The following is a 144179-nucleotide window of genomic DNA, read 5'->3' on the forward strand; positions in this document are numbered from 1 at the left end:
AACCAATGCAATGCCCTGAAATATGATAAAAAAGTTTGAAGAAAATAATCTGCAACAAAATTATCAATAACGAGAACGTAATTTTTGGTGTGTTATTGGGTATATCATTGTGATCTTGTTGAATATTTTTATCCTTAACTTTGATTCAAATGTTGACTCTTGCTCAATGAAGAAGCATTTGGTATATGTATTTAAGTTACGACGAGGAAGAACAAGTTTTTGGAGGAAGATTTATATATTGTGTCATAAATAGCAATTTTGGGCTAAATAACACAAACGTAGAATGAGGAAAAATGCACTCACATTCAAATTAAAAATTTATCACGCACCACCCTCCTCTTGACGGACTCGTAAACTCTGGCGCCCTAAAAACAATAAGGGTTCAATGCGATCTATTCCGCCATTGAATGTGTACAAAAAAGAGTATAATGAGTGACTTCCATAAAGTAACGCCTCAGACTATAAACTTCAAAAAAGAGCACAATTTGCGCAGGGAAACTCTTACTCTAGGACAGGAGTTCCCAAACTTTTTTTTACCACGCCCCCTCCCCCCCCCGCTACACAATTCAGCTTTCCATTATTTCCACGGTGCCGTACGTACCAACTCCTACTTGTACCAGTACTTGTACTCGTACAAGTATGTGCCTACTTGATACGGTGAGTAGGTAGATTTTTTTGTTCACTGTTGAATGCGGTAACGCAGAATGGAAAGATTCAATAATTGTACGTATGATGAAAATTAAAACAAGTATTACATGAAAAACGAATATAATTACTTGTAACCTTCTTTGATAAAGTTTACAACGTTATTGAAACTTTACAAAAACAATTATGAAAACTTAGAAAGACATTATTTCAAAGATCTGAGGAAATTATTTTTGTAATTTTTTTATTTATTTCATTTGGGTGTCACGCCCCCCCCCCCCCCCCCCCCCTCAGGGGGGCGCGCCTCCCAGTTTGGGAACCCCTGCTCTAGGATATTGAAAAAAAATCCCCGCCAAAATGCCTCAAACTGTTGAACGTATAAATACTAATATGAGTAATGCTGGTGTTTAAGAATTGTAATTGACACTGGGAAATAGATCACTCAATAAATTATCATTAACACAAGGTTGCAGCTTATCCTCAACCTTGTTTAATATATGATGATTTTCAAAGAATAAGGAAAGAGAATAATGTAGCACCAGGCATAGAATTGGGACCATATCAGTACTTAAATACAATGTTATTTGCTGACAACAAGTTTATAATACAAGATAAAGAGGACAAACTACAGATGGCAGTGCACAGACTGTACCAGCTGAGTAAACTATACAACCTGAGAATTTCAGAAACCAAAACAAAGACTATGGCACTTTTGGAATCAACGTATGTGGTTCCGTCGGATACGTACAATTTCACTTTCATAGTTAAGTCTAGTATTGACTACATTAGATATTGTATCAAGAAAATTTGTATTTACATATTTTAATTTATTGGATAACGTGTAATACAGTGTACCAGCGTATTGATCAAAATGTACTACATGCACAAATCTGATAAGATGAAGATAATGTGAATTTCGATCTGGCCTTAGATGCACGAAAAATTTGAACTTGAAACTGTATGCATTGGCCAAAAATTTAAAATTCGCGGATAAGTATTATTTAACACGTTCGCTGCCGGGCCCGAATTCTGCTGTCAATCCGCGTGTGCCAGGCGGATATTTTCGAGCCTATTACCAAACTGCAATAATGATATTGAGCCTAACTCCGGGTTTCACTAATATTTCTCGGTATATTAACACTAATTACGTGATGCGCTATCACTTGTAACATTAGTCACGTGCGACGCCATAAGGCGTCTCCCCACTTTTGACAATGCCTAAAATTTGATGAGACGCCATTTGGCGGCTCAGGCAATTGGATCTGCGTTCCAACTTTTTAGTGTACACTCAAAACCTACGAGAAACTCGTATGATTGAAAATAATGTTAAAACAAATTTTAATTGTTAATTATGCTTTTAATAATATTTGCTATCGTATCCGGAGATGATTAGAGCAATGATTTAAATTTGGGAGGCATAGGTATGGCTGGTCCGGACAGATCATACATTTGGTAGAAACACGTTTAGCTTTACTGAGGGCAACTTTGCGGCTCATCGTCTGCGTGCATTCTTTGTAACACCCGCGACAGCCAACACGGGCTTTTCTAGAATGAAGAGACAGCGCTAAAAATAGTGCGAAAAATACTAATTCTCAATTTTATGTAAAGATAATTTTATCCTCTAAGTTACCTGACTTTGAAGACTTCCTTCAGTGTTATTTGTATTCACCAGGTAGTGCGTCGATTTTTTTAGACCCTATCAACGGAATCTCGAGGAATATGCAGCCATTCTTCTATAATTTAACGTCTTAACTGCTGGAGAGAGATCGTGTGGGCACCTGGATACCGTTATTATTCCACAGTATAAAAGCATTAACAATGCAAGTCCCAAAAAGAGCATCATCGGCCACCTTGTGGTACCACCTTACTGTTTTTCGATGGGTGCTGTGATACGATGAAAGGGTGTCGGCAATGTCAATTCCTCCCTTTATTTTATTGTACTCAATCACCATCTTTGGCTTACTAACCACTTCCCCTCTTCGATTTCTTTCCCCGTTGGAATTATCTCTGATCTGATGGTGGTGGAGATCATCAATACGTCGCGCTGATCTTTCCATTTCTTTACCGTTGCTCCACAAGTTTTTCATAGCACTAAAATGCCTTTCTATAATTCAGCAGTCGTTAATTCTCTTAACAGCCCTTTCCTATTTTTCGTAATGGTTCCCACAAAATGAGTTAACTCCCAAGCTTTCTTTCCGTAAGCGTGGGATGAATCACCTCATTAGAAGTAACTAAACATTACAGCAGGAGTTATTAGAAAGTGAATAAAAAAAATCGAAATGGCAATCATACCTGTATTAGAAGAAGAAAGATTACCTGACTCTGAGGATTCATACGACTCCTCAAACAACCTGAGTTAGCGGTGTCTCCTTCAGAAAATCCTTCAAGGTCGTTGATGGAAGCCGAATTGTCAGAAAGAAACATACGCTCGATTTCTTCTTCGTTAAAACGTTTCTTTCCCCCAATAATGCGTGACGGGGTACACATGATATCTTCACTAAACTGGTTATCACTTCCGTATCGAAGTCACAGGCACAGCGAACAATTTTGGTATACTGATGCGCTCCTCACTCGGTTAGGTATGAGCGACAACTGACGGAAGGGGAAAAAATCTCAGGAAATGTAATTTGAAATATTGTGTGGAGATATAATACCTCAAGCTTCCACTTGAAACATAGAATGATATAGCCATTGAAATATGTCACTCCCGAAAAAAACACGAGAAACCGAAGGCGAAAAAAAAATGAAATTCGAGCTGAAATGTGTTACCAATACCCTCCCTTCACAGGAGATAACATTGTCTCATCAGTGCATTAGGAAATGTAGCTTAAATTTCAAGTTCTATACATAGCTTGATGATTCAACGAAAACGCTACTTTGACGCCCATTGGCGTCTCACTAATTGCGTCCAGCAGCAATGCGAGACGCCATATGGCGGCTCACTAACTCGGATTTGAAGTTATGCGAGACGCCCTATGGCGGCGCGTGGCAGAAAACGTGTCCTGTACCAAACACAATATTTCAAGCATGGAATAATATCACATCAAGGTCATCCTTCCTTCCCTTCACTCTTCTTCCACTCATAGTCGAAATTAATGAAATATAGGAATACTCTCTTTTGAGAATCAAGTGACGCAACCAAAGTGCCTTCGCATGCGGTAGCACATTTTCCAATTGCCGAGATTCGCGAATTCCATTTCCAGATACTTACTTTCATATGCAGCTACCCCGAAAATGTTTTCCGTAATTTCCACACTGTTTCTGAAATACAAGGCCATTTTCTCCACACGAGTGCTGTATATAAAGCGGGCCTCTTATAGTCCAGTTATCATCCACCGGTTCTCATTGACGACCAGCGTTAGCAACCGATACCACCATGATCTCGAAGGTAAGAACTCCAAAAAATACATCTTTTTTAGGTTACTCATTTTTTTTACATTTACAGTTTCCCAAATTTTGTACATGAATTTTATCAAAATACACCTTTAATTGTACAAAGCTGAGCAATTAAAATTTTTCTTTTCGCCGCTCAACCCTATCACTTCTAGTAGTTGAACCAATGCCTTGATTTAAAGTTATTTCCCAAAAGTATGAGAAACAAATAAGCTTATAACGAGCATAAAATCGTGAAAATAGAGTAGAAAATTAACGCTGTAATACCATATTTTTCATGAGAGTGAAAAAATTGCACTATTATGAAATGGGAATCACAAGTGTACCTCTATTTAGATTTTTCTGCAACAAAAAAACATTTTAAGACAAATTTTATCTCCTATTTTACAATCATTTTACACATATATAAGACTTGCCTACGGTAAATGTCGATTGCTAAAATATAGATCTCTACCTATCCCACGTAACCATAAAAAAATGTCAAAATCTAAATTGATAATTACACAATATAACCGAGGTGGTGAAAATAATTCGCATTACTAAGAGATCGTATCACAAACACTATGAGATACAACTATCTTGTGAAATGAGCATACCATCTCATTTATGAGTTTGTAATACTTAAAAGTGTAGAAAAATCAATGTTTACAAATTGCGCAAGCAAATCATTATAAATATTAAGCCACATGAGAAAAACTATAAGTTCAAAGTATGAAATATTGACATGGAGATATTTAAAGTCATTCACCTACCTTTGTACCACGAATAGGTTCTGCTTCTCGTGTGCATTGCAGCATCAACCTACGCCTTGCCCGGAGGACTGTATGGAGCTGTAGGGCATTTGGATCAATACGTGAGTACACTGAATCATAGGTATTTCAATAAATTCAGAAATATACAAATACTACTTGACTTGACATAATTCCCAATACAGTCAATGCTAGATTCAAGTAAAAAAGTGCATATTTAAAAAAAATGATCGTTTGAATGTGTCGACTACGAAAGAAAAATTAAAATGTATTCAATGGATACAGATTTACGCATAAGTGCCCTTGAACGTTTTTATCCACAGGAGGATTAGTTGATGGATGCTAACAGGCGTGAAAATCGTTAAATATTCCTGAAAAAAAATAGGCAGCCTATATCAACGCATCGCAACTAACCCAACGGGTCAGGAACTACATTACTGCTCGTAGTTATGCAGTTCCTGACTAGGTGGCAATCCTAAGACCATTTTACGAAGTCTATTTCCCAAGAAAGCACTAAATCTTTCTTCACTATCCTGACAAACTCTATTTCCCACTGATTACACAGAGTAAAAATTATTCACTGCGTGTTGCTATTTCTCTTTTACTGTGATAGTTATACAATATGATTCTCACGTATTCAATCCTTGATAACTTATAAATTACTTTTTAAAAATGATTTGATTGTATACCTGAAAGTTTGAAAAATGATTTTTTTAGTATAAAAGACCATGTCTAACATGATCACGTTCAAACACTTTATACTATGAAGGCAGCATAGATGTTGATTTACCAGGAATAAATTGCATTGAACAGGTGATGCATATAGTATTCTTACATTTGAAAGAGAGATTAAATATGTCATATTATATTTCCAGTCCTGTCATTTGACCATAACGATACAGCATTGAGATAACGACTAAATATCATATGTCTTTCATATCAAATCACTTAAAAAAATATAAAAATGCCACTACACTCATAATCTTAATTCACATCTTTCAGGCGTATCCTAAGTACAACTTTGATTATGGCGTGAGTGACCACAAGACCGGAGATCAGAAGAACCAGTGGGAGACGAGGGACGGAGATGTTGTCAAGGGTGCTTACAGCCTCCACGAAGCTGATGGCACAGTGCGCACAGTGGAATACACCGCTGACAAGCACAACGGATTCAACGCCGTCGTCAAGCGACACGGTAAGGCCGTGCACCCGCACCACTACGCACCAGTCCATCACCACGGAGGATACGCCTCCGTAGGACACGTGGGCGCTTACGGAGTCGGCCACTACGGCCATGGCGCCACTTCATACGCTAACGGAAACAACATCGCCATCGGTCACGGAGTCGCTGCTTACGGATTGGGAGGATACCACGGTGGATATGGATACGGTGGTTATGGCTACGGAAGACACTATGGAGGACACTTAGCGGGTGCTACCTCATATGCCAGCCGCAATGACATTGTTCTTGGACACGGAGGCTACCATTACTAAAGTTTAAAATAAAAAATGTACAAAGCCTCTTTAAAAGATGCTCTTAAAAAGAATAAAACTTGTTTTCTATAAGTTAACTATAAAGTTTTACTTTTTTAATTCACCATACCTATTTAAATATAGCAGCGTCTGGATAATAAGCTTCTTATAATCAGTACATTTGGTTTTCTTCTCCTAATTATTTCACTTCCATCTACCATAACAAGCTCTTAATGTTGTCTACATCGAAAATAAATGTTTACCGTAACATATTACTTAAACATGTGATAGATAATTCCCTGACTAACAATTATATCCCTACATAAAATTCAATTAAAAGCTTTTGGGGTTATTGATAGCGCAGAGAATAGGAAAAATATACTTATAGAAGTGGGCACAGCGGTATACTCAAACCTTTGCATACCAATGTGCGTTTCGGTACACGCGCCACGCTCTAATGCGCTAGCGCCACCGATCCATATCTTTCACTTTCAGTATCTCTCGATGGTGATCTACCTTTAATATATTTTAGCTGATTTTTGTATAAAACGGGTCTTTTGATCTCAGACAATTATGGGCTAATGCTAACCGTGGTCTTGAATGGAAATACAAATGTACTCGTGCAAATGAATCTCCGTCACCTTCAACTGTGGGACTAACTGCTCATTCGTCTGAAGAAACATTTTCGCGTTCCGTTTGCATTACAAGAAAGTATATAAAAACGCGCTTGTAGCAGAGTCTCACCTTGAGGCTCCGATATCAGTATTATTATAGAACATGGAATAAGGCATATATACTCGTGAAGAATTTTGAATGAATTTCTATTTTTTCTTATTTTCTGAGGGCATATAATAAAATTAAAATAATATTTTAAAGCAAATAAACGACTTATACAGAACCTCTATCTAGTAATAAGCCAATCGGATCCAGCACAACAACTTAAGCATGGAACCAGGCAAGAGAGGTTGATGAAGGGTTTTGGATGCGCCTTTTGCGTCATTATGAGGCATCTCCCAACAACAGGAAAGCTGGGGGTTGTAAATTGCCGCCGGAACAGCGTTCGTTTTTGGAGCTGAAATACAGTATCGCAATCTTTTTTCTATCTAATTACTTGCGCTCGAATATTGCAATTTCCATCTGGGTGCCATACAGAGAAGTCGAGATCGATCCTTTTTATATTTACCCTATGGTTGAGTGTTTGGAAGACTCCTAATTGAACCAAGTGGAGAACGATTCGCGCACCCAGGCAAGTGAGGTCAATGAAGGATTACACCTTTTAAGGTATTAAGAGGTATCTTCCAAAAACAGGAAAGTTAAAGTAGGCTGCATTTTTCGGGTTTCACCGCGTCTTGGTTGCGTTAAGGACAACGGTTTCTCCTGCATTCCAGCAGGCGTCTTCAGGTCGAAGTGATTATGCCGTGTTTTGGCCGCCATTATTTAGGCAGCCCAGTGGTGTATGTTCTCGTGCCACAAAGCGACCAATAGCATAGTGGTATGAGGCGAAGAGTCTCTTCCACGTACTGTGGAGTTGGTAGCTATCCTCTCGATTGAAATTATGAGGATGTTAAGATATTTCAATCGCCTCTCGGATAATCCTCGGAAAATATCGGGATTTTCTGGCGATGACTTTTGCTTCTTCCCAGTTGATGCCTAGTCCAGGTTCACTAAGAGTATGCTCAGCTACAGCCGACAGATGGAAATGTTTATTTTTAGAACATAGATCGCGAGACTCCTCGGAAAATTTGATGTTACAGCACGCTTCAACTGTGTTAGGAAGACTGGAGAACTTCTTCCGACTCCTAAGGACCGTATCACACCTCATGCCTACGAAGAAGTTTATGAAATTGAATGCAGTTGGGGTATGTCATACATCGGACAGACTAAGAGAGCTGTGAAGTGCCGCATACAAGAACACAGAAGAGCGGTGAAAAATGGCCGCTGGGACAGCGTTCATCTTCGGAACTGAAATAATATCACAATACATCGTAATTTAACTGTAGAATTTGATTTCAGTGTAAAAGTGTTGGAAAAAGCTCCAGAGTAGTGCAATCTGGGCGTTGAAGCGCTGAAAATTTATAATTAGGTCAGGGTCACACGCTCTGAAGCGTTTGGAGCGAAAAGCTTACAAAAAACCAATATGTTACCATCTTGGACATCCGAAATTCGAAAACTTGAAAGGCTATGATGCAATGTGGGATACAAAGTCAGCTACTGCAAAATCAGTAGTTCGGAAGTCAGCTACTATGGAGTGATTGGAGGATGACATTGTGCACTCCACACAATTAATTTCAAATCGAACCGTTCTAGTTTTGACGTTTCACGCCATTCTAAAGAACCATTTTCGCATTCTCATAGTACCAATGCCAAAATATTTTCAAAAAGCGGATGATTTTATGGAGGATTGCATTTAAAATCTATAAATGCATTCTTAAAATAGTCAATTTCAATATATTCAGCGGAATTTAATCACCGGGGAACAAAATAATTGCTCATTTTGTTGTGCATGTGACCATTTAGTCACAAATTGACCGTTGAAATTGTGTAGCCCGACGCAAAGTATACGCATAATCCTATCCGTAACGTGGTTTTTCAACTCAGGGAGAGGACAGTAGCGGAGATAGGACACTCGTGCCTCCTGCCTGCTCAGCGCTAAAAAACAAGCATGTACATGCATCTTTCGGCGAAACTTTAACAAACAATGTATATATAAGCAATTTCAAGGGATAATAATTGTGAAGAAATAATTTCATTAAATTGTGCATTTCTTTCAGTGGCATCATATGGCTACTACACACATAGACCATTATGCAACGAGAAGTTTGCGGATGGTTCATGGGATTTCTAAGAGGTAGCATCATAAGAACGATACCCTCTTTTCGTGCCTTTGGGACGGTAATTTTATGTTTCAAACTAAGAAAAGAGAGAAAAAGGTAATTTTTCAGGTTTTAGACAACATTAAACCATAAATAGCTGGCGAAGAACGAATTAAATTCCCTGAATCATAGCGAGTGGTCCAGGCAGAAAGCATGGCATACTTGTACCAATGACGCCAAGGTACTTTCCCGTATGTCATTGAATGCAATAATGCGATTCTGTAAAATAATTTAATAATTAACTTTTGTTCAAATATTGACATTTCTTCAAGGTACTAGTAGTTATTTTAATGTTAATGTATCTATTCACGGTGAGGTTTTTCTTTCTTGCTCCTCTTCACAAGGAAATACAAAACAATTTTATGAGGAAATTACACACATTACAACATAAAGAGTATTCTTTGGTGAAATAACACAATATCAATTCCATAACACTCATAGAATATAGTAATATATGAATGAGAATAAACTAAATTGGTAACCTTCCACACAATTGTATTTACTAAAGTACCGACCCGATTTCGACACGCAGTGTCATTATCAAGGTAATGTTAATGTAACCTTGATAATGACACTACGTGTCGAAACCGGCTCGGTACTTAAGTAAATACAATTGTGTGGAAGGTTACCATTTTAGTTTATTCTCATGGATATATAACATTTCCACGAGATATCGCCGGACACTGTGAATTAACACGTTGACCGCCATGATGTTTTTAGTAGATATGTCCTCTGACGCCATTAGTGTTTTTCGTTCCGTTGACTATTCCCGGATCATAAAACATTAAATGTGTTTTTCTACTTTGCTTTAAAATAAATATTTATATTTTGACGCCACAACGGTCATGGCCCATACGCTAGCAAGAGATTCCGGTCACTCCTGCGTCAGAAATCCTCCTTAAAACAGTCGCTCGGAGTCCGGTCAGTATGACCGGCGTGGCGTGACGGGAGCCACTCGACTCCGGTCATTATGGCCGGCATGGTGGTCAACGTGTTAATATATGAATGTTGTAAAACAATAGAATATTATTATTATTCAACAACGCTCAGATTACAAACTAATATGCACCTCATTTCTCTAACCGAACTAACTCTGAGGCCCTGAAAAAAATCGAGGTTCAACGTTATCTCTACCGCCTTTAATGAGCCCAAAAAGTTTACTAGCCTATCGCATGGCATATTTAGAGGTAGCAAAACGTATATGCTAGAAAATGTTACTAGCTTCCCAAACTCGATAACTCTCAAGGAAACTTAATCGAATACATAATTTCAACAACCTCCTAAAATTAAAAAAAAAAGAGTCTTCACCAATGTCTTTGCTATAGGCTCCATAAACGACACATTCCAACTTCTCGGAAGGTAGTTACCTCTTCTTCATTTCCGTGGCGATCGTCAAATCTTTTTATTGTTCAGTTCTCTATTTCCTCACAGCCCAATATTCACTATAAAACCCTTTTCTTATTTCCAGGAGCATACTGCAATAAATAGCATTGATAAACAGCTCTTTTATCATGCATCGGCAAGGAACAATGTCATTGCGCTCATATAATAAAAACCCAAAGACGAAGCGACGTTTTTCTAACGAAGATTGTGCGTTATAAATAGAGGATGGAGAAAATGTATCAAAAAATTTGTTATTGTTGTTATTTAGGCAAAATAGCAACGACAAAAAGGCATTGCTTATTTCAAGGGCTTCTCGATATTGAAATTATAGAGACGAACTATTTCGTCCATTTAAACTGCATATTACGCTTAAACGTTACCCAAATTTCAGCATAAAATCATCTTATGCACTAACAATTTCGCACGGGATGGTTATCCTCAAAAAATGGGGGGTGTTCAGCACACCTGGAAAGTTAGGGTTTGGTAGTAAGACGCAGTGTTTTTTTTTATCTCACCAAATATTTCATGCATGACCAATTATTACTTCAGACTCATCGTTTTGAGGCCTGAGCTAATGAAATATAGGTGCGTTCTCTTTGGAAAATTGGGTAACAGAAGTCCCTTCGCTCTCAATGGTATCCCCATATTGTCCAACTCTTAGGCAGGAATTCGCGCATTCCATATTCATGTTCGTACTTTCATCAGTCACTATCCACGAAACTATTTCCATTTATTTCATCACTTTTCCTCGGAGAGGGCCATTTTCACCATGTGTGAGATGTATATAAAACGGGCCACTGGTGGTGTGGATATCATTCGCAGGACTTCACTGAAGAGCGCCGCTAATAACCACAACCACCATGATCTCAAAGGTAAGGGCTTCGGAAAGTTAAAATTAGGAATATTTTTCTTAAAAAAATTAACTCACCGAATATTACAAAGTTGATCAAAGACCAGATAAAATTAGCTATTCTTTAAATATTAATGAAAATATCTTCTTAAAACCACTTTACGCTATTTATTATGTCTACAGAGCCATTTTTCTATGAGTCACGTTTAATCTAAAAAACGTTGGCAGCGAATAAGCAAACAATGCAGACGAAATCCTTGAAATACAAACCTGTGAATGCACGGACTTCAAGGTTTTGTGTTAATAATTTAGAAAGCTGCACACTTTCGTTGGTATTAAAAATATTTATCGGGTGAATTTTTTGAGCAACATTAAGTTCACACAATCCTAAATCCATTAATATCTGCCTAACAATGTTATATGTTAAAACAATAACGCCTTTATTATTATAGTGTTCTACCGATTAAGGTAGGTTTCCATGGAGTACGCAATAAGTGATCTGGGAGCCTCCCTTTCCTTCCAGCATTGCCTTCTTTAATTCACTGTAAGGCCTACTACCTTTCAATCTGTCTAAAAATCCTATTCTTTTCCTTCCCCTCCCTCGTTTCCCTAACAGTCTACCCTCTAACACCATTTTCAACATCCCCTCCCCGCCATGCCTTAACTCCATCCATACCAACTGTCTCCTCCTTATCTCATATAAGACCTGCCTCTCCTCACCCACCATGTCCAGTACTTAATAACGCCTTGAGGATAAAAAAAAATTCATTTGCATTTTGTATTTGTATTTGCATTTTTAAATATTAAAGATGATACCTATATTTTTGATGTTGATTTAAAACGATTTAACATTCAGGAGAAAATGTGTCATTGCATGATCTACATTGGACCTTAAGAATTTAGGGCAGCATCTAGCATTATTTTTAGAGCGCAACTCTCCACATCATATTACTGGAACAGTTCATCGGTAGCAAACGGCTCCAAAAAATCATGGCGCAGTGAAAACAATCAATTAGGAAATATGAAAATTTTTAAAAGAGGTTAAAAATGTTCACTCACAGCTTATATCTTCCTTGGATAGATCCTGCTCCTCGCTTGCATTGCAGCATCAACCCGTGCCTTGCCCGGAGGACTGTACGGAGCTGTGGGACATCTGGATCAATACGTGAGTACATAATGATGTACATATTTTGGTTGAGTCAAAAATATGCAATTAATATGTTCTCCCAAGTAAATTATCAGTACATTTAATATTAAAATGAAGCTGATACGGACAATTTCATTCAATGAACCCTGTGGGCTGTAGATGAATATAAATCAATCATAAAATTTCAGTTCCTAAGCAACTGTATATAAAAAAAATTCCTAATGAAATTATTTTTTAACACCTATGTACTTCATATGAACCCCAACACTAGCCTTATCCTTTAAGTATTTCTCCTCCAATTCGTAAATAAATGGAAAGAGATTTGTCAACAATCTCAAATAGGCTTTAAAGACTTAAAAAGAAGCCGAAATACTCAATAAATAACAACAAATCCCTTAAAACATTACATCAACTACCTACTCAGAAGCTTAAATGCCTAAGTCCCTAGGTCACTACCGAACAGTTCTAGATTTGTGAAAATAAAGTGATCATCGATAGGCCACGAAAAATCGCAAACTTTGTGTACGAAAATTTTAACACGGAGTGAATAATTTTTTACTATATCACTTTCATTTGTATTTCCGACATAAAACACATAATTTTATTCAACTAAGAATTCAAGAATCATATGATATTTAATTCATAAATAAATTTACGAATTAATAAATATCATACAGCTGATAATTTGAACACACTTATTTCAGGCTTACCCGAAGTACAACTTCGACTATGGCGTGAGTGACCACAAGACCGGAGACCAGAAGAACCAGTGGGAGACGAGGGACGGAGATGTTGTCAAGGGTGCTTACAGCCTCCACGAAGCTGATGGCACAGTGCGCACAGTCGAATACACCGCTGACAAGCACAACGGATTCAACGCCGTCGTCCATAGACAGGGAAAAGCCGTGCACCCGCACCACTACGCACCAGTCTATCACTACGGAGGATACGCCGCCGTAGGACACTTGGGTGCTCACGGAGTCGGCCACTACGGCCATGGCGCCACTTCATACGCTAACGGCAACAACATCGCCATCGGCCACGGGGTCGCTGCTTACAGATTGGGAGGATACCACGGCGGATATGGATACGGTGGCTATGGCTACGGAGGGCACTATGGAGGACACTTCGGCGGTGCTACCTCCTATGCCAGCCGCAATGACATTGTTCTTGGACACGGAGGCTATCATTACTAAATTATAACCTGCGCTATGAAAACACGTAAAATACGAAGTCCTCACTGAATAAATTACATAGACTTTACGCACACATACAGTACAGTAGACGATTTTCTACCGCATTCTCCAAAGCATCAAGAATAAAGGAGAACTGCAGCGACATATGACGCCATAAATACAATACGCTATGACACTATCGTTCGCTAATTATCCTTGTTTTATATTCCCCCATGTTCACCACCACTGTATGACTTAATTTATCGTAAACAGACAATAAATTGAATTCTAAGAATTTTGAATTTTTATTTTAATTCTATCTTCCCTAATGAAATAAATAAGTAAAATTGGAATAAGAGGATATAATATAATGAATTCAAGTTACCATATGGTACCCGCTCATTCGGAATAAAAATTACTGACTGGAAATAGGTCTATAAAAACGGTGGCACAGGCTTTGCAATAATACAGCCCTTAACGGCATGAATGAATGTAGTTATGTATTAATTGGAGGAATATGACCTTACGGAGAAAAAAGGCTTGTGGTCTGAGGTATGACCATACCGTAAGCCAATAACTTGAGTGAAATAAGAATTAAAATGTCACCGTATTACGATAGAAAATTCAGTCTTGAGAATAAATAGGAAAAAGATAACTCCGGAGCTTATTGAAAATGAAGAATTTTCGTTTTATAGTTATCCTGAACTGATATCCACTTCTTTAAGTAAAAACTGGTTGACTCAATGCAAATGTAAGATAAGGAACGAGTGGTAATGCTTGATAACATCATTTGTAGAACAAAATAAAAAATATCATGTACAGAGAATGAATAATTAATCATTTAAATAAAAGGTTTCGCAATACGCTCTCCATTTTTTTTACATTTTGATCTTGAATAGGGATTACTTAGTGACGCCACTTAAATGCCAAAAATAAATAATTTCGTAATCAATTGATGGAAACTGCTGCAGTAAGCTACCATAAAAAAATTAACTGGCCTAAGTTTGGCCAGTCACTATTTCTCATCAGAAGAGAAATAATTGATATGCCATTTATTGGCAGCAGAATCACATTTCGATGCTCAGGGTTAATACTTTGACAACACTTTCTCTCCATTTGTAGTGATATAAAATATTTTAACTGCAATACGATATTTAAATATTACTTTTAAATCACCGAAGGTACCTATGCAAGCGTAAATGTGGTACTGGATCTATAAAATAGAAATCTATAAAAAAACATGACATATTGAGTGACTTGAGATGAATGAAAACTATGAACTTGAGTGCGTTCTTCAGACAATGCGGAAGAATATACTTTTGCGAAAATATGCAGCATAAACGAGGAATGTGTAGGTTTTATCATTAAAATGTCTTCATTTGAAAATGATGAAGTTACTACACTGGAAATATCGTACAGAATACGTATGGTTTCACATCCAGCAACATTTCAAACCAGAAGCGAAAGTAAGAAGCACACACTAAGGGTCTGTAAACCCGGGAAGTACACCAATTTCACTTTAAGAAAGGAAGGACAAGGAAACGAGACACAGGAATGAGGTACGGTAATGAGAACAATGATGAAAGAAAGAACTGGAGAAGTGATCAAGGCATGTTGGTTTGTTTTGGAATTTGATATACAATTCTAATAGAATATTTTAGCCCAATAAACCCAGAATATTTGCAGCTTGCACTCCTGAAAAAATAAATTGGTCTTTCTAGCGTCTTCCACAGAGGCTAACGCTCGCACGGTATCTTGGCAACGCATCGCGGACGCTCATCGCTTTAGACGTTCACTAAAAAATGATATATGAAAAAATAACAAGAATACTGTCATCATATATATCCATTGGTACATAGACCAAGTGGTACGAGTGAGAATGCATTGCTGGAATAGAACTAGGCACTGATAGGGTGATTAATTATCTTAGCTACCCCTGGGCGTCTTCACTTCGAGGAAATGGTAAGCGTGTGAGAAGATACAGTCAGGTTTCAAGGTAGGCACTCAAATTATTAAGACAGTGTACATGATCGTAGAATTATTCATAGTTTGTATAAAAACCAAGTAGCTGTGATCAATTGTGGACCAAACGGTGCAGAAGCAAGAATAAGAAAAGGGGTGAGACAAGGTTGTGCGCTTTCCCCCTTAATTTTTAATGTTTACATAGAGAAAGCCATCAATGAAATCAAGGAAAAAGCTTCGGGTGTCAATATCCAAGGAGAAAAAATTAGCATGCTGCGATTTGCTGACGACATAGCAGTCATAGCCGAGACAGAGAAGGATTTGAAGAAGACGTTGACAAACATGGAAAGGACAATGGCCAGATATCAGCTGAAAATCAACAAAAAGAAGACTAAGATATTAGAGTGCAGCAAAAGAGAGGAGGCTGAAACAAACATCAACCTAGGAAAGCATAAACTTGAAGAGGTGAACGAGTTTTATTACCTAGGAAGCCGAATTACCAGCAATGGACGGAGCAAGAAAGAAATACACAGTAGAATAGCGCAGGCGAAGAGGGCTTTCTACAAAAAGAAGAATCTTCTTACAGCTGAAAATACCAGCATAGAAGTAAGGAAACAATTCATCAAATGCTACATATGGAGTATGTTTCTCTATGGAAGCGAGGCTTGGACGTTGACAGCAGCAGAGAAGTCAAGAGTGGAAGCATTCGAAATGTGGTGCTACCGAAGAATGATGAAGATAAAATGGATTGACCGTGTGAGTAACCATGAAGTGCTAAGAAGAGTGGGAGAAAAGAGAAACCTCCTAAAAACCTTATGCAGAAGAAGGGACAACTTAGTTGGCCACATTTTGAGGCACGATGGTCTGATGAAGACAATCGTTGAAGGACTAGTGGAAGGGAAAAAGGTCAAGGGAAGGCTTGGACGTTGACAGCAGCAGAGAAGTCAAGAGTGGAAGCATTCGAAATGTGGTGCTACCGAAGAATGATGAAGATAAAATGGATTGACCGTGTGAGTAACCATGAAGTGGGCCCCGGAAGACGGCCCCGAATGAGTTATATAGGACAGGTTATAAAGGATGTAAAAGAGAAGAAATATGTAGCTATGAAAAGATTAGCGGATAGGAGAGAGAAATGGAGAGCTGCGTCAAACCAATCTTAGGATTGTTGACTAATGATGATGATGATGATGTACATTTTAGGTTAGGACATTTTTTAATGACCTGAAATCACTCATAAATTCCTCAAAACCATTCCAATAATTGGTGGATGCATTAGACAACCAGGGCAAAATATGTTCAAAACCTAACTTATGGATACGACGAAAAACTAAGGTCAGCGTAAAAATGCAGAGGGGAAACTCTCCCAAGAATTTTCGGTCAATAGCTCACTTCTAAATTACGAGCGAAAAGATTGCGATAGAGAATATGGAAAAAAACTTCCGATAAAAAATAAGATTGCCAATGCTAAAACAGAATTCCATTCAACGTGGCCTTCAAGATCTCTCGATCTTCTCTCAACCATAAAGCTTAGTTTCCATCACTGTTTCGGGAATGAGGGCTCAATGACCGGCTAATTTAGAAATATTTTTATTAACGAGTGCCAGTTTTAAGCAGTGCCAATTAAAAATACAATGAATTGTTTTCTCACTCTAATTTAGATACGCACACATATAGAATATGCCCAGGTAAGGGCAAATTATCTCTGGTCACTGATAATGTCTAATGAAAAACTATGATGATGTTCGTGACGATTTTCAAATCAATAGTGCTTAAGACACGAACTGATGCAACATCGTGACCTTTTTCTATAAGGCAAATGGTCTACTTGTAACCATTTAATAAAAATAATAATAATACTTCTGAAATAGAGTCAAACTCTGCAAACATAATTGCTACTGGCAACACAATGTTAAAATTCAAGGGAAATTTTGTTCACAATATATATTTTTCATTTTAGTGTAGCATGTCACAATTTCCATTTTCTTGTTGCGCCCTCTACGGCGCCGCAGTCAATGTGGTTTTTCTATCCTAGACTATTAACTCTCGCATCTCACCCAATCTATCGGTCGTGAACAAAACAATATTTCCGCCTTCTAGGAAATTCCAATATCCAAGCTGCGAGAAAAAAAAACTGGTAAATTCTTTGTGTCTCTTTCGACTCCCGAACAGCGTAACTTATGGCCCTTCACTCACCAAGAAAGGTGCCATACTGTCTAATTCTCACGTCGGCATTCCTCAGACGGACTTCTACTTTCGTCAGTCACAATCTCCGAATCCATTCTCCTTTATGTCGACACTGCAACGCGACGAGAAGGTCGTTTTCACTCACAATAAGGTATAAATAAAGCGAGCCACTGTTGGTCAGGACATCACTCGCAGAACTCCCAGGACTATCATCAAGAGAAAACATCAATAACATGATCTCAAAGGTATGTGGATTACTACGGATAAAACTATATTATCTTTACTGTAGACGACCCCTAGAATTTGGAGTCCTTAATTTTAATAATTAAGGATACCTTAATTTTGATTCAAAGTAACTGCAAAGATACGGCCCATATTTATTTCCACAGAAAAATTGAGTGAATTTAAAACGCTATAATTCGTGAAATTTTTAATATATGGTGCACAAAAACAATCGAAAACCCATATTAGTGTCAAAATAGATAGCTCTAAATTTATTTTGGAAATTTTCATATCTTTCGATTCATACTAAAACATAAGGCTAGCAATGGACGTAATTCAATTCTGGACCCTACGAGCCAGAAGTACCTTAATAATTCAGAAGCAAGCATGCTTACTACCCTAAAAATTTTCCATACGCTCTTAAGCCAATTTGTGAGCAAGAATTTTTGCAGTAATTGAGAGAATGAAATCAGCTTACTAAAAGGAATACCTATTTCACCTACTCAGGTCCTAATTTTGGCATGCATCGCGGCAGCAGCCTACGCCCTGCCCGGTGGATTGTACGCAGATGGAGGACACTTGGATTACTACGTGAGTACAACGGTTTAATTCCGAACTTGGTTGTAAAAAAAACCTTATGTCAGAAATTTACGCTTGTCAATATAATATTACAATATGCAGTAAAAAATAAATGTGAGTACATAGTAATATTTGAGCTAATGAAGCCATGAGAAATATTTGAGCTATTTATCTGCAATATTATTACTTGGAATATACTTTTTCATAGTCTGTATAGCCAATTAGAAAACCAATTTTGATGAAATATATCTTACATATATTTTCTGATGCCATGTATCTGTAAGAATAAAACATATAGCCACCTTTGATTCCGACATTATTAGAGAAAAAAATGAAAATTTAATTAATTACATTAGTCAGCCTCATTTTTTATATTTTTCAGTATTTTTATAGCTAAACCTATATTTTAAAATATTTAAAAACCTATAAATAAAAATATTTCAGAGATACTGTCATCAATACGCAATGAATTGCCGTAGTTAATTGCTATAATATTAGTGTAATATATAGGTGGCCAACAATCAATCAGAACATACGCCAACGGAAATTAGTTGTATGTCTATAGTCACCTTGCCAAGAAATATCTAACATTCATTATTGAATTCTAGGCTCACCCTAAGTACAACTTCGACTATGGCGTGAGCGACCACAAGACCGGAGACCAGAAGAACCAGTGGGAGACGAGGGACGGAGATGTTGTCAAGGGTGCTTACAGCCTCCACGAAGCTGATGGCACAGTGCGCACAGTCGAATATACCGCTGACAAGCACAACGGATTCAACGCAGTCGTCCATAGACAGGGCAAGGCCGTGCACCCACAGCATTACCACGTAGCCCCGCACCACGGAGGATACGGCGGATTCGCTGGAGGTTACGGAGCAGGCCACTACGGCCATGGCGCTACTTCCTACGCTAATGGAAATAACATTGCCATCGGCCACGGAGTTGCTGGTTATGGACTGGGTGGATACCACGGTGGATATGGAGCTGGATACGGTGGTTATGGCTATGGAGCTGGCTACGGAGGACATTATGGTGGAGCCTCATCCTACGCCAATGGAAATAACATTGCCCTCAGCCATGGCGGATACCACTACTAATCCATATTAATCCCAGCGAAGAAGTTCACGCTTTAAAATGTTAATATCGTCGAACGAAAAGTTCACTAATGCAGATGAAGACCATCTTTCCTAGGATTCAACGTATTTATTTCCATTTGCAACAGTGATATTTCTCTCCCATTCCTCTTGTCAAAGACTATGTTCTAAATTAAAATAAATGATAAATAATTTATTTGAAGAGAACTTTTATTACCAATGCAACACAAAATGTCCCTCTCAAAGCAGTGATTAGTTCAGTAAATGGGTTGCTAACTTTACCCTTCTTCGTTTCCGACAAAATGACAGAAAGGTTTTATTACCACCTTTTACATGAATATTATATTGTTCATTTTAAAGTATGACTTAGCTATAAGAGTCAGAAAATTTCTCTTTTTCTTATTTCTTTCGAAACCTTGGAAATATACGTTCCTGAAAGAAGTGTGAAAACACATACCCACAGGCCCAATGAATACATCGTAATATAAATAAGGGAATCTCAGAGATTGAGATGAAAAAAGTGCAAATATTCAATATTCCTTGCACCTGGAATGCTTTCTAGAACACCCATTTCATCAATTTTCTCCAATTTTTATGCTTGGTTTTTACGCTAAGATAAGCGTATTAAGTAACTCACCAACTGCTTGAACCCAATGGTTGGTTTTGCTGGTTTTTCCTTTGGTTGATTCTTAGCCATGTGAATTTCACACTCTCATAGTAGCGGATGAATCCCATTCCCAGTACGACTTCACACCAGTGGTGTCATGCTGCTGTATCACGCCGGAACGTCGTTCCGGCACTGGTTAACAAAAAACATAATAATCAAATAACACTTTTATCTATCAATTTTGCTGTTTCAAAAACTTTAATACATACTTTCATAACCAAAATAAAAAAATTGTAATCAAATGTAAATAACAATTTGAAATAATAAACAGTATAATTTCACTTATAAAAAAAGTTCCGTCACTACTAATTTTTCCATGACGTCACTTCCTCACACCTCAAAACTTAAATAAACGTTGGTACGTCAATTATCTAATTTAATGCAGGGTTCTATAGGCATTAGCCTAAAGCCCTAACCATTTTACCACCATGGTTCCAGGCAAAGGATAGCTGTTATAAAATTCTTTACGGAATCACGCAATTAATGATGGTGGATTCAGATATATGAGATGGTGAGAAGCCTAGGGCTACAAGTTATTTCTTTTTCTAAATACAGTTAGTTCCAGAAATTAGATTAAAAAAACAAACGAGATCAGATAGATATCATTTAGAAATACATTTGATTTACCACTCGTTGTCAGCGCAGAGTAGAGACTCACTCGTATCCCTTAGCCACCAAGCTTTAGTACATATATTCTATCAATTTCTGTACCTTACTCTGTTTAGAAAATTATCACTTGTACCCATTGGCTTATAAACCTTTCGTATACACTTCAATTTAAAAAATAAAGTGAACAAAATATAAAATCATACTCGCAAGGCATCATTTACTAACGCAAAATGTCGTCAAAAAACACCTAAAAATAGGTTTCCACATAAATTATTTGCTGGAATCGTAACAAAACTTCATAACTACCGTGCATATGGAATCATTAATTTGAATTTTACACTGAGTCACTTGATAATGGAAACCTGGTAGTTTTCCAAAATTTTGTTAAAAATAAATCAAATAGGCGAAAACCTAAAAACAAATTTATTAAATACATTCCCTTCAGCTCGGCAAAAACTCGCGAAATGTATTCATGACATCAAACTCAGTATAAGATGTAGTGAAATGGAGTGTGCACGAGCCCCATGTGTACACCAAAAATAGAATACTTGTAGAAATAATTTTCAAAGATTTCCCGTCTCAATGCAGCAACCACTATTATTCGCTCCATAAAATTCGATAACCTAGATAAGACAAGATTCTCTGCCAAGGGAATTTTTTTTCCCTAATCTGATTTCTGATACTGATTACTGATACTTGGCAGTATTAGACTTACCCTCTCTATGATCTCATATAAAGATTTCATGTATAGATAATAAAAAGACTGTCGCTGTTTTGGAAAGAACATGCCTATATTTCAACATAAAGTTTTAATATTGCACGTGAAACATTAATGGAAATAAAAGTTATAGATGATCTTAGAATGTTGAAGCAATTTATTTTGAGGATACGCACTTAGATGTAGGAGAAAATATAAAAAATCCTAACATGTCAACACTTGTACATGAACAAAAATCTAATTATATCATAATTGCTTGCTGATGTTAATGTGAAAGATAAACAAATGGAAAAATGTTTATGATGGCATTAGTAGAGAATGATATTCAATGATGGAAGACACTTGCTAGGAAGTTTAACATATGGAACATACATCGGAGATACCTAGGATATAGATATTATCAATACTTCTCAATTAAGTGGAATAGATATGGAGGATTATATGTACTTCTCAGCCCAATCCCGCACATGGGTCACGTATGGTACACTATATGTTCCATATACGGGACCATATAAGTAGCCAAACATGGACTATAAATGATTAATATGGGGAATATATGCATTTTATGCTGGGAATTAGCGCTTTACGGACGATTAGAAAGGAGGTCGAGAGAAGACAAAAGATATTCGGGTATGGTAAAGAATAGAGAAGGTAATGTGGACGGAGAGAAGGAGAAACGATGAATTGCTAGATATGGTGGGTAAAGAGAGGCAGCTTCTAAATGAAATACAGAGGAGACAGCGAGTAGTGGATGGAGCGAGTACTTACCGGGGAGAGAATGTTGAAAACCGTGTTAGAGGGTACAAAGATGGGTAAACGAGGGCAAGGAAGGAATAGTATAGGATTTTCAGATAGAATGAAAGGGATTGTGCCTCATTAAGAATTGAGGAGAGTCCATGTCCAAGTCCATGAGGGAGGGGAGACAGCCAAAATATCTCTTAAATAATCCATATAACCTACCTCAATCGACAGGATATTTTAATAATAATGCGGGGAGTATAAGTTTCATACCTGGGAAATATGTCTTCTCATCCCTGGACCGTACATATACCACGTTCGTGGAGAAATATACTCGATGTTTAAATAAAATATGGAGAAAGTATTTGTCAATAAATGATGCATATTTTTCCGATACATGGCCACGAGGTTATGCATACATGCATGATCCGACGAAAATTTTCATGAAGTTTGGTTACAAAATCAGGGTGGCGCTCCTACTTAATTGAGTCCAAAGGGCTATCGTAGGAGAATTGGCGGTGTTTCAAAGTATTTCCCCATGTTCACCTTCTATTGCGGAGCTCCCTTCCCTTTACAATCAATCTTTAGGCTTCAATGCACTAGTACCTCACAACTAATAATAATATTTCCCCACAATTTATTTCCTCTGAAACAACGGAGTCATTAGCAATGGATATTCGGTCCTCACCGTGAAGTGAAATCGGACACATTCGCTTGCCTGGAGAAGCCAAAATGCGATTAATTACTGCGTCCTGGATTTTTCGAAAAATTCTATCACCTTCAGACCCAGGAAATGAGCATGTTATTGCTTACGCTCCTAGAGAATAAAATATAGATGCTAAGATAGCATATCCGTTTTTATGTTTTATTTCTCGATTGGTTTCGACAGGTGAAAGAAGTTGCCCAATATTAATCCACCAGGCGTTTGAGTACCGCTAGAAATTAATTAATTTATTAAAATACTACTTGTACATTTAGGACGCAATCTTGACCACATATGATTCTTGTGTGTCCATTGTACTTCTTTGCTGAACGCTCACAAAATTATTAAGAAATAATAAGGGCAGGAGGGTCAGTTCATTTCCGTGGTTACCAATTCGAGGATCAATGCTAGGATTATCCAAAGGCTTCACCTGGCATTTCAATCCGACACCCTCTGGTCGGTGGCCAAAGTAACTATGCAACTCAAAGTCCTGATAAATATTAGCACATGAAAAACCATCCACCAGCTTGCAGTAGGTAAGTAAAAATGATAGCCATTGCCCTTGAGCAAAGATGGTTGGAAGAATTTTTTTCCGTTTGTAAACAATATCAAAACATTCCAAACCCTTCAACAAACGCTCAAATAGATATTTTCCCAGGATGTCCTTAACTAAGCGCTAACATTTGCCTCTCGTCCCTTCTAAATTCACTCCCTCTTTCCATCGAACCTTTTTACTTGCCAAGGCATAATTTCGTCGTGCAAGCTTTGTCCCATCTGTCAGCTAATTCAATGTTTTTCTCTCTCCACTGCTATATTATTTGTTGGTGATTAAATTGTTATTCTATTTTGCCTCATTCATTCTTTGTTAAAATTTACACAATAAACTGGCGTAATGTCTGTATTTAAAAATAATTTAACTACATTAATAAACTTTTTTCGATTAACCAGCAGAGAATTTGTACAAAATGTAATTTTCATAAAAGCAAATTATTATTCTTGCCATCCGTCTACCTCAAAATTGATTTCGATCATACGTTTTGGCCAATCCAATGCGGCACATAATTCGAATTAGTATTTTCTATGACAATTTATATTGAGACTGGAAGGGATTCACGCTCCAAAAATGGATAAATAAACGGATGGTATAATCCATCAAATGGACCGCTTTTTTTCATTTTAGGTTATCTATAAATTCCTCTATTGTCCCTCAGTTTATAACAGGCAAAGTTTATCCGTGCTGGCATAATATTTCATCGTTAGCAAAAATGATGTACACTTTGAAGATATTATACGAATAAAAAAATAATCAATCATATAGTAAAAGCTATATGGAAACTACCCTGCCTACTATTTTGAATGAGTGAATTCACACGTTCTTGGCTTAGCCCAGGATTAGCTCTATTAAGTGGCGCCGACTCCATGGGGCCTGAGAGGGCCCGAGTCCCCTCAAAAATTCGTTAAGGATATGAGGAAAAATGTGTCAGGCATGTCGATTTTCTCCAGTGTGTCCAGATATCGAGATTCGAGTTATCAGGGTTATAATGTGGATCATATGACTCCTCTAAAATGAAAACTTTAAACTCACTACTTAGGAAATTTCCCCGGGCAAGATCCCCGGATTGGGCCCCCCCAATATTTTTTGAAAGTTGGCATCCCTGACTATATTTATATATTACCAATCATGTGGGTTGATTTATTGAGCGAGTGGGTAAATTAATTGAAATTGACGCAAGCACAGTTTTCCATAGGAATAAGTCATTAACTCTATAATAGGTTCCCAAAAATATTGCCTGATGATTTGGTAAGCGTTCAGCAAATAAGTACAAGGTACACATAAGGGTCATCCATATATGCCCAAGATCGCGTCGTAAATGTGTTAGTAGTACGTTAATAAATTAAACAATAGTTATCAGTAATTATGGAGTTTAGAAAATATTTGGTGATTATATAATAATTTTTATATTATAAACTTATTAATATTAATTAAATGTAAATAATTTATAAAAGTTAACCATCACTCTCCATGCAATTGTTTGTAATTAATATGAAGTTATATATATTATTATTATCACTATAACTATTACTCTGGTAGATATTATTAGTTTCTCTTGTTCGGACATTTAGACCTCATGCCAGGATAACTTATATCGCAATGCCACGACTAGTTCCGGGTTAATTGCCGTTAAATCCTTATTCCCGTGGATACAAATACATACCACACTAGTAAGAGAAATTCATTCAAGCACTCAACGACGATTCGTCGGCGACTTACGTAGGTACAATTTTACGCTCCATTGAAACGTTTACACCGGTCAGAAAAGCTCCCATCCACAAGCGAACATACGATAGGGTACTCCTTGCCCAAGCTCATGTACCATGTCAGGTTAATCGTCCATAATTATCTATCAACGTAGAATTGCCGTTCCCTTGCACTACAGACTATTGGTTATAATTACTCTGGCAAAGCAATGCTGCAAACATTGCCACATGACATTTTTCAGTATCCTGACACACGTTTGGCAGTAGATAATGACGCGATTATATGCGTAACTTTTATATCACTTCAATTAAATTGTTATCAATAGATAAAATTCTCATTTTGCATGATTTATGTAGGTGTGATATGAAGCTATTATACATGATAGATACCATAATTTTACATCGGCTGCTGATTTTCAGCAAAAATCCAGTCTGCGGATTTTTACAGTTAATAATTATAATTCGTAATATGCTGGTTACTGAATTAGAAACACCACACTCCGCCGAATAATATTTATATTCTTACATCATACACAGAGAGAGGATTTCTATTGTAAAGTTGATGAAAATAAAATAAAAATAATATATTCTCATTTTTAATTCATCGATGGACTTGTGACTCTTATATTTTCGTTCTCCAATCTCCGTCATTAGTGCTGTAGATAGATAGGGAAATGCAGAAAATATATTGACATGGAAAACGAGATATAGATAATAAATTGGTACAGACATTTTTCGCAAATTCAGCAAAGACGATGTGCCGGTGACTTACTCTCCTTCGCGTTTACGCTTCATTGAGACGTTTAAACCGGCAAGAAAACCCAGAACAGGGTACACCAGCCGAAACACAATAGGAAACTAGTTCTCATGTGCTTATGTTGGTAGAATCGTCCGTAATTGTCGCATCTGAATCCGTTCCCTGGCACTGGCTCCCCTCGGCAGCAGCGGTTACATAATATGACCGTCACACGCCGCCTGTCCGCACGCGCCTACGCCTGGATTTCCAATTTTCACTTCAATTTCCCATCTCCCAGGTTCGGCCTTTCGGAACCTTTTTCATTGCGTGATGCCCGCTTTGCACCGAGGAATTTCTAGCAATAGCGGATCGAACCCGCTCTAAAATCGCTAGCCGCCCCCACCCCCCTGCGTTCCCAGTCACCTTGCGAAGGCCGTTTGGACAGTAGTTGGGTGTATATAAAGGCGGTGGCCCGGGGCATGGCTATCACTCCACCTCAGGACTCAATCACCACAGAGTAGCAGCCCATATCTCACCATGATGATCTCACAGGTAAGAAACGATTCGATATTTCCACGCCGCCAACCGAAGTAGCATTTCCTACTATGTTATATGTTTTCATAAAGTATATTTTTCAATTGTTATCACTAGTATCATAAATTTCGAAACTGCCACCTGGTTACTGTAACTAAAAAATAGTTGCAGTGTTCATTATAAAATTATATATCGATGGCTAAGTTCTGACAACACGTATCTCAAAAATAGCAGATTTTCAGGAGAGCAAAAAAACGATTAATATTTGTCACTTGAACACTGAAGTTGAACACCAAAAGTTCATCAAATTGAAAAACAATCATTCATTTGCAAACAAAGAGTTGTTTTTTTAAATCTTATTACCATTTGTTTAAGATACCTGTCTGAAACTGGCCGAATTTGAGGTACGTGTTGCTAGGACTTAGCCATCGATATGTTTGTGTCATTCTTGTCTTAAACCCATATTTATCTATAGATACTTCTATACTATTCTTATATATATATACTGCCATTCGTTCTTCAATTCAACCCGAAGGCTGGTTTGGCTATGTGAAGTTAAAGATCACCACTGACAATGCAACAGTTAAGTTCGCTCATTTAGGATAGGAGGCAATATTTTTTCCCAATGAATGTTAGGAATCGAACTGAGTACCCCCAGATCAACAGTCAAGTACTTTACTCAAAAGACTACCAAAAACACCTTATGTAATGAATGTATTTAATGAATTAATAATTAGGCTCCATAAAATAATTATCAGGAGAGATTTAGACTTTCACAAATCCTGAAATTAATTACAATTTAATCAGAAAAAAATTGCTTGGAGGTATATTTTTTTCACAATTATGTTTCACAACTGACCGGAACCCGAGAAATTGCAAAGGATGTAACCATTTAATTTACTGGCAGACTATTAAAATGGCCATCTTTGTCATTGACATGCCATTCGGTACTCTAATGATGACAAAATCGTGAAAAGGTTATGAGGAAATTGCGGTAAAAATACGAGAAAACTTCATTCAGTACTTGGAGAAAACTCAGTCATGGATATAGAAATAACATTACCTTCTTGGAAAGTAAAATACATAGCCTGAATGCCGATATAAGAGGGAATTCTCTTATTTTTTAGTTCGCTAAAATTAGACACCAAAATCATACCTCTGTTTTCCTACCATCAAAAGTTGTTTGGGCAGCATTATGATTTTAGAGTCTTTTAGATCAAGTGAAGCTATTCCTTTTACTTTTTCCACATATGGATGTTAAATACGCGTGTTAGTTATCGATGCCACATTGTAACATATGCAGTAACATCTAATACGGAGAAATTTCAATTTAATAGATATGGAAACATGGCGTGATACAAAAATGTAGTCGTTATTTATACAACAATGAATGGACTCGTAATATTCTGGAATGCACTGCTTCAATTAATTTAAGGAAAAGGACAAGGAATAGTTAAATGGTTTTCGTAGGACAAAGAGAATTTACCGTTTTAATTATCATTTAACCTGAAATAAATCACAGATTTAATTAGGAAAAGTATAAATCAATCTAGCGTGAATTCTGACGTAAAAATTTCATATTTATCAAGGTCCTTCTCCTCGCCGGACTGGTTGCCGCTGCTTTAGCTGTTCCTGGGGGCCTCCACGGTGGAGAGGGTCATGTGGATTACTATGTAAGTACTGCTATGCATCAGCACATATCAAGCAATAATAATAAAACACCCCCAAAATTAAGGGGAAAGAAAATAATTTTTTCTAATCAATCCCATTTGTAGTCCCTTCTTGCAATCATGAAACACTATTTAGTATATTTATATAGAGTACGTTCATTTTCGTATTCTGTGATAATGCATGTAAACATGTAAAGTAAATAAGCATCAAACATAAAATTTTTAATAATTATAAGCCCCTCCCATTAAAAGACGCTTAATTTTTATAAAATTTAATACACACCGAGATTCATAACTCTATGCGAACTCGTTATATTCACTACAAGATATATAACATGGCAGGAGAAGATATATAAGATAACGTGACAAGATTGAACAACAGACTTATCCAGAATACACAAGTTTACAGGGTTATTTATCAGGGTTTATTGCAACTCCATGAATCGATTCTTTCTCTCTCCAGGCCCATCCAAAGTACAACTTTGACTATGGCGTGAGCGACCACAAGACCGGTGACCAGAAGAACCAGTGGGAGACGAGGGACGGAGATGTTGTCAAGGGTGCTTACAGCCTCCACGAAGCTGACGGCACAATCAGGGTGGTCGAGTACACAGCTGACAAACACAACGGATTCAACGCCGTCGTCAAGCGACAGGGCAAGGCCGTGCACCCACAGCATTATCACGTGGCCCCACACCACGGAGGATACGGCGGATTCGCTGGTGGTTACGGTGCCGGCCACTACGGCCATGGCGCCACTTCCTACGCTAACGGCAACAATATCGCCATCGGGCACGGAGTCGCTGCTTATGGACACGGCGGATATGGTGCTGGTTATGGTGCTGGGTACGGCGGCTACGGTTTTGGAGGTGGATACGGTTTTGGAGGAGGCTACGGAGGTCACTACGGAGGATATGGTCACGGTGGTGCCACGTCTTACGCCAACGGCAACAACATCGCTCTTGGACACGGAGGCTACCATTACTAAGCGATCTTTTTATCGCTCAAAAGATCTCATTCGCAAGAAATCCACTGTGTGCTAATAAATGAAGCCTGAGGTTTATCATCTGAGGTGTGAGCGAACCTAATTTTTCCATTCTCATTCGCCCGTTCAAGGGCGAATACTGCTCACGCCTATGGTGAAGCTCATACTCATTTTAGAATGCCTGAGAAATGCTCAACTGTTGTAAAAACATTGCACGTTTGTTTTCGTTGCATATTTATTACATCTGTACTATTTCTGCCTATCATCATTGCAAAATAAATGAAAGTGATATTTCTAAACACATTGTATTTTTAGTAACAGAGTAAGGAGAAGATATGATATTGAACGTAAAATCAGCTATTAAAAACAACTATGCAGGAGAAATGAAAAGCGATAATATAAAGATCGTCTGTAAATTAGTTTATACATCCTATTTTATAGCCATACTAGCTGACCCGGCGAACTTCGTACCGCCTAACAATCAATGAACTTACAGTTTACTTACACCATTTATAAATCAAGAGCGGCTGTATCGTTTTTAATCATGTTTAATTTATTATAATAAAATAAGGATACAAATTCAATAAAACTACGTAAATGAGTACCAAAATTGCTTGTCTGAAAGACATTTTCTTTATTGAATCTACATAGGGTGGATCGGAGCACGTTTACGCGGATTTTTTAAACAAATTTTCTTACGTTTTAGCTTAAGAAATTTTGGGCATTGTGGTTTAATAAAGCAGTTCATGAAATAAAAATTATACGCATTCAGTTGTTGGCTATTTGCGTTATTAGCAGTAAAAAAATGTTTTTAGGTCCAAGTCTGTTGCATACATTTGGCCCATTCAGGGGGGAGGTTGACACAACCCCAGACCGACGCTTGACTGATGCTCAAAATCGTGCAAGAAAAGCCCCGTATGAGGCAGCATTCGCATTAAATGACTTAAGGCGCGCCAGTTTTAGTATCTCTGTTTGGAAAAAATGCCCTGCGTAAACGTACTGCATGCGTAAACGCACCACGGTGAGCCCTACACATTCGGGTTTAATGTCTTGCGTCAAGCACCTTCTGATAAACAACAGTTTTTGTTTTGTTATCAGGCGCAAGAAGAAGCGGATGAAGCTAAATAAATATAGCGAAGCAAAGCAGTGACGCAGCAAGGGGAGGTTTTGGGGGATAACCCCCCCCCCCCCCCCAAAGAGCTTAGAGAATTTTTTAATGAAAGATTTTGTTATTAATATTAGGGGGACGGATGACTAACAAACAAAACATATTTAACTATTCACACAGCCGCAAAACCCACTATTTTGAACCTTTTATCTTAAAAAATGTCTGAGGGAAGTTCCCCCACACTTCCCGCTTACCTTAGCGAGTTTTCTATACCCTACAGACCCGTGGTATTAGCTGCGCCCAAAACCCCCTATCCTAGCTACGCACTTGAAGCGAAGGAAGAAATACAGAGGATGGTTTATCGACCTAACCTTTGAATTTTCCTCTGAGTAAAGTTGCGTGAATCACATTCATCACCATTTTTTTTTTGATCAAACACGTTCCGTTGGATAGTTATGGTTGGTTTAGGCTTCGAAAGATCATGAGCACAGAAACTACATTTTTCTGTAAATCGTGCCTTTGTAAGCCAGGTACGTCCAAGGACTTAAAATATTCAGATAGATAGTTGGTGATTTCGTCTTCGTTTGTTACACATTTAAAAGATTCGAATCCATGCGGATTACGAACTATTTGAATTTACCTCGTTTTAGTCATCCACATATTCGTTCTTGCTCGCTAAATCAACCATCTTTGATTCTTTTGGTGATCAATCATATTCTGGAACTCTTTGTTGATGAGCTCACTGAAACTAATTTGCAATCATTCCAAGGAAATGAGTTAAAACTACTCGATTCCTCGACAGGAACACGGACATTACCGTTTGTCAACAATTGCTTGGAGATTTATTTACAAACACGGTAGTGAAGTGTCAACTCGAGCTGGGCCACGGCTGGGCTTACAATCAGCTCGAATTAAATTTTTTAAATGTAATTTCAATTTAATTAATATTTTGAATATATTTAGTAATTAAAATGTTATATTGTTACTAAATTCAGTTATTAAAGTGGTAAAAACAAAACAAAGTATTTAATTTGTAGTTTTGACCGACTTATCAATTGTTGTGTTACTATAACTCCTAAAAGCATGTCCATAGGAAAGAGATGAATTTTTTTTGTGAAATTATCCTTTTTTTAATGGCCTATATGTTAACCCCGCCTGAGACGAATCCAAAGAACCAAATCTCATTGAAATCGGTGCAGCCGTTCTCGAGTTATAAGTGTTCTAACACGATTTTCGACTTTCTTTTATATATATAGATTATGCGAACTCACGAAACAACTGTTGCTCTATGAGCAAAAAATCACCAGGAAAATAATAGACAACACGTTATGAGAAAAAGTAAACTGAAATATTTTCTGGCATTATACAACTAATATAAAATATACGGGTGTTTCCATTTTACAGTATAACTTCAAGGCACTGATGTTACAGCATTCCAAGCTAAGGGCCTTTGGATTCACAGGTCTTGAGATATAGCATGTATCGTTTGATATAACGATATGTTTCATGCATCGATGAACGTTTTTTTTTAATGCTCCTTTCAGGATGTATTGTTGATAGACCTTGGTTACATTTGCTTACTTTAATGTATTATGGTTGCCGAATGCATCAATAAACCTGTTTATAGAAACTTTCATAAAAAGACGCCGTTTCCTTTGCAATATTTGAATCATATCTCTACTCTCAAGTAGGATAAAATGCAAGGTCCGGTGATCAAGACGTTAGCACGGCTAGGATCGACATATATGTAAAAGTATATTTAAAAAAAACTGCTGATACCAGGTAAAATTAAATCATTCATGCATTCCAGGAGAACAACGGGCTATATTAATTTAAAAGAATATGTATATGCTCTAAAGTTTTAGGGACAAAGTTTACCTGTTTAACATGAAATTTACTTCTCAATTCTGCATCTAAATGGTTAAAATTATGCCTGCCGATTAATAGCTCCAAAAATGAATTTAAAGCTTGCTATAATTATTCCAGGGTTGATACATAACCTCAGAGATGAAGAAACTTTCATTTTGCAAACATATGCTACGAGAAAAAGAGGCAGGTAGGATGAGGGTAAATAATACCAACAAGCAGGAATACTTATCTTTATCACTCAATCACAAACCTGAAAACAGATCAAAAATATCCAACTGCAAAAATAATGCATTGCATAATGCATAGTAGAACAATTTTTTACCGAATATCCTACCTCCATGCCCTCTCCGTAGCTGCGCTGAAGGTAATTTTTTTCTTATTTAAGATCTAACTGTTCATTACTTACGATAAGTTTTGTATCACCTAGAGAATCATCAACCCAATTAAATATGTTCAATAACAATAGCATGGCATCAGATTAAGCCATTGAGTGTATTTGGTGCCTGTAAAATCCCGTACTACGGAGCAAAGAATAACTTAATTCGAAATGCTAAATTTTAAGGAACATTCACGGATTACAATTGGAACATGATGTTTTCAAATGATAATAAATGAGAAAATACCACCAAATTTTCTAATAACATCCACAATCCTAGTAATTCTTGTTAACATCAAAATCTAATATACAAGCCTTCCTTTGCTTGATAAAGTGGAGAAATTAATCTACGAACTAAAATAAATCAATAAATGCATTCATATTTACAAGTTACCTGCAAAATTACTAGCTCTTCCATCAACATAGAGAAAGCAATACAACAAGGCAATATAGAGTACATGAATTGTAACGCATAATGAGTGATGAGAATAGTAAATGAGAATAAAGAAATCAATTCTAAAATAGTGCATTAGAATATGTGCGGCAGATACTTCCCCACACCTATCTATCATCATAATATATCCATGTAATATATTCACACAATATTCCTTTACTCCATTTCCTCAATATATTTTTATATACCCTATATTTTTAGCGCTAGATATAAAACAAAAGAGAAATATTGAGCATTCAAAAAACTATAAAAATGACTGAGAATATTCTGGTTTATTATGTTCCATCCTTAGAACATTTCCCGTTGTTATTTCTCTATTTTTTTAATTTAGCGTGCATTGCACTAGTAGCCTGAATTCAATTTCTTCTTCTCTTACGCTAGACAAGTAACATGGTCTCTCTCTGTTTAACTGTCTTGTTCTCCTTAATGTTTTATAAACACGGTAGGTTCCGCTGGAGAGGTGGATTAAATAAAGCTCTACAGCCCGAGCGTCGGGGTTAACTGTCACCGAGGCAGCGAGATTATTCAGGACTGAAAAGCCCAATAACAAGGTCAGGGTCGTTCGTAATGAAATTCTAAATGCGGCTCGATCGCAACGAGGGACTGGAAATCAATTTAAATAACGATAGCCGCAATATATTGCCTGAGGGAAATCGAAAATGAAAAGTCTACCCTCACATAATGACCAATGCGAGCAATTTCATTTCTTTCCTGGTGAATTTAATTCACGATATCTCTTCGGATACCCTCAAGGTCAAGGCCCTCACGGCTGTAGTCGCTCCAATAACATTTTTCCACCACCTTAGGGGGAAAAATTCGATTACATATTCCCCTGAGGGAGATGAAGACACGTTGTTTCCATATTTCATTTCCACTGAGGCCTTGACTGCTTCGAAAGACCGAATAGACTTAAAGAAATGCATCCACTGTGAAAGATAGGAAATCATTTGCTGGGAATAATGTAAGAACAGCATTTTCATTTTTGTTTATATGGCACAGTACATATATTGAGGCTGTATATTTTTTCTCCGTTGCTACCAAACTATTTTTCTCTCTGTAGTATTTCTTGTATACTATAATATATAATTTGAAATTTTATTCTTGCTATGCCGGAAATAGTTATAACTTTTTTATATACTTATTTGGAGGTGATACTTAAATTATACAGATGCGACTAACATAGTTGAAAGGCCCTTGGCCAGGTATATTGCCCAAACAGGCATATCGCATAAGTACACAAACTAAGCTTGAATGCCATACTGGGGGTATGGAACAAAACGGATTCATATGATGTTGTCCGCACCAATATTGCTCAAATTTTCTTAAAACTCTCGGTAAACTGTTAGTAGCACATCATAGCTGGACAATGTCATGAAATGTAAATTTTTGCTTCAAAATTTTTTCTACTTGGAACTAAATAATTCCCATCAATTTTCATGATCCGTTCACTTAAAGAATCCATGCAATGAAATTGACAGTGTTGCTCACAAATTGCGTTCAAAAATTAGTAAGTATCATTAAAATCATTTGCCATAAACAGATTTACATAGAGAAATTAACTGCCAAGCTTCACTTGCTTTTCTCTCAATGGCTTATACGTTCCTTTTATCAGCTCTTTCTTATTCATGAATTCCTCCTCAGCCTACGAAATACTCTTCTTGATGCCATAAATTATGTATCTATTTTCCCGGGATATTCAACCCAAATCGGTAAACTAATCCACCTGTCCAAGTTTGTGGCCACTTAATTTTATCTGAAAGTTCATATTCCTATCTTATAATACTTTTAAAAACCACATAGTATTGATCTTCTTATGACTAATCTTCCAAAAATTAATATTATTATTAAATTATTCTACCGATTAAGATAGGTTTGCACGGAGTAAACAAAACGCATTCTGTCAGTCTTCTGAAAATCTCCAACACTGGTTTTTCGAGAGCCAAAATTACAATTCATGTGTAGCACCCTAAAAAAGGGCTTTATTCCAAATTTAAAGACAATTTAATGCTCGGTGATTCGTAAAACGTATTGAGAACAATTATGCCTAGGAAACAAAACAAAACAGTTATTTTACGTCTTTTATGCATTCTTAGAAGCCTTGAATCTCTGTCGAAGGAAGTTTACAACGTATGGTAGGTAAATAAATTTGTATCGTCGAGAGGAAAGCTACCCACACCTTTAGGAGGAAAAATGATTGGAAAATGCACTATGAATTCTTTATGGATTTCTTAAATCCGTAAAATTTCTCCTAGTATTTTTTTGTATCTCCCGAAATATAGACTACTATAGATAAGCATCGTGGTTAGAGCATTACAGTCACCAGTAATATTAAACGAATTTAACGAAAACGAAATTTTTATTCCTTAGAAATAGGGCAAGGTGGCAATTAAAGAGCAACATGCGTGCACTGTGCAATGTAGACGAGACAAATTAAGAACGATCCAGAATCTCATGTCGCAACTACCATAAACGCTTACCCAAAAATCAATGAACTCAATGATTTAGCCGTATTCTCAATCTGTGGCAGGATGCTAAGGCATGATACGGCGAAACAATAACAATTTTAGCCTAAAGAAAATAACTTAACCGAAAGGTAGAGCAAATCAAAACACTGTTCGATGAGTCCATAAATTGATCGTTCGAATATTATTCGCCAGGATGTAGCGGATTCATCCCACAAGGCCCGTAAAAGTTGTGAAGAATAGTTACTCTTAGACATGAAAATCAATTTTTTTTTCATTTCATATATACATCTATAAAAACTCAATCTCCGGCTAAGGAAATTTGGTATGCATCGGAAACAAATTCGTAACGACGAGATAGATGCTACCCCTACGACTAATTGAAGCACTACGAACACTTTATAAGAAAAAATAATTGAAGTGTACACTTTGAATTCGTTTTGACTTCTTAAAAAATATCGCAAAGTAAAAAGTTTCGTACACTGAATGATGGAGTATACTTCTTTGCATCTCCCGAAACAGACTGCAGCAGAATGGCATAGTGGTAAATTCTTTTCACTCACCAGTGATTCTAAATGAATTCGAATAAAAGAAATGTTTATTCCTTATAAATCGATCACGGAGACAAATAATGTATAACATGAGAGCGTTAAATCACGCAGTTAGGACAAATTAAAAGCAAATATAGAATCCAATATCCCAACCCCCCCAACGCCTCGCAAGAATCAATGAGCATAATGATTTCCATCGTATTCTAGCGCTGTGGAAGGCTGCTAAGGTAGGATAGAGCGTAATAGCAACGATCTTAGCTTAAAGAAAACAACTTCACCGAGTGATAAAGTAAACCAAACGCGGTTCGATGAATCCATAAATCAGTGGTATGAATATTAATCGCTAGGATGTAGCGCATGCATCGTCGGAGAAACATGCCAATTACAAGTCGTTATGAACGAAGATTTATAGATAGAGAACAATGGCCATCAAACGAAGCTTCGTTGAGACAAGCCACCAGGAAATTCAATTCCGTTATGAGTTACAGTAGCATGAGTTGCGTCACGCATGCAAAACAGAAGTTTCTTGGGCGCCACACCGTGAAATGATCTCGCCCGTCCGCACATATTTTCACCGCGTTACCCAACGCATTCCTCGAATGAATATTGCCTTCGATGCGGTCACTTAAAGAGTCCGAAATTTCCCTCTGCTCGCGGTCGAAAACGCCGGTACACTTGCGGAAACTAAAAAGTAATAGGGGAACGCCCAAGGCTTGGAATGGTTTTGAGTACCAGTCACCGGGCACCTCTCGTCACAATATCTCAACACCTTTATTCTCCTTCTCCGCCCCCCAAAATCGTAAATGGCTAATATGCCCCACCACCAATAGATCTTTCGGCATATGATATAGATATATAAGGCGCTCCAAAAGGAATCATGTCACACACATCTCAAGTCCTTCTCTCAGAACGGTATCTCCGACAGCATCAACATGCAAGGATTCAAGGTAAGAGTCAATTCTAGTATGGAGAATATGGGGTTCAAATTTAATATTCAAAAGAAACTATATTTTGGTATTATTTGACGAATGCTACTATGCGATACATTGTATATCATTAAGTCAGGACACATGATTTCATTAGCAATCGGCTTGATAGTTCATTAAGGTACTCATTATTTTAGATACATGCTGAAGGCAAAGGAATGCTTAAGCTTCAATTATTATTCAGGCATATTTGTCATAGGAAAAAATATTGAAGACAAATGGTAAATAAGTAGAGATTGCAAACAATGCCAAATGATCATTAAAATTTCTTTCCCCATTCTGTATATTTCAACAATATTATGACAGAATCCTATTGTATAATAGCCCAAAATTATACAAATAATGAGTAGGAATATCTCAGGTATGCTCAAGTAATAAATAATGCTCATTACGAATTCACCTGTCTCCACGTCAACGTTTAAGGTATATTTCATGATTGGCCTTAACATATCACTCGGATGACAACTAAATCCAGGAGGAAGGGCTAAGAAAGGTAAAGAGAATAATAGAAGACTGTTCATTCAGGATTATTTCTTACGTAGTTTTTTCATTGTCTCAATTGAGTCAACTCATTTCCTTGTATTACATGTCGGACGCTTTCCTTTAAAGTCCCTTGACGTTAGCTGGACAATGCCATCCTAAATAACGTTAATTTTAAAATAGCCACTATATAATCTGAACGTGACATAAAAATTGCAAAAACTAGCTAAGCGTCAGGAAATTCAAATAGCAGCAAATTAAAATTGCTATATAACGACGGAGCAGAACAAAAACATATAAATATTATGCACACAAAAGTTCATTACAAATCTGGTGATAACTATGATGGGAATATTTCATAACATATGACAGGTATTTCTAAATCATTGTCTTTGCTAGTTTTTTGTCTTTTTTAAGACACGTGAATAGCATGAGCGTCCAGTTTACTCAATGCAATAACATTAATGAATAATGAGTTTCATCCGTCTATCCTTTCAGGTTGCCGTCCTCTTCGCCACAGTGGCAGTTTGCGCTGCCCTCCCAGGTCACTATGGAGGAGGCGAACACCATGTCGACTACTACGTAAGTAATTCTCACGTTTCAAATTCTTTCATCGACATCAATAACCGCACCAAAAACCCTCCCCTCAAGTGTAAGATATATTTAAATATAAATATCTGACTTTGGACTATTCATACACATCTTCAAAGAGTCTATATCATTTTCATACCTAAAAACGCTTGAGAGATTACAAGCCTTAGCTGACTTACGTAACGTTGTACCTATACTGCGACTTGAAAATAAAAGTTAGTTCTGACGATGAAGCAACTTTCAGGTAACTAATCCCGATAACATAATTATGATAGTTTTGGAGCTCTGCAATTGAGTCGTGAACCTGGCATAATCAATAAAAGTAAACCTTAGGACCATTGAAAAGATTAATAGTTAGTATTCTATGGCTTGAATCACCTTGAAGCTGTTGTATTATTCAAGAAAATTCATCGCCTCACTCTAGAGTTTTGCACGAATCCCATGATCGCATACATGAGCTGCAATTTATTTCCAACGCATCGACGAAGAATCATTAGAGAAAAAAATCTTTGAATCTTTGAACAGCTCTTTGTGAATAAAAAGACTATTACTTACCCAATGCCTAACTGTAGGGAAAATCCTCTACCCGAAACATCCCGACATTATATTTCGACATCCGTAACCAAAAATCCAATTACTTCCGCTGATCACACTGTAATAGATAGAAATAAAAAGTTAATATCAATATAAGAAAATTATATTGAGCAAGTGAAAGGTTGATAACTAGGCGAAATAATTTTAGGATGAGAAATACTAAATGCGATGTTTCAATTTATATAATAATCTCCCATACTAACAACATTTACCAAAATAAAAAAATAATACAAGTTCATAAACTAACTAGCTTAGGCTACAAAATTTTCCCGCACGCTCAATCCAGTAAATATACTCAAAACCCATCTAGGAATAAGGGAGATACATGTTCATTAAAAAAATAAATTCATTGCTAAAACTAACTTAATAAAATATAGAAAAGTACATTATGTATAAACAATGGTAATAATACAATTGAGTGGGTTGGAAGCAAGTGGCAAAAGTGATTTCACTTTTCTTTACAGAGTTAGGCACATAAATTAGGTACAGAAAACAAACGAGATCAATTAGATAGTAGTGCATTTGATTTTCCACTCAATGCCAGCTCATAACAGAGACTCACTCGTTTCCCATGGTAACCAGGTTTTTGTATATTTATTCTAACAATTAACTTTACCTAACTCTATTGAGAAAAAAATCCCCCCTTTTACCCCTTGGCTTCCAACCTACTCAATTAAAAAAATATCATTGGCTCCAAGTCAGAAATGCAAATATATATAAACGAAATATACGAAAATATACGATAAGGTTCAATAATTCAAAAATTTTCTCTCTCATTTTAGGCTCACCCTAAGTATAACTTCGACTACGGCGTGAGTGACCACAAGACTGGGGACCAGAAGAACCAGTGGGAGACGAGGGACGGAGATGTTGTCAAGGGAGCTTACAGCCTCCACGAAGCTGATGGCACAGTCAGGGTGGTCGAGTACACTGCAGACAAGCACAACGGATTCAACGCCGTCGTCAAGCGACAGGGCAAGGCCGTGCACCCTCAGCATTACCACGCAGCTCCACACCACGGAGGATACGGAGGTGCATTCGCTGGAGGATATGGCGGTGGCCACGGAGGACATGCGTCATCCCATGCTAACGGAAACCTCTACGCCTACGCTCACCACGGTGGTCACCACTACTAGTCATGTTAGACATAATGCTATTTTAGTATGCATCGTCTTCCAATGTGGTACCTCTTATAATAACTATCATTGTTTTCTCAAAAAAATGAACTATTTATTTTAATGACCATTAATAAAAGTACTGAACAGTAACATGAATATTCTTTAATGAATGGTAATATTCCATTTTACATACGGTTAACCATGGTTATTCATGATTTTATTCATCTTCTGGAAATTTGAAAAATTTATTATTACCACATCACCATTTCTGAGAAACCGTAACCAGCCCAAAAAAAATTCAAAGAGTCCAAATAACCTTAAGGATTACACAAATGGGGAAATTTTGGAAATGTGTATGAAAAGCATCCCAAAAGTCCATCACAGTATTGACGGCAGAATTAGCACAAATACAAAAAATAACTACAGTAGCTACTTATAATGTCATAATATTACCACAATAAAATGACCCGATAAAGTCCATCGAATGAATCTCCCCGCAAATTTTGTATAACTTTATAGCGAATTGAATTGAATGTTAATCCATTCAGTTGAAAAATGGCTATAATAACTAATTTTAATAACCACTGTAGCCTTTATATTCTACAGCGATCTATTTTGGCCAAATTACCACCTGTAAAACCTCGTATTCCGATTGAATTTTTTTTTACTCCAGAAACAAAATTTTTGTTTCAAGAAACAATTATTATAAATTTATAAGCTTCTGCAAATTCATCAATTCTATTTGTGAGACATGCGTTCAATTTCAAATATAAAACATGGACAATATCCTCCCAATTCCCAAATTGCCTTGCCCCATTTTTCTATCATTGGTGCGAGTTATCAAGAGTTGCTGCCTTCCAGGAAACTTCAAGATTATCATCTAATCAACTCCTAACTGATCATTACGAATGTAGGTTGCTTGATATATTTTTATAGAACAGAAGGATAATAACGAACGCTTTTCAGTTCCTACACAAAATCTGGATGATACAATCACGCAGGGGTTTCTGTAAAAATGTGGATGGGGTTACAAATGAAGAAGATATGGTAAGACTAGGGAGCGATTAATTGATGGGTGATCAATGGCTTTTAATTTCGATTGCTTATTACTATATTAGTAATTATAGAAAAATAGATAGGTATAAACGTGGGAAGAGATGGTGATACCTTCTACTCATATGAAATATAAAGAAGAAAGGAATTGTTTAACTTTAAAATAATTAATAGGATCTATATTTTACACATTTAAATGAACCAATTCTGAGATCCATTATCAACCTTCCAATGTGAAACTAATCAATAAACCAGACCACGTCTTTAGAAAAATCTCTTGACGTGGCGAAGCAACGGAATATTGGTGAACGTGAACAATTGAATAATTTCAAAATTTTTAACGGCATAGTACCAATCTTGAATATGATATCACGCTATTTTCTTAAATTACATTTTTGATACATTATTTAACAACGTAACTTCAATCTCTCACTCAATTGGTACTATAGCGCAGTTATTGCTTTGGAGAGAAGAGTTCACCTCAACTTGACAAGACTCAGGCATGCCATTTTAAAACGTTGAATGTGGGAAGGTTTTCCCATCTTCAAATGGGAGGACTACCTTTCGTTATTAGCCCTTCATCCAGTAAGTAAGCGCGCTACATCCGCAATTCCTTAAACTCCCCATTGTTGTAAAAGCCAAATCACGTTGAAATGATAGGATACAGAATATTAATTGTACCTACCTTCTACTTACGCATTACAATTAGCAAAAAAAGACTTGTAGAAATTATGCATTTTTGCTATAATCATCACTTGTCAATCCCAATATTGATTGGACTGAATTCTCCAATCGGAGAATCTTTTAATAACTCCACAATTAATATGCTTCAAATTTTTCATCAGATGCACTATACATATCTTCTGACGCCAATCTCTGACTTCAACGTTTATCATGCAACATCAAAGGAATTCCACCGGTATATAGGTGTACACGGACCAATTTTTACCAGTCACCACGGTCTGTCCGACTGCAACCTTGTCATTCCCACAACTCAATGAAAGGACGGTTCTGTTTTATTTTATTCCAAAGCAATTTTATCTTCTTTCAATTATTATCTTCTTTTAATTATTATTTCTTATTACCTTTCAAAAATTCTGAAAATTTCAATTTTTTCACATAAATATAAAATATTTTGACGTTAAGTTAACGCAATCTAAAGATATTATCCGTTAGGAATAATATGTTTTGCCGTTTTTTAGTACGAAACTTTTAAGACATACATTTTTCGGACGACTTTGACTTCTTTCGGCCCACCCCATTGCCTAGTAATCTTCCCTCTAGCACTTTTTTTTAGTATCCCCTGCCCGCTACGTACCTACTCTACCCAACCAGCCACGTATCCTACGTATCCCTACTTGCCTTTCTCGACAGTCTCATAAATTCCTCGTTGGTTTTCTCTCCTTCTTCTTACCTTCCCTATTATCCACCTCACACACATCTCGAGCGTATCAAGAATTTTATTTTCCCTCAGAGTCCAGGTTTCCCCCTCCGAAAAGCTCTTCATTTCGTCATTGATCCTTTTCTTTAACAATAAAAGAAACTTCATTTCTGACAAAGTAAAACTTTTGCCAAGGAAATATTGGGCTAAGCTTTTACATGGAGTGAGTTGTTGTATGGAAGCGATATGTGAACCGTCTAGCAAGCACAGAGGAGAGAAATAAATAATTCTGTGACATAGTGATACAGAAGTTGGATAGGGCGGGAGATTAATGAGGGAGTTTTAGCCGTTCCGTGACTGTGTAGTGTAGCACAGTTACCCCAAGCTATACAAGCGTTTTATATTTTTTTATTTTTTTATTTTGTCCATTTGATATTTTTTTCATCTGAGCTCAGCCACTTTGTCGTTATGTAGGTGACAAATAATTTTTTTACACTTAATTTTTTTTAACTTCAATTTTCATTGGTGGGGTAACTAAGTTACCCCGCACTGCTGTTGGCCGGAAGATATAAAAACTTGCTCATAAAATGAGTAGAGGGATGAAAGTAGAATGCAATAATTTTCATTTTACTATAACTTCAATGACGTGTACAGTTAGCATACCAAAATATGAAAGATTCATGTCATTAAGCACAAAATCAATGCAAAAACGTAAATATAGACCATAATTTATTTGTGAATTATACAAAACAAGATATTATATCATTAAAAATGTCATGGTGTTGAATTACAGGAAATACTTAGACACAATTCTTAATAGGGTAGTTTCCTTCATCAAAGAAAACGATAGGCATTGATTGTGATTCGTTACCCACCATTAGTGTATTCATAATACACAAATTATTTGGTTTTAGAAATACCGGTTTAGACGAATGGCAAGGGTCAAATTTTATCCTCATTTGAAAAAGGCCAGATTGGCGCCCATGCGATTCCACTCCGCGTGACGTCACAGGGACCTAGTTCCTACACGAGAGGATAGGAGTTATCCATCTTCTGAGGTTACCAATGCATGCATGAGGCACAGAGCTCAGGGAAACATGTCTTAATAATCACCTATTAAAACTGGCTAAGGTCGGAAAATTTTCTTCGTTTGATAAGGTATTAATAAACCTTTTTTAAGCCAAGCGCTACCATTCAGCAAGGTACTCAGCTATCCGCTAGCATCCTGCGTCCTATCAGCGCTCAGAGCCTCGATCAAGGTCACTTCACAAGGAGAGAGGGGGAACCAGAAATGCGTCGCACGGACTTTCCTACTTGCGCGTCGCGTTTTTGCGCGCTTGAAAATTTTCACTTTTCATTTAATCGCGAAAAATAGATATCGTCATTTAAAAATCTAAAAGCGCGAAATACGTACTCCAGGAGTAATAATCTTTCGATTTAGGCAATAAAAAAATAATAGGAAACCACCCTATTTATGAATTATAAATGGGGTACCTGAGATACTCCACATAGTCGTTCGCGTAATTTCTCTAGGCACAGTCACGGAAGCGTTAGGCGGCAGATTATCGTGGACTGGATTTTCTACTTGTTTTTATTTCATAGCATGTTGTTCAATGTACAGTTACGATAGCATAATAAGAAATATTCCTGCCATTTCGCAAAAAAAATAATGTAAACCTAAATGTTGCCTAAAATTTATCAATAAATTATGCAAAACACGATATGATATCATTAAAAAGAGAGCCATTTTTTGGAATTATAGGAAAGACTAGAATACAACGTATAATTTATGAATTATGAATGGGGTAGCTGAGATACCCCACGTAGTCGTTGGCGTACATTTTCTAGGCACGGTCACGGAAGGGTTAAGGAAAGGGAAAGAAGAATGGATCCTCTGGAGGAATGTAAAAAAAAGGAGGGATGGATTGGATATACACTGCGGCATGAAGTATCGGTGAAGATTATCTTTGATAGAATTGCGAAAGGCAGAAGATATTCAATATACAGAGGAAGGTCTAGACAGAAAATGGAATGTATGGGATGGACGGTTTTAGGAAATGCATGGAATGACAAAAGATAGATAGAGGTGGAGAACTGTCACCAAACATTCCTAAAAAGGTTTAACTACTAATTAAATCCTATTTAAATAAATAAAAGATCGTAGCACTTTTCCACAAAACGTTTTACTGCGTATCACTCGTTTCGGCTCACTGAGCCATCATCTGGTATGAGACGTGTTCCAGATGATGGCTCAGTGAGCCGAAACGCGTGATATGCAGTAAAATAATTTGTGGAAAAGTGCTACGATCTTTTATTTATTTAAATATGTCTAACTTCCACCAATTGAAGCCTGAATCTGTTGAACTTAAATAAAACTTTTTCTCTTGACTCATAACGATCCTTTCACTATATTTTTCTTATTCATAAACTCCTCCTTTGCTTAATCTATTATTCTCAACATAGTTTCTTACCAGTTTGCTCAGTTTTATTAAATTTTTCGCCAAAATCGTTCAACTACTTCACCCTTATCCCCATCAACTTATACGTTATATGTCTCACATTATCAGCTCACGATGCCTCACAAACTCAAAATGTGGTCTTCATGGGATTAAAATTGATGTCTTAAATATATGAAAAGATGGAAAAAAATTGACCATGTGAGCATAGAAGTAGGCGGAGTTCATTCCAGGCTTCATACAGGTAGAGGGGCATAGGATTCTGTGCCCTATCTTGATATTTGGAATTAGAAATATATTAATATTATATATATACAAATACGAATCTTTAAATGCAGAACGGAAAATTACTTTTGCAATAAAATACATTTAGCACTATGCCGCAGCTGGATCAAGGATTTTATCTTAATAAGAGGGCTGAAAATAAAATTGTCAATATGAAAAAGCATGTAAAACCTTTCAGGCAATATTGTTTTTAAATCTATACTGCATCTCAGACTAGCCCTCCTGAAAAACAATGATATACAGTAAAAACAAGCCAAGATTGAAATATTTAAAAATTAAAATGGCCAAAATTTGTCTAACTAAATTACATCTCGATGGAAATTAAAATCAAGCCATAAAACAACCAACAAATCTTGTCCTTACGCAACAAGTAATAGTGAAGGACTTCATAGAAATATATTTTACATGGGTACCCTAATCCCATAAATTTTGCCATTCAATTCCTGAATCAAAGGGACTTTCTTGTAGAATACAGCATCTGCATGCAAAATACATAGATAAGGTATCCGCTATCGGGGAAAATAAATTATATTCCTGGAAAGAGAATTTCACCAACAATATATTATATACTCGAAAAATAAAGAAAAAATATCCATGTTCTTCAGATGCACTTCACTTCATTGCAATTGGTTTGCTAGTTTCAAAAAGAGCAACACGTTTATGAAAAAAGTGTCCTACATGGAAATAAATAGTACACACCTAGCCAAGTATTTTAATATTACCTAGTTTAGGATGAAAGTATGTATTTTTTGTTCTGAAATAAATCAAAATCCACAACTCACCCACAAATTTTCGTAAAACGTCAAAGAGACAAAACTTAAAAATGCATAATCACCCTATTAAGAAACTCAACTTCATTAATTATCCACTGGAGTATCTTTCATAATAGTTATGCTTGAGTTACAAATTAAAATTTTATCGCTAGCAATCTCGGCGTACATTCGGAAACTCTTTGGCCTCAGCCTCCGTGTTTTCATCACTTTCACCGTAAATTTGAAAGGAACTGAACATTAGCATTAGATATAAATGGGCTGACAGCACGATCGAGACAAAGCAGCATCGACTACCATCCAGCAAAGAACACCGTCGGTCGGAAGATACGAAAATGATCCGTCAGGTATGTACGATTATTCATAAACTATTGATGTAGTAAATACAGGAACATAGATTAAATTAATCATCACTTGAATAATTTATAATCATTCCTGCAACACTTCAAAGGGCTAATAACTGGAAGATGTTTAGAAAGAAATTTCGATCTCTAATCGTCAAAGAAAAAATTGGCAGTGCTTCTGGATAAGTGCTTATCACCATTAAATAGGTCCAAGTGATTAGATACTAAGCACATTTTTGAAAAATGGAGTATAAGGGCAACGAAAATTGTTGAAGTATATCTTGTCAAAGAACAAAATTACGCCCTAACTCAATAATCAGTAAAACTAAGCGGAACGCGGCATGTAATTATGATGAGCTCATCTTATTGCTATACTTTGTGAAAATAATATTGAAAAATGGCTTAAGGGATTTTATTCACACCTTAAAACTGTACTTATTATACATGTCAGTATGTCATTGAGAGATAAAGCACAATGAAAACTTTCTCTGCAGATCCTTGTTTGCCTCGCAGCAGTTTTTGCCGTCACATTTGCTTTTCCCGGCATTCCTCACGCTGGACTTGCCTATGGAGGACACTATGACCACTATGTAAGTATCACATATACTATCCATCTGGATTGATTTTAAGCTACAAAAGTACTTAAAATTTTTATTTAGCTCCACTTGGTCAAAGTCTAAATGTCCATAGCGCCTAACTAAAATGAATCAAAACTCAGGCATTAAAGTATTTGAGGAATAGCAAGGATTTTATTGACCTGTAGTAATTTGAGTTTTAAACGCCATGAGCAGAGTGTGCTACAGCATTTTTTTTATTTAACGAGTACTTATTCACCACACGTTTATCTGAGGCGCACATTCCATCACCCATTCAACAGATTGAGCTTTGGTCACCTGTTATAAAATGGTTGACTTCAGGTCTTTTGAGTAACCAACCAATGGAATAATATTTCTAATTCTACTCAACACACATTATTTTCAGCTCAAACACATGTCAATACACTTACCTGATCTTCGAGAAATGATAAAAACAAGCGAAAAAAAGGAAGGAACATGCAGGCGAAAAATCAATGCCGCAATTAGAATCAAGTGCAACATAAATCCGTCTGTTAAAAATAATTGGTACCTGCTAAAAATTATTCGAACATCTTCTTTCCTAAAACAGGCATACCCGAAGTATCACTTCAACTACGGAGTAGCCGATGGCCACACCGGTGACCTGAAGAACCAATGGGAAGCCAGAGACGGAGGCGTAACCAAGGGATCTTACAGCCTCAAGGAAGTTGACAGGGCCATCCACCGCTCTTACGTCACCGATAACCACCACGGATTCAACGTCGTCGGCCATGCAGTACACGCCCATCCCGTCTACACCTATGGCATTCATCACGGTGGTTACGGATATTACTGAGAAAAATGGAGCATCAAAGTTGCTGATTTTCTGAATTTAAATATGCTGATTTTCTGAATATGACCTGATAAATTTCCGAAGAATGCAAGAAATATAAAACCTTCCGCATGAAATAATTAGTTTTTAATGCCCCTCTTTAATAATAATTCTATTAATTAATCATAGTTCTGGAACCATGGATTGAGCAAAACGCTAATATTATTGAAGTAGTAGGAGATATTTGTCGCTAAAAATAAGTTCACTAGGAAGTCGGAAGACTATATTATTATTTTTTAGTATTATTAAAATATTTAGTTACAAGTCGACCATGAAGTCGGGTGGTAACATAGATTTAGGAAGTGCATTAAGACACAATAATATACATAACCCAAAATACAAAACAAAATACTAAGTAGAAAAAAAATCTTAAAAAGCCCTCAAAATACCATTTTTCACACTCACAATACATGTCCTCAAAGCACCAAATATTTCACACAATGAATGTCCACATAGCACCAAATCAGCAAAAAAACAATACATGTCTACATTTACATTCCCCTCAAAATCCATTTTTACACAATAATAACCTAAGACCAAAGTAAAAAAGACAAGAAACACCAAATTTAAAAAATATACAATTTAAAGCCCTCAAAATTCAACTTTATTTATCCTATTGATAAATATAGTGGCGTGAGTTGGAAAGGGATCAAAAAAAAATTCCTCCGGCAAGCCATCCCATTCTTCTATCCCCCCATGTAGGAAGGAAACTTTTAGTTTATTTGACAGCTGCCTTGGTGCCTAAATCTTATAATTATGATCCCTCCTCCCCAGATAACTTGGTCCTTTTAACCGCTTCGTTAGGTCCCTCCACGTAGGATCACCACTGTAAGTTTTGTTGTTTTGTATCCTTACTATTCGTTACGTTCTAATTACTGACCCTACCTTAATATGCAGCCGAACTACCTCAACCCTATCCACTCACTTAGCCCTGTTCTTTCTTTATCCCGCTAACCAAACTGTTTTCTATAAAATAGGCACAAGTATTAGAAAATTTTGTACGTAGAGAATATATTATCAAGCTGAGCTGTATCGTGATCTACCTATGGTAGGCAGCGGAAAGCTCTGAAAACAACAAACGAATTTCGCATTTCCCTTCCTCATACGCCAGTGAGTCCAGAGTATCCTGATGTCAACAACTAAATTGAAATTATAGTGTCGTATTCATCTGGTTATTTATGACTAAAGATAAATAATGTAATGATTTTATCTTGATAAATACCGATGATCTGTAAATGTGCATTTTTAACTTACATGGGCAGCAGAATGTGTTAAAAATAACGCCCTTAAGTTCAACGAGATGTATAAAAATGAGACCTACATACCTACATGGAGATCCTTATTTGAGAGGGATATAAGGATATCGACGAAAAATCATGGGATTATTACCAGAAAAATAGAGAAAACGGAGAATGAGTGATGTGAATTTTATACAATTACTTGAGAGCACGTATTACTTATGGCCATCCCCATCATAAACCCATCCATGTTTAAGACTTTAGCGCTAACATCTATTGATCCTCTTTTCTTTATAATACGGAAACGTAAAGCGACAAATTTGAAATACAGCTTTATTTTTTTGGAGGAATTACTTAAAGGAAAAATTCTGGGAGATGATAAAACTCTGATTCAACTCCAAGGCTGGTATGAGTGAAAGTATCACCTCATGATTAGACACAGGCATGATATCAATGTTAGTCATGCATTAAGGGTACGGTTCATTATTTTCTTTCCCAGGGCCATCTATTTCTTTGAAGATTTTTATTTTTCGGGTGTTTTTTAAGACAAAACTCAGGATGTGAACCCGACACTTCGATCACCACCGAAGGGCTACTACACTCCCCTGATAATAATATAATCGAAGTGGAATGTAATCTTAAAAGTTAAATCGATACAGGTGACGAATGTTTTCACCACTCTGAGACGACTCGCTCTGAGAAAAAACGCCAAGACGAGGCATCATTATCCCTAAATCAAAGCTTATAAACGGTTTCAAATAAATTAATTGCTATATAGAACACTGGGTATATTCATTTCAACTACCTGTAACCTACCTACCTTACATGGGCAGCAGAATGTGTAATAGAGTAACTCCCTTAAGTTCAGCGAGAGGTATAAAAATGACCTACTTTACCACCTGTATGCAGCAAATAGGTTCATTACTTCTACTCTTCTATTGCACTTTTTTCATCCTTTATCACAGTTCAAACTAGGAGAAGAATTCCTTTCTACATCCTCATAATTGTGCAGTATTTGATCAGTTACAAATTGCAGGTTCTTTTAAAGTTCAGTGGTTCTCTCCTGTCACAAGCGAAATCAGGAAACAAATTTTAAGAAACATATTTTGAAATACCAAACACTACATTAATGGACACTCTTATTTTCTAAATGGCCATCAGATAATGTTGAGCATATTTACACTTTCCTCAAATAAATATTTTTCGCAAAGAATAATTTTAAAATGAATTGATGTTAATTTATCCCTGTTAACGGGTGTCTAGATAAATTGAAGAAGAGATGAAGACAATAATCAAAGGAATAAGACAGTGATGTTCACAAAGTTCAAATGCACCTCAAGGTTTTATATCCAAATTTTACTCCGAAGCAGCATAAAAAATGTATAAATTTTCAACTCTCTTTAGGAAATAAAATTACGCATCAATTTGTGGTGTGTAAATTTTAATGACAAAATATTTCGGTGCCACGATAATTATGATTGAGTGCAAAATTTTCAAGTTTTCAAAATAAAAAATCGTGAACTTTGATTTCTCCCAGACGCAGCTCTAGGTTAGAAAGGGTTAGAATAGGTCCATTAAATACCAATCTCGAAAATCTAATGGTAACTCACAATCTATACAAATAAAAAGTGCTGGCTGTCACGATGTTCTGGAAAGGGGAAAAAATCGAACGAAGGTTGGTATAAGGACACGCTACCCTGTAAAGTCCTATTCTCCTCTTTTTCTGCGCACGAAGTGAAACGCCGAGGTCACGAGAGAAGGCTGTACGAAACAAGTGTAATCAGACAGAGGAGATACAAAAGTCGGATCGATAGATATCCATATTTATAATTCACTTTGCTGAAGCAGTATAATCGCCACTGAAAACGTCAATAAAATTAAAAGTGCGTAAAGTAAGGGTTTGCTGCTAATGCCTATAACCAAATGACTACAAGTATCCGAATGTAAGAAAGAAAAAAGAAGTGCATTAGTTCATAATTTGCAGCCCAAATTATGTACTCCTGGAATGAAAAAAATTGTATGGTAATTACACAAATATATTCATTGATCTGGAGGCACTCTCATATGTTTTCGAAATAGAGGTCATAAAGAGTTCATTTTTCACCTTTTCATGAGTTTATACGCCGTATTTCTTCCCATGAAAGTCAGAAAAATAATTTAAAATAAATCGATAATCTTTGGTGCGGCACTTACGATAAAACAATCGGCGTATTTACGGCAAAAGCATTTCAAACTGCAAAATAATTCTCGTAATAATTACTAAATTACGAGCGCAGATAGATTTATTTGAGAAAAAACGAAAAATATTTTTTTATGATTTGAAATTCAACCGTCGATTAGCTAATTCTGATTGGCCTTCCTGGAACGGAAGTATGCAGTATAAATATAAATAATATCTCCAGAAATCCAAAATGAAATTTACAATGAGCTTTTTATTTCATACCCTATTGCCTTATCACGAATACAACACAGCTGAAAGCAGAATAATGTACAATTACATCCTTCTATTTCCGATTTTAAATTTTCCAATCAAATTTTTTAGCGATTTTATATGCATCGCCTTGGGTTTTTTGAAACTCAAGCTGACCTCGGCCGCCAAATATTCCCCTTTCACAATGTTTGAAAGTCTTTAATTCTGGGTATAAATACAACGGAAACAACGGCATGGGCATCAGTGAATCGCCAGACATTCAACTACGAACTTGGTTAACTAGAAGATCCCAAGATGATCCATCAGGTACGTGAGTTAAATTTCTTGAAGAGTGCATACATTTATCATTGTATATTTCTTGAATCACGATACCCTTTTATGTATTGAAAAACTCAAGTAAACAACAGATCAAATCTCAAAATACTCAGGGTTGCTTAATATCTTGCGTGAGCTCAAAGCTTTAAAAGCAACATTCGAATCTGCGTAATAATTTTTAAATATCAATGAGAAATGATACTGGAAAAACAGTCAAGAAAAAGAGTTAATGGAGTTTAAAAGTAGTTGCCAGGAAAAATTAAGGGCTCAATAGCAGTGTCAACCTGCCTTTTCCACATCCGGGTCGACTCTGCTGCAATACCGGGCGTTGACTTGTCGCCTATAGTTGTTCGATACTAAATACCCGTCTTAAAGCCGATTCGTCCAAGGGTGGTTACTTCATCGAAATGAAAACGCGCAAAGATAGTTGGTTAGTGGACTGTATTATCAAATAGAAGGTTTACGTCACAGGATAGATGTTTCTCGGCTGATGCCACGCCGAACACTGCTCCCTTCGTCTATGTCTCTGAGCGTGCGACTCCCCCGCACCATGTCACGCCACCCCGGGGTCTCCACCCCACGCCCCATCCAAGGCCTCCACTCAAACATCCATCATCGCAACCTCCACTCACACAAACCCTAAGGTCCAAATAATCGTTGTTGCCTATCATATCGTTGCACCTATTGCTGGTTGTTAGAGCTTTGCACAGGAGAACCACTTTAGTGGGGAGACCGTTTTTACACATTTTATTTTTACCCACAACTTTACCCAATGTCAAGCTACAACGCTGGGACCAAGTAAAAAATGTGCGTGTAGAGATACCGCGTCGAACACATTAAACCCCATGCCTGTATAACTTTATATAATTAAGATAGACCCTAAAATATTGCTAAAATGCAGTTGGACTGACGCGCTATAATTTAATTATCTATAGATTAAGTGAAAAATGAAAAGAAGAAACATTGTGCTTTCACAAGAATATTAGTTTACACGGTGAGGGGATAATTATTTTCAGGGAAGGGTGTGATTGGGTTTTAATAGAGACGAAGGTGTATAATAAAGTACTTACTAACAACTTCATAATATTTTCTCACTCATATAGGTACATAACAATCTTATGGATTAAATATTAAATTAAACTGAATATCGCAATTGATAAAATAACTGAAATAATTTCCTTTTCAGGCTTTCATTTTTCTAGCAGCAATCATTGCCACTGCTTTCGCCTTTCCTGGTCTGCCTTACGGCGGGCTGGTCCACGGAGGGCACGCGGCAGCTGACTACTACGTAAGTGCTGTCATCGTGTCCGCATAAAATTAGCCTGTATAAATCTAAATATTGATATAACTAATCCTTTCCCCCGTGATATTTAACGTCAGAGACAAAAATAATATAGATGAAAAGTTTATTGCAATCAAACCATTAAAATAATCTTAAAGTAAACGTAATTTGAAGATGCTTTATAATTAGTTATTTCTCACAATAGTATTTAATTGGTATAAGATGAACATATTTGAATGTATGTGTACCGTTAAAATAAAAATGGGTAAAAGAAAATAAAATGAATGAAAATGTATCAAATAATATCTTCCATTATGGCATAGATATTCTGAAAAAAAAGAGCGCGAAAATTCATAGAATATCAGTAATTATTAAACATAAAAAAAAATATAAAATGTACAAAATGTGCCCCTATCTTCCTCACACTACATTAATCTATATTCCTCTCATGACAGGCGTATCCCAGATACGATTTCAACTACGGAGTAGCCGATGGCCACACTGGTGACCTGAAGAACCAATGGGAAGTGAGGGATGGGGGCCTCACCAAGGGATCTTACAGTCTCAAGGAGGCGGACAGGGCCATCCACCGCTCCTACGTCACCGATAGCCACCACGGATATGGACAGGGACACGCTGCACCCGTTTACAATTATGGCCCTTACCACGGTGCCCTCAACTATTTCTGAGGCTCACATGTTTTGACCACTGTTTTATTCTGGCGTTAAAACGCTTAAGCATTCATCACCGTCAAGCAAATAAAAATCTTACTTTTAATGGAGATTACTTTTATTTATATCTTCACTGGGTTACCCCTGCGAAAATTGTGCACATTCACGCCATTAAGGAACAAGTATGATAAGGAAACGGGGTAATTGGGTTTTTGATAGAGGAGAAGATGTATTATAAAGTACTTTCTTACAACTTCAAAATAAACTCTCACGCATAACAATTTTATAACATTCTCCCATGCACAATCACTATGTGCAAATTTTACCAAACATTTTCATTTTTGTACAATTTCCCGTCGATGATCATTCTCGAAAACTTTCAACACAATATTTTAATCATTCGTGATAAACGTTATCATTTAAGTTCGTTACAAACTATGCCTCTTTTAGAGAACATTCGTCATTCTTCATACTTCCTAGATTCTATATTTAATATTTTTGCCTGTCTTTGTTACATTTCTTTGGTTTAGTTACGGATTTAATGGGTTTTAGAACCTTTTTTTTGAAGTTTAGATTAAAAACAAATGGGTGTAGTCGATATACCTTGAGGGAGTACTATATTTTGCTATTATAACTGTACATCGAATAACATGCTATGAAAAAAACATGTACAATAGGTTCCATAGTGTAAAATAACTGCGTTACTTTTATTGCATTCAACTTTCATCCATCTACTCATTTAATAAACAAGTTTTCTTTCCTTCCCGCTAACAGCTGTGTGGGGCATACCCCACCAGTTACCCCAACAATAAAAATTGAAGTGTTGAAAAAATTTAAATAAAAAAAATGATTCGTCACCTAAATAGCGACAAAGTGGTCGTGCTCAAATACAAAAAAAAATAACCGACTCTATTTATTCTTTAGATTCTAAACGAATACATAGGCTAAATTTTTCTGTTATATCTGGAAAAGTTGTCCGGTAAGCCTCGAGTTAATTGCCTCCAACGCCATCGCCCTATTTGATATCTTCACTGCACAAAAGGTCAACAATCGCCCACCAAATAAAATCTGGTTATCTAGTACTACTAGGGCTAATAGATGAGCGAATTTGATTCGGTGGGCGATTGTTGAGCGTTTGTGCAGTGGAGGTACGGTGTTGGTATCCACATTCTCGTTAGTAAAGACACCTTCTTACATTGCTATTTTTTTCTATTGAATGAATTTAATTCACTAATCAAGTCACACATACACTTTACAAAAAAAAAACAGAAAAAGCAATATTTTGAGGGGCTATATTTTTAGTAGCAAGCTTTTTCAACAAACAATCTTATGGGAAATTAAGGTCCGACATTATCATATTAGCTGGTACCTTACTTTTTTCTGTTTTTCTCACGATAATTCCTTTAAGATAGTCCACTATTTCTCTGTATTACAATATGATGTAACAAATTGCTCAATGTAACAGGAATTTTTCACGCTAATAATACATATATGAAATTAATCCCTCCACATATTGCACGAGTAATCCAAACTGCCATTGTGCGGGTGTCGATCTCATCCATTTGTGAGGAATCCTGGAAATTTCCATAGAATATGAATGAAAGCACCGTTGGATGTTAAATAGCTAGGGATAAGAGCTCTAAAAGATTAAAAATTGATGAAAGACATTTATTCTCACAAAATAAATTATAAATACAGAGGAAAACAAAGGAGCACATCGCAATTATTTTTAACAAAATGGTGTCTCCATTGAGAGGGATTTGCAAAAATATAAATCAGGTACGGAATATTTTTAGTAGTGGTGTCCGCCGTGGTGAGCGTAGGCGTAGAGGTTTCCGTTAGCATGGGATGACGCATGTCCTCCGTGGCCACCGCCATATCCTCCAGCGAATGCACCTCCGTATCCTCCGTGGTGTGGGGCCACGTGGTAATGCTGAGGGTGCACGGCCTTGCCCTGTCGCTTGACGACGGCGTTGAATCCGTTGTGCTTGTCAGCGGTGTACTCGACCACCCTGACTGTGCCGTCAGCTTCGTGGAGGCTGTAAGCACCCTTGACTACATCTCCGTCCCTCGTCTCCCACTGGTTCTTCTGATCACCGGTCTTGTGGTCGCTCACGCCATAGTCGAAGTTGTACTTAGGATGAGCCTGGAATTCAACGCATCATTTTCAAACTTTGAAGAGAAATTAAAAAATTTTTGAGCTTAATATCTGCCTGTTTAACCAACACGTACTATTTTCGTCGTTACGAGAGTCTGCTATTTGAGACATTTATTTTTTTGCTTAAGTTGATGAAGCCTTGACATTTTATGTACTTTTCAGTGGGAGAATTGTAAAATTTCTCATTTTTCCACATATTCGTCTGAACTAAAATTATCGCTAGACTGCATATCATGCCCAATTTCAATAAATTGGGAACAGGAAGTCGAAATAACTCGACAATAATTTTAATTTTATTATTTTAAAGAGTCACTGTTACAGGTTATTCTTCTTGTAGGTTTCCTTTAAACTTTATTGGAAATAGCTTTTTTCATGTTCGAATCTAACATAATGTAATTGTAAAATTCCAAATTTTTCTCCATCACTTATCCTATGCTATATTCAATTCACTTATACTGAAAAAAGAGATTTTCAATCTAAGAGTTAAATCACTTGCCAGTATATCGATGTATCTCGGGTTCAAATCAAAATCTAGTAATCTAAATCAAAGTCAAGAACCCCCCCCCCCCCCCAATCTAAATCTTTAAAATTCGTTTTGGCTATGGAAGAGGACTGGATTTCCACGTGTGATATTCATATATCCGCTCAGCTTCGTATAAGTGCATTTATTTCGTCACATAACGAATCCAACTTAAAGACTCAATCACTGATCGAGCGTGTGGAAGTAACACTTACGTAGTAGTCGACATGATGGCCTTCACCACCATAGTGGCCAGGGACTGCAGCAGCACAAGCCACGGCGGCGAACAATACGGCTATCTATAAATCAAATAAAAGATCAGGCGACAACTACCTATTACCAAATTGCCAATTCTTGCAAAGTTTTCTCCTGCAGTTATAATTTTGACAGTTGGTACCTCTCCATATAGTGAGCAGTGTCCGCTCAAAAGATTTTTAAATTTATACTCATGCAATATTGAGCAGTTTTTGAAAATATTTATTTAAAAAACATGTTAACTTAAAAGCGCATAAGTATAGATGCTTACAAATTAAAATTGAATGAACGCTTATTTAAAATCACTAGTCCTACCTGGGTGATATGCATTTCAGTATAGTTGATGTTGTTCCTGCGAGGAGAAGAGAGATGATTGATACTTCAAATGGCCAACTCGTCATATTTATATCTCTATTCAAAGGAAAGTGGGTGTGCTTTCATTAATGGTGGGGAGTTCGAGGTTTGAGAGTAAGTTTCGAAGTCCTATGCGAAATTTAATGGATGGATCCCTCCCGTTACGACAGTGGAAAGTTAGCGTTTGGCACTTACCCCTCATTTTCTGCTTTGGGCGTATCCATTCTTGTGCTGAATGATTTTTTCTCTGATTGAACGAGGAAAAAAAATGCCAACCTTTATCTCCAAGTTTTTAATGTTTCATTTGATTAGTATTGCCCTGTTTACTGTTTATTCGAGATAGTATCAACAGCTAAGACAGTTATATTTTCCTAACTAGGTGGATTACAATTACTTTTAATATCAATGATGCTTAAATTTCATGCGTATAACGAAAAATTACCTAAAAATGCTAAATAATGTCAAAAAATGCTCGTTTTACGGCAGTCTCTAGGCCTTTAAATGCATGGCTTTTCAATAGATTGCATTTTTACTGCAAGTATAATCGCGTATTTAAATGTACTTTAACTAATACGTTTTTTTTTTGATGCATGAATTTCTATTGAAAATATTAGTGAGCCATTAACTTCTGTAAAATACCGTTATTACATCTAAATAAGTCAAAGCGAAGTATTATTTATTATTATTTTGTGTTAGTATAACTTTTTTATGTTTGTCTCAGAATAAAGAAATTATATCATTTTTACTTCGTACTCAAAATTATCTTCTTTGGGTGATAACAGCTATCAGGCTCTTCTGTCCTCAATGTAAAAGGACATAGGTCGGATAAATAATGCCTATTGAAACAATATTCAACAGTTGACGTTGATTCATTTGCGGGATATCTACATGACGCTCAATGACCAGAAGTGATAACGGAAGGGAAAAAACTAACGATGTCTTCCGCTTGACTGAAACGAAAACGATGAGTAGTGAATGAAGCACGAAGAAGTATCCATGAATGTGCTGAATGATTTTTTCCAATTGAATAAGGAAAAAAATTGCCAAATTTTATCTCCAAGATTTTAAATGTTTCTTGTGACTGGTATTGCCCTGTTTCCTATTTATTCGAGATATTATGAAAAGCTTGGACAGTTATTATTTTCCAAATTACCTGGGTTACTCTTAGTTTTAATTTCAATGATATTTACGATATATTCTATGTGTATAAACGACAAATTACCTAAAACCGCTAAAGAATGTCAAAAAACGCTCGTCTCAATAAGTGTACTTACAATTGGGACAGTGAAATATGAAGAGTACCACGGATAATAATTTTTACAAGTTAGCCTTCCACATGCAACTTCCAAAAGCAGAAGTTTATCTTTCATAAATCATAGCAAGAATCACGCGGGAGTTCAAAGAAAAAACCTGCATAAGAACCGCCATTAATTCCTCCAAGTTTATTCCTCAGCAAGTTAAAATTACAATTAAATTTCCAGTACAAATCCAGTTTCATAGGGCTTTTATTGACCAGCTTTATATTGTACAGGCCTTTCATCTTCAACGAGCGTTCTTTGTCCTGACTCCGAGGTACATGTTAATGTTATGTTTACAGGTATGAAATATGAATATCGTTGATAATAATTACATCTAAACGTAATTCACTGCATTAGAAAAAGTAGTTGCCTTAGTTTTTGATGATTCCCCTTGATTAAACAAGAAAAAAATCCGTGCTTGTCACATGAAAAATAGCAAAAACTTGGGGATAAAGGTTTTATTTTCATCATTTAGCCAGATAATATTACAACCAATAAAAGATTGGAAACGCCCACGGAAGAAAACGAGATATAAGTGCCAAATACTGACTTTCCACTGTCGCAACTAGAGCGATTCATGCATTAAATTTCGCAGAGAACTTCGAAACTCCCCACCATTGATTGGAAGCACACCCGCATTCCTTTCGATAGAGGTATAAATAAGAGTGGTGGGCCTTTTGAAGTATCAATCATCTCACTTCCCTTCACAGGAACAACACCGACAATTCCGAAATGCATATCACCCAGGTAAGATTAGTGCTTAAAAATTCAAGAACATTCAAAGTTCAGAAGAAAGCATCTGAGCTAGTTAAGGGTTTAATTCCTAAAATTTTATCATTATTCAAAATTAACTCGATTTGTATGAGTTGAAATTTTACATTTTATTCAGCGCTGGCTGATAATTGATTGGAGAGATAACAACAACGAAAACTTGAATAGCAGGAAGAAACATTGTCTTAATTTTTACGCACTAGAATTTATAAATTCTTTCATTAAATTATAGACCGCCGTTTTGTTTGCCGCCATGGCTTGCGCTGCAGCAATTCCTGGCCACTATGGAGGAGAAGGTCACCATGTCGACTACTACGTAAGTATCATTTCCACTTACTCGCTGCTAAGTGATTGAGTACGTAAGTTGGCATAAATAGGTGAGGGCAAAACTCACCTCACCATAACCTAAACGGATGTATGCATATCACATGTAAAAGGCCAGTCCTTTCCCTAGGTAATTACAGATTTTGAAGATTTCTGTCCATTATATTCACCCAGAATATAAACCTGGGACCCTTCAATACGGTCACAAGCAATCTAACAAATATGCTGCTAATCTCTTTTCAGTGCCACTGAAATGGCTTAAGTATGGGATGCTTGGTGGGAATAACGTAGGCTTAAATTAAAAAATAAGAAACTTATTGCTCAGCCCACCAAACTTAGTAGATATTTCTTTTTTCGCGATAAAAATAATTTCTCTCAGGATTAAAGCCACTACCATCATATTGCAAGAACTAAGATAAATAATATTCCCACTAATTTTGAATTTCATTGCTTTAGTCTCAAATTTGACAAAAAGCAATTCAATGGCAAAAAACTAGATGAATAACCTCTTTAAAATTAAATTGAATTAAAATTGAAATTGTCGAGTTACTTAAACTTTTCGTGTACGATATCATGATCAATTTATTAAATTATAAAAATTGACCATGATACATTGTCTTCAAATAAATTTTCTTTAGACGCATTGCAGAAAAAGTGAGAACATTGTGAATCTCTTTACCCACTGAAAAAATATGATCAACAAAGGCTTTTTCAACTAATATAAATAAATTAAAAATGCCAAATAGCATACGGTTATACTATCCTTACAATCAATGTAGTAGGTGCTGTTTCAATGGGTAGATTGTAGTTCAGAAATTTCCAATTTCCCTCAAAGAATAATTATTTTACACTGAATTTCAGGCTCACCCTAAGTACAACTTTGACTATGGTGTGAGTGACCACAAGACCGGAGACCAGAAGAACCAGTGGGAGACGAGGGACGGAGATGTAGTCAAGGGTGCTTACAGCCTCCACGAAGCTGATGGCACGATCAGGGTGGTCGAGTACACCGCTGACAAGCACAACGGATTCAACGCCGTCGTCAAACGACAGGGCAAGGCTGTGCACCCACAGCATTACCACGTGGCCCCACACCACGGAGGATACGGAGGTGCATTCGCTGGAGGATATGGCGGTGGCCACGGAGGACATGCGTCATCCCATGCTAACGGAAACCTCTACGCCTACGCTCACCACGGTGGTCACCACTACTGAAAACCTTCTCTACCTGCCTTACATTTCTTACCAACTCCTTACTATGTAGATACCATTTGGAACAAAGAAAATCAAATTGCGCCTTTGTTTTCCTCGTGATATAATTTATTATGTGAGAATAAATACCCTGAAAATAATTATATGTTTTTCAAGTTCTTAACCCTATCATAAATTAAAATAATGCAAAATCATAAACAATATACATCATTATATTGGATGCATAATTGCAAGTATTTTACGTCTTAATAACTTCAACAAAATATCAACACTGATCAGCTATGTTTACACTGACTACTCGTATATAATGTGTATTACAGTAATTCCTTATTTTATGGATACTTAAAACAAGTATGCTAGTGAAGCCTATTTATACTACTTATCTGTCAGTATTCTGAAATATGTCGATATTTGAAAATTCCTAAGGTTCAACATAGGTTCTCTGGAACTGAAGTTCCATTCTCTTAGATCTTATGCAAATTAAAAGCAGTCATACAACAATGTGATCTAGCGTAACTGTATAAAAATCTATATAGTAGCTCATTACTGATACTGAAAATTTTCCAAAACCCGTCATTTTTTCCACTTTTTGTCCAGTATGCTTTGACAATATGAAAGGCGTCATATGTTGAGCATCAAAAGAGTTCAGTAAAATATTTGAGTTACAAATAAGGGCTGAAAGAAAGGAGCTGGAAGAGTACCTAACATCAAAAGGAAAACACAGCTTATTGGCTTATCACTGCAGTTTCTTTGGATAGATCATGTAGGGGAAAGTAACAGTAGACCAGGAGATAATGTAGAGTTCTACACCTTTATTTTTGCTGCGCCATTCTTATACTATACTAGCTTATAATGCGGGAAATATCAAGGAATGATTTTTTGGTAAATTGAAATATGCTTACGTTTTTTCCAAAAGAGAAACTGTAAAATTCGTTATTCCTTACTATCCTAGTAACGCCTTCCAACACAGCAATAATGGATCTATAAAATAATTAAGTTCTCAAGAACCTCTACTTATTAAGGCATGATTACAGGCAACATTAACACGTACAAGTCACTGTCTACATGCAATAGCGCCGTGATTTGATGCTAAAATGCACCTCGTAACAACACAAAATGTACGAATGCATAGACAGAGAATAGAACCTGTTTGATTTGATGCTAAAATGCACCTCGTTACAACCCAAAATGTACGAATGCATAGACAGAGAATAGAACCTGTTCCAATTCGACTCAGGTATTCGTAAATAGTCCGTTCCTCATAAATTGTTCATGTGATTGAAAATTAACTCCCATGAGTAAGCAGCGCAACCAGGCCTCTGGAAAGGGCTAATTTATGGAGAAATGTTGTTTTATTGAGTTTCCTCACGGTTTGAAACCATGCATTAAAGTAGATCATCAAATTATATTTAAATTAGGATATCAGACTCGCATATTAATATGTAAAGCAGAAAACTATTTCACAACCCTTTTTCATGTTATGATAACTTCAGGGAATGCAATGCAAAGCAAAAGGAGAGTGTCCAATGGCCGTAAAATTTGGCACTAGGTACTCGTCAAATCAAACAACTACTCTACCCAAATAACCCTTCCGTTGCAATTTAAGGGAGTAATGCTTCCTCGCCAGGGACTACCACCAGTGGCGTAGCCGGGGGATCCGGACCCCCCCCCTCCCCCGAAATATAAAAGCACAATTATTGTCATTCATAAAAGAAAACAAAATACTGAAAAATCAGGAATCTACAAAATGTTCCTTTAACAAATTAAGTTTTTTCGAATATGAAAATTCTTAAAATTAGTTTAAAACTCATTACTTAGTGGCCGCTTTTTTAAACATTTTCCCCCCTGGTTTTGGACCCCCACCGTACGAAATTCCCGGCTAGCCACTGACTACCACAGCCGCAGACACACCACCCAAATGAAACCTTTGCTAGGTTGTAGAGACCTCGCTAGAGTAACGTTGGGTTGTACCCTGGGAGCCTTCGTGGGGCTGATGGGACCCCACTGATGAGGCCGGGTTGTTAACATTAACACACTACCCGTGATCCTTCGCAACGGGACGCTAACGGGACCCTGCTAATGATTTGTGAGTAGTTGTTTAATTTGACGAGCGGTGCCAAATCTTACGGTCATTGGAGACTCTCCTTTTGTTTTGCATTGCTTAGAAGCCGTAAAGCTCAATTTCCGTTCCTTTAACTTCAGGGAAGTTTCCAGCGAAATATTAATACCAAGGCTTAGTGGGGAGAGCCGTATGACTCACTAAAAAGATAGCCAATTAATTTATTTAATAGCCGATAAAATGGACATTTTTTAATACTTTCATAAAAACGTATATTTACATATTAGCATCAGAGCCACGGTACTTTGTTACAAATGCAGATGAGACATAAATGTACAATTGACGATTTCACTCATTCCCTAAGCTGCTGTGAATGTTATAACTAAGACTTACATATTAACTGCAAGAACGGGATTCTAACAATTCGTTACATATGTGAGTGTGTACATATTTTTTCAATAGATATTAACTCATTTTTCAATTTTTAAGTCGTAAAAAATTTTATTGCCCCAAACAAACGGTAAATAAATATTTTTTTGCTCATGCCTATAGAGTACACGTGATTTAAAGGTATATTTTAATGATTTACGAGAGCAGTGATTTCATGAAGGTAAATACAGACTGAACCGATAATTGCTTAAATGGTTCCGATTTCTACGAATGAAAGAAATGATTAGGGGATCTGGATCCACCCCTGTATGAGAAACAAGAAGGACGCAGGTGATATGAAAGAAAATATTATAGTTGCTTGAAATTAATATCCTTTGCCTAATTTTACAACAGTTACCGAAGGAATAATTATAACAATATCTCTTATGATCACAGAAGCCCAAAATTGCAACCATTATAATATATATTGGACAACACATTTAAAAACACTTATACCCAGTCGAGACTCAAATTTTCGACCTTCAGTTTGGTGGGTGAGGACTGAATCCCTCCGCCACCGAGGTTAATAATAACTGTTCACTAAAAAAAGGACGTTTGGTCCCTACGCGTGGGCATGTGGTTACCACAAATGGCCATCCAATAAACGGTGAGCTCTTTTGGACGTCTTGTACTACACTTCGTGAATAGGCGCTGGCGGATGGAGATATAATGATGCTGAAGCAATTTTAATCATAAAAGATACTTGCGACGCAAATGATTTCGACCGCTAAAAGCTTATTAGCATCGGCAAAGCTTCGCGGAAGTATTAAAATAGGACAAATATTGTTTCTCTGTGGTTGCATACCCAAAAAACGCCTCCATTTGATGGAATTTTGGAGTGGTAAGAAATTTAGTGAGAAAATATTCTCTCGTCAAAATGTTTTTTCGAAAGTTTCACATATTTTCTAGGGGGAAGATCAAATATTTTACAGCAAAAATCATTTCAGCTTTTCCCTAATATTTATTGCCGGAGACCGAGGGTGATTGAGAGCTTGTTGTTCTTTCAAGCTTTCAGGATTTACGGCACTCCTGATTATATGCTGTCTGCACTGGAAAATGCCGATATTTACGAGATTAGCCATATGTTTCATCTTAATGGCTTGTCAGTAAAAATAAATCAACAAGAATAGCTGATATTTTAAGAAGATAATTGCGGTAACACAATTTTATTTCAGCAATTGAAATCATTTAAAGTATTCAAAATACTTTGACTTAGTACCAAATACTACATGCAAAAGCAGCAACCAGATGTTCTTTACGATATTTGGATATCTTGTTTTTAGGTTTAAGTCTCATATGAGTTCCATCGATGATGACTGCAAATACTATTTTTCCTGAAATATGGCGCTATAAAATTAATTTAGACTCACCAAGTCCCAAAAAAGAACAAAATTATTTAAGGAAATAGGGCCATTATATTTTAAAATCATTCTTTTAATTTTAAATTTAAAAATGAGGCAAAAATATCCCATACGTAACCGTAGTTTTAACTCCACTAGTAAATCAAACTATCATTTTTACCTTGGAAGAAGATTCATTGTCAGTTAACAATCACTTAAAAAGCACAAGTAATAGCGAAGTATTCACTGAGTAAGCCATTAAAAGTCTTTAACAACGAGTCTCAGCTACCTTAAAAATATGTTGTTATCCTAGGTTTAACTCCATTCATGAATCGAACAATATCATATTTACCATATATATTGTTCCATAGAGTATATACTTACTCTAAGATTATACATAGATATTTTACATATCGTAAGAATTAGGGAGAGGTAAATGTAAAACCAGTGGTAGGCTAATAACTTGAATCCAATGCACTCTTAGTATTTTAGTATATTTTCTTCAAATTCAAAAGTCTCACATGAAAGAAGTTGATATAGGTTCTATTAATTGAACAAAGAGCATTGATTGCCTTTCACCTCCGCAATCTCTAATATTTTCGAAGAAGAAAGTAGCGCGGTTCTTCCAGTACAGATCATTCTAAAGACCTCTATTAAGGGAAATAAAAATTGGTTATAATAATCCAACCCCTTAAATTAGGAAATATTGATAAGTGTATGCAGAGAATTTCTAAGGTGATGAAAAAAAATTGTGGACACATGGGCCACTTTTCTTAATGGCGTCCATGCGTAAACATTCTTTTGCACCAGCACAAAAGGGACAGACCAACTTTTCCGGAATCACGTAAGTGCCAAGAATTGACTTTCCACTGTCGTAACGGGCACGCTCCAAACACTGAAAGGAAGTGGTATAAATATGAGGTACTGCTCCCATGGGATACACACTCAACTCGCTCTACCTCTCTTGAATAGCACCAACGATACAACGATGCAGTTCGCACAGGTAAGATTCAATAATTGTGCACTTCAGTGGGAGCCAAAATATATGTGCAACTGCATCTCAGCATGTTCAACGTATATCTGGAAAATATTTTCAATCTAAAATTATTTTTATATTGATTTTCATTGTAAACCGCAAACTGTAATTGGAAGTAAGAATGTATTCATCTTGTCCATTCTTGAATTGACCAATTCATTTATTCCACTTTAATCATAGAACATTACCTAGCAAGTGAGACTTATATATTGAATTCGATTTCACATACTTATTCTTGACTGAAACCATATGCAGAGCATAAACGCATAGAGAAACGCACGCATTGAAAAGACGGATAATTAAGTATATCAAAAATAATGAAAACAATTGCTATTTACAACAAATCCTTCAACGAGAATAATTGTAATCAACATTCACTCAAATAAAATTTTATTGTTATACTTATTTGTATTTGACAATTTCAGATTTCAACTCTATTCGCCATCGTGGCATGTGCGGTAGCGGCCCCTGGTTTCCATGGAGGAGACGAACATCATGTTGACTATTACGTAAGTAAAGAAATGAAAACAGCGTCGCGACGCGTCGGTGAAAACCAATGGAGTTAATTTGCCTCCCGAAACTGGAAATTTCCAACTACAGAAATAGACTATTCAAACTTATTTTTTGCATTAGTCTAAGTTCAGGAAAATTTCGGTTCTACTAATGAGAACAGCCAAATGTCACAAACTTATATTCACGGCTTGTTCAATTAACCTACTCATTGATATTGAATTATTACCTATGGACTCTAAAAATTCACTTCTGGTAATAAAGTATAACACAATTTGATTCGGAATACCACCACACTGACGGCCGCTCCACGGTTTAAGTAACACTGGGATTAATTTGGGTTAAAGTGCGTTTGGTGGGGCCATGAAGCAGGTAGTCCCAGGTTATATATATAACCTTAATTTGAAATACAGTGAGTTATTTAATGCTTTAAAATTATATCATACTAGCAGATATATTATTCTTTCAGATAATTTGTTCACCGCAAGTACCGCTTCGATTATGGCTTCAGCAACAACAACTGAAATTTTCTAAAGTTTTCTAATGACGTAAATTCCACTACTAATTTTTATCTGACGGATATAGGCTTATTACAAGCACGCCATCTACTATAAGGTATTCATAGCATATCAATATATTTATGATTCAAGGCTCACCCTAAGTACAACTTTGACTATGGCGTGAGCGACCACAAGACCGGAGACCAGAAGAACCAGTGGGAGACGAGGGACGGAGATGTAGTCAAGGGTGCTTACAGCCTCCACGAAGCTGATGGCACAGTGCGCACAGTCGAGTACACCGCTGACAAGCACAACGGATTCAATGCTGTCGTCCATAGACAGGGCAAGGCCGTGCACCCACAGCATTACCACGTGGCCCCACACCACGGAGGATACGGAGGTGGATTCGCTGGAGGATATGGCGGTGACCACGGAGGACATGCATCATCCCATGCTAACGGAAACATCTACGCCTATGCCCACCACGGTGGACACCATTATTAAACACCTACGTCTCTGTTTACCATCCCCGCTTCGCTTGAAATGATTCACATTTTGTTGTGATGCTGCACGTGCTTCAGTGTGCCCATCGTTGTTCAGTTCAATCAGCGAATGTAAATAGTTTTATTTATATGAAATAAATATTGATGCTGTTTTGAATTTAAATGTTCATATCTCTTTTATTTCCTGAAACATAAAGGTCTATGAATGTTATGCATGTTAATAAGGAAAATAATTTGCCCATATGCCCATAGTAGACGGTGATATACCTGTACCATAAACACGGAGAAATAACCTCTTCCGTCTCCAGGAAATGGAGGTCTCCTAATAGTATGCAAAGTACAAGAATATTTGGTCTTATAACCACTCAGCCAAGGTTGGAATGGAAAATTTCCGGATCCTAATCTTCTTTGACCAAACCGTAACACGAAAATCCCTAATTAGCTTATCCCATTATGTGATTGTTTTGCTTGCGTTCATTTTTATTTCATGTTTTTCATTTGGAATAAAAGTTAAATGTCCATTAGGTTTTACCATTGAGGAGAGGATTTATAATTTCCACGAAGATCTTGTCACTTATTAGTACCTATAGCATTAACTCACTCTTCAAAGTTTTCACAGCATTTCTGAAATTTAGTATTTCAATTGCTTTCAGCTTTTGGATACAGCCATTTTAGCGCATTGATCATATTTACTTCGAAGGGTATACAGTGAACAAGGTGAATGAATTAAACATTATTGTTCAGCGATAGGGCCCTCCCTGAGCACCCGCGGCACTAGGCATCAATTTCGGTGTATCCTCAACCACCAAGGGCATTCAAATGTAAATACTGTCGACCGCCACTTTTGGATATATGTATATAATAGTACTATGATTGAGTTAATTCGGGATTTTTCTCCAAAATTGTACATAATGAACGTTTTTTTTCACATTACAGCTGAAATGTTGTGATAATAAATGCTTTGAACTATACAATACCATCTCATCACAAAATCAATGAAAATACGATTGACTATTCATCTTGTGATACAAATTAATGTTTGTATGATTTCATGAAACCTTACATTTATTGATCAAAAGCTTTGACTCAATGTAATATACATTTAGTTTCAAATATTTTAAGTTTTTTTCAGTTTTTAATATTGTAAGTTATTTATTTAAATCAAATCTACATGTCAATGTTTGAAAAAAGAACCGGAACCATAAAATTCGTCATCGAAGATTAAAGAGTGATGTGAAATGAGAATTTATAAAAATAAAAAAGATTTAAAAATATTTTCCAATGAAGATTATCTCACATATCTCGGGAATACGAGAGTTACCTAATTGACGTTACACTGCATTGGTAAAGCCCGATCTCTCAGACCGGTAAATCGATCACTCTGACAGTTTAAACGAAGGATAACCCGCTTAAGTCGATGCTCTTTGGTAGACTATCAGTTGATTAGAGTAGTGATTTAGTTGAATATTTCAAACCTCTTCTTTGTTTAGTAAGCTCAAATGATACTTCTTGTAAGAATTTGCATTCAAAGGGTCACGGTCTCACACACCAAGCGTCAAAACTCGCATCCTTATTTAATATACGTCCAACAAGACGGCAAGCTAAAGCATACAGCAATGATTAATGACATATAATGAAAATTAAAAAAAAAACTTTTGGTTCCCTAGAGACAATTTGTGTGTTTATTGAAGTTTAAATAATGGCATAGCAAATTCTGAATACGGCGACGTGGCAGCGCTGTAAAGAATTAAAACATAAACTACATTGCCTTCGTAATGAAAATGTGTCATATGTATTTTTGATATTTTGATTTAAAACTACATTAGACCATTAATTTCATACCAACGAGGGAAATTGATTCTTTTAATAAATAAATACAAATCCATATTGGCACAGAAGATGCAAATCACCTTCCTTTTCGCACTCAATGGAAAAAAACGAAATGATTAGTTGGCTGACAAGGAAATTGTGCGCCTTCGGCATTTTCTAAAACTGTGAAACCGATATAGTTTTCAATCACTATAAAGCATGTATTTGATCGTTTTAAGAATGAGTTTTGGATGAATTGGGCAGCTGTATTGAAAGCAATTACCGGCTGTGGATGGGGAAAAAGGCAAAACATGCCCTAAAGAGATAGGCCACATAGTACATACGATGTGTGATTTAAAATGCGAGGCATAAAATTTTTAAACATACAGTATGCTACCAGGATATTTTAGCCCAGAGCCGTCTCAATCTAAATTCAAGATAAACGAGCGAATTCAAAATTCCCTTCTTCCGTAACAAACAATTAAATGAGAGGCCTCAAAAATATTTAAATAATTTAGCATGGCCATAACAAAAGTAAACAATTCCGGAAATTTTACTGGGAGGGATGGCTAAATTACAAAAGAAAGATCATAGCATCCTGCGTCACGAGATAAGTATTAGGAGATAACTTCATTTTTCGTATGCATTACAAAATAATATTACCTAACAAGATGGACCGAGTTATGACTAAAACGCCGGACTTCATGGATCCTCTGACTCGGATCGAAACACGTGGAACTTTCATGAGCATTTTTTCTCTAAATTCTATGATTCCGAGTAAATACAGAGGCACGTACTTTACATTCTCCAGAAAATACGTTTACAATACCTTGACATTAAGCCTGAACACATGAGATTTAGATATAATTATGGTTACATTCCGAATAGTTCGAATAGTATCGCGCCGATTTCTTGTTCAGTGTTACAAAGCTTCGCAGGGAAAGAACGTATGCGAGATAAATGACAAATATACATTTATAATTACAAAATCATCATTAACGTACAGATTATTGGCTCATATTTAAATCATTCTGATTCTTGTTTAGTCCATATAGCTTTGGAAAATAAATGAGTAATCGATCAAGGAAATAAGTCTGATTTATAAAAGGTGAGAACAGGAAATAATCATAATAAGATAAAAGAGGAAGGTGGGATTGAATTGAATACTGTAAATTTGTTATATTTGATAAAGAGAGTAAATTTGCTTATTTACACCGAGGGGAAAATGTATAATAATATAATTTTCGGCTGAGCAGAATGAATTTTCTGCTGGAATTACACATTAAGTCTAATAGCAAACTCAATGCTACTGATTTGTGGAATACTGATGAAACCGCGGTAGTAATTTTTCGCATTGTAGGTTTCTCAGAAATGTTCTCATTCCCTCATGCAGTATGTACGTTTTATGAAAAAGACACAAGGTTTGAAAGGGAAGCTTTCGATAAACTCCCTGCCATTAGGGAAACTTTTGAAATCTTTGTACGAAATTGCCAAGAATGCTGTTCTTTGAATGATTGCGTAACTTTTAATGAATTACTGGAAAAATATTCGACCAGTACATCATCAGGAAACCAGAGAAATATGGTATAAAAATATTTTTACTAACAGAGTCGAGGAGTTCCTAAGTATTTAAGTTAAACATTTATCCTAAATCAGGCAGATAGCCCATTTTCAGCTAGAAACTGTCATGATGTACTGAAAAGATTTATTCTAGCATTTCGAGGCAGTGGACGCAACGTCACCGCTGATAACTAGTTAACTAGTTATTATAGATATTCTATGTTATTATTTATTTATAGATATTCTAAAAAGAGGCAAGCTTATATATATGGGCATAATAAGGAAAAACAAAAGGCAGTTATCTCCTTATTTCATGGTTACACTTGGTCAGTAGCAATTTACATCCCGTTTCATTTTACGGAAAGAGTGCACCTTGGTGCCATGCAGACCCAAAGTAAGAAAAAAAATACTCTACCTTTATCATCAATGCATCACGAATCTGATATTGATGAAGCAAAAGGTAGACCCGAAAAAAACCAAGATTGCTACTTTCCACAATGCCACGAAATCTGGAGTGCACGTTGTGGATAAGTTATGCGCGACCTACTCAGTTTCGAGAAACACTAATCGCTAGCCAAACGTGGTGTTCTACACAATGCTTAATGTAGGAGCAATAAAATCCCAGATAATTTAGTCAGAAAATAATTTTATTTCCCAGAAACTTTGTAAAAGAAAAAAGAGGCCTCACTCAACTTTTTTCCAATGGGGTGAAAGAAAATAGCACTAGAACTCAGTATAATAATTAAACACTGATAAAAACACTGAAGATAATGACTTGTGTAGGGGTAAGTATATACGTCTCCAAAAGGAAAATGAAGAAAGTAGAAAAAAATAAAATTCAGCAGCCCAAAAAGAGGTGTTACGTCTATGGACGAAAAAATTATAAACTGACTATATGCATATGTAATAATTGCAAACATTTCGTTTTCTTGCAATGTTCATACATTTTTTCATTTATTTTCCAAATAAAAATAATTGAAAAAAAGTTGATATAATTTCGATTCGATAAAAACTTTTGTAAGAGTCAATATAAGTAGTATTTAGTGTTTTATTAACACAAATATTTCCATAATGTGCATGCATGAATTAGTTGCCCATACATGAAATTAATTATTCTATGATTGAATTTTTGTAGATAAAGCATTTAGTTCTACTTGCATTCGTTTTCTTTTAGCATAGCTAAATGGTGTCTGTGATACTCCGCGCGTCAAATAGCGATCCAAAATGTGACGCGACTGACGGAGAGTTGACAGCACCAAGGGTCCTGCAAGCTAATCAAAATCTACGGCAATGCATTCCATGTAGCTAGGAATATGACTGATTACCCTTAAGGTAACAGCAAAAATTGGTTATGTCATGTGGAGATAAATAGAAGTGGTGTCATGGTGCGGGAACGTGCCTGAATGCTGTTTCAGCACTGGTTAACAAAAGACGTCAAAATTAAGTAACAACTTCATCAATTTTGCTGCCTAAAAATTTTTAATATACACATTCGTAACCACAAAAATTGTAATAGAATATTAATGATAAATAGTTATAAAAATCATGCACAATATTATTTCACTTCTACTATACTGAAAAAAAATTAGTGGATACTTAGGACCACATTTCTTAATTGCGTCCATGCGTAAAAATTCCACTGTACCCACACAAAAGGAAACGCCCAACTTTTACAGAATCAAGCAAGTGCCAAGAATTGACTTTCCATTGTCGCAACGGGCACGCTCCAAATGCTGAGTTCTAAAGAACATAACTGCTCCCCCTTCTTAATGAAACCACGTCGGTTTCTTGAAAACTGTGATATAAATATGAGGTATCTGCCCTACGACAAGACACTTATCTCGTGAAACCTCACCAGAATAACATCGACGTCTCCACAATGCAGATCGCACAGGTAAGAACTGTGGAACATTCTGTGTAACGGTAGTTAGATGTCTTACTGCTACTATAACTATACGTTCAAAATTTTGGATCGTGTTTTGCAGCACAAAAATAATAGCCATTTCTTAGGTATGCCATCAAATTAATTTCATCACAAACACAATCAAGTATGGCAACTATATTGTTACATGATAGGAAAAGTCCTCAGGATAATGACGAGCGAATCAATTACATGTTAACCAAAATATTTTTTTCTGGGAAAAAGCTTGAGTGCTAGAATATAATATTTTAAACGGAATCATTTAAGTTTGAATACAGAAATCAGTTCGTAGTATGAAATCAGCCTTACTTCAGCTCAAGTTACCTCGAAGAATATACACTCAAAATTGGTATCATTGAAGATGAAACTCTTCCGGATTTTGCTCCACATCGGAAAAACGAATTTCATGAGAACCGGAGCAATGCCCGACAGAGCAAAATCTTCAATTGCATCAACTCACTGAAGCCTCATAAGAATTGACCACCTTTTCCTATTTCTTACTTAAAATTTTAGATTGCCGCTTTTTTCGCCGTAGTGGTATGCGCTTCAGCAGCTCCTGGTCATTACGGTGAAGGACACCACGTTGAAAATTACGTAAGTATTCGCATTGAGTGGCAATTTAGTCGTAGTTGGTTTCGTACGTTACCAAAATTATGGTTAACTGATCATATATGACATACATTGCAATCAATACTTTCAATTATGACGATTAAAACAATCAAAATTCACATAAGGTGTGCATTATACACTTAGCTCTAACTTAAGGTATTGAACTGATTTTTCATTTTAAAAAATTCCCCCCAAGTCGAACAATAGTCAGTATCACTAATTCATTGAACATAACTAGAGAATATTAAATGCACTCAAATAAACCCAGGACACACTCTAAATCTTGATATCTAATTTATTCAAGCTTTCTAAATACTAAAATCGCATCACTAATGGCCTATATTTTACATACGAATAATGGCTTATTCAAAGCACAAAATCTACAGTTAAGGTTTCGTTTATATTCACAAATATTTTTAATCCTAGGCTCACCCTAAGTACAACTTTGACTATGGCGTGAGCGACCACAAGACTGGAGACCAGAAGAACCAGTGGGAGACGAGGGACGGAGATGTTGTCAAGGGTGCTTACAGCCTCCACGAAGCTGATGGCACAATCAGGGTGGTCGAGTACACAGCTGACAAGCACAACGGGTTCAACGCCGTCGTCAAGCGACAGGGCAAGGCCGTGCATCCCCAGCATTATCACGTGGCCCCACACCACGGAGGATACGGAGGTACATTCGCTGGAGGATATGGCGGTGGCCACGGGGGACATGCGTCATCCCATGCTAACGGAAACCTCTACGCCTATGCTCACCATGAAGGACATCATTACTAAAACCATGCATATTACTATGTCACTAATGATACATCAACTACCATCATCGTTTACATGAACTTCATAAGCAACATCATAAAATTTTGTATAAATATGTAAATATTATTTATTTCACAAAATGATTCAAAATAAAATGTAATATACACCGTTATTAAGAATTTTTCATATTTTTATTCCACTCGATTTTGGTTAAATTAATTCCTTATGGTAAAATATTAAATGTTTGTGAATTACATGATAATAACATGTAAAAGAGGAGTAATAATGTAGAAAATTAAAATATAATAATGTAACAACAGAATACGGGTATTGAATGGTAACTTTTAAATTTGAAAAATGAAAAGAAGACTTCATTGACTTCCACTGACTTATTTCCTCAGTAAGGCGTTTCGATCCATAGAGGTCATTATCAAGTACAAAACCTCTATGGATCTCTATGGATCACAACATGTCGTACCGAGGAAATAAATCAGCGGAAGTCAACGAAGTCTTCTTTTACTTTTCAAACATCAAATTCCACATAGTTGAGCCTGATAGTGTTGAATAACTTTTCAATATATTCAGGAATTTCAATTTATTTTCTTATGCTCAAACCACTAAACAATAATGATTTATGAGTTAGGGGGGCTTATTAATATGAGATAATATTCAAAACACGACGGATTTCATGCAGGTAAGGTGTGTTTTGGTCCACCAAACAACTCATACGAGAATTCGGTCATAATTTTTCCTTTAACCAGTTTTAATGAATTTTTCAGTAAGAAAAAGTTAAAGAATACATAAATTATGTTATAAATTTAATTTCAATTCGCAGAAGGTCACTCTTAAATGCTAAGCTACCCTAACACTGGTACCGGGCTTGGTTGGACACCACCATGGCCGCCGAGCGTGCGTTCCCTGCATCAATATATAAACTAATATATAAAAAGCAATGTTTTATCTACCATGAGGTGGAATTAAATAGCAAATGGAACGTGACTCCTAGGGTGGGCCCACAAGGATACGCTCCTGGGGCAGGGCCTATAAGCACGAGGCTTTTTACCTCTGCACCGCAGAAGGGGGAGTACAGGAAGGAGAAAGGAAGGAGGCGCCGCCACGATAGGAGTCCGACGACGCCTCCTGGGACGGGATAGGGAAGGAAGGGATGGTACGACGAATCCCGCACCATCACAAAGGCGGACGGGTCCTACCACTAGCGAAACCAGGAAAACCATTACTGTGTCAGCGATTTTAGAGGATTATTCTATGAGGAAGAATAATCCAACGATCAAATCGTTAGATGGAATTATATAGCAGATTAAACTTGCTTCTTCAATACCAGCGCTATCATAGCTGATGATCTACGATTTCTTGATGCCGAAAAACATGTGCTTTACGACGGCCATATAAAAGGGAATATCTAATTAATCCGGAAAAAGCATTATTCATTTGTGTGCTAAGTAAATTTTAATACCGCATCTATGGCAAGATATTTCGTTTAATAGCTTCATTAAACGTGACTCTATTTAGAAATAGGTCTAAAAATTGAAACTTTTTAATAGTTTTGAAGAAGAAATAAATATCCATTTTATAATGGAATAATATATATTTTTTTCGCCGCTTCTTTCTTCTATCTTGTAAGTTCCATTTGAAAAATGCTTCAAGAAAAACAGCATTTTGGCCCTTGAAAATTTCAGGATATTCTTGCCGTATTACTCTGTATCATAAACCAGCATATTCACCTGTGTATTATGAATATTGTATAAATTTTTGTCCGAGAGATGGGAAGGTGTTGACAATGGTTTAACCTAAATTTCCCTCAAATTTCAATATTGTAGCATCAGATAAACTCGGTTACGGCTTAAGTTGCGATCAAAGGTCTCTCGCGGGATTCTCGCGGAAAAAAACTACCTGTGGCCACTTTTGAGTGCCCAAGAGCCGATTATTTCTCTTTCGAAATGCCGCGCCTAACTGAAAATTGGGTTCCAAGATGAGAACTTCTCCTGGAGAGTCACATAATCAGATTTACTTATAAGGCATTTGATAAGAGGCGTGCCTGGGGAAGTCAAAATATTAACTTAATGTAAATCATATGAAACATAAATACCCTAGCATTAATGTAAATGATAATAATATATGACTTTAGATTTAGGCTACATTTAAAAAATAACGAAAAGGTTGTGGTTCAAACAATAGGAAAATATTATGAAAACGGCACAGAAAGAAAGAAAAACACCTGCAAAATTATGAATTGATTCCAATCTTGCCCTTCCCATCTGCGCAATTATATCCCCTAAGAGCTATTTTCATTACAGTTTCCTCTTTTCACGATCAACAGAAAGATAATAAATAAAATAATGTGATTGAACTGAAAAGTAGTTTTCAAATTTGATCCTTGATAATGTACTCTTTAAGCCTGTTGAGCGGTACTGATGATCGACTACCCTATCAATAGGTGCTATTAGCATAAGTAGCACTCTTTATTTATGTCCTGATTTAATTTTGTTTGCAGGAAATAAACTCGGCGTAATTTACTTAGGATGCATTGGCGATATAATAATAATTTTAATGGACGAAAGAAAATTTTCCCAACTTTTTTTACAAATATTTTACAAAACGTATTGCTATAACGGTGGCCTGCAAGCACGTAACTTGTACTTTCATCGAATTTGTTTAATTTATAACCACATTATGCATTCAAATGTAGCCGAAATAACTGAAAAAGAAAATATTCGATGAAAAATTGCACATATTTTTTGCTGTTGAGACAAATAGTAATAGCTAAGGTAAACTTCTACGAATGAACTTTTTATTTTCCATCAAATACATTTTAAAAAACTAAAGCGGTAACTTGTAAAAACTGATATTCCTTAAAAAATCTAAGGCAAATTTTCTAGATTGCCAACAATCAGCCTTTGGAACCAATATTGCGGTTGAGCCCAAAAGTGAAATATTACTGGACCACTCGAGCACTTCAAAGAAAGCAACTCATGCACTAGAGATAGTGACCGGAACCTTAAAAATGTTGAAAATCAGAAAATGATGCCGGCCATTAATTTTTGACTGTTGAAATTGGGAAGGCGCTTTTCCATACTTCCGTGTCAATTTAATGGCCCATGCACAAATGAACTCTTCCTGATGCCTTCATTAGGTATAAATACAAAGCTTGGCCTTCCCCAAAGCCACTCAAATTCTTCCATCTAGAGGGATCACTTCAACAGAATCACAATGCAGTTTACCCAGGTAAGATTCCATAGTCCAAAAACGCCTTAGGAACAGTTTTGCAAAATTTTAATCTACTCTGTACCGATCGTATACTGTATGATGGGGTAGCTGATTAATTTCCTATGAAAACAACCTCTAAAGTAACATAACAAATCAAGAAAGTTTCATTTTAACCCCTCAAAAGTTTCTCCAAATCACAGCTCTTGGCGATAAAATAATGAAATTCATGACGTTTTCTTTAATTTGTCATTAAAATAGCGAGCCCAATTAATAGGAAACAAAACTTCCTTACAATGCTTTAGTTACTTTTTGCCTAAAAACATGCCGTCTATCCAATGCATTAAGTGTAATAACATCTTTCCCATTTATAGGTAGCCGTCTTTTTCATCGTCTTAGCCGGCATTTCAGCAGATCATAGTCACCAAGGAGAGAACCACCATCATGTCGATTATTACGTGAGTAAAATCAACAATAATGACGTTCATAACACTAGCGAAGAATGAAGTTAATTAATTCATAACATTTCGTTTGCAACATTCCTTCCTCAAATTATCAGATCACAAGCAGAATATTAATTTGCCTAAAGCTGTACAATCCACACTAGCTTAACTGTAACAGAAAACGCAACAACTGCAACGTAGCCAACAAGTTAAGGGTGCTATACTACAATACTCCGCATAATTAAAAATAAAGAATAATGCGCATAAGTCATACTATTTTTTCCACTTGCTCGCTTTACACTTCAACGGAAACAATCACGCGAGCCAGATTAACGTGAAAAAAAACGAATTTGTATATTAATTACTTGAGAAGAGGATTGTGATAGTGATTCACCCCGTATACAAGACACCCTGACACTCACAAATTCTTTTATCTACAACCAAAGCTATGTTGACTGCTGTTGATGCCGCCAAGCACATTACAAAACGCTGATAAAGCAGACTCGAATAAAATATTGCTTTGAACGTCCCTGAAAAAAAATCTTTCAAAATATTTTGGTAAATGAGGACTATTTTCTTTTCTAGTAATCCAATCCTGTGTGAACTTCATTAACGAATATTCATGCACCGTTCTTATTGACCCCCGGCAAAAGACTTAATCGCTAATTACGGTGGAATATTCACACAAAGCTGACGAAACCTGCGATTATGAATGATCGGTACTACGTGTAACAAATACGACCAAGATTTGAACGTTGCTTAAATCACGGGTGCAATTAATTTTCGTAATTACGACGATTTTGGAGATTTTAATTTTAAATTTCATTCCAGGCCCATCCTAAGTACAATTTTGGCTATGGCGTGAGCGACCACAAGACCGGTGACCAGAAGAACCAGTGGGAGACGAGGGACGGAGATGTCGTCAAGGGTGCTTACAGCCTCCACGAAGCTGATGGCACAGTGCGTACAGTCGAGTACACCGCTGACAAGCACAACGGATTCAACGCCGTTGTTAAGCGACAGGGGAAGGCCGTGCACCCACAGCACTACCACGTGGCCCCGCACCACGAAGGATACGGAGGTGCAATCGCTGGAGGATATGGCGGTGGCCACGGAGGGCATGCATCATCCCATGCTCACGGAAACCTCTATGCCTACGCTCACCACGGTGGACACCAGTACTAAAACTAATCGTTTTACGCTATGCATCACTTAATTCACATATCATCCTCATTTTCTACGAAGTACCGAGGTTACAGAATTTTATTCAAATGTCATCGTGAATCGTATTCATTGGAAGTCTATTTTTTGTACATTGTACTGAGCTATTGACTAAGAAATATTTCATATAATCACCTTGAAATAAATTAATGAAAATAAAAGGAAGATTGTATTCTGTCATTTTACTTACCTTGTTGATGGTGGACATTTTTAAGATGGGTCGCTGAGAGCAACTCTAACGTTATCTCATTCCAGTATCGAGTTTCATGCGCAAAAAGATACCACTTAACCCTTTAACGCCGGAATATTTTTTTTCCTCCGATTTTTTTCCTCTTTTCAGGGATTGATCGCTATTTACTTAAAAACATATAACCCAAATATTATAGTAGTATGTGCAGTGGTTTCATGAAAATGACTTGTGTCCATATGATCACGCTAGGCGGATACCGTAGCAGCAGCATCCCCGCTCGCGTAATTCCACTCTTCGAATAATCACTGCATTTATCTTGCTCCCCGGATAGTCTTTGAAAAATATAAAACATATCAATTTTTAAGTCATACATATTTGTTCTTCTGGACAAAGAATTTATGGTATTAACAAATTAACCCATGTCATAAAAAATATGTCATATGGCCATGTCAAATTAACACATGTCAAAAAGGCATTAACGTAATGTGAACAGAAAATAAATATATTTTTTGTGAAAGTTTGCAAAACATGGTACACAGAGCCCTAAGCCATATTTCACACATTGGGTACGAATAGTACTTTGGCAATATTCACCTGCACAGCGTTGTCGATTGCATGGTTCAATCAAATGGCCAATACCGTCGAGGCGAATTTCATCACTTACTCGGACGTGGATACTACTATTCCTTGATATCAAAGGCCGCCCTACAGTGATAGGAGGATTTTTGTATTTTGTCAGATACACTTGGACGATGCTGCGACGAAACTGTAATTGTGAGAGCGTTTTTCCTGATTTCTTATGAAGAACCCACGCATTGTTCAGTGACACATCCACTAGCCAAGTGAATATGCACCACCACCAATTTTTACCTCTTATCCCTATTCTGTAGTAGGACACATTCTCGTCCATTCTGTCCGTTCCCCCCATGTAACGGTTGTACTCTGAAATCACTGATGGGCGAGGAATGCGAACATTCCTCATTTCTGCCCGTGAAAATCGCCGCACAGGAGCTACGGGCTGAATGCTATGGCAGGTGGTAGCCACGCGAACTGTGGAATTGTCTACCCACTTTACCAAAAGGATGCCGTCCTCCTTACTGAGGCATTTATCATAAAAACCCCTTTGTTTATTGCGTATTTCGTTAGATGGCACTATTGGACAGTCTTTTGGAATACGGTTTTCTCTAATAGTTCCAGTGGCTCCATAGCCCCTGGACCTAAGCTCTTTTAGAAGTTCAAATCCGGTGAATAAATTATCAAAAATAGTTTATAGGCAAGGTTCTTTTTTTCTTGTGGAATTTCGTCCAGCATTTGTAGAAGAGGTGCAGCACATTTCCCTAACATTTTCTCGTACTCAGAATTTGATGCAGGGTTTCTACCTTGATAAACATCAAAGTTCACCAAATATCCGGCAGTGGTATTTAGAGACCATACTTTATAGCCAAACCTAATAGGCTTACCGCGTAGGAACTGTTTACACGGGTGTCGTCCAAAATATTCAATCATGCACTCATCAAAATCCAGGTGCTCCTCAGGACGGAACATAGCTAGAAATCGGGTTTTCAACATAATCATAATTGGCCTCAGTTTCCACATTTTATCTTCTGCATTAGGCTGGCAATTATTTGCACAGTGTAAAAACCTAGATATTTGTAAAAATCTATCGCGGCGTATAGCATTCGCAACAAATTCATTACGTAATTCACCAGACGAATCCCAGTAATCACGTTTACTGGGAACATTATTATAACCCGAGAGGATCAAAATTCCCAGGAAGACCTTCATTTCAGCAGCTGTTATATTCAAATTACGAAACTTCTGCAATGCGGCATAATCTTTCGACTGCAAAATTAGGAAGTTGATTAATTCATCATCAAAAAACAACTCGAAAATTTCAGTAGGCGACTTCTCACCAATGTCACAATAATTTGCGTCCAGAAATAATGAATTTTTTACAGAGATCTTCATCTTTCCAAGTAGGCAATACTCGTTTCACTTTCTTCCTCTTTGAGTTTACCCGTTTGTCACTCGTCTCAAGCCCATCACTTTCACATTCCCTTCGTTGAGTACTCACTAATATTTCAGCACCTGCTCGAAGTTGACGACCAGACAGATTATCAATGAATCCACCGCCAACCTCCTCCGCTGAATCTTCGTCAGATAACACGTTACTCTCTGGAGGTTCTATGTAGATGCCTAAAACATCGTCCTGGTCATCTTCCAGTGCAGACAGAACTTCTTGAAGAGTCATTCCTCTAAAAACAGTCGCATTGAATCAATAATCTATTAAGATTTCAATTGTAATTGCCGTGGTAAATCTAAGTATACTTACCTATTAGAGTTCATTGTCTCCGATGCACGTGTATCCCACTCGTCACGTTCAATATTGAATATAAAGCGAGTGATTGTATTATATCTCACAATCAGCCTTTTAGTAGCCTCAGCCAACGTCTACCTCCTGAAGGGACCCACACATCAATGAAATTTCAGTCGAATCATTACACAGAGAAAAAAACCGTGAAACACCTTTGTTACATTGTAAAACTCCACACTTCGGTTTCATGGCTTTCTGACTGATATTTTTACATAATAGTATTGCATGACTTATTTTATTTGTAGCTACATTGTAAAGGAGAACCTAGATATAATTTGTAGCGACGCTTCAAACGAGAGTATTTACAGATGTGAAAATGTGATCCAAAGTAGCTTCACTGCAGACACGCTAAATAATAATCGGTATACAATTCTTCACTCGCAGCCATGAAGTGAAAAGAATAACATAATAGCTATGAAACACCAGTGCCTTATCACATTGTCACGAATGAGAAATACCTTATTACCTTTATCGAAAGAAGCGTTCGTAAGGCTGCCTTCCCCGTGGAACTCCATTGCTACGGTATCCGCCTAGCGTGATCGTACGATCACGGGTACAATTTCTTCTAAATAATATTATTATTTACAAATATTTTATAAAAATATTATTATGTAGATTACATTGAAGTATTCTAAGCTCATTAACCAGAATGTATCAGAATTAAAAGAAATTGTACTATGTAGTTAACTGAAGTCATGCATTCACGCGGAGCAGTGAAGGGTAGACCACCACTTTAAGAAAGCTCTGTATCAAAAACGTTCAGTTGAAAGGACTTAATATTTCGTCATTTGGACAACAAATGTATCGAAATATTGTTACCAAAAACCCACAACGAAATTTTGAGAAATGCGGAAGGGAGGGTTACGTGGAGCAAGAAATGTTAGCTGTGATCATATGAACACGCTAGGCGCTAAAGGGTTAAAAATGCATAAGGTTAAGAAACTAAATGCTTATTGACGTTTTGGTCACCCACATTGTGTAGAACCGCTTACCATGGTAAACATCAAATCATCAACATAAAAACGTGTTCTGTATCATTAAGTTTTACAAAATTATAACTAATGTTACTGCTTTTAAGCTGTCACCATTTTCCCAATTTGTTATCCCTTTATTGCATGAGCATGGATAAATTATATTTATGCTGAGCTTAATTTAATTCCCTTACAATCATCCAATGTTTCGAATTTTCGCTGAAATTTGCCATAACAGAATGCGAATGAAATTTTGAGCGAGAATACTAACGAACATAATATTTACAAATATTTTCGGACTCTTCCATTCGATCACCTCATTTTTCTCCCAATTATATCGGAATGCCTTGACCTTACCTTCTCTTGATCCTTGAAGTCAGGAGTTACTTTAAATCAAATATCGCCGGCCCTGATTGTAAAACTTTTTGTCGAATATTTTCCCAAAGAGGAAATTTGTACATATATAGGCTAGGTAAATGTACCTCCACCGTCGTGTTGTTCCAATTATGTCACTTCCATCCTAAGCCTCCATCCCTAATATGTAGACTCTATGCGCCGAAGTCTACTGGGTACGAAAATATGACGTATAAGAGATCCCTGAGGAGACGCAAATAACCCCAATAATAAGACCATTTGCGCTACAGGGAAGAGTAGGGAAAGTAGGGTGGTGAGTGACTTGGTATCGGCATTAACTTGCTCTAAATATTAGAAGACCCGGAGAAGTTATTATGACTGTTTTCGAACATCAAATGATCTCCTCTTCATTCAAGATGGTTAAACATTGTTGATATTTCGTGACTTTTGATAAATTTTTCTCTTCCGATAACCAGTCAAAAATTTTTATCATCGCCTGCATGATTTAAGAAATAATTTATGATACACCAAAAAGCGCCAGAGTAGTCCTTTTGACTGGTATTATTAATATTCTGCTTGTATGGTAAAATCAGATTTTTTCTAGCATTATGAGAAGCGGCCACGTAAATAGAGTTAATTCACAACTGATTTTCTGCATGTCTCTATATAGCTTCTCTTTTTTAAGCTATTCAGTTGTATTACAGGATAATTCAAGGTCTATCTCATTTTTTACGTAAAAAAAAAGGTTCAGTTGATTTTGAAAAACTAAATAATTTAAAAAATATATTTATTACTTGAAAATGTTTTAAATGTGAGTTGAAATAAATTATAAATTCAAAATAGAATGTAAAAGAGAAATTATATACTCAAACCACCACAACGAGAGAAAACACCTACAAGTCAAAATGACCGCTGCCGGCACTTATAGGTATGGGAAAAACAGCGCTTCTAGTGTTAACGAAAGTCGCCAAAGGGAACAAGCTTTACGTTCCGTCCGACGGACACTGTACTCGAAAGGCCCTCCACAAAACACTCAGGCTTGGATCGACCAGAAAATGTGTGACCGACCATGTGAAAAATCTCCACCATCGCCAGGATTTAAACCAGGTCCCTTTGGATGGGAGTCAAATACTAGTCACTGCCCCAATCCAATGCCCGAAAAATACCGTAGGACCGAAACATTGACCTTTGGCTCACAGGGTCAATGCGCAGACTACTACGCTATTCAAGCCCGAACATGAGAGGCTTCATCCAATATCCCTCGAAGTAAGTTAAAGACTACCGCAATAAATAAAAAATGCGATAGTAAATAATGCCGCGTTAATTCTCTAAAAATAATTATGATATATGATATTTGGAGGAGGCGACCGACAGCTAAGGTCATTTGCGTCATGAGGGAAAGGTATGGAAAGAAGGGCGGAGAGAAACCCGGCGTCGGCATTAGCCTGCTCTCAACGAAAGGCGGCAAGAGGACCACGGCTTTACGTCCCATCCGACGGACGGAGTGTTGCGTTTAAATTTTTTCCACACAAAATTCAAGCAGGGATCGGGCAGTCTCTGAAAATTCTCTACCACCGCCGGGATCTGAACCCGAGCCGACTAAGTGGGAAGCCAACAATCTAGCCACCACACCAACCCGATCCCCTTCTAAAAATAAAAAATAGAAAACCGTGAAATATCTAAACGAGAATGTTTGGAATAGATAATTAATGTCCGGATGAATAGCTGCAAACACTACCTATCAACTAATAGATGAAAGTACAACACAGGCATCTTCTCGAGGGCATAACATTGATCTATTAATTACTTCGTAACTAAAGCTTAACCTTCTATATATGGACAATAAAAAGTTATGTTTTTATAATTATTCTATATCTACAGTCAAAATATATTTTCATTTACTTTTATATGGGATAGTTACCATAGTTTTTGGTGGAATTATTCAAGCACAATTAATATCTGCAATGAAACCTCAAAATACCAGTATGTAGTAATAGGCTCTTTTTTCGTCGAGCGTTTAACATTCTAAGGCACTCTTCGAGGTCATCTTGTTCCTTAGTAAGGAACCTTTAAAATGAATCCATCTTTTTTTCAAGTACGTTAAGATATTTTTTGTTCTTTATATCGATGTTATAAAATTCATAAATAAAATCATAAAATATGTAAAATCTTAAATGAGATGTAGAAGCTACTTGAATTTGCCACTGCTGGTCCTAAAAGTTAATGAAAAATAATAATCAATGAAAATTGGCAATTCACCTATGGCGTGGTGCTATGAGAGAATTTACCTTTTCCTGAATAAAGTAAGTATTCGATTTTTGACACGTGCTCCATGAATAAACCGGCTAACTGATAAAAAGCTTTCATCTGACGATATGAAAGAGAAATAAAGGAATGGGTATACCTTTATTATGATATGATTATTTACTGACCAGAGGGGATTCCAGATCGAGTAAATAAATCGATGTAATATAGGTGTACGCATAGACGGATTTAGGTGGGGTAGGGGGGGCACGTGCCCCCCTAGACGCTCTAAAAGTAGACAAGATTTTTAATACGGTTATCATAACGTTAGTTTTATTTTGTATATTACGGAGCCTCAATCATTTCATTGAATATTTATAACTTTCATGTCAAAAGAGAGATAATGTTTGCAACAGTATTTTTTATTTTAAATCTCAAATATGAGAAGACCTGTCAGACCCTGTCCGACCCCCCCCCCACCCCCCAGAAAAAATTCCTGGCACCCTTGGGCACATGATAATAAGACTGAATTGTTAATGCCAATATTCACCATGAAAGACATCTCGGAGCCAAAATAAGGTCACTCCCATAAAAATATGACATCGTTTTAACAAAATCTTGAATATTTGAGACAAAATCTTCTGGAAATTATTAGATGATTTAGAAAAATCATGTCGCTCAAATCAATTCAAGTTCTTTTTCGTCACCAGACAAATAAATTATTTTTTCAATAAAATTGAAGAGGCAGATTATTGATGTATTCGAAATTAAAGCTGAAAGGCAATAGCCTTGTTTGAAATACCAACTGAAGGGGAACAACTCATATTGCTATAAAGAACTACTAAGTCCTTTTCAAACCTTTAAATGCTCCATTTATATTCACAATATCACTTTATGTCAATATATCTATGCGTAAACCAGCTAAATGCTAAAGATTTGGCGTCACGTAACTTACTGAATACATATGCAAATTGGTATTTATTTAGTTCTTACAAGACCACTTTAAGTTCCAAATTTGAAATAAATCGGAGTTTCCGGCTGAAAATTCATTTTTCTTTCATTGCGTTGATGTATAATTTTTGTGTTTAACTTTACAGTTTACCTTGGCCTCACAATGGGTTCGACTGACTAAAGATTCAACATATGATCAGAGGTTATTTTACGCATGAACGATTCCATGTAGTATGATTTCATATGCACTGACTCTGTCGCGTCTACTCGATGGATTGGCGCTGATTCTCCTTCCGATTTGACATTTGATTTACGAACTGTTTCCCGTAATGAATTAGCAATGTAAAACGATGGTCTAATCTACCTGCTTCACGGATTACTAAGAGTTGACTCTCTTAGGGTAGTAAAACAGAAACTGATATCAATGGTATCGAACGATCATCGATGTCCTCAATAATACATTAAAAACGTAAGCGAGGGTCTTCTCTACCTGCTTCACAGACTGCTAAGGTTTTACTTTCTTGGGGTAATGACGTAGAAGCTAAAATCAATGGCAATCAATCTCAATTTCTTTCTTACAATCGGCTAAAAATTAATCTATCCCGGTCCAGAAATGGAAAGACCCCAAATAATTAGACCCAAATTATAGACCCCCGCTTTACCTTTTTAATGCATTATCGAGGACATAGAGGTGGTGATATTGAGAATATAAATGAAGCATTAATAGGTTCCTCTCTACCTGCTGCAAAGACAGTAAGGTTTGACTCTCTTGGGGCAATAAAGCAGAAACTAAAATCAATGGTATCGATCGGTTATCGAAGAATCATCATGGCCAACAAAATTTTCTCAATTTCTGTCTTGCGATCGGCTGAAAACTTATCTATCCCAGTCGAGAAAGGGAAAGGCCCCCAATAATAAGAGAAGGACGCCCGAGTGCCAGTCACCGACTTTCCACTGTTGCAACAGGCGCACTCCCAACGCAAATTTTCGAGCCATATCACAGCCCACCTCTCTCCCCCTTCCATAGAAAGCACCACTGCATTCTCACGACGAACGATATATAAATGTGGTGCCTGTCCTCCAGCAGGTATCACTCCATTCCCAACCTCGTGAGAACCACACTAACAGCACTACAATGAAGTTCGCTCAGGTAAGAGCAGCGGGGTTTGAGAGCGAGGCCTAGAGTACTTTCCAATTAAAAACTTTCGATAGATTTACTTTTGAAAAAAAATTTTACACTCCTTATGCTCGAGATTCAAGAATAACTATTTGCATTATCTTAAATTTAAACTAAAAATTAACTATCAAAATCCAATCAGTCGTTAACATTAATGATAGCAGTTGTTTTGCTAGGTGTTACATTTTAATGAGAGAAATATATATTTTTGTGAACAAATTTGAACAAAAGCTCGATATTTAGCAATGTAATCATATATCATTGGGTGGTGGAAATTTTTCGTTTTAATTTTTGTTAGTACGATTTAATTGAGTGAAAATTAAAATTGATTTTTACTTTTACGTCCCCAAAATCAAAACTAAAAATCCACATTGTTTCACATGGACGACTCTCATCACATATAGGAATTTGTCGACTTACTTTGCATCCGTCAACACTCAAGGACTATTTCGCGCACCATAAATTTATCGCTGTATGAAATTAGTGAGACATTTACATCAGATACGTTACTAAAAGCAAATAACTAATCACTATTATCATGGTCGTTTTAAACGCTCTTGAAATATTTGTTATTTTAGCACGAACAAAGCAGAAGAAAGCGGGGAGTTATGGGGTTGAAACCCTTTAGATGTGATAGGAAGGTACAATTGTGAGTGAATCCTTTAACTGAATGCCCACCCGCTCAAATATATACCCCTACCCATTTGGGCCCACCAAAATATTCTTCCTAAGAAATGCGGGATATGCCTGACGAAGGGAACGTTTGAGAAAAAACCGTTATTATGTGACTTAAATTCAGCGTAGCATAAATACCTTCGTATTTTTGCAAAAGTACAAATGACCATCTCACACAAAATATGTACCTATACCCATAAATCTTTCTTTGTACCCTATCAAGGTCGCCGTCATATTTGCCCTTGTGGCCTGCGCCTCCGCCATTCCAGGACACTTTGGAGGAGAAGGCCATCACGTCGACTACTTTGTAAGTACCACGTGACTATGCTTTTCTACATTGATTAAAATCGTAAAACTAGTTCCACATACATTTTCCATTATAATATACTTACAAGTTTAATCGCATCCACAAAAGCTCTCAGAACTAATTACTAAGTATTGGATGAAGTTTTTCAAGGAGAATAATTTCGGACGTGAAGGTTAAACCCCGATGAAGGTTAAACCCTGATGCATAAAATTTTGAGGGAACAATAAGCTTTAACATACAGTACCTTTATATAATCACATCATTTGTGAACACTTTTATTCATCTGCCAATAATTTTAAGGTCAATTTTGTCAATTTTAAGGTCATCTATTAATCGTGAATTACGAAATCGAGGTGTAAATAGGGTAACAAAAACTAAAATATTGTAAAAATTGTTATAGTACTCAAAACGCTTGGTAATCCAGATTTCAGAAAGGAAAGAAAAATACTGACTCCATCGACTTGAATGTAAATGGAATATATTTAAGCATTAAATATCCGATAATTCCCCTAAAACTATTATTTTTAAGCATTATTTGGTGCCTATAAAACGGCTTTTACTAATTAAAATAGCGCTAATTTATGTGTAACTTTCAATGGGCAGGGAATCAACGGTATTGATGCCAAGTTAACTTTAGCTTGAAACCTCATATTATCTACAGGCTACTCCTTCGCGAGGAAGGTAAGAGGAATGTTATATCCAAATGACTTATCCTTATGGACTTCCTTCAAACCTAATCACCATAAAGGGAAGGTCAGGAGTATATAATAGGTATGCTACACATGTTAAAGCAATTAAGAGACGGTTAAAATGATAAATACTTCATTAAAACAAGAAATATGCGTCGGAAAAACATCTACCTGGCATGATACACATTTGTAAATGGGTATAAAATCCTCTTATTTAATGATTACCGGAAAATTACCTAAAGTACCAAGTTGACTGTGTAAGATTCAACCAAGAATATGGAATAAGTTTTTTGCTCAACAATATTTAAATATATTCATAAACTTTTCAGGCTTACCCCAAGTACAACTTCGACTACGGCGTGAGCGACCATAAGACGGGAGACTTGAAGAACCAGTGGGAAGCGAGAGACGGAGGAGTGGTCAAGGGGTCATACAGCCTCAAGGAAGGAGACAGGTCCATCCACAGGTCATACGTCGCCGACAGCCACCCAATTCCCGTGTACCACCACGGCCACGGCCACGGAGCATATGGCCACTACTAAACATCATCACGAGTCATCATCTCAACACTGCCCACCATCGATGATCACCATCCCTGTTAATCAAAAGAAATAAAAAAATGTTTTTGAAAACAACTCATGCTTTTCTATTTTCTCAATTCCCAATTTACTACCTATGCTTACAATACTACGATTAAACCATTGAGCAAAATTCTAAAACACAGGCAAAATAACTTTTACTACACGCCGGAAGGACTGTGGGTTCCCAAGTAAATTTCGATATTCATTATGCTAGCACTGTAAAAACTTATAGACTTATGTTCAACTACAAATGGGTCACAGAAAGAAAATCGTTCAGTACATTCAGCCCACTTGGCAACTCTATAGTTAAAATTTAACTTATTTACTGTAATTTTGGTCGATAGCAACCGTATATTTTTTTCCTTCATAGGAAAGCTTTTTTTCAATCATCATGTTTTACTATTAAAAAAATACTCGTAAAATAAGTTTTGATTTTATTACCTTGGTAGGTACAATGTTTCCTTCGTAAGAAAGCTTTCAGTGACCAAAGGGCTGTATTTGAATCACTCAAGGTACTTTCGAGTAGGAACAATTTGAACTCCGGGGTCTAAAATGCGACATTTGAGCTTTTTGCAGAGCTTTCATCAATGTAATTCAGCCCTCTTAGATGGAGTTTTTTTCTCGATCGGTATAATCGAAAGCACAGTCCCTGGGGGTGAGCTTGCAAATGATTACAATTATTCCTATCCGACAACTCCGAATCCGCTTGTTTTGGTCAAAGCGATCGTAATAATTTCGATTATTTTCAAGGACCTCAGCGTGTAGGAGCACGCAACCAACAATATGCACACTTGGAACCGTGACTTCCAAAGCAGCTGAAGATAATTCAGCGAAGTTAAAAAGAGACTTTTTCTGCACTTCATCAAATCCGCCAATTCAACGCTTCAACATTTGCCCATCGATATATTACCTAATGTAATACATTCATTGATAGAATGCAATCAAAGTGGAAGTTATTACTACATCATATGTAGTCATCACCACCTGTATACTAAATAGCTGTTCATCCTAGCTCCTTATAATTTTGGACAATTTAGAAATCATGTTTTCAATAAAAAAATAAAAGAAAATGTATAGGTATTTACATATGAGGCACGAAGACAGCAATGCAGTCGTATAAATACCCGCGATGTGTGAATTTCACGCGCTCACAAGTTTGAGTGAGGTGGAGTCTACTCTCAACCACAACTCCACTCCATAGTTCATTGTCTTATTGCATGTGAAAATAAGAGATCCGCATTTTTACGTTTTTCGATCCAATATCTATCTTAGAGCTACATGCCGCCAAAAATCGACCTCCATAAGTGTCATGCAGATAATCTTATGACGTCACCAACTTATACTTAGCGGGTCACCTCGTCTCTGTTTCTCCTTGGTTTAGTGTACGGTCCTTGTGTGGTCCGACTTTGCTTATTTTCTTAATAGAAACTTCATATTTCAACAAAGGTCCTCCCTAAAAGGTTAATGAACCAAAACTCAGTCGTGACCAACTCGGGAACAGTGGACGGCAATATTCGCGTAATTATATTTTACAGTTATGAGAGAGTGGCTGAAAAAGGAAGATTTTTTCATTCGTCGTCATTTGCCATTATCTACCGAAAGCTGTTAGTTAATGGCGATTTCGGTTCTGTACAATAAAATAATTAAAAGGCTGACTTGGGTGTTGGAAACAAAAGATAGACCAAGGTGCGTGTATTCTGTAACGGTAGAAGGGTAATATATTCTATTGACTCTTTCTGACATTAAAACTGCTATCTGCAGATATGCCTCCCCTTTCTCTCCCATTGCATAAGTAAACCGGGCAAACATTCCCCAACACTGCGCAATTTCTGGATGGGTATCATTGGTAAATTAACAGCTTCACATATTAACTTCTTCACCCACCTTCCCCAACCCACCTTCAAAAAGTCCTACTAAATTTCCCCTTCGCCAGTAGTGTAAAATTCATATGCATCGCTTGTATTTATATGCTTCATAACAGGGAAACAATTGATAATGCTCTCTTCAAAAATGAAAATGGCTCACGAGTTTGACCCAATCATGGCTGCTCTATTTCTAATATAATTATGGTATAAACCACGCAAAAAAGAAGGGATTAATAGGGGTCATGGTATGAATGGAAATAAAAATTAATCGCATTATTAATATATTGAAGCAGCGCAATTAATATCGCAATTTTGGCTCAATGAATAATTGGTAATTATTAATGGGTATCTGCCTATTTTATAAGAATTACCATAACTGTAATACAATATACTTGGTGTTTAATATTTTTCAATGATTAGTAGTATTCTTTTAATGCTGTAGTAATAAATTAGGAAAAAATAAATAAATAGAACTATTTGTTTTATTCAGAAGGATATTTCCCCGACAATTTCATAATATTGCATGTATCATTCCACGATAATTCAAAATACTGTTGAACCGGTGGACCCCTCAGATTTTGATAGAAATTATCTCATTATTATCCGAAACTATTTCATAGTGTAGATACTTAAACTCATGCTATTGAAAAGGAAAAATTCAGAAGTAGCGCTTTCGATTACCAGATGTTTAAAAACATTTTAATTTTCTGGCGTGCGGTGCGTTGACAGACTCACTAGAAAAACTTTGCTTATAACACTGGTCGATGAAAGACTTTCTATTCAATATATCTCCAGTTAGACAAATTTTCATGTTGGTATTCATTCAAATAGTCTCAAAAACAGACTTGCACTGAGAGATTCTTATTTTTTCTCGCTTAAATGGATGAACAGCTCTCCAAATCTTTCATCTATTATTTTTACCAGCGTCAAAAATACTAATTAATAAATTAAAGACAATTTCATGAATATAAATCGTTAACATGAATAAATCCTTATTATTTCACGATTGTTTACTGAAACAACAGTAACACCAGCTTTTTAGTTACGTTTTGGATTTTTCGAATGCGGAAACCATAGTATAAAAATAAGTATTTGAAAACGTCTTCAAATTAAGTGACGTAATTTAAAAATTCTCATTTTACGTCTGTTAATTGATTAATGAATTTCATTATCCGAATGAATTGAGAATGAAAATTTGATTGATAATCAGATTTTTGAATAGAGGGAAGTTTGAATTTTTTTCCTTTTTTATTACAAAAAAAACATTTATTACTATATTTATGATAAAAAGTTTAAAAAACAAAATCTCTCTTCATACACATTGTTAGTTTTATCATATTTTAATATGCATTGGTTAATGTCTTGAGGAGTGTTTTTATATTGACAACAATAATGATGTTGAAGAAATCAGGAAAAATATTTTAACAATTCATGTTAGAAAATATCAAAGCATTAATAAAACCCGTTGTTTTAGATATTTATTGTATTTTTCAAATGGCATTCTATCAAATACCACAATATTTACTGATAAAGGTTATTTAACAATGAATAAAAATTCACATAGCCCAATCATCTTACACAGAACTTAAGGAGAGCCATTTAGTTTTCAAAACGCACTTAGATGTCTAGTCCACAGTTGTACCGTGCAATTCACATTACAGGAATAATTTCATTATATTTCATCGCTTAATTTCTTGGGAAAGATATTATCAAAACCGATACCTGAAAAATATACCTAATAAAATTCTTGGAACTTCACCCTTTCCCAGCTCTGAGGCTAATGCGTAGACTAGGTGGATTTTGTTTTGAGGATGGTCTTCCTTCTACTTATTTCTCATCCAGCGTCAGACTTATATGGAAAAAATGCAAAAACTACTGAATGGCCAAGAAGATTTTATAACTAAAACTTTTATAGACAATTGCGAACCCTTAATCTAAAATTCTATAAATTGTTTATGAAATGTGATACCCTAAAATAAAATTTGAATCATCTGTTGTCAAGCATTAAAATTAATTCAATGATCACCAGAAATAGTCAACGGAACATTATTGTCAACTATTTTCGTTAAAGAGCATATACTCATTGTTCTCGTAAAATAGGTGAAATGCCTAATGGAATAAAAGTGCATGTTACCAAATACCTAATAATCACGCAATTCCCTTCAAAATAAATCATTTCACCATAATTCTTGGATTTTCCAGGAATATTCGTGAAATATTTATGCCAAATATCGAAATTACCTCCCCCGAAATCATATATTCCTAAAAATATGTTATCACTGGAAAATCTTTTACAAATATCACTAATCCCTTTATTACAAGTTTATTCCATTAAAAAAACTCCATACGCCACTCATAAATAAGACACGCCCACAATTGCCAATGATGCGAGGGAGTCAATCACCTACTTTACGGTTGCAACAGTTAAAATTCCTGAGAGGAAATTATAAGAAAAAGGCGTTTCGCCGAAGATTTTTCCAATGAACGCACCTCCAAATTCTTTCCATGAGCGATATATAAGCAACGATAGCCTCATGAGGAATCATTCACTTCAAAACTTTGAAGAGGTTACATATCGCAATAATGCAGATCGCTCCGGTAAGTGAAAAGCACCATAATTTGAATATTCTTGGATTCTATTCTTGATTCATGATCCATACACATGATTGGATTACATAAAAAGCAAACTTTGTGCTCTTATTTTAGTAAACTTTCCATATTATGAGTAAGAATTTGTAATAATCCGCATTACCCACGGAAAAAGTTATACGCAAATTATTATGGCGAATAAATAATCGAATTCCTTCAAGGAATGAAAATCCCAGCCAAACAATATTTTTCCATCGTTTTTGATCAGTTTAACAATGATTTCAAACACTAAGCAAAAATGCCAAAAACTCAACACCAAGATGATTTATTATCTCAACACTTTCTGGCTAAGAAAGCACCCAGTGGCAAATACTTCAATATACAATTCATGTCTTAAACAATGCTTATAGTTAATGGTAATATTAAAACTCCAAATGGGAAGCCAAATAAAAGCTAAAAAGATGGCAAAAATTCTCAATTCATAATTTCATTTGCATCGAGCGACAGTTCATCAAACATTATACTTAATCGTGCTATTTATAGATTTGGTGCACTTGGCAAAAAAGACCATTATCATTTTGTATGAAGTATTTTCCGGTAGGAATATCACCCAATAATACAACACTCAATTAAAGCAAGTCTCAACCATTCTTTTTCCTTGTAATTATAGAATTTAATTTAGCTATAGTTATTTTTTAAAGGAAAAATCTTTTATGCACATCTCTAGGTGGCTGTTTTCATCGCCATCGTGGCTTGCGCCACTGCAGAACCTGGACACTATGGAGGTCATCACGTCGACTACTACGTGAGTAAATAATATTAAATGGAATTTAACAAAACAAAAATAATAAAAATTAATTTATAACATTATGTCAGTTTGAACTATGGGAGTCATCACGTCGACTACTAAGTGAGTAAAGAAGAGTAAAGAATATTAAATTGAATTTAACAAAACAAAAAATAACTAAATGTAAGATTTACGACCGCTACTGGTCCGTCAGAGGAAGTACAGGGAACAGAATTGAAAGATTTTGTGAGATAAAGACCATTCTTTTATTGATCCCCAAGTTGATGTTGCTCTCTCTAAATCTCGCGGTTGACTCCCCGCTGCCAAGCTTCTTACTCTCCCAAGTCCACCTTAGGCGTCCCCACGTGACCGGCATTCACCTCTCCGATTCGTTGCCACCACCGTGGCGTGTGAGGCTCGTAGGTCGCTGATGTTGCAGTACCTATAGGTGGGAAAGGAGCGACCGGAAACCAGAGGGATGTGCAAGCTGAGGAAAAGAACGGAGAGAGCGTGGGATGCTTAGGTATTTGCTTTCGAACATGACGAGCCAGCATCCGCCCTCTTACATCGCCCTCCCGCAAAACAAAATTGGACACAGAGTGGACAATTTTTAAAAAAATAAGACATTCAAAATGAAATACCACAATAACCCAACATCCAATAAAACGTCAGAAAACATCATACTATTCCGCAATGCATAATCATTCCAACCCTTGGATCAACAAAAACACTGTATTTTTCATATAATCAACTTGGCTAAGATGATAGCATTACCTACTCAAAATTCCGTAACATACTAAATCATTGTTCGTTTCATGAAAGGACATAATGCAATCACCAATTTATTAAGATGTTTCTCAACTAGTACTCCATTATCCAAATGGAAAACACTTTGTCCCGTCGCACTGATATAGAGGCTACATACGTAGACTTACATACACTCATCGCCCCTCGGGCAAACACTCGGCCAACACCATAATGGCCTCATCACTCACTTTTTAACATGGCCGTGGCCTCAAATTATATGGGCAAACGGCTAGCGTCGTACTTTCACAATTACTCTCGCTGCTTTGCTCATCATATGCACTGGGACACACTTCGGGGGAATTTGCACTGAGGGATGGGAGGACTTCAGGGGGCATGGTGGTCAAAGGAGTCTCCGCTGCTGCCTGCGTTATCTTCACGCGGTCCGCGCTATCTTCAAAAGGGGGTGGGGACATGGTGGGAGGCAAGGTCGTGACGGGCAAGGTCGCCGCCGACGTGTCAACAATCTCCACGGGGTCTTCCTTGTCTTTATCAGCAACCCGCCGCCTACTTCGCAACGGGTACGGCGAACGCTGAGGTAACGGCTGCTCTGCTCGGAGTGGGCGTGGTCGGTCGGCTTTCCATTCGCCTCCGCGCTCGTCCTCCGAATGGTCGGAAACCGCCGACCAAGATGCCTCGCTCTCCAAATCGGAAACGGCATCAATTTTCGAAGAAGGGACAGGGGGGAAAACTGTCACTATTTCTTTCTTCCTCGTTGTTGCATTTGGAGTGAAAGAAGGGGAGGTGGAAACGATTTCCGGAGACGTTGATGCTTCCTCAACTCCTTTCCCACTCGCCATCAGTAATCTCGGACGCCCACGCCTTTTCTCGCCCCTGATTGCGTCTGCGAATTCATGTTCCTTATTTCTCACACCCCTATGTGCTTTAACGCGGTCTTTATGCACCACGATAGTCCTAAAACGTAGCTGCAAACGTAGATTAGAGTCATTGAGCACCTCAAGGATTTTATAAGGCCCCGAAAACGGTTTGTGGAACTTGCGGATTCTGCCGGGCTTTATACAGGGGTCGTTTAGGTAAACGTATTGACCCGGCTGGTAGTTCACATCCCTGCTCCTCTTGTTGTATTGCCTTGCCTGCGACTCAAGGGCCCTCTCACTGTTCCCCAAACATTCTTTCCAAATCTGCTTGAGTTGATCACTTAGTTCGTCCACATATGAATCTCTCGTACCAGTCTCTACGGTCTCTAAGCAATGGAAGGGCGTCTTCATTTCGCGACCGAAAATCACCTTGAACGGAGTCAATCGCGTGCTACTATGATAGGATGAATTATATCCGGCCACCGAAAACGCTAACCACACATCCCAGCTATTGTCTCTTCCATTAACATAGTGGCTAAGCATTTGCGAGATGGTTCGATGCACTCTCTCACACCTTCCGTTACAGCTGGGGTGAAAGGGTGATGTACGTAATTTAGATATCCCTAGAAATTTACACAAATTCTGGAATAAAGCCGACTCAAAGTTGGGGCCCTGATCGGACAGTATATAATCAGGAACACCGAATTTCAAAATCCACCGCCTAAGTAGAGCGTCGGCCACTACTTCCGCTGTCTGTGATGGAATGGCCACCATCTCTAAATACCGTGAAAAATGATCGAGAATTGTAAGTATAAACCGGTTGCCGTTCGAGGTGCGCGGTAGGGGCCCAAAAATATCTATGCTGATGAAGGAAAATGGGGAGGTACTTACTGGAAGTTTCTTTAAGGGTGCCCTCGTCTTGCCGTAAGGGCTGCGTTGATTACAAGGAACACAGCTAGCAATCATCTCTCTCACATCCTTATCAAGGGAGGGCCACCAGTACATCTGTCGTATTCGTCTAATAGTCGGCTTTACTCCTAGGTGTCCTGACAGAGCGTGGTCGTGATGTTGGCGGAACACAGTTTCCCGTCGGCTCACAGGAACCACCACCTTTAATCCCTCACTTGTCGATCGGAACAACAGTCCATTTTTCTCCTCAAAACTCTCGCACGACTTCCACTCCTGGCATTCCGTATCCTCGGCTTGGTACCTCTTCCAATCTTCGTCATCCATTGCCTCCACCACTCGTATCTTTCGGCTTAACCCGTCGGCGTTAAGGTGGAGTTTTCCTGGCTTGTGAATAACGGAATAGTTATATTCGCCGAGCTTTAACGTCCATCGCATCAATCTGCTAGAGGGGTCCTTCATACTGAAAAGCCATTTCAATGCTGCGTGATCTGTTACAATTTTAAAATTTTTCCCAAATAAATAAGGCCTCCAATGCTGAACACTCCAAATTATCGCCAGCAATTCTTTTTCCGTCGTGGAATAATTGATTTCCGCGACATTTAGTTGCCGAGATGCATACGCTATTGGATGCTCCTCTCCTGCGACCTCTTGTGATAAGACGGCCCCAAGGGCAAAATTACTTGCGTCCGTGGAGAGGATAAAGGGTTTGTTAAAATCAGGGTATACAAGTACGGGGCTACAAGTCAGTGCATCCTTTAAAACCCCCATTGCGTGTTGACAATCCGGTCCCCAGATAAACGCTGTTCCCTTCTTCAAAAGCCTTGTAAGGGGCCTGGCCAGCTCGGCGTATCGATCGACAAAGCGTCGGTAATAGTTAGCTAGACCGAGAAAAGATTGCAACTCTTTCACATTCGTTGGGGTTGGAAAGTTTTTTACAGCGTCAATCTTTCCCGGGTCGGGCCGCACACCCTCTTTCGAAATAATATGGCCGAGATAATTTACTTGTTCTAAGGCAAAGTGGCATTTTTCAAATTTTAATGAAAGTTTTGATTCCCTCAATTTTTCGAAAACTCGTCTCAATCTCTCGGAGTGTTCTTTAATTCCGCTACTGAATACAATAACATCATCTAAATATACTAAACACTGTAAGGGTTTTAATCCGCGGAGCACTCCGTCCATCATTCGCTGAAAGGTAGCAGGGGCATTTCGCAAACCAAATGGCATTCTAGTGTATTCGTAGTGCCCACTCTCGACTACGAAACCAGTTTTAGGCTGCGATTCAGGGTGCATGGGTATTTGATGATACCCGCTGGTCATGTCTAAGGTCGTGAAATATTTACACCCCCCCAAATAATCAAGAGTATCGACGATATTTGGAATCGGATAGACATCGGGTGTTGTAATGGAGTTCAATTGCCGAAAATCTACACAAAATCTAAAATCCGGCTTCCCATCTGTGGATTTCTTTGGCACGATAACGACTGGTGATGCCCATGGGCTTTCACTAGGTGTAATTATCCCAGCCTCAAGTTGCTCTTGCACAAATTTCTCTACCAATGGCTTCTGATGGTACGGAGTGCGGTATGGGCGACGATATATGGGCTTCGCCTCATTAGTAGGTATGTGGTGGTACGCGATATCTGTCGCAGGTAGATTTTTCTTATGACTAAAAAGGTCACGAAATTCCTCCAGGACAGGCCTCAACACATTCACCTCATCAGGCCATAGGTGACTTAGCTTGTCAGCAAAATTTAATTTATCGGTGACATTTTCTATCGTCCCTAATTGGCCAACTCTTACCACATCACTTTCGCCCGCCAACCCTGTAACTAGCTCGTCTACCGTAGCCAATAACGTCCCCTTTGGGAAATTTAATTCCTCTGTCCCAAAATTCGCCACTTGAAAGATAACAGAGTTATCTTCGCCTACGCTGCTCAAACTACGAGCCACGGCACACCCCTCAACATCCGGAATTATGGGTTCCACAATAACTTCGCGACCCTGAAAGGAGGTTTCACTTACAATTGTTGTTCTAATTATTTTTTCGCTACGCGGCGGCACAGATATAGGATTTTCTAACCTCAACTCTACATTTTTAATAGTTTTTTCGTGTCTTTTAGAACTACTCTCCTTCTTATTAGGGCTTATCTCGTCCTTCAGGTCCTGTTTCTTCTCTACTAGTTCCCCTGTTAATGGCCAACTATTTTTGCCAACAAAAAGTTTACCCCCACTCACATCAATTGATGCCCCATATTTCTTAAGAAAATCCAAACCTAAAATCCCGTCAAATTCTGCAACTTGCTCAACCACTTGCATATTTACATCATACTTCACTGCCCCCACAAAAAAGGTCACTTCTTTCTCCCCGTAATTCCACATTTTTCCCCCAGCAATACCCAAAATTCTGACCGCAGGTGCTCTGATTTTGTCTGCTCCACATACAGCGCGCCTGATTAGGGAAATCTGAGCCCCCGTGTCTATAAGCATTTTACATTTTCTTCCTAAAATATTAACTACTGCCACCAAATCGCATGAATCCCCCCTACTGCCCACACGAGGTAGGATTACACTTACCAGGGGCCGGATTCGGTGGCTCTTCCGGCCCCAGCGCCGTTTAAATCTCCCGCCTGTTGGACCCCGCTGCGGCTCCTACAATCACGGGCCAGATGATCTCCCCCTCCGCAGATAAAACAGCGCCTTCCTCGGCTGCACTGCTTGGAAAGGTGACCGGGCTGCCCGCAGTTGAAACAGACGCGCTGGCTAGGGGCATGGAATACTCGGCGGGCGGGTGGTCCATTCCTAAGTCCCTCCGCCGGCCTCCTCTCAGTCTCCTGGATCCGGATGGCGTTAGCGATGGCAGCATCGAAGGTCTCAGGGGCAGTCAGTCGACACTGATGGCCAACCTCCCCAGTTAGCCCACGTAGGAACGTGTCGAGCGCCCGCTGATCCGCCTCGACACGTCGCTCCGCCACTCGTTCTGCTGGGCCCTCAGTGGAGTAGGTTCGCGCATTTATCGCCCGCACTCGGTCAGCGAATGCCTCAATGCCTTCGCCCGGTGACATGCGGAGGTTCGACAACATCTCCCGGAAAAACCGCGCGCTCTTTTTGGAGCGGTACCGCGTCGTAACGAGAGCCTTAAAAACTTCGTACGAGTCTGCCTCGCGGCATTCGTCTTTACTACGAATGAAAATATTAGCGTCTCCGAGCATACGCAGCTTAGCGACTCGCAATCTATCGGCATCGGACCATCCACCGAGATCTGCGATTCCCTCCAACTTTGAAAAGAAGGCGTCGACATCCTCCTCGACTTTTCCCGAAAACTCGCCAACCGCCGTGAAATATGCGAGCTGTGGTCGAGTTTCTATCGCGGTTGCCGCGCTGCTATCCTTCAGCCTCTTATTTTCCGTTTCGACCTTGCGGAGCCGTTCGCACAGTTCGTCCATGGCATGCTGGAGCTCCACCTCTCGTCCGCCTAAACTGATTCGAGAAGACATGGTCTTATCTTCTGATATGTATCCTCCTCTGACTAAGATCCGACACTTCCGACACCAATGTAAGATTTACGACCGCTACTGGTCCGTCAGAGGAAGTACAGGGAACAGAATTGAAAGATTTTGTGAGATAAAGACCATTCTTTTATTGATCCCCAAGTTGATGTTGCTCTCTCTACATCTCGCGGTTGACTCCCCGCTGCCAAGCTTCTTACTCTCCCAAGTCCACCTTAGGCGTCCCCACGTGACCGGCATTCACCTCTCCGATTCGTTGCCACCACCGTGGCGTGTGAGGCTCGTAGGTCGCTGATGTTGCAGTACCTATAGGTGGGAAAGGAGCGACCGGAAACCAGAGGGATGTGCAAGCTGAGGAAAAGAACGGAGAGAGCGTGGGATGCTTATGTATTTGCTTTCGAACATGACGAGCCAGCATCCGCCCTCTTACATAAAATTAATTAATAACTACGTGGATACAATAACTACAGGGTGCGTTTTGACATCAATGAAACTATTTTTTATAATCTTTATGAACATATATGCACAAACCCTTAAGTTTTTCAAAAATCTTTCCTCGGGGTTCTACATATTTTTTCTAACAAATCGGTCAAAACTGGTACGCGAATAGAAAAGCTTTCTCGTGTACCTCTAAAAAGGTACTCCTCATGACTGATCGTCTCTCTTCTATGGACGAGAAATGTGTTCATTTCACGGCTGCCTTAATTTGAGGAAATAAAAAGGAGTCAGCTGAGGTGACTCATGGACTATTGGTGGTTTCGGCAGCATTTGAACTTTGTATTTTGCCAAGAACATACACTCGTAGAGCACTGTGGCAAGGCACTTTGTCGAGATGGATAGGATGTCAGGTAGCGGAGATGTTTTTTCTCGTCCTTATGACCCTTTTTCGTAGTCTTTCCAGCACTTATATGTGATAGGCAATGTTAACTGTCTTTCCTTGAGAAATAAATTCTTTATAGACCAATCCTTGCTGTCCAATAAGACAATGAGCTCTGATTTCATTTCTTATTTGCTCATTCTTGCCAACTTACTACCTCAAAAATAAAGAGTAGGACAGGCAGAGTTTCCAAAAGCCTTTAGATTAATTTTGTCTCTTCAAGGAATTTTTTCAGTTTAACATAATCAAACTTTGCTCGATTATCGATTCCATATTTTTTGACAAGGTCGGCGTGGTGAGGATTACAATAACTGATGTAATGCCGCTTTCACAGCTTGTAGAGCACTGTAAATGGTTTCGTTGTAAAGCTCAGGGTTTACCCCACCTACTCCAAGCATTTTGATATCACTGTCACTGAAAGGAGCGGTGCAGAAAATTCAATAGCATTACTTTTGGAACGAGCCGTGTACCCCGTGTATGCAAAAAGGAGGAATTAGATATATTCACAAGTAAATAAAGAACCCGCGTTGAATCAATGTAGCTCCAACCCTTACCAATTTACAGAAAACTATGGATGAAAACTGACGTAAGGGTTTGTGGGATAAGAAAGAATTAATTCTCCACATTTTAGACCTACCACAAGCAATATTCTCTATACATCTACCTTATTACTCATATATGCCTTAGGTAAAGTAAAGTAAACGCTAAAGTTAATACAAATAAGCTATTTTTATTCACTATATGTACCATCTTGATCATTAATTATAGTAATACACCTGAGCAAACTGCAATGACAAGTATTTCAATGCTTGTCTTCACTATGCAAAAAAATCTATTTAACGGTTAACATGGATTTCAGGCACACCCTAAGTACAACTTTGATTATGGCGTACTACGTTCAATTATGACGATTAAAACAGTCAAAATTCACATAAGGTCTTCATTATATACTTACCTCTAACTTAAGGTATTGAACTGATTTTTCATTTTAAAAAATTCCCCCCCAAGTCGAACAATAGTCAGTATCACTAATTCATTCGAGAATAAGAAACTAGAGAATATTAAATGCACTGAAATAAACCCAGGACACACTCTAAATCTTGAAATCTAATTTATTCAAGCTGTCTAAGTACTAAAATCGCATCACTAATGTTTTTACATACGAGTAATGGCTTATTCAAAGCACACAATTTACAGTTAAGGTTTCATTTATATTCACAAATATTTTTAATCCTAGGCTCACCCTAAGTACAACTTTGACTATGGCGTGAGCGACCACAAAACCGGAGACCAGAAGAACCAGTCGGAGACGAGGGACGGAGACGTAGTCAAGGGTGCTTACAGCCTCCACGAAGCCGATGGCACAATCAGGGTGGTCGAGTACACCGCTGACAAGCACAACGGATTCAACGCCGTCGTCAAGCGACAGGGCAAGGCCGTGCACCCACAGCATTACCACGTGGCCCCACACCACGGAGGATACGGGGGTGATTTCGCCGGAGGATATGGCGATGGCCACGGGGGACATGCATCATCCCACGCCAATGGAAACCTCTACGCCTATGCTCACCATGGAGGACATCATTACTAAAACCATGCATATTTCTATGTCACTAATGATTCATCAACTTCCATCATCGTTTACATGAACTTCTTAAGAAAAATCATAAAATTGTACCAAAATATGTAAATATTGTTTATTTGACAAAATGATTAAAAATAAAATGCAATATATACCGTTATTAGCAAATTTTACTCTGGTGTTTTAAACTCTTTTTGGTTTTTACCGATATAATCTGTTCAGTACTTCATCCCAAATTCTTACCAATCATTTGGTTACAAAAAGTATTATTTGGTGACAAAGTCTTATGGAAATCAGTTTTGGGGATATTTACAAGGGAAAATACCACCTTCCTCCCCACACTGGGACCTTGTTATTGAGTACACATACTTCAATGTAAAACAACCCAACTTCGCCCATAAGTTAGTTACAGTTAATTATAGCGATTTAAGTAATCTATAATCATAAATCATACAGGAGGAGAAAAAGCAATGAGAAATTAGAATGTGATAAATCTTTACTCTCAGCCCTCATACCATCCTTATGTCCTGAAAAAATAACCCTACGTTACAGAAAGAATCTGTGGTGTGTCCTGCTGAACCCAAAAATAAAAATATAGGAACTCTACGAAAAACGTTTCCTTATTATTTTTATTTAAAACATATTTAATGACAGTTAATCATAATTCTTAGGCTTTATGCTAGCACAGTCCCAGGGTGGGGAGGTCGGTTATCTTTTCCCTTGTTAATAACCCCAATTGAAATTTCCATCATGTTTTGTACAACTTTTTGGCAGCCAAATGTTCGTTAATTGCATAGGTACTACTGAGAAGTTTCTTATTTTTATAAGAAATATAAACTGACAGTCAAGATTGACTAAAGCATATACCCCTAAGCTATTTTAACCAAATAGACTTGAAAACTAATGTCAAATAATAAAAATGATGAACGGACAGAATTAATTGCCTTGAAATAAAAATATCTCCGAATATTATCTCCGTAAAACATTCCGAAATAGTAAACTATTGTATAGTGTGCTCTATAGTTTCTCTTTCATGTCTGTCTGCTAGGGTTCAGTATCGATTGTTCGATACTATCGATTGTGTACACACGCACTTCCAGTGCACGCTAGAGGTCTGTGTGTTCGCGCCTCTTGTATAGTTGAGTTGTATCCGTTTATATCCGAGTATATTTTATTGAAATAACGCTGTGTGAATCTTATTACCACAGCCATAAATCCTAAACAACACTATTTCAGTTTGAACAAGACATTATGTATCTATAATTCCTAATCCATCCAGTTTCTCAGTCATTCAGTCACGTAATCTCTAAGGTTTGAGTATTTATTTGAGCATTCATATACTGTTTGATAGCGGAAGGAGTTGCAAGGGTACTGTGCTAAAAAAAACTTGAATTTTTTTCCATCTCCCTGTCGAAAAATCATCTATGTCGGTGATTGCGCAAGAAATAAGCGATGAAAATAGAAGGAAGGTGGATTGACAGAACTCTGCACGTATGAGTTGGACTGTAGCAAAGGTAAGGCCGAAGAGGCCAAAATCCAGTGCATCACAATATAGATCAATGCTTTCTCCGGGCCATAAAATCCGAAACCCTGACAGATGAGATCTGAGCATAGGTATCAGGCTGCAAAAAGTCATCATCAAAAAAACTATAGATTTTATATTGGTCCTAGGTTGCAGGTGAGGTCTTTGGTTAGTACTCTATGGATATAAAATTTCACTTTTTTGAATCCGAGATGGTATCATTTCAGCCTAAAAAATGAAAGCGAGAGAAATTTCCTATATACCAGATGAACTAAATATCCATGAATCAGGTAAAAGCAAATGTATTTAGTAAGAGAAGAGAACAGGGGATCAACTTCAGCACCCTGTAAGGCAGGATAGGGTATGAAGACCAATCAACTTACAAGGATAACCTATTAAGTGTCGGTAGGTACTCATAAAAATGTTGCACGGTAAATAAATAGCTAGACGATTTTAAGGTGGTATGCGCATGTATCAAATTTATCGGACGAAAATAGAAGAAAATTAGAACGCTTATGTTACGTAGGAACAGTATGATTTTATTATTCAGAATATAGAAATATCTGCTACGCCAATCACTAAGTCTCAAGAAAATATTGTTATGAAGCTGGGTGAAAGTATAATGCATTTCTTCGTACTAACTACATAACAATATATATCTTAAATAGTTAAATGACTGGGAAGACTCGAGATCATCATCATTAAGCAATTACAGATCATCACTTTCTATTGCGCAAAGGGAAAAGTGGAGTACAAACACTGATAAATGAATTTAATCCTTCTAAGATACCAGACATAAATATGTTCCATTGTTGCACTCTTAGAAATATTCATATATAAAAACATTTCTTGCAAAGAATTGTAGCAGCGATTTCACCAATGCTTCTCTTCCATGGAAAAGTTATTCGTCAACATAGATGTGTAACATCTTTTTATTCACAATTCTTTGTATAGACGTTATAATTCTCCGTTTTCTGTCAAAATATCTACAAAATAGGACAAGTCAGATAGTTTTACCTAATATCAAAACTTAAGAAAATCTTCTTAATCATGCATTATTTTTCATTACATTCACCGTTTTCTCAAAAGACGGCCGACTACCAAACCGATGAATATTTATTTTTACACAACCGGGAGAAAGTGGTTACACACTTGATGCAGTGAATCAGTTCAACTGGGGAAGCATAATATAGGTATAAATGATATATGGTGCGGCTATCATAAGGAGAATTACGATAACAAAGGAGGCATTAATAATAAGGAAAGAGCATTCAGGAGGATCGTTAGTTGAGATCACAAGGAGAAGGGTAGTGAAGAAACTTATATTGAGTTTAGTATTTAAAGTGCGAATAGATAGAAACTTAAAAGGGGTGACAAGAAAATGCAAATGACGTTGGATGAATGAGTGTGGATAAGAATGGAGAAAGTAAAGTGGAAAAAAAGGAGGAACGACGAAGCGCTGAAAATTTTGGGCGATAATAGGAAGTCTCTAGATTGGAAAAGGAAGAGAGAGACGATTTGTAGGAGCAATGGGCGGGGAGGGAATATTAAAAATGCGTTTGAGGAAAGGACGTAGCTAATTCAGGAATGCAAAATTAATAGATAGGAAGAAAGGGCGTAGGTGTTAAAAATAGAAGACGGGAGTTAAAGCTGACACGGAAGACAGACCAGTGAAAGTTGACAAATTCTCCATATAAAACATTCCCACAATCGGTAGAATACTTAAAATTATAGTTTTCAGGACTCTATTCATTAAAGAAAAGGAATAAACACTTCCTGGATAGTAAACTCGAGCCGCAACATTCTCCTTTATTCGAGCGCTCACAGCGGAAAAACGCCATATACGCCACATACGAAAAGGCCACGCCCACAGTTGGGACCAAAGTTAGGGAGCTAGAAGCTTTCCACGGTTGCAACAGTTACATTCTTGGTGTGAAATTAAGTGAAAAAGGAGTATCACACTCTGCTTCTTTCATGAAACACTCCAGTACACTTCCAATCGAAGATATATAAATACGGACTGGACACCACAGGAATCATTCACTTCAAGACATTTTGGAAGTATCATCGACCGCACAACCATGCAGATCGCCCAAGTAAGTGATATTCAAACATTCATTATGCTCATTTGAAACTTATAAATACCATTGCAGATAAGAATGTAAAGGATTCTTCTCTGCGTTACCGTTTTTCGGCCTATCCTGTTTAATTTCTCAAGGAAATGTGAGAGCAAACCCTTTGAAAAGCCGATCAGCATTAGTCGGAAAAACACTTATCTTTAACTGCTATGATGACCCGGGAAGGTTTTAACGAAGATTTGCTGATAAAAGTTACACTATTACTTATAGGCATCGTCAAACACAAGCTGGAAGTAATTTATTAAATAGCAAAATTTGCTGAAAATTGAAGAACTAGTAGCGCTATGGCGATACATTATTCGTAGCTATTATTACGTCAATTAGAGCTTCAACCCGAAGGTTAGCATGTCTCATAGTGAGGGCAGATCTCACCCAGTATGATTTTACAGGCGTCTGATGTCATACTCTCAGGGTAGGGGATCCAGTTCCTTTATCTCCAAAATCTCACACCACGAAGAAAGTGAACTATTAGTGTAGATTCTAAACGTACTATGCCACATTATGTTGATGTAAATTATATGATAATAGAATATGATGAAAATAGAACTTCTATTATTGCCATAATGGTCTTCTCGCATTTTATCAATAGTAAATTTTATCAATTGCTAGCTCTGTAGACTCTCTCTCTCTGTGCACTACGCTAAGTTGAATACATATCACACATTTAGGGTTTGGAGCCAATTATATACTAGTCCCTTGTCAATCTTATGCCAAGGTTATCCCCCAAAACTTCCTCATCCACATGGCATCGGATTACAAGGATTTAATTCCTAAATATCACGATAAGAAAACAATAATGGCTACGTAATCCATACATTACAAAAACTCTCTGTTTACTTCATGTCAAGGTTGCAGTGATATTCGCCATCATGGCATGCGCATGCGCAGATCCGGGGCACTATGGAGGAGGTCATCATGTCGACTATTACGTGAGTATCTACGTGCTACATGTATTGGTAACGAAAAAAAAACAAAAAAGGTTTTATATTACGCAAAAATTCTTCCCTTCCACTTCTTTTACATCTCAAAATTTAAATCGCCTGAACCATTTTTTTAAGAATAAAAAATTTTCTTCATTCTACATCTAATTTCCATTTAAAAGCTTTTTAAATGCTGCAATTTGATTTGACTCACTAGGAAAGAATATACATTACCAATTCATTCCTGTCGGTTAGTCTTACCTTGTAATAGTCTAACAGGCCAATACTTGATCCATAAAACTAACCGATGTAATATCTATAAACTCTGCCAGTGAAAATATTTATATTATTCTTGTAATGCTGGAAGTAATCTCAAAATACCTGCCCTATCTAGGGTTTAAGTTGGAAATGATTATAGCGTACATAATTCGTTAGAAAATTCCTCAAATAATTCATGTAAAGGCACTGAAGACATTATATTTACATTCGAAAATTGAATAGGTATTAGAAATTACAAAAACCTACCTACAATATGAAAGGTAAGGTTTATTAAGTCTGATAAAAATGAAAACTGGAATATCTTAACTTTGAAAACAAAAAAAATTATTTACTGCGAATAAAATCATATGATTTCATCATGAAACATATTGTATGGTGAATGATAAGTACGATTATATTTTAACATCAAACTTCAGGGACAATAAAATCAAAATTTCGTTATCAGGATAAAAAATTGATATCAAAAGCTTGTAGTTCAGTCTAATGAATGCTTCAAGGTAGTGGGTATGATTGATAATGCATGAAATTTAACCATGTACGTCGGCCACTGAATAAGAACGATAATTGATTCAGAATGCTTTCATGAAATCAGTAGCGCCAATATTTATTTGTGTTTGATATCTTTTCGCACATCCGCAATTCATTCCATTTTTTCAGAAAATGTTTACTCAAGATATTAATGTTTCTGATGAATTATAGGCCCATCCAAAATACAATTTTGACTATGGCGTGAGTGACCACAAGACCGGTGACCAGAAGAACCAGTGGGAGACGAGGGATGGAGATGTAGTCAAGGGTGCTTACAGCCTCCACGAAGCTGATGGCACAATCAGGGTGGTCGAGTACACCGCTGACAAGCACAACGGATTCAACGCCGTCGTCAAGCGACAGGGCAAGGCCGTGCACCCTCAGCATTACCACGTGGCCCCACACCACGGAGGGTACGGAGGTGCATTCGCCGGAGGATATGGCGGTGGCCACGGAGGACATGCATCATCCCATGCTAACGGAAACCTCTTCGCCTACGCTCACCATGGTGGACACCACTACTGAATCTACGGTTCGAATTCAGCATTTCCTATTTTCACCGATTCCATCTTCATTTCCTGAAATAGCGGGACTTCATCACTAGTCACAGTTGTACAAAATATGGTACACATAATCGCAACTGTATTATTTATGCAAAATGTAAAGAGTACGTCATCATTAAATAAAATATGATTCATAATTTAATTTTTTTGTTCTACATTAAATGCTTTTGGAAATTCTGTTCGATTCAGAGGCGGACACTCCTTGAACGCTGGCGTGGGAGCATATCTTCTGAACTGTGCAACATATTTTAGTTATTATTGCTTTGCATTATTCATGAATATTTTTATTAATGCTGCTATATGTTGTTGATAAATATTTCCATAATTTTGGGATATTTGGGGGAAGGAAAGATGGAACAGAAGCTGAAACATGATTAATATAAATGAACAAAATTTCGAAAAAAAGGAAAAATTAATAATTTTAAACAGTTTGTGTACAATTTCCGTAGAGTAATCCCTCAAGTCTACCTCCTTAGCATAAATGTTCATGTTTGAGAACTTTTCAACTCTCTAAACCCTAAGAAGGAATGTAAATGCGAAAATAATCCTTGTTGTCCCTCCAAATTATCGAAAAGTAATAAAAAAATTGGAGTAGGGTATCCCCCGAAAATAGTGGGTGATGGGAAAAACGGATGTCTTATTCGGACTCAGAAGGTCATTTTACAAAAGAATCAGCAGGAATGGTATCGGGTCTCGAGAAAAAATGATTGTTTTTTTTGCCGTCCAGTGAGAGAAAACAATAAGCTGTATTACATCATGATTTAGTGTACTGTTTGAAGTACCTACTATGTATATTATCAAGTGTCGTAAAGTAATCTCATAGACAGCTGCAATATGAATATTTTATATCAAAATATTCTGCATTCAATTCCAAAAAGAGATAATTAACACACAATGACACATGATTACACTTTAAGGGTGATAACGTAAGTATTAAAATATGATTTTGCAAATTAATATTTATGAAGGAGTTCTCTGTATACCGCCCCCATTATACGATATAAATTAAAAAAGAATTAAACATGGTCGAACAAATCCTAATTCATTTCAATTCAAATTTGGTGGGTAAATTGCCCTGGAGCACATATGAAATTGAGTAGTACCATAGGCTAAAAAGTGAAATTGAAAAAGGTAAAAAGACATAGCGTATTTAAAGGTATATGGTAAGATAGTATTCAAGGTTGTAACCCAGCCAAAAACCTGAACAAAAGGTAAACCAAGTATACCAAAAATTACTGACTGAAAAGACTCCAGATATAGCGGACACTATTAATCTGCGGACCATCATCCGCTATTTGGCACGGAAAAAATAAAGTATAAACTTTTATACATGATTGCAGGTATAAAAAGTCCGCTAAAGAAGCCGGTCCCACAACCTTCTACCGTTACTCAGACATATTTGTGTGACAAACTTGATTCTGGTTGATATTTGGAGGTAGGATTTCAATAGTTTGATATAGGTCGCAAAAGACATTAAAATATCTCTGCATACTTTTGAAAAAGTATATTATTTTATTGAAAAAATAGTAATCACATCAAGCGTTTCCATTGTGCAATTGAATCTACAACTTAATGTTTAAAATAATCATCTCGTCATTGGGTACATAAATATATTTTCCTAGCGGATCTATAGAATGAGAATTATCTATAATTCAATTAACAAGAGCACTACATGAAGCGTATCAATAATTAATAATATTTTGAATTGCCGCCTATGAATAATTGGTATCAATCCATCGAAGACTTTGCAATGGTTAATCTTTCACCTTTTTTATAAAAATTTATATGAGTTACTCAAAGGAAATTCCCTGTTCGACGATCTTCCATTGATATTTGGTAAAAAGTTATCGATTGCATTTCTTTTTAAATTTTACCCAGGAAGGCTATTTTTGTATTTGATATATTTAAAGAAAAAAATATTTTAGGAAACCTTACGAGATACCGTAGAGTGGAGGTAACGTGGACTAATTTTATCAATATTTTAAATAAAAGTACCAGTACTTAAGTACCCTTTAGATATTCCAAGTTAAATATGCTTGAAATCTTACTGATTCACTGTGCATAAGAGTGAGCCAACTTTCCAAAAATTTAATTTTTTTAATTGAAAAAAGTGAACCGAAATACCCCAAAAGTTGGGGTGTAAATTTGGATCACTATTCTATTTGGTGTCTAGGGTCTGTTCCTAATGCTAATGAGGTAAATTGAACCACCAATATTTGTTCATAAAACGTTTTTATACATATAACACTATAAATATGGTTTTCCTTATCAAAGTTAACATTATTTTGAGACGGAACATCCGTTAGGGGCACTTAGATATATTTATAGAAATTTTTATGGCATAATCACCAACCTTTGCACTGTTTATTATATACTCATGAAATCTTTCTGTAATTTCTGGGTGACAAGAAGCCTCTTATCTGTTCTCGATCAGGCCATTTAGTTTTAAATCTTTTTTCTTTTGGACATTCTTTTTGAAGGAATGCCTGTATAGACACAATTACAAACAGCACTTGCTGCATTAAAGCAGCACTATATTCCACATAAAATCAAACCCTCAACAATGAAGGGGTGGAGGGGCGCCTCTTTTCTCTTTCTGAGCGGGCACTTTGTCTGCCATGCTTCAGAGGATTTTAAGTTTTCACACCACGTCGAATTCTTATTAGAAGAACATCTATTATCACTGTAGCTTTTCTAATAGATATTGTACCACTTTTCCTTTGTTGCAATGCACATTTAAATTCTTCCTCGGCCTATTTGCAACACATAGATGGTCCGGTCTTCTTCACATTGATACGAACTATGGTAGTTCACTTTACCCTACAAAAAGGAAACATTTTTATTTTCTGGTGAATTTTAAATCAACTGAAGTTGATACACCATGAATAAAGAGCCGACATAGCCTTAAAATTGTACTTATTCGATTCATGCAATTGATAGGTGATGCAATATTTCATATAGTAAGACGAAACATAAGTTATTTGCATATTCTTTAATTAGGTGAAATATAATGTCTCATATTAACATGAATTCTTACTTAATCGTAACACAGATCACGATCCATGCTTGATGATACACAAACCACAATCCAGTGCCTCCTTAAAACTTCTTAAAGTAATACCAGAGTAATACGCTAGCTTTAAGGAGGGGATAAGCACGGAACTGTTTCACTGATCCACTTTACCTCCCATGGTCCACATTACAGTACCACACAGATAGCGAATTATGATAACATTAGGCAATGTCAAACAAAAGGTTTCTCATGCCAACAGACAGAGCTAATTTATGAAACAGGTAGCTACACCCTCTTAGAAATGAAGCCGAAATATGTAATCAAAGGTTTGAAAAATGAAGATATAAATAACATTATGTTACCTGGATATAATAATACTAAACTATTAGCTTTAACAGATAATGCGCCGCATTTTTCTCAATTTATAAATCCAGAAGGTATCTAATAGTTCGCAATAATAACTTCAATTTTTTTGAGATAATTACAGCTGCTCCACCAGATAAGAGCAGAAATGGGCAATACATAAGTATCTAGTTGCTAGTTTGCGTCTCTTCCATACCCAATTTATTTTTCAGCATACATGCGTAACAGTATTTTATTCATTAGCATTTAAACTCTCTATTCTTACTAAAATATCCACCATAATGAACAAGAGCGTGAATTTCACCAGATATCAAAAATAAAAAAAAACTTTTTCCATGTATTATAATTATATATGCTTTATTCGCAAGAACGTAACCACAAAAATAAGAGACGGATAAATATTAATTTTTAAAATCACAGATACCTGTGTGGGCAAGTGGAGAAGTTCAAATTAGGAGGCTCAATGGAGGCTTATTGATACAGCGGAGCGGATATCAGGAGCACGATTGCGTTAAGAAAAGGAGACATTCATGGTTAGATAACAGCTGATGTGAGAATCGTTAATTAAAAGTAAAAATAACAGGCTAGTGAGGAATCTAATTTAAAACGTAGCACCTAAAATACCGAAAGATGGAAAATGAACTAGGATTATGAGTAAATAGAGGAGGTGTTCGAGATTGGGGTATGAGAAAAATTAAGAAGGCGACATAGTACATGGTGGGCGAGAAGATGAAGGTTCTCTATGAGATACGGAAAAGAAAGACGGTTTTGTTTTGACAAGTACTGAGCGGGGGGGGGATATTAAAAACTGTGTAAGAGGGATAAATGTAGGTAAGCGCGGAATTATGATTAAAAGTATAGGGAGAAGTTAGGATTAATTGATAGGATGAAAAGGCTTCCGCCTTGCAAACAGAGAAAGAAAACTGACGTATGGACGGGAGGTAGACCGTGGAACTTTACGAATGCTCCTTGTAAAAATACCTTAGCCGCTAGAATACTATAAAAATAGTGTCCGAAACTCACTACGTTTAAGTGATGGTATAAATACTTCCTGAATAATAAATTCGTGCCGATACTTTTCCCTCCCTTTTGAGCGGGCATGACGGAAAACGGCGTACGCCACATACGGAAAAGCCACGCCCACCATTGGGACCAACGTGAGGGAGCTAGACACTTTCCACGGTTGCAACAGTTAAATTCCTGGCGTGAAATTAAGAGAAAAAGGAGTGTCGCACTCTGTTTCTTTCATGAAACACTCCAGTAGTCATTCAATCGATGATATATAAACACGGACTGAACACCACAGGAATCATTCACTCCACAATATTTTGGAAGTAGCATCGACCGCACAACCATGCAGATCGCCCAAGTAAGTGCTGTTCAAACATTCAATATTCTCACTCGACGTTCAAAAATATGATTGCAGAAAAAGATTTTCGGGAAAATTCTCAACTGTTTTTTTGGCCGCTCCTATTTGATTATCCACGGAACTGAAAGATATTCTCTCTAAACATCTATCAACCTCGGTTGGGAAAATAGTGATTCCTGAAGTTTTTACTACATTTTTTAATTATATCCCTACCATTGAACTACAATTTAACAAAGAATTATATACAGATATTACACCATAGCTTAAAAGTGTCGGCAAGCACAATACGGAAGTAAAATTTTCAATAGCAAAACTTGTAGAAAATAGGGCTATTAGCGCTATGTTGGCCCCTTAGTCGTAACTATGGTTGTGGAAATCGGAGCTATAACCATATGGTTGGCATGTAAGCTTGAGGGCAGACTTCACCCAGTACAAATTTACAGCCGTCTCTTTTTATTCTCTCAGAATAAATGGGCCAGTTCCTATCTTTGAAAAATCTCATACTCCGAGGATTGCGAACTATTAACTTTGACTGTAAACACACCACAGAATACGACATTAATGCAAATATTTAAGTAATTAAATCGGATAGAAACATAATATCTATTTTCGGGAGAAAGTTCTTTTCGCCGACGTTTATTCACTATTGCATCTCTCTCATTCTGTATATTCTGCGTCTGGTCAATGCAAAGGTGCATGTGTGTCTCAAATTCAGGGTATAAGGACAATCCAATCACTAGTTATCCGCCAACACTTCCTCAACGGTATGGAATAGAATAGAATTGAATTACTAAAAATCGAAAATAAGCAACAGCGACGTCATGGCGCAGTTAGCAGAGCTTTAGCGCACTTTCCATTACTTAGTTTTGAAGTGAAATATTACTCTATGTACTTTTCATTACAAGTTATTAATCACATTTTATTACCAATTTTTTGTTCTGGTTACAAATGTATATATTAGAAGATTTGACGCAACACTATTGATAATAGAGATATTTCACTATTATGTCTTTTGTTACCCGATGCCGGAATTGCGTTCCAACGCGAATAACACCACTGATAAGCACACAATAATGGCAATATAACACATATATCTTCGTAAAAAATTCTATTTGCTTCATTTCAAGGTTGCAGTTATCTTCGCTATTGTGGTATGCGCAAACGCAGATGCCGGCCATTATGGAGGAGGTCATCATGTCGATTATTACGTGAGTGTCCATGTAATATTGAAAAACACTTTTTACATCTATATACTTATGATGGAAAAAACTAAAACAATTATAAAGTGACAAAAGTATAACATAAACAACTAAATCACCGATAATTGAAAGAAGAGCCGTAATTCCTTTTCTAAATTTATTTTAAAGGCATTTTTAACACTCAAATAGTGTAGTATCCACTTAGAAAAAATTACAAATCAACTTAATACCAACGAGGGATTCTTACATTGTTTGATCAAATACTATCTGGCAAACGAAAGATAATCAATGTCATGACCATTAATATAGCCAATGATAGATGCTTAAAATCTTAGTGTGACTCAGCAATACACCTGAGCAAACGCCTATGACAAGTATTTCATTGCATGCCTTCGCTATTCCGTAAACTTAACGGTTAATATGGATTTCAGGCTCACCCTAAGTATAACTTCGACTATGGCGTGAGTGACCACAAGACCGGTGACCAGAAAAACCAGTGGGAGACGAGGGACGGAGATGTTGTCAAGGGTGCTTACAGCCTCCACGAAGCCGATGGCACAATCAGGGTGGTCGAGTACACAGCTGACAAGCACAACGGATTCAACGCCGTCGTCAAGCGACAGGGCAAGGCCGTACACCCACAGCATTACCACGTGGCCCCACACCACGGAGGATACGGAGGTGCTTTCGCCGGAGGATATGGCGGTGGCCACGGAGGACATGCGTCATCCCATGCTAACGGAAACCTCTACGCCTACGCTCACCATGGTGGACACCACTACTGAATCTAACGTTCCAATCCGCTATTTACTATTTTCATTGTTATCATATTCATCTCCTGAAAAAGCGGGACTTCATCACTAGTCACAGTGGTATCAATCATTTCACACATAATCACAACTGTAATATTTATTTTGAATGTAAACAGCACGTCATCATGAAATAAAATGTGATACATATATAAGTATTTTAATAGAGCAATTATTGAATTTTCATAAAAATTATATTCACTATGTCATTGTAATGAATAGGATATTAGGAAATTAGGTAATGTAATTCAAAAGATATCAGCCGGAACCAATTTTATCCAAATACGGATGCAGACATCAACCACTTTAAACATTGCGAGCTAGTAAACCTAATGACCCAATCATTCATCCAGGGGTCATAAAATATTCAGTTCCGTTTTCAAATAAATAATATTTGAGACGAGGAGGTGCACCTTAGGAACCAAGCAGTCTGTGCCTGGGATAATTTTGGAATCGGCGCATTTCAACTCGGGAAAATTATATAGATACGAAGCCATAAAGAAAAAAAGGGAAGATAAGTAAAGTTAAACTAAACGGTGATAATATTTTCCATGACCAGGATTTTAAAAGCTGATACGAAAATAGATTGGAAATTTTGATCCGAAACCGTGCGAAAATCATTCGCCTTGACCGGGAGGCGAATGATTTTTCCTCTGTGGATTTTTCGCACAATTTGTAGATTGCGGGTAACTCCGTAAAAGTTATCACCGACAGGGGTGCAGCTATGAATTAAGGCTGGGGGGGGGGGGGTTTAGATGAAACTAATACCGGGGTATGGGGGGGTATGGAGTACCCACCGGGATAAGCGGTGGGTGATAGATTAATAACTTGCAGAATGTTAAGATAAATGGATCAAGATGGTGAGCTTTTATGGCTTTCTGAGGGATATTTCATTAATCCTTACACTATTCTATTAGAAATATCAATCAAGTTAAGTGAAATGGATTAAACTTAAAACTTTCTGTGAGCTCCTGGGGGTTTTAACCCCCAACCGAGGCTAGTCCCGGTATCCTTAAATAATTGTTATGATCCCTTTCTATGAGAGCTACTGGGTAGGCATAAAATGACTGTCGATTCCACAGCACTCTGATTTTTCTTAGTTAATTTTCTTTGCTGTAGATTTGCTTGGAGAAGAAAAATAATTACTAGAAACATATTTATACATCTCTCGGTGACTTGACTAATAACTGTTGACAATCTCTGGTACACCTGCATGTAGTAGCTGCGTGACAAAGAATCATGATTTTCCGCATTAATAAATTAGTGTTGACCACACTACGATTAAAAGAAAGATGTTTCAAGATAAAGGTGGAAATAATTACTTAACATTGCCAAGGTAGAAAGCTAACAATTCCCTGCGTTATAAGTAGATAATTAACTATTGAATAATTAAACCCAAGAAAGAAAAAAGAAAGACGAAATGGCACGCAATAAAATAAGCGATGATAATATGAGGCATGGAGGTTAACAGAGAACTGTTCATGTAAAAATTGGGCGGTAGAAAAGGTAAGGCAGTAGAGACCAAAATCTACTATCTTAAAATAAAGATAAAGGTATTTTTCGCGCCAGACAATCCGAAACCCACGCTGATGTGATCTAGGTGTAGCAACCACTCATTAAAAGTTTTAGCAATTGAACTAGTACTGCGGTAGTAGAGATGGAAAAGGAGAGATTTTTGATTTCGGGAAAAAATAAAGTTTCAATAATTACCAATCACAGAGCATTTGACATTTTTCTTAGAGCTTATGGTGCAGAAAGTTCTGAGAATGATGCAAACAAGATATTACTTTTTTATTCCAAAATTATGCCATTACAGCCTTAATTTTATGAGAGCAGTAGAAACATCAGCATTCCAGTGAGCCGGAAGAAATAAAAGTCCATGAGTTAGCTAAATAGCAAGGCATAAATTTGGAGAATATAACAGCAATCAATTTCCAAACCCTGTGAGGTAAGATACGAATACTTATTTCGGATTTTTCCCGATCCACTCCTTCAAACAGTAAAATGTTATTGCTACGGAATATGAATACATGTTACACGGAAAATAAAATGATACATGATTTTGAGGGGAATGCGCTTGTATCAAAGCCATCGGAATAAAATGATGGAAAATTAGCATATATCTTCGTTAGGAATTAAATGATATTATTATTAAGGATACACTAATATCCGCTGAGTCAATCATGAAGGATTGAAGAATATTTTTATTCAGTTAGGAGAGAGTTTGATTCACCTATTCACATTCACTGCCATAAAATAGCTATCCCAAATAATAAATCGAATTGGAATACCCTAGATACAGCTACTAATTTAGGGTAGTTTCCTTCATCAAAGAAAACGAAAGGCATTGATTGCGATTCGTTACCCACCATTAGTGTATTCATAATATATACATTATTTCGTTTTAGAAATACCGGTTTAGACGAATGGCAATGGTCCATTTTTATCCTCATTTGAAAAGGGCCAGAATGGCGCCTATGCGATGCCACTCCACGTGACGTCACAGGGACCTAGTTTCTATAGGAGAAGATAGGAGTTATACATCGTCTGAGGTTACCAATGCATGCATGAGGCGCAGAGCTCAGGGAAACATGTATTAATAATCACTTATTAAAACTGGCTAAGGTCGGAAAGTTTTCCTCGTGTGATAAGGTATTAATAATCCTTATTTAAGCCAAGCGCTACCAGCCAGCAGGGTACTCAGCTACCCGCTAGCAGCCTGCGTCGTATCAGCGCTAAGCCTCGCCTCAAGGTCACCTCTCAGGGTGGCAGCGGGAACAAGAAATACGTCTTATGGAGAGATTTCCCGGCATTTATACTAACGCGTCGTGTTTTCGCGCGCTTGAAATTTTTCACTTTTCATCCAATCGCGAAAAATAGATATCGTCATTTAAAAATCTAAATGCGTGAAATACGTACTCCAGGAGTAATAACCTTTCGATTTAGGCAATAAAAAAATAATAGGAAACCACCCTATTGATTCACCGTTACACGGTCGGTATTTACGTATTAAAAACATGTTTTTAGCAGATTTGGAACAGCGAATTGAACAGTTCCAAATAATTCGCAAACGCCATTAATTTCTTTCAGAATAATTGAAATAAGTATATTTAAATCGTGGAACCATTCATAATGACAATAAACCCCCATAATAAATAAATAATCTATAAATATATAATTAATAAAATACAATAATAAAATAAAAAATAAAAAAATAATTCCATAACATTACAATGATTTCTTGAACTTATAGGAATAATATTATGTAACGAAAATGAGAGATCCCCTCAGCGGGTGCAGAAAAATGTTTTTCAAGCGAGTCTTTGGAATACATTCAATTAATTATAATACTAAAGCAAGCATATCATAAAGCATAGCATATAATAAGCATATCATGTATATCGTTGCACATGTCAACTACGGAAAATTAGCAAAAACCATCAAAAGTTTTGGCATGGATACTTTTAATAGAAATTGGTGTGATTATGTCATCAATATATATGCATCTTACGTGTAGCCAATTTATTGGTCAACATGTACGGGTACCAGGGTTGTATTCACTTTTATATTAAAACTAGATGACCCGGTGAACTTTGTATTGCCTCCTTATCTAATGAAATGGATATAACATATGCATCTACGTTAAATATAACACAATTAGAGAGCAGTTCAATTTAAAGCTTTCTGATAAAAGATATTTTTACATTTTTTTGCGGTGTACATATACAAATATGATTAATTCATTTGAAAAAAATTATTCTATTTTTTAAATGTTAGTGAGGTACTATTAAGAATTATTTCTCAACCCAGAACGTAATGAGAATAATTAATCTGGTGGTGACACCAATTGTGGCAATTCTACTTTTCCACCATCACAACGTAATCCAGTGGATTCAACACTGTATTTCAAAGACTGACAATATTGACAAATGATTTTAATATCCCCAATTGTTACTGATTTTCCGGCACAATAATCAACAACCCGATTGTTGTTGAATGCTACATGTTCAAGGGTCACAGAAGTACTGCGTCTGCCAATTCGACACATTTCATTGTTCCGTGGTCGCTGTTGTTGTGCTTGATGTTCACGAATTCATTGCATTATAAGTTCATCTGCCACAGAGACGCAATTTTGCCATATCAAGTGGTATTTGTGAGAGGTGACCGAAATCTGATGTAATATGCGTCATGATGGAAGGGTAAGGAAGGAATGGTGGAAAGAAACGCGACGTCGGCATTAGCCTGCTCTTAACGAAAGGCGTCAAGGAGACCACGGCTTAACGTCCCATCTGACGGACAGAGTATTGTGCTTGAAATGTCCTCCACACAACATTGAAGTAAGGATCGGGCAGTCTGAAAATTCTCTGCCACCGCCGGGATTTGAACCCGAGCCCTCAGAGTAGGAAGCCATGATATTCCAATACGAATATTATTGTTGTTATTTATCGTTCGCTGGTCATCAGTGCGGTAATCTCGAAAGGTATCTCGTTGCACATTATATATATTACAGTAATATAATAACTATATATTTATATTTACCCCTGTGGGAGGAGGTGCTTGGAATGGAGCAAACTTGAGCAAATGGAGCAGAAAAACTAGGGTAGCACAATAGAAGAAAATTATTTTGAGTATTAATAGTAAACAAGTATTCATACCATAGTTACAAGTCGACCTAGTGGTCGGGTGGTAACATCACCGACTAACTATGCAGTGTCCAAAATAAAAAATTATATATGACAAATACAAAGATATCATGAGGTTCGCTGGTAAAAAACAGCACAAAGATGTATATATAATCCAGAAGACAAAATATAAGAACCAAAATCCAAAAATATAAGCAATACACAAAAGTACAAAAATTAACAGAGGCCATCACAATTCAGTTATTATTATTACTTTCTTATCTTCGTCATTAAAATCCTATTAATCCATTAAATTACCGTTTATTGGGAAGGGCTCCAATATTTCGTCGGGTAAACGGTTCCATCATTGCAGAAAGGAAATTTTAAAAGTATTTGAGAGCTGCCTCTATCTTCTTCCTCGCCAAGTAACTAGGACCTTTCAATATGTTCGATAGTTCCCCCCACGCAATGGATACAGCGGTGCAGACATCATACGGAGAATTGCCAAAATAATGAGGGCATTCATAACAGAAAAGAGGTAATGAGAGGATCGTTAGTTTTGATTACAAGAAAACATTAAATAAGAATCCAATTAGTATTGAACCACTTGCGATGTGGAAAGATGTAAACAAAACTGTGATCACAGAAAAATGCAGGAGGCGTTAGATATGAGAAAAATAATTAAGATATCGTAGACTAAGATGAGGAACTAAAAAGTACTAGATATGTTGGGCAAGTGTGGGAAGCTACGAGATGAGATACGAGGGAGTAATAACGTTTTTTTAAAGCGAGTGCTGAGCGGTTCAGGTATGTTAACCCTTAGTAATGCAGAAATATTTCTGGGACAAGTTGAATTTAGAAACTTCTCATTTACAAAATGTGAAAATTTTCTTTATTTCCTGAGGCAGCTAGGTACATATTTCGCCATTGAACTTTACAACACGAAAGAACGCGTAGCTTAAATCTTCCCTGAATAGAGCTGAAAATGTTCACATTTTTTACGCTACTTAGAAGAAACACTGGGTTACAATGGGTTAAAGCTGAATTATGGAAGGATGTAGGCTTGCGCGGAATAGAAGAAGGGTTTCATCGGGAGACGGACCGGAAAAATCTGACAAGGGCTCTACGTAAAATATGCTTATACCGATAGAAAATTCTAATAATGGAGTTCAAAACTCAATTCAATTGAGTGAATGAATAAATACTTCCTGGATATTAGATTCGAGCTGCTACAACTCCCTTTCTTTCATGCGCTCACAGCGGAAAAACGCCATACGCCACACGCGGAAATACCACGCCCACCATTGGGACCAACGTGAGGAAGCTAGACGCTTTCCACGGTTGCAACAGTTGAATTCTTGGTGTGAAATTAAGAGAAAAAGGAGTATCACACTCTGGTTCTTTCATGAAGCACTCCAGTACACTCCCAATCGATGATATATAAATACGGATTGGACACCACAGAAATCATTCACTCCACAACCTTTTGGAAGCAGCATCGACGGGACAACCATGCAGATCGCTCAAGTAAGTGCTAAGCAAGGATTATCTCACACAAAACTCATAAGTATCCTTGCTAAAAAAAATTGGTAAACATAGTCAAACGCAAAATAGTAGTTACATTTTTTTTACAAATATTTTTGATAATTTATGTCCATCTTTAAACGTTCCCTACTCGTAGCAATTGTTGTGTAAATAAGATCTGTAGCCTAAACGTTTTCAAGTGAGTGTTTGGGAAAATCTCCAATATTACACGGATTGGAGTCTACGCCATCAGGAAAAGGGAGTAATTTTCTTTGTCTACTTGACCTCCCGCTCTGAGGATAATGAAATCTTAATTTAAATTGTCATCGAACGAAAGCAGACGCCATTGATTTACATCATTAAATGTTATTGGAGTTTTCTGAAAATGAAACATCTATTTAAACCACCAAAACTTCGCCATCCGCCTGTATTTACATACAAAGATTCCTAAACGCCATGATTAGCAAACAGTCATGGCAATTTAATGCATCAGCAATAGAATAACTCCATTTACTTCATTTCAAGGTTGCAGTAATCCTTGCCATCGTGGCATGCTCAAACGCAAATCCAGGCCACTATGGAGGAGGTCACCATGTCGACTATTACGTGAGTATCAATGTAATTTTAATAATTCGTCGTTATAGCTACCTATAGATAACTAAAAATACAAAAAAGGGTAAAATACTGACCCACAGATACCATGCATACCATGATGATACCATGATCCATACCAGATACCATGCATGAAAGTACTTTTTTCATTGTCATATCAAGGCGCTTTGAGTTTGGAAACATGGTGGGATACACAGGAAAAAAATAGTTTACATTTTTTTCCGGTTATCAACCCTTAAAATGCTGGGTCTTAAAAGTGCCTGGCCAATAATTGAATGAGTCTTAGAATATACCCTATTTTTTACTGTAAATTTTACCAATTTTACTAAAAATCTTAGTACTAATCCGGTAATAATGTTAGTAATCTCACAATACCTGTCCTCTTAAAAGTTTATTTAGGAAATGCATGCAATGTATATGATTAGATAATATTTTTCCGGAAAAACTCCATTAAAAATGCTGGATATATTTGAGACAAAACTAAATAATTAAGGTAAAATTACAGGAAAACCTATTTTTCTGAACAATATTAATGGTAATGTGATGAGTAATCAGTCAGTAAAAAATTGATACTGTAAGCTCCTTAAAACTGAGTAGCATGAAATCTTCTATGCAAACGGGCTATATTTCGTTATTTCATTGCGTTACTTATTTAACGCCAAATTGTAAGCAAGTTTACATACTATCATCAAACTTCGGACACAAAAAATTCACTATTTCACTACGGCGATGCGAAATCGGTATCAAACGGTCGCAGTTCAGCCAACAAGTAGTTTTTTAATAATGAAAAAAAATTATGTCTGACTCTAGATAAAAACTCTAAAATAATTTTTTCAGAGTATATCAATGAAAATGGTATTGCTTTTGATATCAGAAATTCATACCATTGTTTCAAAAAAGGTACACTGAAGATTTTTCTGCTTTTGATGAATTATAGGCCTGTTTAAAATACAACTTTGACTGCGGCGTTAAAATTGTGAATTTATTTTGACTGCCTGTTCTCAATTTACTATGGCATAATTCATCCAAATTGGCCACGATATATTGTTAAGAAAATATATTTGTCTTCAGACACATAGCTGAAAAACGTGACGCCCACACTTCCATTTACAACTCCTCCACCTAAAATAAATAAACATGAAAGGCTTAATAAACTCAAATTTAAAAATATCAAATAGCAGATGGGAAAACTATCCTAACAATCAATTTCGTAGGTACTGGTTCAACAGGCAGATTTTTTGCACAGAAATATTCAAATAAATACGAATATTAATTTTTTTGATTTAATAAAGGTATGAAAATTTTCCATTGAATTCCAGGCTCACCCTAAGTATAACTTCGACTATGGCGTGAGCGACCACAAGACCGGAGACCAGAAGAACCAGTGGGAGACGAGGGACGGAGATGTAGTCAAGGGTGCTTACAGCCTCCACGAAGCTGATGGCACAATCAGGGTGGTCGAGTACACCGCTGACAAGCACAACGGATTCAACGCCGTCGTCAAGCGACAGGGCAAGGCCGTGCACCCTCAGCATTACCACGTGGCCCCGCACCATGGAGGATACGGAGGTGGATATGGTGGGGGTTATGGCGGTGGCCACGGAGGGCATGCATCATCCCATGCTAATGGAAACCTCTACGCCTACGCTCACCACGGTGGACACCACTACTAAATCTAATCTTCCAATCCGCTTTTTCCTATTTTCATTGTAATCGTATTCATTTCCTGAAAAAGCGGGGCTTCATGACTAGTCACAGTTGTATCAAATGCATCACACATTATCACAACTGTATTATTTATGCTGTGTATAAAGAGCACGTCATCATGAAATAAAAACTGAAACATATATTTAGTGTTTTTCAACCTACATTATATGCCTCCAAAAGTTTGTTTGACACCGCGGCGGCTATCCGTTGGTCCCACTTAACAACAGGTTACTGTTTCAAAATGAAGATATAATAGCCCAAAAACTTCTAGAAGCGCGTTCCAGCATTTTTATCGGCAACAGTTTTATCATCAGCTATTTAAGCAACTGAGTCGCCTCCTCTTAAGTCATTTCGCAACTCACGTTTCGCCATCACAATTCTCGAGTGATTTACCTGTGTGGATTGTAGTTCGTCTATGTGGCACTTATTATATTTGGATACACGGACGTGATTCACCTCACTTCCAATAACAATTAAGCTATTGGCCTCTGGTGAACTTAGATGTAAATAATCCCAAAGAATTATTATTAAATAAAATAGTATACTTTTTAAAAGTCTTTTTTATCCTGTGTTAAATACTATTGCAGCTTGGGACTCACTTGACCAGCGTCCACTCCTTCGTTAGGAAGAAATACCCGAAAAATTTCTGGAAGTATATTTCAACATTTTACCCCGCACTATAAAAGAAGAGAGTCTCTTCATCTGGAGTGAGTTCACAATTCACGCATCGCCGTTATACAACTTTATAAAAATCCCACCTTTAAAATTCTCCCTAATATTACAATTTACTTTTTATTTATTTAAATTTATTATAATTTACTACTCGTTATATTTATTGACCTCAATGTCTCGCTACCAGTAACTTTTCATCCAAAAGCTTATGATCAAATGAATATAAAAAAATACCTACGAAAGATCAAGGAGTTTCGTAAATTATATTTACCATCAAGATACAAAAAAAATATTGAAATGGTGAGTTATACAATAGAGAAATTGCGTAAGAAACGCCAAATTAATTAATTATCTTTTGTTCAGTTAATTTTATTTAATATTTAAATTGTTGTTTTCCTGCTGCGTAATTACCTCATGGTTCGGACAATGTTAGTGGATTGCACATTTCTTCGCTCATGTAGATGTAGATGTAAGGACCATATTTCCAGCAGCTAGGGTAAAATCTAATGGACAATAGGAACGTGAGGAGGTTATATCAACATGCTCTGCATTAAATAGTAAAACAATTAACACACAATGACAAGCAATTCCATCTTACGGGGAGAAGGCGAAGCTAATAAATTATTTTTTTGCTAAGAGAATGCCTGTTAAAGAGTTCTCTTTACATCAACCGCGTCATGGGAGATAAGGAATTGAAAATTTAAGTATGATAATTCTAGTTCAAGTTACGCACATTTTTATTCGCAACTCTATCAGCCGTTAAATAAACAATACATACAATATACAAAAGTCATTTTGCAAAAACTCCAACGGGGTGGGCATTACATTTTCAAAATGAGATATACGACAGAGGTTGCGTTAGTAGTAATAACAACATTGCTTACGTCTGTAGAGTTGCGGAAGCGTGCGAGCCAGCAATGCAATGAGGTTAAATCCAAAATGAAAGACTCGTAACGGTGAGTGTTGCAAAAAGAATATTCGTGAATGGAATTTCGGTTCTTAATATGGAAAGGAATGACAGAATCGTACGTAACACTAATTATTCCACCTCGTTGAACCACCGAAAGTAGTGATTAAAATATTCATTGGCTCCAGAAACTGTGACGGAAGACATTCATGGCTCCATTACACATATCATTACAAAATTCAAAAGAGCTGCGTGATATAAATATGACGGCAGGCCGACTGGAATCATAATTCACACAGCATCAGCACTCGTTGTCTCGCGGAAAAAAGCCATCATGAAGCACGCACAGGTAAGCCTAAGCTCACCTTACAGTTTACACCTGAGGTTACATATCACTGCATTAAGCGACTCCCTGAATGCTTTCGAAAAGCAATTGATTCAAAATTATATCCTAAAAGCGGATTGCCTCAAATCATCATAAGTGTTTTACTACTGTATGCTTTTAGCCTGTGAATTTATCACTGATCTAAAATTACTTTTTTTATCATTATTATTGTAGTGTTTTACCGATTAAGGTAGGTTTCCATGGAGTACTAAAGAAATAATATGGGTGCCTCCCTTTCCTGCCTTTTTCAATTCACTGTCAGGCCTACTCCCCTCCAATCTATCTAAAAATCATATTCTCTTCCTTGCCCTCCCTCGTTTACCTAACATTCTACCCTCTAACACCGTTTTCAACATTCCCTCCCCGCTGAGTACTCCCTCCCTACATTCTGTCTCCTACGTACCTCACCGAAAAGCTGCCTCCTCACCCTCCATGTCCACCACTCTGTCGTTCCTCCTCCTCTCCGTCCATTTCACCCTCTCCATTCCTCTCCATACCCATATCCCAAATGCCTGCAATTTTCTTTCATCCTTCTTCCTTTGTGCCCACGTTTCCGGACCGTGAAGAGCTACACTGCAGATCAAACTCTTCACTAACCTTTTCTTTACAAAATATTACTCGTGTATCATTTTAAATTCTATAAATTTGCAATGGATAAAAATATTGCAAAATATAATATCAATATTATTGCACCGATGGATATTAAATGTAAAATTCACATTTATTACCTTTAAATATGATCCGAAGTGACAAGAGAAATGAAAAATCATATAGGTTTAATGCTACATTCGTTTGACAATGTTCTTCCACAGGCTTTTGCATGCCTTTTTGCACTTGTTGCAACTTCCATGGCGTTTCCTGGTCTGCCTCATGTAGGATTAGTACCAGCAGCTGAACATCACGGTGTTGACTATTATGTAAGTATCAATTATCCATAGTCTCAATTGTACTTATTCAGACTGAAACCGTCAATATTTTCTAATACAAATTATAATTGTCAAATTTCAATTCAATTTATTATCAATTAATTAATCTTTACAAAAATTATTCGAGAGTGAAGTCGGAGACATAAAGCATTCCAATGGCAATGATTGGAAAACAAAAGGTTGAGGTGATACCATTTTAATTACTTAGTTCGAACTGAAACGTTCATTGATTGAATCCGAGTTTTTGATCAGGAGTCCCCTAAATTAGTCGTTCGAATTGAGCAAAAAATATCTATTTGTATGAAAAGGTGATTTTTTTTCTTCGTCTCCAAATTTCAAACAATCTCCGACCTAAATAGAAAATCTTTTGATGAAATTTACAACAATAGCCATCATTATAGGCTGACTGTTTAGTAAAAATACGCACGCAACATAATATAGATACACTGTTGTATGTTCCACAGACGTTTTGATAACCGACCCCGACAATACACTATGTCATTATCAAGGTGACTTTACACAAATTTGCGACCTTATACATGCCAGGGAGGGGAGGGGCCTAAGGCAGGAAGGAGGTGGAGATGGTGGGAGGGGGAAGATCTATCGAGGAAATGGATTCCTCAAGGTCAGTGGGTTTACTTGATGAGTGCAGGAGAACTGATAATTAGGGAGAGGAGTGGTAGGGGTACAAAAGGTCGTTTACCACACGTAATTTTTTGTTGCGACATGCTCTTAAAATTTCCGAATTCTCAAGAGACTCAAACTTTATTCCTTTAAAAAATTGTGGAGAACCTTGACTTTGAAATCGCTGCTATGGTTGCAGTCTAACAAATTTTTAGCAAAATTAGAGGTTGAATCGCGTCTTACCCAACACTTCATGTGTTCATTTGCCCTATTTTTTATGCCTGGCCAATACATACAATCAGGCATATTGCAATACAATTTATATACACCGCTTCCTTGTCAATAAATTTTGGCTCTGAATTAATTTGAATTGAAAAAATACACACTAAAAATTGCTAGCATAGGAGCGCATAATTACATTGTTTTAGCTGATAAAAGTTTTTTTTTCCTCTTAAGGCTTACCCAAAATACCACTATGACTACGGAGTGGCCGATGGTCACACGGGAGATGTGAAGAGCCAATGGGAAGCAAGGGACGGTGACGTCGTCAAAGGATCCTACAGCCTGAACGAAGCGGACGGAACAATAAGGCGCGTGGACTATGTGGCCGATGGACACAACGGATTCAACGCAGTCGTCAAGAGAGTTGGACACGCCGCGCACCCGCATAACATCATCCAACACCATGGCCACGGAATCCATCATGGCGCCTACGCGCACGACGGCGGCCATCTTGGAGGAGTGTCACACGTCAGCGGTGCCAATATCGCCATTGCTCATCATTAACTGTCCGTGTAAATTGCATAAATATACGATCAATAAAGACTTGACTGCATATTATGAATCAGTTATTAGCCCATGTCAAATTTTAAGCTACGCTTAAATATTTCACTGAATCTCTCCCACCGCTCCTGCTTGCTGCTTAGTGCGCACTCAACATTTGTTCAACTATTAATAAAGGCTAGCAAGTAATTCAAGAAAACTGGAACGACTAATCATATACAAACGGTGATCTTCTAGGAACAAAAACAAATTTGGCACGGGAGAATGTTTGCACATACAACTACTAATTCAAATATTAAGTATTTAATGCTATAATTAAAAATGAAAGTGAAGATCGTGCTAGAAAACTTAATGATATTAGTGAATGTCTCTCAAAATTACCCGCGGACGCATGAGAAAATTGGAAATCGTTCACAAGTTTGTCTTTTATTAGTATGTTAAGGATTTTTCTTAATTCATTACGATTGAACCAGTAAAGTTAATGCAATGAGGAAGCAGAAAATAAATTTGGAAAATATAAAAGTACATACAAACTGGTTTGGATTTTTTGTGGTATTAGAAACCGTTCCGCATCATATCATAAGAGTATTCGCATGATAGCAAACAATTTAAATCATTCGATAATTTTTTCTACGTTAAATAATAACCATGAAATACCGTTACCAAGTATTATTGAGAACGAATTTGAAAAAAAACTGTTCTTGTTCATCATAGTTTAAACCGCATACTCGAGATTTGAAAAAAAATGAAAATAAGCCTTCTTTTAAAAATTATAAAGTAGATGAACTATAGAAAAAGGATTAAATAGTCAAAGCGCTCACAACAACTTTCAACATCGAGTAGTAAACTTTTAATGAGGCCCACATGAATAAAATCATGGCTTTCACACTGTTAATGAAACTGAGCAGGAAATAACTTTTTCACTTAAGTACAAAAACTGAACTGAAATCAAATATATAGCTCCGGTTACGCAACTGACAAAAGTAAGATTTGCTGAATATGAACGCCATGTGCGGAATGGAAAAGATAACTTCGAGCAGAAATTCTTGGCCTTTACGGGCTGGACGTGATCTACGACAGTTAATGGTCCAGAGTTCCCGAAAGGTCCGAAGAAGCCCATAACAAGGAAGTAATCACCAGGATTTACGAGGGAAAATGAAAGTTATGCTCCCTCATTATTTTTGGAAAGCACAAAAGTAGAGAAAATCAGTACTGTATCAAATCACGTACGGTGAAAATGTGCGAATCAAATAGTTATTTGACTGATTTTTATCGTACTTACAAGTTTAGTCGCGTTGGAGATTTTTCGCGTGGGGTCCAAGAGCGCTCATTAAAGCCCCCATAAAACTTTTGTCTCTAATGAGAAAGATTATGAAAAAATAATGCTAATGAATTACATGATGTAATTATTTTCTGTAAATTATTCTCTTTATTTTACTGTAATTAAATTTGCTATAAAAATCAATAATTTGAATGGCAATTTAAGCTTTGCGAACATCATGACCAGAAATAAAGTAATAATTTTAGTCAGCGGTAGTATGAATATATCTTACTTTAGAATATAATTTTTTGGGTTTCAAAAGTTACTTTGGAGTCTCTTGGATAATGCTAGCGGGTATCATCGTGCCAATGGCACCTGTTCCACCGAATCGTAATAAATACGAATTAAATTTTTCATTGCATTCGGTAGACAAGATTTTATACAATTAGGAGTTTAAAATTCAATACAGTAAAAGACAAAGGTAGTTAAGGATAACATATTTTCCATTTAAAGGAATAAAATAATTCCATAATAAAGTTGTTCCGTCCTAAATACACAGTACTTGAAAACGTACTTCAAATGAAATTTTAATAAATACCTTCGCGTAAAAAGGCAAACAATTTCCTTACTCGTAGCGATAATTTTTATAGCTAAAAACCCCAGCATTCCAGCAAATCTCGTTTTCAATATCACCCAGTTAAATAACTAATGGATACGTTCAGTATAAATACTATACTATGGATACCAACACATCAGTATTGTTTACTAGACATATGAGTTGATATCCTCCTGTAGCATCTTATCATTTAACTTAATAATTAACCATAGATACATTTTATCTGTTCTCACAGAAAATAAATATTATTTTTTTGAATCAATGGTTTCAATAAAAAAACACTTACTGAAGATATTAATCTATATCATATAATTCATTACAAATTTAACTACCAGGCAAAAACTAAAGAACCCAATATTTCCAATCATATAAATCAATTGGTTTTTTTTTAACAATTATTTAGTTTAGCAAAATGTAATGAAACTGCAAACGATATGTAAAAATCACAACTCTTTGGCGTAAATAAAAAATACCCGCAAACCAATATCTGGAAAGTAGTAATATCAAAGAGACGTTGAGCAGATTAAAATAGAGTTGAGTTGTTACTCCACTCTCTTAGTTTTATAGTTAATTTTTCTTGAAATTTCATGTAAAATACATATATCTATTCATCATGGTTAATTGGCAAATTGATTAAAAAACTTCAGGCTTGACTTTGGAAACCTCTCCATATTAATATAATATATAATATATATAGTAAACCTGACAAAGTTTTACTCCTTTATTTCTGATAAAAAACCAATATAGAAGACTATAGGCCGGCAATAAATTTTACGCGAATTCAAAATCGAACAAACCTTATCATAATTTACTTAATCCTTTACTAAATCTCAATAGCATTTTTTTATTCGGATTTTGAGGTTAAGGCATTGGATATTCACTATTATTTTAATTTACCGCAGTAAAATTCTATAAACTACCCTTATGTATTGCAGTTATTCCATTTTATTAAGCTTAATGTACGATTTAACGCATTTTATCCAGTTTTAGATGTATATGCTGAGATTTCCTTTGTACACTTAAAAATTGAGTAAAATTGTTTCTACGAAGAAAATACTTGCTAAACATATTCATTAATCAAATTTTCATTTTTGAAAAAATAAAATAAGATTAAAGGTCATAAATGGAAAGAATATTAGAAGCCCAATAGTATTAAGACGTTACACCAACAACTATGTAGAATCGCACGGTATTTTCATCAATTTCCGTTGGAAAATAATTCAACGGTCATTTCCTTAAATGGAGGAAAAGGGGAAATGCTTGCACCATTCCCGAATACATGGAAATAAAATCGTCACTCCGTATAACTGATCGTTTTGAAAGTAGTACACGTGACTATCCTTCCCCATCGATAATCTTGCCAACCTCAGCGATTTGAAAATTGGTAGTCATAACGACCAACAACCGGAAGATTTTCTGATTCGCTCAAGTCAAGAGATTTCCCCTTCGGCATTCAAGGAAATAAGGCAATTCGATAACGTATATTCACGAGCACGACAGAGCGGAATATTATGCCCTCACGACCAATGCCTAATATGAGCCTCAACAGAAGCGGAATGCGTAATACTTAAATCATTTCAACGACCTCTGAATGGGTAAGGGCGCACCACTTCCGTTTCGAAGAACCAAGCAATCGTCAAGCCAATTTACAACACTGCAGAGATATAAATATATTCACGCAGTAAAAATAAGTGATCAAAAGTTACTGGAATTTAGGCCAAGTGAGGCAAAAGTGTTTTGCCTTCGTTTCGGTTTATTTGTATACCATCCTCAGGGCTTTAAATGAAAACATGATTGTACAATATTGATACATAAATAAAAGGTTACAAGAAATATTTTTGCAATAATATAATTAAAAAAATAAAAAAGGGAAGGCAAAAGAATTTTGACACACCTTATTTTCGAAGTTTTGTTTATTTATAGTAACTAAGTCCTTTACCATCAATTTACATTAAAATTTCCACAGAAATAAATTTTACTTAGGTTCTCAATGCCTAATCTTTTATAACATCTAAAACAGGTCAGGTTTTATTATAGGTCAAGACAGGAAGAAAAAATGCCTAGTAAAAATAAGGTAATTGTGTCATTAAATGAGTACAGGATAGTGGATAGCCAGCACTGTGTTAGGCTTCTGAGATATGGATCCATTGGTTATTTTCTGAAGAAGTCTACGAACACCTCAAGTCAAATAATTTGTCACATTGTAAGTTCTCTCCTGTGAAATTCTTCACTATTATTTTAACGTATCTCATTTCTATCTATAATCCAGTCTTTACGTAATGCAGTAACTCCATCTTATTAAGCTTAATACATACACATAAAAAATGTGCTGTGCGGTGAATTAAATTTTTATGAGTCCAAGCTACAAAAAAAAAATATGAAACCATCTAAGCAATTATTAGGGAAGAGTTTGCAATGAAATGAGTTGCATTGTCAGAGCTAAAACAAAAATTTAACTCACAGCATTGCACACTCGTCTCCAGCAAGTACGGAGAAGATACATTTTTTTTAAAGCTTGGAATCACACAATGTAACGCACCCCATTGCAAACGCTTCCCAAATATATAAAAGTAAGATATTGTTATTTCTTGTTTTTTGGACTGATACAAGTTAGCTCATCGTAATGTCCCATTCAGTAAGGAAAAGATTATATTAAAATAAGCATTAATCCCCGCTGCTTGCCTTTTTACAGACCCATCACCCTTACACCACTCTGATCAGTATGAACTTAACTCCTCGATGACCCTTACCTTATGCCATTCCCGCACCTTTCCTAAATACAGCCTTTCCCTATTATTCATAGCACTATTAACATTTAAAATCTGTCGGCATACAATTACGCTACCTAGTGGTCGCTTCGATCCTATTGATTGACGGATAGCTGTGGATTTCTTTTCATAAAGGAATAGAACCACTTTTTTGCCGGATATTTGATCCGGTTCACGTTTTGCTGTGTTGCCGATGGCTAGGAATGCGTTTCAATAAACACACAGATGACACAGGGTTTCTCTTTTCAAGCTGGAGATCGTCTTCCACGTGAATTTTTTCCATCTCTGCAACATTTACTTACCTATCGAAGGATGTAACAGCAAGTATAAGAGTTAATTGGCATATATCGTAAATGTAGCTATAGACACTCTACACACACGGTCATATTTTTGAATCATTAGTCCCTTTTCCAGTATGCTACCACGGCCATTTGTAAATTTTCTATGTCACATTTCCCGCGAGTACCCCTTTTTCCTTCAATAATACACATTTAGATATTCCAGGATGTATATTACATATTCACTTCAGTATTTAATTTTAATCATTAAAAATTAATTAATTTTAATATATCACTCAACAGTCTCCCAAAGCTTATCGATCCGATTTCAGCAAAGGCAAAGACACTGTGATACAACATAGGCAACATGTTCCCGTTAAAATAATAATGCCGCCAGACAAATACAAAATGTTTCAATCAATTATACGGTCATTAACTAATCTAATGCGGCTAAAAGGTAAACCACAGATATATCAATAGCATTCATTTCTTCAAACAGCGACTTATGCACTGAGAGTAAAAAACAACATTCAGTAACGATAAAACGAACAGTAACACAAACGACCATCCATACCGGAATAAATGATCATATCTCCAACCATTAAGAGGCGTTCCATCGATGGTATCATCATACAGAACTGAAACTAAAATGTTTGCTATACTCGTGGGATGCAAATATCTATGTCCAATTTTGGCAACCTATCCGCAATATTATTATGGCATTAATTTTTATGCGAATCTTTAGGTTTTCATAGATAGCAGCCTGGATAAATAACCATAGCAATACCTCCACTGCCAAAAAGCTCAACAATCGCCCAGCGGATCATATGCGCTGATACAATACTGGCCAAAGCTGGCAGGAGCCAGAGCACAAACGCTCACCTCCGAAGCTTGGAGACTTGAGTTAGTCATAGGCGTGCGATAAAAATATGGACGCTTTTGTCATGAATACTCCGTAATGTCTACAAATCCGTCACCCCTTATAGTTAGTATAGAAACGCCCACTCACACTCATTCCAAAAAATTTACTAAATAAATATTATGATATTATTTACTAGAAGGATACAAGAAATTCCTCACAATGTACGACGAAAGGCTTTCGTAGAGTACAATTCTACAACTTAATGTCATCTTATATCCACCAAAAGAATATGAACTACGTCTACTAACAACAAATTCGAGTTAAAGCACAAGTCTGATGCATTGTTAACAAATAGACTATTCGCACCAAGTCTATTCGGTGGAAAAACGTAGGTATAATTTTCTTTATAGAATAAAATAAAAAACGAAAATCGCACGAGGAAATAATTAGACTATTTTAATTATCACCTCACTAAGTCTGCGCAACTTGAGGATTTTCAATTAAAGTCAATAAGTATTTCACCAAACACCATCATAGACGAATTGAAAAATCCAAAACTACTGAAATAGATTCCTAATTATAGATACAAAAGTGAATATTTCAGTCACATTCAGCCCATACTCGCCTCATATTTTGCACATCAACTCTTCATAAACTTCCACTGATTAGATTCTATACATTCTTGGAAAATGTTGAGTATTTCGAATATGTCTTCAAGTTACTTGGAACAAACTACAGTGGTACTTAGCGTTCTATTCTGCGATGTGAAACGACGATTCCCCGACACACTCCAGAGGAATTTGGTTACTGTCATCAGAGGCCCACCAATTTTAATTGGAAGTTGTTAATCGACGATCCAATTAGGCAGCAGGAGTGTCCGGAAAAACGATGGTGTCGGACTTCCTTCTTTCTCTAACTTACTGAAACATCTTCTTCCGTGTAAAAAAGAATGTTTGCGTAATAGCCACATGAATACGGTCATTATTCATCATTTAAATGAGTTAATCATATGTCCGTTGGAACGACAAAATTCTTTCTTTGTTGCAATTGCTTCCTCATCACATGAGCTGAGGGAGGGTATAAAATCTCAGATCTGACTGGAAAAGGCATCAGTTCCTCACGTTCCTCCATTCCGGACAGTAATTCGAGAAAGAAGAACGGATATGTATCTCCTACAGGTATTACTGATATTCATACAAAAAGATTAAGAACAATATAATCACTTTCCTTATTAGAAAATTTTCGATTTAGAGATTTAAATTTCTATATACTGTACATAATTGCATTCACCATGCATGGAATTGGTGAGAGAATCCTTCATAAAATATTGGTGAAAAAACTGGAAATGTAAATGTCAACTGTAGGTAAATAAGGCTTTGGAAACGGCATTCACATGGATTGACTCTATTTTAAAACTCTTCTCGATTTTCTTATGACTGCCTAAGGTTTCCAATAGAGCAATATTCTGAATTTCTTCAACACTAGCATTTATTATATTTCATGTTATTAACTTTTAACGCACAATATGTATTAATTTCGATAAATTTAAAACCAAAGTGTATATTCAGATATATTCTTTTAATTGATCATAAATACATAATTGCGTGGATCCCTAATGAAAGCTACTTTCAGGTTGCTCTGGCCGTTGTGGCAGTCTCTTCAGCAACACTTGCTACTCCAGGGGACAATTATTGGGGAGTGACGGGACATGGATACAGCAGCCAATACGTAAGTACTCTAATTATATGGAAAGAAAAGAGTTCTAAGATATGTTAAACCTTTGTCACTTGAGCCCATAAGGATAACTTCAGCTAATGGTGATACTCATCGCATGTGAAAGCAAAAATGTAGTGATGCACTCCTGGTGAGAGCTCTATCATTAACCTGTTGCCCCGATCATTAGCTTCATCGATTCCGATAACTAAAGCCACCTAATTACTTATTTTTTTTACTTTATGAGGGCTATAATTTCAACTTACTACCACTACCATCCGTTTTTACGCTAACTATATACTTGAATTATTTATCATATTTTTTATCAATATTTCCCTAGAGTTATCCTAACTGGTCCAACTTTGCCGAAAGATTTTCACTTGAAATAGAATGATGGATAGTACGAAAGTTTTACAACGTCTATTAATGATAATATCAATAAAACTGACTAGCAATAATATCCGCATTTAAAGTAATGTGTCTAATAAAATTTATCGAACTTATATTGAATTTATTAGCTATCATTAGATGAATGGTGAGGAGTCTGACTTCACATATTAGCCTAGAATTACATCCGCACTAAAGTTCTTTATAACTATTGATTCACACATGATATTAACATAATTAATATTTTGGTACAATTAATTATGAATATTAAATAAGTTAAGGCTCAAAATAGAATCCTAGTCTTGATACCCAAATTTGTCACCGTTGTGAAGATAAACAATTTAGAGATCAAATCATCGCAAAAACTGTACAATCTGTTTGTGATTCCGATAGCTACAAAAACCACCAATGCTCCCGTAAAGCTACTTCCTTAATCCCTGTTCCAAACCTCCCTTGAAATTTCTTCCGTAGGCGTACCCCAACTACAGCTTCGATTACGGCGTGCATTCACCGCACACTGGTGACGTGAAGAGCCATCAAGAGACGCGACATGGGGACACCGTGACCGGATCTTACAGGCTAAACGACCCCGACGGCACCATTCGAGTGGTCGATTACGTTGCGGACAAGCATAACGGCTTCAACGCAGTCGTCAAGAAGATCGGTCATTCGGTGCACCCACCCACAGTCCATCAACATCATCACTACGGAGGAGTCGGAGAACACTATGGCGCTGGACACTATGGCGCTAGCTTAAATGGGTATGTAAAATTTGCAATAAAATACTGGGAAGTCCTTTAGCTTAAAAATATGAAGGATGGTGAGAGTGATAGAAATATATACATAGGAAAGTCATTCTTTGACCGGGAATCGAAGCTGGAAAAAAATTCTTTTTTAAAACTCATTTTAGAAATTGTAAAGATCAAAATTTTTAAAAAATACCAAAGTTATTACCTATATGAGTAGCTGACTACTTTCAATCTTCGGATTTTGGGCGTTGGTCACTAAGCTTGGTTCGTACAGTAATATAGGGTAAATAAAGATGGCTATCAGGAAATATTAAGTACGTTTCAAGAACCTGATATTAACATTTAACAATGAACAGCTAAGTTCACAAATATTCTTTAAAATATGATCGTTATCAGTAGCTCTGTTACTTCTACATAGTTTCACCCCATCTCTGGGTCCTGGACACGACAGCGCTGGTCTATACAGCGGTGGAGCCCACAACTACGGAGTCTTCGGCCACTATGGTGGTCTGGGAGGAGGCGTTTCCCACGCCTACGTTAGCAAGAGCACCGGTCTCGGCGGCATTGCAAGTCATGGAGGACATTTCGGTGGAGCCACATCTTACGCCAACGGAAACAACCTGTCCTTCGGTCACTACGGAGTGACTAGATACGCTGCCGGTCACCACGGCCCTAGTTCCTACGGTCACGGGGTCAGTCACGCCATCAATCACTTCGGAAGCGGTTACTATGGAGGTCACAACAGCGGACTGTACGGCGGACAGCATAGTGGTCTATACGGTGGACATAGTGTGGGACATTATTCGGGACATATCGGGGGAGCTACATCCTACGCTAACGGAAATATTCAATCCTTGAAGCTGCTTGGAGGACATCATTTTTAAGCCATGAAATAGTAAATCGATGTATTACGTAAATAAAAAAAATAACTCACACATGTACACAATCATAATAAATGGATCTCTCAATAAGATAAATCACGCTTATTTTTCCTTTCGTCACCCTATGGCCTAAAACATGTTTAATTGTTATAAATCTCATCAGGGTAAAAACAGTCGGTGAATCTTAAAAAAGAGCTAGCTAGAAACTAATGCGAACATTAAAAGCCCAATCTCCGCTAATAATATTGAAAAAAGTTAGCAAATAGGATACTTTAAAATGAATTTAATTTAATACTGAAACTTCTCTTCTGTATGACTGTTTAATTTAACAGAAGAAAATTAACAATATAAAATAACTGCGTGTAAATGTATTGGTGTCGTCTAAATAGGCCAATTAGAACCATCAAATTTATCACCTGCTTTCGGATTTAGCCATTTCAATCTTTGAGGTAAGCACAGTAATTATCCTTCTAGTTCATATTTACTTTGAGTTGTGTTTCATTGTAATTCTCTGGTGAATACATGAAAAGATATAGTTATAAAGTTTATGATGAAGTTTTGCGGTGCAAATATAAAATCTCTGAAATCTGCCAATATTGAGGCCAATGTTTTTGGTTATCTGGTTATCTCGTTTTTGGTTTTTGAAAATTTGGTTATCTATGTGATATCATGTGGGAAAAACACTTAAATTTTATCATTTAATACTTAAAAGTAGTTAATATTTGAGAATTCACTTGCAAATGCGAATTTTCACCTCATATTTTACACTAATTTATGATAAGTGACAACTATTAATGCATTTTAAATGCCATTTGATTCTCGAATTACTAAGTGGCCAATGTTTCTTAAAATTAATTTGGTTACCATAGAAATAACATTTTTCATTTGTCTTCCCCCTTCGTATCGCATTTCAAGCGAAAAATGTGTTGAAAAAGACAACTTATGGCCATAACATCTTCAGTAAGATGTTAAGAAAGAATAAAAACATTGCTAAGCAAAATACCTTGTCATGCGCTCGTAACATTCAGTCGCTCGTTATCCTTAATGGGCGCTTTCGTAAAAAGAGGATATCTGCGTCTATGTTCTAACAACACGCACCTCAAAAATAGCAACTTTTCAGAAGAGAAAAAGAAAGGATTTATATTTTTAATTGTACACTGAAATTAAAAAACAAAAATTCATGTAACTGAAAAAGAAGGATGCATTTTCAAACAAAGAGTTTTTTTTTGCTTGCATTTTATTTTCAAATGTCATAACACTTTGTTTAAGATATCTGTCTCAAACCGGCCGAATTTTGAGAAACGTGTTGTTAGAACTTAGCCATCGATATATTAAGCTCCCTAAAGCAGGACATTCATTACCTCATATGCAAACGAAGGTGAATAAAAACGTGAGACTAATCTGCGCAAATACTATCTCTTCAAATGAGGTAGTGAGCGCAAAAGGTGGAGTTACAAATATTACAGTAGAATTCATGCACTGAAAAATCTAAACTCAAAGAAAAAACGAGACGCTTCAATTTGAGGACTAAGCGAAGAATTAGTATTGTTGTACGCTCTCTTCAAACTTGAGGATCGTAAAAGCCAATCATCTCTCGAAGCCATCAGCCCGGAATTAAAATCTCAGGAAGAATACCGGAAACAATAAATCACTATGTGCACCGAAAAAATAAAATCAGGCTCTACGACGGAAATGTGATGCACGATAAAGCAAGGTATGCTGTCGTATGATAAAAATAAAAAAACACGTTTTCTTGTCAAGCAAGGTGCGTTTTTCGCCATCAAAAATTGACTCAACAAAAGGAATGATTCGGTGGTAATATCTGGCATAATATCATTAATTTCAAAACGGTGAAAATATATAAGCAGACACCATTCAGCATGGTTTTAAGTGACTGTTATTGAGACCCAATTTTATTTCCCAGAAATTCAAGAAGATATCGAGTAATTGTTTATGATCTTTTGCTAATGAAGGAATAAAAGTGGGTAGAGTACCGTGACGAATGAAGAAGAAGAATAGGAAACGAGACGCAATAATTCTCAAAAATAAAATAAATTGGCCCAATATATTTGAAGAAACGAGGTCGAAAATATCGTGATCCAAAAGCACATCATATTTTCCGGGTTCCAATTTTTTTAATTCTAAACATTCATGACTAAATTCTTCATTTATAGTCATGGTTTACGGTGAAAAATGCGATGCTTTATACGTACTAGGGGAGGCAAGTATATCCATTCTTGTGAACTGCTTTTTCATATAAGCGCATTGTAATTTTGGAAGCATTTATTAAGCCTTCATTTTAGCGAGTAACCAGAAAATATTTGACCTTCTTCTTACCTAAGCACGAAGGCTTAATCCATGATTTGAAAATGAGAGCTTTGGAATAAGTGCCTGATGATTTTATAAAACTAATCAGAAAATATAACACGCTTTTCTTAACTAGGTTCGAACGCTTAATCAGGGAATAGAATATGGGAGCTTCGGATTAATAGCCCAATAATTTAATCAATCGGTACTATGATTCCAACTAATTATATTCGAAAGGGCAATTATCTAAGAAGGAATTATATTGGGTGGCATAAAAACAGGGATTACATTCGTAACGCCGTTAAAATTGCATGTATCTTTTACCTTGGGACGCGTCACAGGTATGTTTAGGTATCTATGCAAGATATTAATAAGGTTGTTACATAGACATAATAGGGAAATTGCATACTTTTTATAAACAGTATGCTGATATACTACAGTAAACACTTAGTACCGCAATATACTTTTTTCCGCTTAAAATTCAGTTTTTACCCTAGAAAATGACTCCCAAAAGTCTCCCGAGTTTCGCGGGCTAAAAAATACCGCCCCCACTAATCTTTGGCCGTGACGTTATACTTCAGTACGAGTCCAAGATCCAAGCCCAGTAACTGCAGGTTTGGAAGAGCCACGTTGCGTTTAAAGGAAAACATGGCTGAAATAAGGAAAAATTACAAGTGGTGCATTGTTCCTCTGTGCAATAACACCCCAGAAAAAATTTTCGTCTGCATTCCCACGGAGGAAAGAAAGAAGAAAAGCCTCGATGCATGCCGTCTGTCGGGATGAGCGTTACGGAAAAATAAGAGTATAATAAACGGAATGATAAACCCGTGTGCTATGTGAGCGAAGATAACTTTAATATTAATAATATATCCATATTTCATTGACTGAATAACTTGAAACTGAGATTTTTCGATAATTCGGCCGCCGTAGAATAAAAACTCATCTTCACAACAAAAATCGAGATAGGTGTTTCTCGATGGTTATGATGGACTCAAATTATTTATGGCACTTGTTCAATTTCAGTTACGGAAGGACATAGAAAATTCCATGATGTTTAAAATCAAGAGAGGAAATATGAAAATACAGAGCAACGTTGATCCTCATGCATTCGAGTGCCAGCCAAGAAGACAGCGTTTTCTTCTACTGTCGGCGTCAAAATGATGTGCCGCAGTACTTTGCAAATTTATACCCTGGCTTCACTGCATGCTATAATAATGAACTATATGTCATTTTAAAGGAAATTTTATCCTAAATTCTGATTTATTTTATTACAAAAAAATTGAAAAATGTATAGACACGGCCAGTGCAATATAAATGACTCCGCGCACCGAAAAATTAGCCGTTTTGTCAACTTCATGAACTTTGCAACTCAACCTAAGGAAAACTACTACGTCTACAGCATTCATCTTCCACATTAATTTACACTCGTCAGTGCGAATTAATAAAATGGCTTTTGGGTATTTTTAGAACTTATATTTTGTTATAAATTAATGAAAATATTTAAACATCGTCTTGTCCCAAAGATAAAGGAAGTTGTAGATGGAAAAAGAATGGAATCCAGAAGTGGTCACAAAAAATGAATCGCAGCATTCTTTGATTTTATTCTACGCCGGCTTGCTTTTCAGAAAAAGTTGAGTCACAATGAGGAATGTTCCGCGGCCCTTGATTTGGAAACTGTGGAGATAGAGGAAGACGTGTGGATCAGCAATTTCCATTTAGTTGGTTGTCAGGATAAACCAAGGATCCATTTAAAGGTTGTTAGGCTATCGTATAAAGATAGGACTGATGTGCACCACAGGGGAAATGGGATGTTTGAGGGAAAGTCAAACCCAAAGTTGTCCAAAGAATGTGCAGTTCTATGTTGCTCTTTCCCAGTTAAAACCAAATAGAAATTGGATTGGGATGATATTTTCACCGCGGGTTCCAGTGATAGTGAGAGTGCAGGTGATCATGGTCATCGTCGAAGGTCATCCCTCTAGGATTTCCGATACGGAATTTTTAAGTGACAACCGATCGCAATGACGATGAGCTCGCCTTTAGAGTAGGTTTCAGATATATCGTGAGAAAAGCTCCCAAAATGTATTGAAGACTCTGTTTGGAAAATATTCAAATTTTAATGTTACTTTAGGAAGGCCTTCTAATTACAAAAGTAACTTATTAACACCTGAAGACGTTGTATTTATTATATTAATCGAAATGCGATTGACCGATTCTTTCTGCAGAATAGGAAGTGGTTTCGGGGTTTTGAGTTACAAGATGGTAGATTGTGTTGGAAGTTCGTCTATATTATCGCTACTAAATTGAAACATTAATAGTCTGGCTTCCTCAGAGCTTCCTGTCGCCCTCCAGGCAAGGTATTTTTAAGTTGAAAGTATCATCGACAGCTTCGAGGTGGAAATAAGTTCACCGTAAGACTCTCTACCGGACTGCCAAAAGAATACACATTTCACATGAGTATACGCTTTCGCCAATGTTATACGCAAGTCTCACTTTGTTATGAACTATAAAACATTTCAGATGCACATCGGTTGGTTCCTTTAATTGCGTCGATGTTGCCCGGGCGACCACCATATCGAATTCCCATCGTAAAAAATGCCCCAGATATGATACGCTAAATTTTTTTCGCGTATAGAAGCCGATATTCACTTTTAACATTGTTTCTTATGGGATATATGTTTCGATTAACGTCATTTCGTTTATCGTCACATTTTTCAGGAACGTTAAACGAGGACTCACTGTACTGGAACTAAGAAATGCCTCACAACCAAGCCGTCGCTTGTGTCCAAATGCCTATGCTGCTTCCTTCGCTTCCTCGTACTGAACTATGACGTCAATTTGCCGCTAGCCAATCATCGGGCGTTTTCGAGTCCCACTCGTATTTGAAAATTCTCTTGAACTTTAATGAATAAAATATCGCTAACGACATCAAAAAGTAATAAAACCTTTTCACTGTGAAACGCAAACATGTATTTCTACATGATTTTGGAGCTCACAACTGTTTCTGAAATGTATGCAAGTTCCCTATTAACACGAGACGGTATGTGAGATGAAGAAACACATAATTATGTTATATTTTCGTGGAACATTACGGAATACGTTTATTCATCCCAGAACGTGGTTACACCAAGAGAAGCACTCTAATTTGGCGTAGCATGTATTCCATTTCGTCTAATTACATGAGAAAGGGATTTAAGTACAGCCCTCATGAGATCAAATAGATTTCCCAACAAAAGAAAAACAATATTACTCCATGCGTCAAAAGTGATTAGGTGAAGAAAAGAGTTCTAAAAATTCGTTTTCGCTCGGTGAGAATCCTTTGTTGGAGGCGCTCTGTTTAATGGAGCATGGAGTTATCTAGCGGATTACCCTTTCCCAATGCAAGATAACAATCTTTCCTTCCCCAGAAACGAGCAGACCACCTCCCTTGGGAGATTTCGTTTGCTTTCTCAAATGACCGAAGAATATTTCACGGAGTTTCCCCATCCGTTTGTTATAAGGGCGCCCATCCAGCTGTGGGATTGGCAAATCCTGAGGACCCCGAAACCTTTACCTTCAGTAATTCCTCTCTCATGAACATGGAGGCTGAGAGACACGATCTGGATAACTACACCGGGTATATAAAAGGGATCCTTCCGAATCGCAAGGCATCAGTTGAGTCCTCTCAGACTTTCGGTGAATACCTCTGTTGAGCAGCGCACCATGGATATTTTACGGGTAATTATATGCTTATTCAATAGTGCCTCGTTTTTTTTAAATGCAAGGGAATCCAATAGGATGGTCAATGTTTCTTCGTGAAGTGTACCTCGAAATATGAGAGTACTGTAACATCTTGGAAATTGCAGAGTAAAAAGTAGACAATAGTACCTATACATTTGTCTGTTGGTCAAATTTGAAAATTTTAACACGGTACTTTCTTGAAAGTAATCTTTATACATTTGCGATACAAGCAAATTTTGGCAATGGTTGACTCTATATGCCCATAAATATTAAGATAAAAGCAAAGTTTTAAAACGAATAACACGTTAAAAAGACGACCAATGTAACAAGATTAAGCAATGGCACGAATAAGTTATTTTCGGTCAGAGTTCGTAAGGCCGCAGATAAAGTTTGACAGGGAATGCTAGTGAAAATTAGTTACCATGTTAAGCACGGGGTATAATATTTTGGCTATGGCACCATGATCTCGCCTTTTCCGCAACTATACATTTTTTAACGCT

At 36.8% G+C, this 144179-nt stretch overlaps 9 protein-coding genes and 1 long non-coding RNA gene across 10 annotated transcripts; 9 read left to right on the forward strand and 1 right to left on the reverse strand.

The window, feature by feature from the left end:
* The first annotated feature begins 4021 nt into the window (after positions 1 to 4021).
* Positions 4022 to 6281, forward strand: LOC124161343 (cuticle protein 8-like). The gene is made up of 3 exons (XM_046537657.1): positions 4022 to 4033; positions 4808 to 4891; positions 5790 to 6281. The coding sequence occupies exons 1-3, from the start codon at positions 4022 to 4024 to the stop codon at positions 6279 to 6281; spliced, it is 588 nt and encodes a 195-aa protein (XP_046393613.1).
* Positions 6282 to 11285: 5004 nt separating this feature from the next.
* Positions 11286 to 13709, forward strand: LOC124161344 (cuticle protein 19-like). Its single transcript, XM_046537658.1, has 3 exons — positions 11286 to 11388; positions 12473 to 12531; positions 13218 to 13709. The coding sequence occupies exons 1-3, from the start codon at positions 11286 to 11288 to the stop codon at positions 13707 to 13709; spliced, it is 654 nt and encodes a 217-aa protein (XP_046393614.1).
* Positions 13710 to 18032: 4323 nt separating this feature from the next.
* LOC124160318 (adult-specific cuticular protein ACP-20-like) lies at positions 18033 to 19921 on the forward strand. Its single transcript, XM_046536148.1, has 3 exons — positions 18033 to 18079; positions 18564 to 18647; positions 19244 to 19921. The coding sequence occupies exons 1-3, from the start codon at positions 18068 to 18070 to the stop codon at positions 19733 to 19735; spliced, it is 588 nt and encodes a 195-aa protein (XP_046392104.1). The 5' UTR covers positions 18033 to 18067; the 3' UTR covers positions 19736 to 19921.
* A 17141-nt stretch (positions 19922 to 37062) lies between these two features.
* On the forward strand, positions 37063 to 40086 carry LOC124160321 (cuticle protein 7-like). Its single transcript, XM_046536151.1, has 3 exons — positions 37063 to 37118; positions 38136 to 38219; positions 39605 to 40086. The coding sequence occupies exons 1-3, from the start codon at positions 37104 to 37106 to the stop codon at positions 39956 to 39958; spliced, it is 453 nt and encodes a 150-aa protein (XP_046392107.1). The 5' UTR covers positions 37063 to 37103; the 3' UTR covers positions 39959 to 40086.
* An 11508-nt stretch (positions 40087 to 51594) lies between these two features.
* Positions 51595 to 53718, forward strand: LOC124160324 (cuticle protein 19-like). Its single transcript, XM_046536154.1, has 3 exons — positions 51595 to 51650; positions 52846 to 52947; positions 53397 to 53718. The coding sequence occupies exons 1-3, from the start codon at positions 51639 to 51641 to the stop codon at positions 53628 to 53630; spliced, it is 348 nt and encodes a 115-aa protein (XP_046392110.1). The 5' UTR covers positions 51595 to 51638; the 3' UTR covers positions 53631 to 53718.
* A 1619-nt stretch (positions 53719 to 55337) lies between these two features.
* Positions 55338 to 56906, reverse strand: LOC124160322 (cuticle protein 7-like). The gene is made up of 3 exons (XM_046536152.1): positions 56861 to 56906; positions 56506 to 56589; positions 55338 to 55758 (listed from the first exon to the last, which is right to left on the reverse strand). The coding sequence occupies exons 1-3, from the start codon at positions 56873 to 56875 to the stop codon at positions 55405 to 55407; spliced, it is 453 nt and encodes a 150-aa protein (XP_046392108.1). The 5' UTR covers positions 56876 to 56906; the 3' UTR covers positions 55338 to 55404.
* Positions 56907 to 58902: 1996 nt separating this feature from the next.
* On the forward strand, positions 58903 to 60644 carry LOC124160320 (cuticle protein 7-like). The gene is made up of 3 exons (XM_046536150.1): positions 58903 to 58944; positions 59201 to 59284; positions 60154 to 60644. Exons 1-3 carry the CDS (start codon positions 58930 to 58932, stop codon positions 60505 to 60507), a joined length of 453 nt encoding a protein of 150 aa, XP_046392106.1. The 5' UTR covers positions 58903 to 58929; the 3' UTR covers positions 60508 to 60644.
* A 25949-nt stretch (positions 60645 to 86593) lies between these two features.
* On the forward strand, positions 86594 to 88984 carry LOC124160325 (cuticle protein 19-like). The gene is made up of 3 exons (XM_046536156.1): positions 86594 to 86659; positions 87585 to 87668; positions 88687 to 88984. The coding sequence occupies exons 1-3, from the start codon at positions 86645 to 86647 to the stop codon at positions 88897 to 88899; spliced, it is 312 nt and encodes a 103-aa protein (XP_046392112.1). The 5' UTR covers positions 86594 to 86644; the 3' UTR covers positions 88900 to 88984.
* Positions 88985 to 114420: 25436 nt separating this feature from the next.
* LOC124160326 lies at positions 114421 to 115046 on the forward strand. Its single transcript, XR_006865141.1, has 2 exons — positions 114421 to 114578; positions 115001 to 115046. It is a non-coding gene; the product is annotated as an uncharacterized LOC124160326 (long non-coding RNA).
* A 10710-nt stretch (positions 115047 to 125756) lies between these two features.
* On the forward strand, positions 125757 to 137658 carry LOC124161345 (heterogeneous nuclear ribonucleoprotein A3 homolog 1-like). Its single transcript, XM_046537659.1, has 6 exons — positions 125757 to 125771; positions 126620 to 126724; positions 127814 to 128107; positions 135558 to 135653; positions 136497 to 136786; positions 137193 to 137658. Exons 1-6 carry the CDS (start codon positions 125757 to 125759, stop codon positions 137656 to 137658), a joined length of 1266 nt encoding a protein of 421 aa, XP_046393615.1.
* The last annotated feature ends 6521 nt before the right edge of the window (positions 137659 to 144179 follow it).

The sequence above is a fragment of the Ischnura elegans genome, chromosome 6 (assembly GCF_921293095.1).
Source record: "Ischnura elegans chromosome 6, ioIscEleg1.1, whole genome shotgun sequence".
In the NCBI taxonomy this organism is placed as follows: domain Eukaryota; kingdom Metazoa; phylum Arthropoda; class Insecta; order Odonata; family Coenagrionidae; genus Ischnura; species Ischnura elegans.

Excerpts from the sequence above, each read along its gene's own strand:
- LOC124161343 (XM_046537657.1), top strand. Across the intron at positions 4,892-5,789 it reads TAGGGCATTTGGATCAATAC|GCGTATCCTAAGTACAACTT; the intron begins GTGAGTACACTG and ends CACATCTTTCAG.
- LOC124161344 (XM_046537658.1), top strand. The coding sequence starts at position 11,286 with ATGTGTGAGATGTATATAAAACGGGCCACTGGTGGTGTGGATATCATT. Across the intron at positions 11,389-12,472 it reads CAACCACCATGATCTCAAAG|CATCAACCCGTGCCTTGCCC; the intron begins GTAAGGGCTTCG and ends CTTGCATTGCAG. Across the intron at positions 12,532-13,217 it reads TGGGACATCTGGATCAATAC|GCTTACCCGAAGTACAACTT; the intron begins GTGAGTACATAA and ends CACTTATTTCAG.
- LOC124160318 (XM_046536148.1), top strand. Across the intron at positions 18,648-19,243 it reads GAGGACACTTGGATTACTAC|GCTCACCCTAAGTACAACTT; the intron begins GTGAGTACAACG and ends ATTGAATTCTAG.
- LOC124160321 (XM_046536151.1), top strand. Across the intron at positions 38,220-39,604 it reads AACACCATGTCGACTACTAC|GCTCACCCTAAGTATAACTT; the intron begins GTAAGTAATTCT and ends CTCTCATTTTAG.
- LOC124160324 (XM_046536154.1), top strand. Across the intron at positions 52,948-53,396 it reads ACGCGGCAGCTGACTACTAC|GCGTATCCCAGATACGATTT; the intron begins GTAAGTGCTGTC and ends CTCTCATGACAG.
- LOC124160322 (XM_046536152.1), bottom strand. Across the intron at positions 55,759-56,505 it reads GCCATCATGTCGACTACTAC|GCTCATCCTAAGTACAACTT; the intron begins GTAAGTGTTACT and ends GTTGAATTCCAG.
- LOC124160320 (XM_046536150.1), top strand. Across the intron at positions 59,285-60,153 it reads GTCACCATGTCGACTACTAC|GCTCACCCTAAGTACAACTT; the intron begins GTAAGTATCATT and ends ACTGAATTTCAG.
- LOC124160325 (XM_046536156.1), top strand. Across the intron at positions 87,669-88,686 it reads GCCATCACGTCGACTACTTT|GCTTACCCCAAGTACAACTT; the intron begins GTAAGTACCACG and ends TAAACTTTTCAG.
- LOC124161345 (XM_046537659.1), top strand. Across the intron at positions 128,108-135,557 it reads ATCTTGGAGGAGTGTCACAC|GTTGCTCTGGCCGTTGTGGC; the intron begins GTCAGCGGTGCC and ends AGCTACTTTCAG. Across the intron at positions 135,654-136,496 it reads ATGGATACAGCAGCCAATAC|GCGTACCCCAACTACAGCTT; the intron begins GTAAGTACTCTA and ends TTTCTTCCGTAG.